This window comes from Eriocheir sinensis, chromosome 16, assembly GCF_024679095.1.
Source record: "Eriocheir sinensis breed Jianghai 21 chromosome 16, ASM2467909v1, whole genome shotgun sequence".
NCBI classification, from domain to species: domain Eukaryota; kingdom Metazoa; phylum Arthropoda; class Malacostraca; order Decapoda; family Varunidae; genus Eriocheir; species Eriocheir sinensis.
In genome coordinates, this window is record NC_066524.1 from 9,250,499 (window position 1) to 9,389,716 (window position 139,218).

The 139,218-nt window shown below is 44.1% G+C and overlaps 3 protein-coding genes and 1 pseudogene across 4 annotated transcripts in view; 2 read left to right on the plus strand and 2 right to left on the minus strand.

Moving 5' to 3' along the window:
- Positions 1-4,638: 4,638 nt before the first annotated feature.
- Positions 4,639-41,936, plus strand: LOC126999244 (elongation factor Ts, mitochondrial-like). Of its 2 annotated transcripts, none has more exons than XM_050861631.1 (5): positions 4,639-4,852; positions 12,830-12,973; positions 29,392-29,643; positions 33,142-33,418; positions 40,543-41,936. In XM_050861631.1, exons 1-5 carry the CDS (start codon positions 4,817-4,819, stop codon positions 40,734-40,736), a joined length of 903 nt encoding a protein of 300 aa, XP_050717588.1. In that variant the 5' UTR covers positions 4,639-4,816; the 3' UTR covers positions 40,737-41,936. The 2 variants fall into 2 exon arrangements, with proteins under 2 accessions (XP_050717588.1, XP_050717589.1); XM_050861632.1 differs by lacking the exon at positions 4,639-4,852 and adding an exon at positions 6,970-7,125.
- Positions 41,937-51,142: 9,206 nt separating this feature from the next.
- Positions 51,143-85,030, minus strand: LOC126999245 (RNA-binding protein PNO1-like; annotated as a pseudogene).
- Positions 85,031-95,972: 10,942 nt separating this feature from the next.
- On the minus strand, positions 95,973-115,038 carry LOC126999246 (protein LTV1 homolog). Its single transcript, XM_050861635.1, has 10 exons — positions 114,960-115,038; positions 109,833-109,970; positions 109,354-109,500; positions 107,790-107,898; positions 106,868-107,177; positions 105,963-106,230; positions 103,968-104,183; positions 102,154-102,394; positions 97,987-98,108; positions 95,973-96,593 (listed from the first exon to the last, which is right to left on the minus strand). The coding sequence occupies exons 1-10, from the start codon at positions 114,960-114,962 to the stop codon at positions 96,483-96,485; spliced, it is 1,665 nt and encodes a 554-aa protein (XP_050717592.1). The 5' UTR covers positions 114,963-115,038; the 3' UTR covers positions 95,973-96,482.
- An 18,559-nt stretch (positions 115,039-133,597) lies between these two features.
- Positions 133,598-139,218, plus strand: part of LOC126999247 (uncharacterized) — a 6,007-nt gene continuing 386 nt past the window's right edge. The window contains exons 1-4 of the mRNA XM_050861636.1: positions 133,598-133,775; positions 134,910-135,071; positions 137,569-137,660; positions 138,096-139,218. The exon at positions 138,096-139,218 is cut by the window's right edge and continues 386 nt beyond it. Of these exons, the coding sequence (XP_050717593.1) occupies positions 133,703-133,775; positions 134,910-135,071; positions 137,569-137,660; positions 138,096-138,230 (462 nt within the window). The 5' untranslated portion in view covers positions 133,598-133,702 and the 3' untranslated portion in view covers positions 138,231-139,218. The remainder of the gene's footprint in view (positions 133,776-134,909; positions 135,072-137,568; positions 137,661-138,095) is intronic.

The following is a 139,218-nucleotide window of genomic DNA, read 5'->3' on the forward strand; positions in this document are numbered from 1 at the left end:
ACCTTCCCGGGACTTCATAGGTAGCACCGTGGACCAGTAGTGGTCAAGACCATCAAGAGAGACCCAGCGTCGCTGCAACACCCCGTTGTCCATCCGAAGAGTGTCCCACTGAGTCCAGTAATTCTTGGTGGTAGGGCTTTCTCTCGAGATTACTTCCCATCCAGGTCGCGTTGACGACTGACTCAGCCACTCCATAATTGGTCTCAGATCTCGGTCCTCCCGCTGCAGTTTTCCCAAGTCTTCCCATGGCACTTCCGCTGTCTGTTCCACTGTAGTGCGGCGGCACATATTCTGGACGCTTTCCCTCTGGAGGCAATGTTGACACTCAGGTAGGCAGGGGCGCCGGCTCAAGCTGTCCGCGTTACCGTGTGTTAGTCCAGATCGGTGCACAATAGTGTAGTATCGATGCTGCTCTAGTTTACCTATCCAGCGAGCAAGCTGGCCCTCAGGGTTTTTCAGTGACTTCAACCACTGCAATGCAGCATGATCCGTGTGGATGGTGAAAGTTGCACCGTACAGGTAAGCATGGAAAAAGTCAAGGCTCTTGACTACTGCCAGGAGTTCTTTCCGGGTCACGCAATAGTTTTTCTCGGCTGGGGTGAGCTTCTTGCTGAAGTAGGCCACAACCCGTTCCATGTCGGCACATGCCTGGGACAGCACTCCACCAATCCCCTCATCACTGGCATCACAATCCAGTATAATAGGCTTAGAGGGGTCTGGGTAGGTGAGTACGGGTGAGCTGATGAGGGTCTCCTTGAGCTTCTCAAAGGCAACATGAGTTTCCGCTGTCCACTTAAACTTGCGCCCCTTCTTCGTCAGGAGGTGCAGTGGTGCAGCAATCGTAGCGAAGCCTTTCACAAACCTGTGGTAGTATGAGCACAACCCGAGGAAGCTCCGCAGCTCCTTCACGTTGGTGGGTGTCGGCCAGTCCCTTACCGCAGCCACCTTCTCAGGATCAGTGCGTACTCCAGCCTCGCTCACGATGTGTCCCAAGTATTGGACCTCCTTTTGGAACAGGCAGCATTTCTTCGGGCTGAGCTTAAGGTGTGCAGCTCTAAACCGGGCGAAGACCTCTGATAGCCTTTCCATCTCCTGCTCGAAGGTCTGGCCAAAGACAATTACGTCGTCGAGGTAGATGAGTGCCGTCTTCCAGTGAAGTCCCTCCAGCACCCTCTCCATCAGCCGCTCGAACGTGGCCGGCGCGTTGCACAGGCCAAAGGGCATGACCTTAAACTGCCACAGGTCTTGACCGTAGGAGAAGGCTGTTTTCTCTTTGTCCTGCTCCGACATTTTGACTTGGTGACACCCAGACTTCATATTTAATGTTGAAAACCACTTGGAGCCCACCAAGACGTCGTGCGTGTCGTCGATCCGTGGGAGTGGGTATGAATCCTTGATGGTGAGATCGTTGAGGGCTCGGTAGTCCACGCAGCACCTGAGGGAACCGTCCTTTTTCCTGACGAGCACTACAGCAAACGCCCACGGGCTGCTGGACCGCTCGATTAACCCCTGTTGCCGGAGATCATCCATCACCTTATCCATCTTGATCCTTGCGACGGGCTGGTGTCATCCTTCGAGGAGCTTGCTTCACTGGGCGGTGGCTACCTGTGTCGATGTGGTGCTCTACCAGGTCCGTACACCCCAAGTCCAGGTCTCCTGTGGAAAACACATCTGCATTCCTCACGAGAAGCTCCCTGAGCTGTTCCATCTTCTTGTTGCTGTGCTCTTCCTTGTTGTTGCTGTGCTCTTTTTTGTTGTTCTTTGAGTTCTTGGAGTGTTCCTTCTTGTTGTTGCTGTGCTCTTTCTTGTTGTTCTTTGAGTGCTTGGAGTGTTTCTTCTTGTTGCTGTGTTCTTTTTTGTTGTTGCTGTGTTCTTTCTTGTTGTTCTTTGAGTTCTTGGTATGCTCTTTCTTGTTTCTCCCCCTGTACTCTCAAAGCTTCCAAGAGTTCAGTCAACACGTCGTCCCTCTGGGCAGCTTGGGAACGAGTCTCCATGGCGAAAAAAAAAATGCCTACACTCCTGACGCCAATGTTATGCCGGACGTATACTTGGGTTCCGTGTCGCCGTCACGTACAAGACTTCGTGGGAGGGAGATATGTATGTCGTGCCGTTCATGGGCACTCTTTTTAATTAATTATGTAGGTTCATTATACCTCAAAGTAGAATTAATTATTGATCATTTAAACCACAGAGTAAAATTAGTAGTTTATTCACCCAGTCTTATAAGGCACCATTATCGCACACAGGATCATCACCTGTCCAAGTAATATAGGTACCACGACTTTAAGAAAGTTACTTGAGGTAATTGTTGTTTAGAGATTCTGATGGTGAACTAAGGGTCATAGGACAGGGTCCACTTATTAGAGGTTAGCTTACGTATCTTACATCACTAATTACACTTGTAAATACCATGAATACAGGTTAACATTAACACCTTAACCTAGCATGCACACATGACAATAAGTAGCACCAACATAATAACTGTTTCCACCCACACGGGGAAACACAGACTCCACCATTCCACACCTTAATTAAGTCCTAACTAAACTAGTGAGTGTTTGCGCTTATCCATTGTTATCCCTGAGAACAACACACATACCACCCTTTTGGCCTTCTCCTTTCCTTCCTCTCTTCACACACCCTGCCACAGGCAATACCCCCACAACGCAGCTTCAAAAGTGTTTACTGCTGCATGTTGGCCTTGGTCTGGACGTCGGACGACGCCCAGCTTCCCATCTGTCAGGCTTGCCTTTGGCGCACCGAAAGGGGCGATGTCGCTCGTGAGAATCCAGTCTCAGTTATAGCCAAAGTGAGTTGAAGACCGTGAACAGTTCTTTCCTCACCTGAAAGGGGCGATGTCGCTCGTGAGAATGAGCTCGCTCCCACAACCTAGTGTGAGGAAGGGGCGTTAGTCTCGGCCCCCAAAATGTTCTTGGTGTGACGTCACGGAATGACAAACTGATCACAGGTTAGGCCTGCTTGAGACCTGAGATTTCCTTGGTAGGCCTCCAATATCAATATAAGGTCTCTGGTATTTTATTTCCATTATAAATATTTACCGTTCTCCCGCAATAATTAAAAGAAGGCAGATTGACCACTTTTGGCAACGATTACCCTGTTTTGACCCCTGACACCTCTGAATTTTGTTGACACTACAGATTGTAGGGGAGATATGGGAGCACAACAGGCCTCTTTGTTTCAACACCCATCTCTTCCCCCTCTCTCTCTCTCTCTCTCTCTCTCTCTCTCTCTCTCTCTCTCTCTCTCTCTCTCTCTCTCTCTCTCTCTCTCTCTCTCTCTCTCTCTCTCTCTCTCTCTCTCTCTCTCTCTCTCTCAAACTTAATTCTTTCTCTCTCTCCTCTCATACTTTTCATTTTTTTCCTCCTTCTCTTGTGTACTTCCTTCTTTCCTTTCTCTCTCTCTCTCTCTCTCTCTCTCTCTCTCTCTCTCTCTCTCTCTCTCTCTCTCTCTCTCTCTCTCTCTCTCTCTCTCTCTCTCTCTCTCTCTTCGAGAAACCCACATACATATATAACTGGTTGCGCAAACACCCCAGGTTAACTCTATTTACATGGGGAAAAATACCATTACAATTGTAGTACATTTCGGGCCATTACATGTAAACACCTTGCACAGCTTCTATAGTTTAATATTCTTCCTTAGTAGTACAATTCACTCTTGACTCTTGTGCACTGGCCACTCTTACTATGACTGGGACTGACTCCTCTCGCCCTCTTCTCCTATATATATACCGAACAGTACAGTCGAGAACGTTACAGTATATATTAGATCATACAAGAACATGTAGCAAAAATATGCGCGAGTTGGCAACACTTCCCGCCTGGCGCTTGGCCGCGGGCCCCGCGGGGTGTGCGGGCGGGGCCTTGCTCCTCGCCCCCCTGCTCGCTCCTCCCAGAGTCTTCCAGAGGCTCATAGACCCCGGGGGAAGCTTCCAGCACAACAATACACTACCATATATTTTTCTCATTATTCTATTGTAGGTATACCAAAGTGCAATAAATTTATGATCATGAAATGCAGCAATGTCTCATCAACACGATGATCGGCTCAGTTTTCCAAAATATCATAATGGTGGCTAGCTAATAGTGGTTAAGTGTAAACATGTGGAATCATGGAAAGGTCGCCAATCCGTCACCGTATGGCGGCCGACCACAGAGTTACAGGCAGGAGCAGTGGCTTCACCTCTCACCGTGGCGAGAGACTGGAGTTGAACCCTCCAGTATATAACTCTGTGGAGTCAACCAATCCAGTTATAATAGAGATCAGTGGTGGCAACTCAACTCTATTCCATAGAGTTGCTAGTTATAGACTAGAGTGCGTCTGAGGCTGTCTCCGGGATTCACGGCCATGGTGCCGCCATCGCTCCAAGCCGATGATTGCATACACTTCACTCCTACCCGATTTCAGTTTTTTTCCATGTCAAATAGTAGTCAGGAAATCGTGTGTGCAGTCGTTGGCTTGGAGCGGTGGCGTTACCAATTAAGGCCTTTGTATCCTAGAGGCAGCCTCAGACGCACTCTAGTACAGAACTTGAATTCTATGGATAGTACTGCTTTGGCAGTTCACCGACTGGCCACGTGTGGCGCTACCTGTATAGCCAATACGGTGTACGTTTTCGTTTCTTTTTACAGGAGCTGCCGTTACAAAGGCCTGGCCTAGTAGAAATCCCAAGTCACCTGTGACATCAAGATCAAGATCGAGAGCCGGGTCCACTCAGCTGATCGGCGTCCACGAGTGCCAGCCGCCTCCCCGCCGCCTAGTGTCAGTGCCGCCGCCCGCCACACCTTTGCCGCCCAGCATGAGGGCTGCGTTACTCAGGACGCCTCTGCTCGCCGTGAGTATGCCGCGTACACTGTGCTAGCTGTTGTGGCTGGGCTGCGCCTGCCTGACACAAACGCCGGTGTGTGTGTGCTGTGATACCATTTTTCCTAAGCATGTTTGCACCTATGTCAGAAACAATATTAAGGCTTACAAGTTTCATGACCCCTTTCCTGACACCTTAACTTTATGTTGGAATTGTATGTCTTAACAGTTTACCGTCCTCCATCTAACTCACAGTAGTCTTCTGGAAGAGGCCCACCTCAGGCCTGTGTATCCAGCTCTGGACTTTGAACGGTTAAGATTCGGGTAAAGATTCGTATTAGGACCGTGCCAGTATCTCATTACCTACCTTATGAAACATCAGTATCTCTTCATATATCTTTTCTACAAACCTTCAACAGTCATGGAAACGCTTTGAAAATCCAATTCAAGGACTTTTTTTTACTCTTGAAAATAGGGGATATAATGTTTACGAAAGCGCGTCGCCTCCTCTGGCGACGGCTGCGACGACGCTGCAGCCGCCGCAGCCGTAAAATAGCTTGCAGAGGGTTTAGGGTCGGGGAGCATATTTAAACTACTCCAACCGAACTTTACGACCTACTAACGGGGGGGCTGCACCCCCCTCGACCCCCCCTTCTAACATGTATATGTGAATTATTTCAGCGAGGAGATATTTCTCGCAACAACGGCTGCACTGTCGCCAGAGGAGGCGACGCGTTTTCGTAAGCATTATCCCCTATTTTTAAGAGTAAAAAAAAAAGTCCTTGAATTGGATTTTCAAAGCGTTTCCATGACTGTTGAAGGTTTGTAGAAAAGATATATGAAGAGATACTGATGTTTCATAAAGTAGATTATGAGATACTGGCACGGATCAAGGCTAGCCGGTGGTTTTGCTTGTGTCAGTGATGTCATTGTTTTCCCTGTTTGGTAGATTAAGAAGAGCGTGAGGAAGGTTGCCATGTGGTCATTTTCTACCAGGCGAGTTTTCTCCCCCTGATTTACACTTCATACCAAATCCCACCACAAGAAGTGTCACGGAGCCAAGTGCGACACTTCAACTGACGGGTACTGTAGTATCATAAAGTCTGATGAAGCTTAGCAAAGAAAGATGGACCCAGAATCCCTGAAGCCAATTAGACACACAAGGTGTCTACCAGCTGCACTGCAGCAGCCAAAGCAGTTGCAGTCAGATGATGTCAGATGATGACTAAATACTGTAAGAGCTGACTATAGCTTGATAAAAATAGACTGATCACTGGTGTTGTTTTAACAGTCTTATCCATTTTAAAAGGGAAAATATCAGCTCATTGCAGTTGCGTGAAATAGGCTTTCAGAGTGCCTAGAATGCAGGAAATGCATCCCAGGCCCCCCTAGCATGTGTTAATGCCTCCGACATTCGTGCCATCAGGTCCACCATCAGCCCAAGTAACCCAGCCAAAGTTTACCCAGCCTGTGGGCCTGCACACTATGTACTGCCTGGATGGCATGTTACTCTCTTCTTTGTTGTTTACTTGCAACAATAAATTATCAATCAATCAATCCATCTTAGGTTAATGTAAATACCTTAAATAATGTTTAGTTTGTGTACATACATAGTTTAATTATTACCATTACTCTATTATTTTTTTATTTATTACTTTTATATCTATGAGCATCAGTATTTCCATCATTGTGATGCAGTTTTCTTATTAAACCATTTATTATTATTATTATTATTATTATTATTATTATTATTATTATTATTATTATTATCACACACACAGACCCCAAAATAAATGTTTGAAATTTGAATATTATATTGTTATTATTTTTATTATTTTAAAAATACTATATGCAAAAAATAATAAAAGTTAGAAGTCTCCTAAAACTGTCTTGTGTGATTGTAATGTTACATATTGTACGAGAATACACTAAGGAAAAATTTTCTATTTCAAAAGTACCTAAATACCTTTACCGGTATTACCAGTATTTTTGAGGAAATTCCGGTATTACCAGTATTACGACTTATACCGGGAAGAGGCATAACGGTTTTATTTCAGAAATTTTTTTGTCGATACCGCACATCCCTTAGTGGCACACACATTACACACTACTCTGTGTATCATTTCCTTCAGCATCTTGAGCTTCACAATGAGGGACTGATCCTTCTCCCATCCTGGAAGTGGGGAAGGGAGGGGAAGAGTCTCACGGCACAGACGCTGAGGGAACAGGAGGTGGCAAGGGAGGATGATGTCCAGATGTTGAAGGGCCCACTGGAGGCTCTGCTGCAGCTACTTGCTCACTCTGGCAAGTTAATCACACTCTCCATCCTCTCCAGCATAGAGCGGCACTATTGTTTGCCTGAACAGTCTGCCTTGGGTGTGGGCGGAATTATTGAGAGAAAAGTGTTGGCAGACTGTGGCCACAGAACCTCTCTCTGTCTGCCCTCCTTGCCACTCAGTAAATAAGATCTTGCAGAGAGGTGCCAGGCAGTAATTTGTTCTTCATAGGTCACCTCACTAAGTAACTTTTTGTATACTGTATGTACCGTATTTGACGGCTTATAAGATGTACTTTTTTCCAAAAAAAAATGTCCCCGAAAATTACCCTGCAACCTATAAGGTCAAGGTTCAGCTTTGGGTTACTGGCTAGTGAAGTATTAGTGCTGCAGTGGCACGTGAGTGAAACCGCAAACCTCTGCGTAAACATAAACAATGTGGTGAGCGCTGTACTCCAACAACAGCAACTCTTTTCTAAAGTAACAGTGTACAACAGTAGTACTTACTGCTACTTCATATAAAATAACACCATTCAGGAAGAAAAGTAAACTAGCGGACGTTTGTACAGTAATCCCTCGCCATATCACGGTCTCGCTGTATCGCGGATTTTCAAATTGTATCGTATCCCAAATTTTTCGCTATATCGCGGGATTTTGTGGTAAAATAAGCATTTTCTAGCCTAAAAAATGAAAACGTAGGTAAAAGTAGGAACACGCCTAAATAAGCACCTACGTCACCCACCTATTTTTTTTTTCGTCGTGGCCTATTGCGCCGTTAGTCTTTTCCCTGGTTCACTCCTCCCCCACTGCCTTTCTTTCTTCTCCCTCGCCGTCTCTGTATTTTTCTCATTCCTTCTCATTTCTTTCTTCTTTTCCTTTCACCCCCCTCACAGTTTTTCTCTTTTAATCTCTTTCCCTCCCACTCACACCCTTTCTCTCCCCCTCTTTCCTCACCTTTACCTGACCCTCCCTACCTCTCTCTTCTTTTCCCATCCCATTTCCTCCACCCATTTCCCTTGTTTCCTCCTTTCTCACACCCTCTTATCTTTAGTCTTATCTCTCACTTTATCACTCTTCCTCCCTTTCTCCTTCCCCATTAGATTATATGAACACACACACACACACACACACACACACGCACGGATTATCGGATTGCCAGTTTGGATTCAGGAGAGGGAGATCTTGTGTCACCAACTTGTTGTGTTACTACTCAAGGGTGACAGATTTAATACAAGAGAGAGAAGGCTGGGGGGATGGAGTGTACCTGGATTTGAAAAAGGCATTCGACAAAGTACCACACAGAAGACTAATTTGGAAAATTAAAAATAGGGGTGGAGTGGATGATGGACTGATTAGGTGGCTGGAGGACTTCCTAACTAACATGGAAATGAGGACAATAATCAAGGACAGGGTTTCCAACTGGTGCCCAGTGAGGAGTGGGGTCCCACAAGGTTCAGTGCTGGTGCCAATAATGTTTGCTGTTTATATAAATGATATGGTGGACGGAGTGACCAGCTGTGTGAGTCTGTTTTCAGATGATGCAAAGCTGTTGAGACGAGTGAATGATGTGAAGGACTGTGAGGCATTGCAGAGGGACCTGGACAAAATATGGGAGTGGAGTGGTACATGGCAGATGGAGTTTAACCTTGGGAAATGTAATAAAATAGAGTTTGGTAGGAGTGGTAGAAGATGGAATATGATTACAAGATGGGAAGTGAGATAATATGCAGAGGAATGGAAGAAAAAGATTTGGGAGTGACTGTCTCAGAGAACATGTCACCGGACAAACACATCAACAGGATAACGGGACAAACTATGAATTTGCTGAAGAACATAAGGACGGCATTTGTGTATTTGGACGAAGAGATGATGAAGAAAATAATAGTTACAACGATAAGGCCAAGGTTGGAGTATGCAGCAATGGTCTGGTCTCCTCATGAAAAGAAGAACATAAGAAAGCTGGAAAGAGTACAGAGAATGGCAACTTAGATGGTACCGGAACTTAGGGATCGGACTTACGAGGAGAGACTCAAGAGCATGGGGCTCACAACCCTGGAGAGAAGAAGAAAAAGAGGAGACCTGATAGCGGTGTACAGGGTGGTGAGTGGGATGGAGAATCTGGACAGAGAGGACCTGTGTGTGTGGAGTGAGAGAGAAACGAGAGGACATGGAAAGAAGTTGACGGCGACCACGTGTAGGCGAGATGTGAAAAAGTTTAGCTTTCCAAACAGAAGCATTGAGCTATGGAATAGACTGGAGGAGGAGGTGGTTTGTGCAAGAAACATTCATGATTTTAAGGAAAGGTTGAATAAGCTCTTTTCCCGTATGTCACAACTAGGTAAATACAAATGCACACACACACACACACACACACACACACTCGCACACACACACACACACACACACACACACACACACACACACACACACATACAGAAGGGGAAATGGGAAGGGTGTGTGGAGGGAGGGGCAGAAGTGAGTCAGGTCATGTCCTGACCAAAGCCCTGACCTGAGTCTCCCTTCTGCCACACTCTCCCTTCACTCCTCTCATTTCCCTTTCTGTGTGTGTGTGTGTGTGTGTGTGTGTGTGTGTGTTTACAACTAGGTAAACACAAACACAGAAGGTGAAATGGAAAGGGTGTGGGGGGGGAGGGGCGAAAGTGAGAGTCAGGTCATGTCCTGACTGAAGCCCTTACCTGACTTTCCCTCAGGACCTGACATGACTCTCCCCACTGTCGCTCCCTCCCCACACCCTTCTCTTTGTTTTCATCCTCTTTATCTCTCTCTGTTTCCTCCACTACTTTTCCTTGTTCTCCCTTCTTACATCCTCTATTGGTATTTTTTTCATGACTCACTCTGTTCCTCTCCTCCCTTTCCCCTTCCATATTTACCTAATTGTGATATAAAAGAAGTGAGCTATGCTCATATTGTCCTTTCTCTGAGTATTCTTCCACCCCGCCAAACTAATTCCTGCGTGAATTTCGTATTTATGAAGCAAATGTCGAAAGCCGAAACAAGAATTATAGAATCATTTATTGGGACCGTGTCATAACAACGAAACGGCTTAGGAAGTGTTTATAAGAGTGGGAAAGGTCAATAGGAGTGTGGGAAAGATTTGTAAGAGTGTGGGGAGGGTTTATAAAGCCTTAAAATATATATAAATAATTAAAAAAAATATAAGATCGCTACTTCGCGGATTTTCGCCTATCGCAGGGGGTTCTGGAACCTAACCCCTGTGATAGACGAGGGATTACTGTACACCAAACCTGACGACACATGCAAGACCTGCTGTGGTCCTTAGTATGGAGCCAGGGATCATAAAACTCTGACAGACCTTCATAAAACTTAAACTTTCTTTAATTGATAGACACAAACAATATATGGACAATATTGATGAGATATTGAGAAGATTAGTTATTATTTGGTATTTACAAGTGCCTGTTTCTCCATATTGCACTTATCTTTTTAACATTTTTACCTTACATACATGTTCAGCAAACCTTGAAGCACATTCAAGTTTGAAATTTCACACTTCCTTATGTTTTAAAAATGTACTTAATTAATACAACATCTAGAATTATGATGTAGAACTATGATAAAAAAATCGGTACCAGACCGGTACCAGACTGCTCGGTACTGGTACCAATACTAGCCAGTCGCTCATGGTGTCCCTCATTTCTTCCTCACACGAGTGAGGCTGAGACTGAGTGCCTGAGTGGATATCTCGGTGATATGGATATTCTCTCTCTCTCTCTCTCTCTTTCCACTGAATGAAGTGAATATTTACTTTTCGATAGAAACCTACCTCTTGTTTGATTTACATTGTTTTTGATTTACGTGACTTCTTCAAGGACACAATACTCAGGTAAATCGAGAGTTACCTGTACCCGTTACCCCTCTGACAATGTTGCTGTCTGCCATATTTGTTTTTGTCTCAAAGCAGTACCCTCGAGTCTAAGAAGAACCAATTGTGGTGGGTCCCAGCAGTTATTAAGGGTTTTAAACATAAAATATAGGGATTTAATAAGGATCTTGATATGTACATGTGAAACTTTTAAAAATATCTGATAGTGGGAAGGGCTATGAATGTCAGGCGTAAAAATCTTTGCCTGACACTTCTAGGTTAAACCCATTAATTATATATTTTTAAATGCCTGCCCAAATTGGGGAATGCGTCCTATAAGCCCATGCATTGTATAAGCTGTCAAATACAGTAATTATTGTGGTTATGCCAAAACAAAAGCATTGTGGCAAACTCCAAGAATATGTGCATGCCATGAGAATTTAAACTGCAAGGGATGCTTTACATAGCATTTTAAACCATGTCTTTACACATGGATAGATGTAAGAGCTTACCCTGGCACAGGCCTAGCCCACAGCTCCTGTGGGGCCATATTTGGAAAATGCATTTTTTGAGGACACGTATACTACTCGTGAGTTGGTGTTGATCTCATACTTTTTTTAATTTCTAAGGCCTTTCAAAGCGCATCTAATCATATTCTGCTTGAGAACCTATACAAAATTGGGATCAGGACATCCTACTTCTTTGGATAAATTGATTTTTTCATTACATATTTATAGATGTGTGGAGGCTCAACAATCAATAAAGCCAGTCAAGAAGGAAGAGATGTCAAGCAGACTTGAGCAGTTTATGTCAGAAACTCTTGCTGTTCGTTTCTGGGTTCAATATAATGTCTCTTTACTTGCAAAGCATTTCGTTAGTATTGCTAGAAAATTGCTATGAAAGCGAAGTGGAATTTTTAGACATTATTGGAGTGAAGAGCTCAGTGCTAGAGGTGGAAGTGACCACTGTAGTGCCATCAGGGTCAAGGGGAGGGGGGAAAGAGGAAGTAAAATTGAGACATTTCTTTGGTTAAGTACCATAAGTCTCGAGAATAATTAGAGTTTGCAACATTTGACATTTTTTATTGAAAGGTTCTCTGCTAAGTTGACAGAGTAAATTTGTCACAATTCCAGGCATATTCCTCTTCTTCAATGTCCTTATATTCCTTTATGGAGTTGGATGGGCTGTGAGTCTCTCCCACTTGACGATCGTAGACTCTCCTTCCTGTTCATCCTTCTCATGTCTTTCTCCACACACTGCTGTCTATTTTTTTTCTTCTTCCAACGGGTCTCCTCCCTTCTACCTTCACCTCTGTAGCTCTTCTAGGTATAAGGATAGCATAGAGCAGCACTTTTGTTAGCTTGAACAGTCTGCACTATGTGTGGGCAGAATTATTGTGAGAAAAGTGTAGCTAGACTATGGCTACAGAGCAGCCCTGTGCAACCTGCGGCCCGGGGGCCGCATGCAGCCCTTAAAAGACCTTCCAGTGTGGCCCGATCCTTCAAAACTGAATACTGTACAGTGCGGCCCGACTCTTTGAAGCTCAAAACTAGATGTACAGTGGGGCCAACTGCCAATCCACACACACACACACATGACTGTTATCCGTTGATATTTGAATATATATATATATATATATATATATATATATATATATATATATATATATATATATATATATATATATATATATATATATATATATATATATATATCTAAACCCCAATGTGCGGCCCTCCATCACGTACAATTCTTGAATAGTGGCCCTTCCTGTGAAAAGGTTGCACACCCCTGCTATAGAGCCTTATCCTCTCCAGGCATATGTATAAAGTTAATCTAACTGGTGCATGCAAACGTGTTCTGACACCTGCTTGTACCACCCTCCACAGATGAGGCAAAGTTGCTGGCTACACTTGGGCCCCCCTCGCTGGGCAGTCAGCAAGTCACTCCTGGCAGCGCTGCGTAAGAGGACTGGCTTCTCCATATCCAATTGCAAGAAGGCGCTGGAGATGCATGAGAATGACGTGGAGAAGGTAGGTGTCTCCTGCATCCCCTATGAACACCAACTCACTTATTTCTTTATTGGGCAGCACCAGGGACGTGGTCAGTCATGCTCTTCACCGCTACACTTCCTTCTCTGCACTGTGCATATGGCAGGCTCAAGGTGTGTAGCCAAGTATTTGGTATATTTTGTGGCAGGAATATTCTGTCATTTCCAGAAATGAGTGACTGAACATCCAACTTTTATGTCATCAAGTGGCTTAAACTACTTTTGGGTGGTTGCTTTGCTTTATATTGCTGTCTTTCCTGCTGATGGGTCTTGGTTGGGAGTCCTTCATTTCTTCTTGTGACCTGTAACACTTTGTATCGCTTCTTAGGTCCTCCTCCTCTCGTTTCTCCCTTCTTATTCACACACCTTCCTTTTCAGTATTACGTAGCTTTCTTAACTGCAATAAAGTCACTTATTTTCACTTATTCATGCATTTGTTCCCTTTCTTCCAGCACTGCGCGAGGAACACTTTTGCCAGCTTCACCATTCTTCTCTGTTTCTTTCTTGTCCCCATACAGCCCCAACACCGTGCAGATCGCCCCGTTTTCCTCCTCTAGCCTCCTAGCCCACCCCTCTCCACCTATTACCATCACTACTCCTGCCACTAACTCCCCTCTCTGCCTCTCATAGTTGCTGCATTCCACTATTAGGTGTTCTACTGTTTCTATCTGCCCTGTCCCACAGCTACAGTTCTGGTTTCCCCCGTCCCTGTTCCTGCCGTTTACCTCCAGGGTTCCTGTTCTTGCTTTAAATAATAGTTTGCTCCCCCAGTCTCCTACATGCCAGTGTACTCCCTCTGGTTTCTGTTTCCTGCTGTACCATTTTAGCGTTGACTTGCCACTCATTCCTTCCTGCCATTTGACTTGTCCGTTCCTTTCAACTGTCTTCTTCACATCCCTGATCTCCATCTCATTCCACTCCTCCCTCAGTTGTTCTCTTCTTTTCCACCTCTCTAACTCTTTCCCCCAGGTGGACTTGTTTCCACTTTCTTGCATTATTTTCTTGGCCAATCTCCCCTCACTACTCTTCAATTTTCTTTAGGAAGCCCAACTTGCCCTTTACAATTCTTTCCTTGAACGTGCTCCAGCCCATATCTCCTCTGATGGCTTCTACCGCTGTGCTCTCAGGGGCTCCTAATCCCCACCTGCCTACTATGTTCTGAACCTTTTCCAGCTGTGCAATGTCCCCTTATCTGTAGTGCATTATTTCTGATCCATAGAGGCAATATGGTACAGCTATTCCCTTCCACAGACTTCACCCTACGTCATATTTGTTTACTACTCTATTGCTTCCATTTATTATCATCCCTGACATCCTCCTTGCCTTCCCTTCATTCACTTTCCTCTGTTTCTCCCCTCCTATGCCTTCCTTGCTAACCTCCATTCCTAAGTACATATATTTATCGACTACCTCCAGCACGTTGTTTCCTAGTACCCATTGGTTACTGCCTCCACTACCAAACTCCATAACCTTACATTTTCTTTCACTAAATTTCAGGTCCCACTCCCTCCCATATGTGTGGGCTATGTGCAGGATCTCCTCCATCTCCTCTTTCCTCTCCGCCATCAGCACTACACATCACCGTGGGCCAGGCACCCTAACCTCTCTCCTCCTATCTCTACTCCTTTCCCGGCTTTCCTAATTCCCACTATCATCTCCTCGAGGTACATGTTGAAAAGCGTCGGGGACATCACACAGCCTTGCCTGACTCCTACATTATTTACTAACCACCCAGTAGTGGCTGCTCCTAACGTGAACTGCACCTCATTTCCCTCATATAGACTATTACATTTACTATTTTCATCTACACCTACATGTCCTAGCAGTCTAATGAGCTTTTCTCTGTTCACTGTGTCGTACGCCTTTTCAAGATCTATAAATACTAGGTATAACTCCTTCTGCAGCCTGTTCCTTTCAATAATCTCTTTTAAGGTAAATATATTTTCCAGCCCTCCTCCGCCTTTCCTAAATCCTCTCTGCTCCTCTCCTAGCACCTTTTGCAACTCTATCCAGGCCTTTAGCTTTTCATTTATTACTATTCCAAACACCTTTGCCATGGTGTTCATGATAGCTATTGGCCTATAATTTCCTATCTCTGCTTTATCCTTTCCCCCTCCTTTGTGTATCAGAGTTACCCTGCTCTTTTTCCAGTCCTGTGGTACCTCCCCTTCCTCCAGAACCTCCTTGCAGATATTAAAAATAACCTTCTTGACTGCATCTCCTCCATACTTCAGGAATTCTCCGATAATGTCATCTGTTCCTGCTGCCTTCCCATTCTTCAACATTTTCAGTGCTCGCTTTACCTCCTCTATTTCTATTCCTACCTCCTCCATTTCCTTTCTGTCACTGTAGATTACCATGTTCTCTATTCCTCTATCCCCTGTATCTATCTTGATCACCTTACTCCAGTACTCCTCTATTACTGACCTTATTTCTTCCTCTGTTCCAGTCTCCCTGCCCTCTGTTTTCAGTATCACCCTCTGATCCACCTCTTTCCCTCCTAGGTTCCTCTTCAGTCTTTTCCATCCTTCCTTTTCTCTCTCCCCTCAGGGTAGATTGTTTAGTTTCTCTGCCTGCAGTCTCTCCCAATTAGCTATCTTATTAATTAAGATCTGCGTCGCCCTTTGCACCTTCCTATAACTGCTATATGCCGTCTCCCATTCCTGTCTGTGCTGCTCCCCTTCTTTCTCTGTCAATTTCCACAACTTTCTTTGCCTTCTGTTTTCTCTTTTTCTATCTCCTATTGCTTTTTCTACTTCTTCATCCCACCAGCCTTTCAGTCTCCTTTTTCCTACCTTGTACTTCTTTATACCTATTGATATCTTTGCCTCCTCTGCTATTACCTCTTTTACCTGTTTTTCCCACTGATCACTTGTCCTGTTGCCCTTCTCTATTTCCCTACATAGCTTTCCATCTAGGTTAGCCCTTTGTTTCCCCAGTCAGGATTTAGCGTGTCCCATTTTGTCTTCATCTCCTGTTCCTGTTCCTTCCTCCCTCCTTTTCCACATGTCACACCTATCATTATGTGGTCTGATATATCTACCTCCTCTTCCTTCCATATCCTACATTTGTTTCTCTCCACTGCCTCACTTGCCAGGATATAATCTATAACTGATGCTGCACCTCTGTCCCTCCAAGTTACTGGGTCCTCAAGCTCCCAGTTCTTAATTTTCAGATGAGCTGTCTCCACAAAGTCTAGCAGCATGTGTCCATTTCTGTTGACTGGTGCATTATTTAGGCCTATGTGTGCATCAAAGTCTCCCATAACTATCCACTTTCCTTTGCCTACCCTGCCGCTAATGGTATTATTCTAGTGTTTGCCCATACTCACCCCTCGCAACCAAAATTGGCTAGGGGGCCATTGAGCCTTGGGGGAATGCGGTGGTAAACATGAAATGCGTCGCAAATGCATAGTTTTTGAGTTATGAGGGGTTGAAAAATACCCTAGATGTAGGGAAATTTCTTACAGATACTTAGATGTAAGGAAATTTCATACATTCCATTTTTTTTTTTTTTACAACGTACGGAAACCACGCAAGGTAATTATTGAAAATCACTCCGCACCTCGAAAATACGATATTACGCCTCCATATTGTACTTAAGGGCATATTATACATGCGGACGATGTGTTTACATGGCGACGCCATTGCAATATGAGCAGCGTTGCCAACGATCCGGTTAGCAATGATACGCTAGGTGAGACCAGGTCCACCACGCATGGTTATTTATTATTAATTTTTTTTGGAACATGCACCTTTACCTAATACTATTTCCTATGGTACGCTTAGTTAGCCATTAGCCCACGCATGTGATACCAGGTCCACCACGTGTGGTTATTTTTTTTTAGAACACGCACCTTTACCTAATACTATTACCGATGGTACGCTTGGTTAGCGATGGTACGGTTAGTTTGCCATTAGCCCACGCATGTGAGACCAGGTCCACCACGCGTGGTTATTTTTTTTTTTAGAACACGCACCTTTAAGAAGGGGGGGGTCCAGGGGGGGCTGCCCCCCTTGGTTTGCAGGGGGGTCGTAAAGTTCGGTTGGAGTAGTTTAAATATGCTCCCCCACCCAAATACCCCGAGTTCACGCAGGTCCCCCAAGATCGTTGGGGGAAGGGGATTAATTCGGCTTCTTTACTTTTAAGTACTTTTTTTTTTCTTTTTTTTTTTAACTATGATATATGGAGGCATATTATCGTATTCTGGAGGCGTGGAGTGAATATCCACAATCACCTTGTATACTGGGAATACGAGCCCGTGAAGCAGATTCAAAATCCGGTCAGTAAGGATTCACGTGTTCGAACAGCTCAGGCAAGAGGTTCGAGAGCCTGCACTTCCTGCACAAGCTGCAGTACTGTTAAAGGCGCGGTGTTGGATGGATCTCTACTTGGAGGACGGAAACCTTGCGATGAGGTGACGACCTACTAGTGAGAGGGCATGAGTGTGATGGAGGCGGTTTATGTGAGCACAGATGGCCGCCGGTGCCACGCCAGATGGTGAGGTGAGCATCGTTTGGTGGGTTCACTACGTTTCTCTCCCAAAACAAGCTTGAGGGTCCAGTGAGTGCGTGGTTTTCGTATGGGAAACACTAAATTCGTCGCAAACGCTTATTTTAGTGGTGGTGGGAGGGAAAATTCCCTAAATTTAGGGAATTTCCCTACATCTAGGGAGTTTTTAGCCCCCCCCCCCCCCCCCCACTAAAAAAATACGCGAATGCGATGGATTTCGTGTCCCCCACCTGAAACCCCGCATTCCCACCAGGTCCCCAGGCTTGTAAGGGGGGAAGGGGGGAGTATGGGCAAACACTAGAATTTTACCCCGCTAATTTCCAGTAATGCACCCTACAGCTTCCTATTTTCCTTCCAGTTTTCTGCCCCTTCTACTCCCATATACACCACTGTCACCCACCATTCCTTCTCCAGGTCTGTCACCTTAACTGTGATCAGATCTCCCTTGTTATAACCTAACTTGTTCTCGGTTTCTTCCAATAAGTCTACCTCCATTACCTTTCTCCCCACCCTCTCCTTCACTATCACACCCACTCCTCCCTTTTTCTCTCCTACTCTCCTTCCTCTCCCTATACACAGCCAACCACCTTCCTGCCACTGTACCGTCATGCCACCCTGTTTGTCCTACTCCGATCACTTCAATGCTTTCTCCCTCCTTCAACAAAATTCTCCACTTCCCTTCATTCCAGCCTCTTGTGTTCAGGAAGGCAAAACACATCTGTCTTCTTGTGGCCTCATGCTATTTTCTTTCCTGTGTCACTGCTCTGTGCTGCGCCCACTCCACTGTGTTCCAGCCTGCCCACACTTTTCCAATGGTGGACAGGTGCACTCCATCACCTGCCCACACTCTTTGCCAGGCCATGTTTTCACTGAGCGTCACACTGCCACTCTTCGGTCTTTTTCATGCACCACGTGTTCACCCACTTCCTTTTCTGATCGTACGCTGTGCCCTCCTTGCTTTGCCTCCTCGGCACACTCATCACTAGCACTTTTTCTGTCACTTGTGATTTCACTCGCTGGACTATTTCCTTCAGCGTTTGTACAGTTCTTTCCTCACCCACAGTCTCCGTATGCGGGTGAATTGTTTTCACCTCAGGGAACTAGACGTCCCTGCCCTGCATAGTCTCAGGTCACCCTTGGACAAGGTGTAATACCTGATCTGTCTCCCGTGCCAGGGTCACGGTGAAGCCTCTGGGCAGCAGCAGTGGTGGATTGGACTGCAGGCAGAGGATCTCTTTATGAGACAATGGCTGGAGTTCCAGGGTCCTAGTCAGCTGGACCGTGCCTAATTATTTAGGCCTGCGGTGAAGAGGAGTGTGGCGACCTCTACACTAATAAAAGCCTCCCTGGGAACCAGTTGTCGGTGTGAGCTCCCCGTCCCTCCCCTCTATCGACGGTACTCCCATCTCTATTCTGCATAACAGCTGGTTCTTGTTTTTTTTTTTTTCTCCTGAAAGAGATATCTTCCGTGGGCCATTTGAGGTTGTACCTCCCGGCTTCTAGGTGGAGTTTCTGTGGGTTTTTCTTATACTCAATGAATTTTTCAGATTTTTGGTCTCTCAGGAATGGCGTCTGATACTCTCTAGAGTTGGTGGAGAACACCTGGTGACAGGTGCCACTGGCCAGGCCTCGAAAGGGTCGCAGAGTTGGGTTAGACGTTTGGAAAGTGGGAACTAATTGCTGGTTCCTCTCCTCCTTGCCAGCTCTGCTCTGTGTGACTACGGCCCCGTGATATGGGACAAAACTTCGAGGACAATAGCTGAAAAGCGCCGGGTTGTGAAAGTCTCTCTCGTGACCGAGGCTCAGGACAAGCGATTGGTCTTTGAGGCGTTTTCAAGACCCTGTGGAGCGAACTCCCAGTGTTGGAGGCATCTAACACAGCAGTATCTAATTTCCATGCACAATTTTATACAATTCAATTTATGGTCACAATTTAAAGTATTTCGAAGCGCTTTTAATATTTGCCCAAACTGTTAACTCGCTTAAAATTCTAACAATGCCTTGAACCTTAAGTGTGACGTCTGTCCCGGACGTTTTGCAGCTCAGTTCTTCCAGCTGAGTAAAACTTGCCGCCTCTGCGTTCAAAGATTACATCTACAGAAGGCTGTGACTGAGTGGAAAGTCAAGCACAATGATCTTGAAAAGAAATTTGTAGCCCTTCAGGAATTTGTTTTAACAACTGTGGCAGTGACTCCACTATCGATGGTGGAGAGGCCTCCACTGAGACTGTGCCCTCTCCAGACGACCCTCCTGCTTCACGGGAGGACGTGTTACCTGCCTCACAGGTTGACTCCCAGCCTGCCTCACAGGATAACCCCAGCCTGCCTCACAGGCTAACCCCAGCCTGCCTCACAGGCTAACCCCCAGCCTGCCTCACAGGCTAACCCCCGCCTGCCTCACAGAACAACCGCCAGCCTGCCTCACAGGCTGACCCCAGCCTGCCTCACAGGCTAACCCCAGCCTGCTTCACAGGCTAACTCCCAGCCTGCCTCACAGGACAACTTCCAGCCTGCCCCACTTAACGCTTCTCTTCCTGCTTCACAGGATGTCGGGTTCCAACCTGTAAGGAATGGAGCCAAACCAAGGCAGGCAACCAAGGATTTACTGACACCCACTACCTTCAATAGGTTCCAGGTGCTGGCAGACACCATGGAGGATGAGTTCGAGACTCGCCTAGTTGGGGACTCCATGGTGCGTGGCCAGCTGGTTGAGTTCTGTGGTCGTTCATCAAACGGCCGCAGAAAACGTTACTGCTATCCAGGTGCCAGACTGGACGACATCACCGCAGCGTGCGATGATGTCACGAAATGCCGACCGAAACACCCTCTTTGTCATTCACGCGGGGACAAATGACGTAAAGACAACCCTTTCTGAGGAACTGCTTGAGAAATACCGCCGCATGATCAAGCAGTATAAACGTAAAACGGATGCCAGTAACATCATAATCTCAGGAATCCTCCCGAGGGTCGGTGCCGAATCTAGCTTTTACAGTAAGGCCTTCAGCACAAACAACAGACTTCAGTCCCTTTGCTCACAAGAAAACGTCCAGTTCGCTAACTTGTGGAACAATTTTACTACGATTCGGACTTGTTCCTTCCTGATGGCATTCACTTAAACCCTGTTGGAGCAGCCCGTTTCGAGGCTGCTCTGTGACCAAGTGGCTCTTTGAAAGCCAAAAACGCGGAGGCGAGAACACCAGCAGCTCCACCGTAAGGGTGCACTCAACCCAAAACTCCCGACTCGAATCACATTAAAGCTTGCTATACGCCGTAGCCTACGTAACAAATTTGAAGACTTAGAAGTCCTCGCAGCTACAAATCATTATCACATCATCGGAGTCACAGAATCTTGGATAGACACTTCAAATAGAGATTTCATTATGGAATATAGATTACCGGGTTATACCATTTTAGTCATGAAAGAGAGAACAGACAGGGTGGAGGCGTTATCTTTTATATCCACAACTCTCTCCATCCAGTATCCGTGAAAACAGATATTATAACCAATGTAGACACGGTCTTCATTGAAATTAAAAATAAATCTCGTAAAATAGTAATTGGACTTATCTACAGACCGCCAAGGCAAGACTCTTGATATCGACCACGCATTAAGTGAATTATTATTAGAAACAAGTAGCAGTTGCGAGGCAGTAATTGTTGGGGACTTTAACTTGCCAGTGAAAAGATGGGGTGAACCGTTGAACTGTCATACAGGGCTCGACCTGTACACAAATTTACTAGAAAGTGATTTACATCAACACGTTCAAGAACCGACTCGGGAAAATAATATACTTGACCTTATCTTTTCAACGACAGCTGATCTAGTTAACGAAGTAAATGTTGGTCCAGTTTTTAGTTCTAGCGATCACCGAACAATCACATTCAGCATCAATATGAAAGAAAGTAAAGTAACTCCTAGTAAAGAAAAGGTGCCTGATTATCAGAGAGCGAATTTCGTAAGACTCCGATCAGTTCTAAATAATTCTGACTGGACTGAAATCTCGGCGGAAACAGATATTGATAAATCTTGGGGGGCCTTCACCACAATATTGAACAATGCCATAAGCATATGCGTACCCTATCGTAACAGACGTTCAGCTTCTAAGAAGAAACCCAAATGGTGGAATAACGAAATTCAAAATAGCCTATCTCTAAAAAAACGCGATACAGTAGGTACATATCATCTCAGAGCGAGGCTGACAAACTAGAGTTGGACAGAATTCGCCGTGAAACCAAGAAATTAATAAAACGAAGCAAGAAAAATCTTGAAGAATATATAGCGAAACAAGTAAATCTAATCCTAAAGAATTTTTCAGCTATGTAAATAATAAAAGTCACTCACTTGTGGTATCGGACCGCTTGCTAATGAAAATGGTAACCACGAACGATGAAAATGAAATGGCTACAATCCTAAATAACTTTTTCGCATCCGTATTTACCCGACGAAGATTGTTTATCACCTCAACCGCCGGAGGTTAGAAGGACCGAAAATATGTTAAGTGGCGTGCTCATCGTAGAAAGTGACATTTACGCACAATTGAAAAGATTAAAGTAAGCAAAGCTCCTGGTCCAGACAAAATTACCCTAGGGTCTTAAAAGAAATCAAACATCAAGTTTGTAAACCGCTCTCCATCATATTCAATAAATCTTTAACAGCTGGAAAAGTTCCGTCGGATTGAAACTTGCAAATGTCACACCAATTTTCAAAAGGGGACAAGTCTCATCCAGGAAACTATCGACCAATTAGCCTGACATCTATTGTTTGTAAGTTAATGGAGACTATCATTCGCGACAATATGGTGAAATTCTTCAAGAAAATAATATTATAAATAATTCGCAACATGGCTTCCGTAGTAAACGTTCGTGTTTGACTAACTTACTTGATTTTTTTCACTATATTTTTGAGGTGTTCGATGAAAGCAGATCAGTAGATATCATATATCTGGATTTTCAAAAGGCATTTGATAAGGTCCCCCACCAACGATTGCTCAGCAAACTATTGGCGCACGGTATCTCGGGTAACATTCACAATTGGCTTGCGGACTGGCTCTCTGAGCGGAAACAGAGTAGTTCTAAACGGTGTTACATCTAACTGGCTCGATGTCAAAAGCGGCGTACCTCAAGGATCAGTGCTTGGCCCCATGCTCTTCTTAATTTATGTTAATGATATCGATGATGGGCTCATTTGCAAAGTATCAAAATTTGCTGATGACACAAAAATTGCTAGTAAAGTAACTGCGATACTCGACGAAGAAGCTTTACAATCAGATATAGATCGACTTGCACGTTGGGCCAATCAATGGCAAATGAAATTTAACGTTGAGAAATGTAAAGTGTTGCACATCGGAAAAAATATCAATCGCGTTGTGTAAGTAATGAATGGCCAACAACTTTCTGCAGTAAGTAAAGAAAAGGATCTTGGAATCACTATATCAAGCGATTTAAAGCCCGGTCAGCATTTTTCAGAGGTAGTTAAAACTGCAAACAAATTGGTTGGCTTCATCGGACGAGTCTTTAATAATAAATCGGAAAAAGTAATATTAAAACTGTATAATTCGTTGGTTCGACCCCGTCTAGAGTACTGTGTACAGTTTTGGTCTCCCTACTACAGAAAAGACATAGAAAAGTTGGAACGGGTCCAACGAAGAGTAACAAAGATGATTCCTAGGTTGAGAAATTTGTCATATGAACAAAGGCTCAAAGAAGTAAATTTATTCAGCCTATCAAAACGAAGAATGCGAGGCGATCTAATAGAAGTGTTTAAAATGTTCAAAGGATTCAGTGATATTAATGCGGAAGATTACTTTACAATTGATCGATCAAATAGAACAAGAAGAAATCACAATTTGAAGATAAGTGGTAAAAGATTCTCGTCGCACGAAGCTAAACACTTCTTCTTCAATCGAGTTGTTAATGTTTGGAACTCTCTACCTTGTGATGTCGTTGATAGTACAACAGTTACGGCCTTCAAGAATAGATTAGACAAGTGTTTTGAATCCAACCAGCAACTAAGATATTACTCATTGTCGTAATAACGTTAAGTTCTTTCGAATACTGGTGTCCTTGTCCGCTTTTATTGCCCGGTTAGTGGTAGCAGTAATGGTAGTTCTTTCCTCTTTCCTACATAAATTCCATGCAGTTTTTCCATGCTGCATGGTTCTTTTTCCTTTCCTGCCAGCTTTGGCTGGAGGGATGGGGGGGTGGGGAGGAGCCTTCGCCTTTGCTGTCCTTCATCTTCCACCTTTGATTAGATAGTTAGTGTAGCTTGTCACAAACAACCTCGAAAGGACCAGCAGGTCTGCTGTTGTTTGTTCTTCCTTTGTGTTTGTGTAGGCCATATCCTCTTCCTTCCACCACGACTAGGTCATCTGGTAGAATTTCCGGTAGGTGCTCCTCCACTACGTCCTTGATCTGTCCTATTCTGGCACCACTTTCAGTCCTGTCCATTATCCTGTAGAAGCCACCTGTTAGGAAGTGGATCTCCTTTCCCACCCCCTTCAGGATGCTGTCTCCGAACAGCCACAGCCGTTGCTGCAACTTCCCTGGCCTTCTCCTCATCCACTGCCCGTCCTGCACCTTCTGCCAGGTGTGGTTCCCCACCCCGATCCATGGGGTGAAGTGCTGGCCAGACTCGTCCTTCTTATTGTCCTCTGCTGCTCCTTCTCTCCTCGTCCCTACCATCTGGGCTGCTGCTGCTGTTTCCTTCCCTTCCTTAGCTACCGACATCTTTCCTGTTGCTCCCTTCTCCCTCCGGCCTGGACCACTGTTCCCACCTCTGTTGTCTCTCCTGCGGGCCCCCTGCTCCTCACCGATGGCCCTGTTGATGAGACTTCCTCCTCCACACTTACCTCTGGTGTATTTACCACCTCCTGTTTTTCTGCTGGTGTTCCTTTGTCCTTTGGACATGCTGGTGTTGCTGCACCCTGCCTTACCTTCTCTGCTCCTTCTGGTTCCCTCTCAGCCTCTGTCCCTGGTGCAGCCTTCTTCTCCTCCTTCTTTGCTGTTTCTAGGTCCCTCTCACCCTCCATCCCTGTTGCAGCCTCCTTCTCCTTCTCTTCCGTCTCTGCTCCTTCCCGGCATCCTTGCTGGCTGCAGCTCCCTTGTGGTAGCTGTGATACACAGCCACCTCTGGCTCTGCCTTCTCTACCTCATCACCAGGGGGATGTCTCTCGTCTGTTGCCTCCTCCTCTTCTTCTTATTATCTTATTCCCTTATCTTCCTTCTTCCACTCTCCTTCTTCTTACCTGGCACGCGTCACACACAAACCATATGTTCTGTAGCGGTTGCCTGGACTGCTACTTGAAAGCCAAGCATAGTTGCTTGTGTGCTTTCGGCCGCCAAACGAAGCTCTGAGCGTCGCTGTGTCAAGTCCACTAAGACAGCCTTTGTGGGTTAAAAGAAACAACTGATAACCTGGTGGTGACTCCATGTCGAGGAAATTTATTTCCGAGCATATACATGCTTTATAAATGGCGAATAATTATTTACTCAATTCGATATACGAAAATATTTACAATTTTGATTAACCGGTGTTCTTATGTGTGTGAGTAACTATTGTAACATTGGTGATGATATGGTAAAGATATTTATGATGTAGTGACCCTTAGCGATAGAGAAAATGTTTTGGAATTGTGTTGATGTAAGGAAATGGAATAGTGTGTGATGAGAGTGGGAGAAGAGAAAGAAAACATGGTGTGTCAAAGGGTAGACTAAAGAAATGAAGGTGAAGAAAACGGGAAGATTTAGAGGGTCACTAGTTCATACACTCCTGTGCACTCCTGTCGTATATCTCCTGTGCATAAATTGGTAACCTTTGAAATTTCATATAAAAAGGAAGCAATGCAGGGGAAAAAGATTACGTTCAGACAGCGAGGTAATTTTCAGCCAGAATTATTGATAAATTCTGTAATGCAGAAATTTACCATTGAATGTTGTGAAATTTGTGAACATGGCTCAGTTTGCGAAAATTGTGCTACCTGCCTGGTTAAGCTATATAATGGTACAGCTAGAGATGAGTATAACAGCCTCTGTCCTCTGATTGAAAAATAGATAGTGCTGAAAGACCATGCGCCTTGGTTTAATACGGAAATACTGAGGGCAAAAAGGGAGAAAAGGAAAAAGAAAGACTGTGGCGTGGGCTTAAAACAGATGAGGCAAGAAGAGCATACCAAGAGGCAAGAAACAAAGAAAATCAGCTTGTGATAAAACGGAAAAAAGAATACTATCGGAACAAGGTTGTGGAGGCAGGGCCTAACATTAATAAACTATGTAAGGTGTTTGATAGTCTGACTGGTAACAGGAAAGTTAACAACCTTCCTGATGGATTCTCGGATGATGTGCTGGCAAATTTGTTTCTAGACTTTTTTGATAAGAAAATTGAGAAGGTTATCAGGAACTTTAAGGCCGACAGTTACCATGGACCTGCTTTGGAAACTTCAGTCCCTGAAATTAAGTTAACAAAGCTTTCAACAAGTGGATGTGGATGTGGTGAAAACTATTGCACACAGGATGAAACTGACGTACTGTGATAATGATCCCTTGCCGATAAGTGACATCATTAAGGCTCGAACCTTTAGTGATTTCTTAAATATTATGACGGAGATGGTAAACGCTTGTATCGAAAACAAGACTTTTCCCGAGAATGAGAAAGTGGCGATCGTGAGACCTATCGTCAAAGGTAAACTGGACCCACAGTGTTTAAGTTCCTTTAGACCAGTACACTCAACCCTCGATTTGCCGGACTAAAAGGGGGGAAGGCTTGTCCGGGAATGGCAAATGTCCGGCAATGGAAAATGTCCGGGGGTCTACCCCCTTGCCGGACTTTACCCTATATATGTCCGGGAAACACAACCCACCCCCGGACTACACCTCGCATAGCTGTCCTATACTGTCCTGTAATATAATATATTACCTTCTACAACATGCACATATACAACATACATATACTATATACAGGTACAGAAAGGTGCACAGGTTTAGCTGTACGCTTGGTTACTTTCTTTGGTGGGTTTTTGGGTGGCATCGTTGTGAAGAAGAGGTGTATCCACGACAAGCACGTAAGCACAACACTCGTGTGACGCGGCAGACTTGTGTACAGTCCAGTACTAGACGTGTATGTCCGCCCGCGCTGCCATCTAGTGCCCGATTTGCGAACTTTGTCTGGCGCTGTTGTTTGCAATCGTATTGTCCCGGAATTCTTTTTTTTTTTTTATACCCCACGGACTCTTGTCCGGCAAATCCGAAATCCGGCAAATGGAGGTCCGGCAAATCGAGGGTTGAGTGTATCCAACTTGATGTTTCTATCTAAGATACTTGAAAATGTGATCTTGGATCAGCTAATGGAGCATCTGCTAGTGGTGCAGGCTTTACTGAATAATCAATCTGCTTACAAGAGGCTTTACTCAACAGAAACTACTCTCTGTTCGGTGGTAAACAATTTGCTTGTACTCATGGATGAAGGGAAGTGTGGTGTTCTGATTTTGTTAGACTTGAGTATTGCGGTTGACATGGTGGAGCAGTCTATTGCTTCAGGATTGTAAAAATATTGGAATTGTGGGTGGTGCGCTGGATTAGCTGAGGAGTTACTTTGAGAACAGAACTTACTGTGTGCAAATAGGTAAATCTTTCTCTGTTAATAAAAGTTTGCAAAGAGGAGTCCCTCAAGGAAGTGTACTGGGTCCAGTCTTATTCTGTGTTTATACTATCGGTCTTTCACATTTGCTAAGAAGGCATAAGTTAATTTTAAACTGTATGCTGATGATACACAGTTCTATCTGTCGCTGAGTGATGTGGAAAACACTGAAGATAAGCTGAGCAGAATTATGGATGATGTTGGGAAATGGATGAATTCTAAGCAATTGAAGCTGAATGAGGATAAAACTGAATGTTTGATTGTGGGGAAGAACAAGGATCTCAGGAGACTAGATATTTCCACTCTTCGGATAAAAGATGACAATATGACTGTAAAAAAGTCAGTCAAAGATTTAGGTGTGATACTTGACTGCACTCTATCATTCAAAGAACAGATCAATCAGGTGGTGAAAATGTCAGGCTACCATCTGAGAAATGTTGCATTTGTCAAGAAATACTTGGAATATAAGACCATGAAGATGCTTATATATAATCACATGACTATTGTTATTATATATAATCACGTGGATTATTGTAACTCACTTTATTATTGCCTTCCTAAATATCTGCTGAGGAAATTACAGCTTGTCATGAACAGAGCTGCAAAGCTAATAAAGGGTCTGCTCCCCCGTGAGAGCATAACACCTGCACTTATAGACTTGCACTGGCTACCCATTAAGGCACAAATAGTCTACAAAATATGTGTCTTGACTTACCAAGCAATGTGACTTGGTAAACCTGGATATTTGAGAAATTTACTACAGGATTTTCATTTGGACACCACCATGTCAGTGAGACACAGTACAGAACGGTATAGACTCTATGAGCCCAGGGTCAACCTGGAACTGGGTTTCAGAGCATTTGAGAAGAGTGCCCCGCGGCTCTATAATGAGTTACCCGGGGATGTTAAAAACAATGGCAGTCTGGCAATCTTCAAGAAAGCGCTGAAGACTCACTTATTCACTAAATCCTACGACGTCACAAACATGAGGATTGAGGACAACTTTAGGTGCTAATATTACTGTTATAATGTTGGCGGCCCTGTGGAGCGCTGCTACGGCGGCGGACCGGGGCCTGAAACCTCATCAACAGTAAACGGTAAACAGTAAACACTTAAGGACCTTCATGTGCTCGGGCTTTGCCGCGCCCTTCACCACCACCACGCAGCCCACATGGTGCCAGTCGTCACACCTTTCACAGCTCACTCCCTTACTCCAGGCTGTGACCTCCCTCTGGCACTTAGCACAGCCACTGCTGAACATTGTCCTTGTTCCCAAATTGTTCCTTGCTTTTCCCAAAAAAGATGGTTTTAGTGTGCTGCACCTCCGCACGTCCGCCTCCTCCCTCCTCCCAGCTACCAAGTTTGTTGACTCCAGAGTGGCGTCTCACTCGGCACTGACAGTCACTGGGGGAAAAAAAAATAAAAAAAAAAAAAAAAAAAAAGAAGAGGAGATTCAGGTGCTACCCTGCGACTTCTTCAGAAACTCCCTACACTGCTCCCTCACATTCAGCCCTATGTAGTCTCTCTCTCTCTCTCTCTCTCTCTCTCTCTCTCTCTCTCTCTCTCTCTCTCTCTCTCTCTCTCTCTCTGCCCCTTCCTCCCTCCCTCCCATCCTTCCATTCTATTCGTCCATGCACTCTCCAAGAACCTTTTCACACTTCCATTGACGTCCTTTTTGGTGGTCCACATCTCCCATCAAGCCTCCATTATGACAAGCGTGGGCATCATCAAATGGCACATCAGGATAATCTTTACTTCTTTAAAAGGATAGAATGACTTTCTGTCGGTAAAGTTGTAGTATAGTATCTGTAAGCGTACCACTGTGCTAATCCTGTGTTTAGATAATGAAATATTTACATGACAGACAGTTACGACGGTGGCTGTTACAGATGCACGTCGCCTTGTAACGCTTTAATCTATCTATACCACGGCTTTTTGACCTTCTCAATGGTGGATTTCCAATTTGACCATGCAGATCAAGACAACCTAACACACAAGACAAGACTACACCTTTTCGACTGTAACATGTTTATGAACACACACTAGACTGGTCTCTTGTTATTCTTTTTGTGTCCGATATCACTTTGAATCGCTTCATAGATCCGCCTTCTCTTGATCTTTCCCATATTTAATCACACATGACACTCTTCAGTTGCATCACTTCACTAATCTTTTTCTCACTAGAATGAAGTGTAGCACTCCAGTATTCATATATTTGTCTTGCAATATTATTAACCCTTACATTTTCCCCCTGTGTAGGCAGAGTCGTGGCTGCAGGAACAAGCACAGGCACAGGGCTGGGAGAAGGCCACTAAACTCTCTGGCCGTAAGACAGCCCAGGGCCTCGTCGGCATCCACATAGAAGGCCAGAGTGGGGCCATGGTGGAGGTGAACTGTGAGACCGATTTTGTGGCCAGGAATGAAAAATTTACATCCCTTGTCTCAGAGGTGACCAGAGATTTCTTTGTCCACGGTGGAACGCAAGCGACGCAGACGCTGGGCATAGTGAAGGTAAGGGAATACAGGGGAGGCCTTACATCTCTGTGCTATGTCTGTTTTTATGTATGTGTGTGTTTGTGTGTTCGTTGGTCAACTGGTGGTCACTCAGTTACAGTCTGTTCCATCGGGCGACTAACAAAAGTCCTTCCTGTCGGTGGAGGCCGGGGGAGCCAGGCACTTCCCTTGGTGCTGACTGGCTGGCCAAATTCTGTGTAATTCTCTGAGAAATGTAAATACTACAGCCTCCCAGTATTCCACAGCCACTTCCCTACACACAGGTTTCCAGGGGACATCACATTCAACAGTTATTATTTACTATTTCATATTATTTTGAATATTAATCGTTATTTACATGCAGTAAGTTATTAAGATACCCCTAATTTGCACTTGCAGAGCCAGATGTCTTCTAATGTGCCTGAAATGAGATGAATTATATATAGGCATTTGAAAGGCCATAGAACTTTAACCTTCTTGTGCACGATAACGTGTTTCGTGTCATCAAAGGGTAAAAGGTCCTGGCGCACGATGACGCGAAACGCGTCATAAAAGATAAAAAAAATTTGTTAAAAATTAAGTTTTCGGTGAAAATGCGTCATATTTGGAAGCGTCATTTGTTGGGATAAGTTTCTTAATGGTAACATATGGCAACCTTTCTAAGGAGCGTAGATGAGGAGCTTTGAGCGATTTTTATTTGTTAGCCTACTCTGACGGGAGAGGAAAAAAATACAGTTTTCTCAGTGTAACTCGAGAACTAATAGGTGTATGAGAAATTTGAGGATACCACAATAATCCTTACTAAATTCCGCTTCGAAACATATATTTGGCTAAAAAGTTGGCCCACAAAATTTCAAACTAGCAAGTGGGGAAGAGTTGGTACTTCGGCCATTGATACCAAATTTATTGGGGTACGATATATCTGTGAGGGTAAAATACGTCCGGGAATGTAGAGTATTGTGGTGGCAAAGAAAGGCCGGTCGGGCCTGAGAAATGTATGATGAGCAGAACAGAAACTTATTGGAAACTTAAGGTGCGCAAGAGGGTTAAGTATGATCTGACTATATACTGTCTTTTCGTATGCTTGTATGGTAGATTATTTTTATCGATGCAAATGGCCAAGGCCACTAACTCAGCAGTTGCCTGATTCACCAGACAGAATATTTTACAGACAAGCTGGACAGCTGGATCTCTATTTTTTATGTACATTATGTTATCACTAAACGAAAAGATAGAATAATTACAACACTTTTACACATTACTCCGTGCTATAAAGACTTTAATAATGGAAATAATTGTATATAGATGTTTCATGCTCTTCGTACCGTCTGTTTTCCTGGAACAAATTATTATTTTATGTATTGATGGATTGAACTCAATGTTTTTCTTCTTTTTTTCTTTTTATATATTTTAAAGAAAATGCATTTACACAGAACCCATAAATAGTTTACTTTCATCATAAATGGTATTTGAGAATGACGCTGCGGCTGCGATTGTCCCCCGTGTCTACCAAAACAATAACAAACCACACGCACGGCCCTGCCTCCGCCTGAGCCTGCTCGCTTGCTCTTCACTGCCTATTCCATCTTTACTGACTGAGGCTGAGGACAGGAGTGAATGTGTGCAGCGGCAAGTGTGTGGGTGGGTGCAAGGAGGGTTTGCGACCTTCGATTTTGATCGTCAGTTGGGCAGGCTATTTCAGTTTCGGCCACATAATTTCTTTTTTTTTCCACAAAGCCAGCTAAAGATAATGTGCTCTAACCTTTTTTATTCAAAGCATAAACCTCTACAAAGGCTAGGTAAAATGCGTGTACAGGTAACTCTCGATTTACGCGAGTATTGTGTCCTTGAAGAGGTCGCATAAATCAAAAACAATGTAAATCAAACAAGAGGTAGGTTTCTATCGAAAAATAAATATTCACTTCATTCAGTGGAAAGAGAGAGAGAGAGAGAGAGAGAGAGAGAGAGAGAGAGAGAGAGAGAGAGAGAGAGAGAGAGAGAATATCCATATCACCGAGATATCCACTCAGGCACTCAGTCTCAGCCTCACTCGTGTGAGGAAGAAATGATGGACACCATGAGCGACTGGCTAGTATTGGTACCGATACCAAGCAGTCTGGTACCGGTACCGTACCATATAGCTGGTACCGTTAGTACCGGTACGTTGTTGAGTAGCGTGGCAGCGTGGGTACTGTATTGTTGTTCAAGTGGCGCACGGGAAGAACTGAGCTCAGCTGTGTGGCCGCGGCGTCGTGTGAGTTGCGTGAAATATCTGGTGGCCACTCCATAAAATATCGCGTATATGTGAGAAAAACGTGTAAATTAAACATTTATTTGGATTTTGGACCCCGTGTTATTTAAAAAATGCGTAAAACAAACTCGCGTAAATCGAGAGTTACCTGTACGGCATATTTGGTATAATACATTCGTAAAAAATGAGATAGCTGCAACACACATGCGACCATTGTTTCTGCTCTAAAAGGATGTTAATAATATAGACTCGAGTATATATCGGAAATTATCACAGACAAATAACCAGAAACTTATATTAGTAAGAATATCGGCATTGAAAATCAATATGTGTGGTAAACAAGACTTCTTTGCGGATGCCACTCGGTAGAGCGCAACACTTTGTCCAACATGTAAATTAAGCCAGCCGGTGACCCCTGAAAACGATGAATTAGTGACCATTGCCATTGGCATGTTTGGGATTTATAAGGACTGAGGGTTCTTTTGTATACATAAACATTAGCTTGAATATTAATCACAACAGTTGATTTTCACATATTCATGAACTACAGTAGGAATGCATAGGTGCCACATCCATCAAGATTTCCGCTTTGTAGATAGACAGATGACATGAAACGGACTATAGTCTGGCTTGATAGTTGGTCATCAGGACAGCATATGAGTTGTCTTACCCCACTTTGTGATGGTTGAAAATTGTCATCTTGTAGGGGCTGGTGGAACTTGAATCTGGATCCTCCAAGACACTGCGCCCACACATTGACCACTCAGCCACCGCCTTCCATGCTGTGTCTTGTCTCACTGACTGCCTGAGTCTGACTGTCTGACTCACTCTCTGGCTGGCTGAGTAACCCAAACTGACTCTCACTTCCCTTAGCCCAGTAGCAGCGGGGATCATGTTTCTTAGTGGTCCCTCCAAGCGAGAAAAATGAGAAAAAATCACCTCTCACACAAACCATTTTATAATATATATCAAACCATTTGTGATCAGATTATGTATCATCTATTTTGGGGGGTAAATATCATGGCACAAATTTGCCCTGTCGCTGCAACACGGTGAAGCCACAAATTTGGCCCGTCGCTGCTACCGGGTTAGTTAGTCCTTGTATACACCTGTTTTCTGTCTAGAATGTTTTTGTGACCGCTGCCCCACAAGGAGGTTAGAAAAGTCTAGAACCATATGCTAAATAATGACAGATTATATGAGAGCTTCCCAAAATCCGACCAATGCAGCAGCTTAACAGTATGTAAAGCAATCTATTGTTTCAGGAATCGTTCTCTGAAGAGCAGCTCAAGACACTGCCAGTGGGCGATGGCAAGACACTTGGGGACAAACTGGCGCTGGCAATTGGCAGCATCGGGGAGAACATGAACCTTGCCCGGGCCACTCGACTCACCACCCAAGCGGACACCCAGTTAGTTGGCTATTGTCACCCCAGCACTGTGGACGAGGACTTGAAGCTGGGACGCTATGGGGTGATAGTGGCATTCAAGGCATCAGGGCCACTAACTGAGGTGGCCAAACAGCTCTGTGTCCACATCATAGGTAAGGTGCATCATGACATTAATGTAGTTCCTCCATATGCTTGTTTTTATGAACAGTTCACCATGAAAGCAATATACCAGAATTTTAAATATGAAGATATGAGGCGTCCGGAGGTAAAGGGGCGACATTGCCAAATCTGCATTTTTAGTTAAGTGTACCATGCGATAGGCACACGCATTTTTTATGATTTTCAAAGACAGTGGAAGGTATACTGACCCTTACAACAAGAGAATTGAGGGTGTACTAGCAAGTAATCCAAACAAGAATTCCTTATATCATGTAGTGGTTGTCGGAGGTAAAGAGGCGGCATCGCCAGCAGCATGAGAACCAGTGAAGCGCTGGCATTCCCGCTCTACCCGCTGCTCCGCCAATCACAGGCCGCGCTGCCCACCAGGCGGAGCGTCTGAGTTAAAGCCCGGGAAGTACAGTCACCTCTTGATTAACACGAGTTTAAACAACACGTTTTTGATTTAACACAAGTTTATATTTAAGGAGATACGATTAACTAACGCGCGTTTAATCAATGACGTCATGCGCACCCACGCTACTTCTGGCGGGAACCGGCACGCCGCCTGCCTGCCCGTAGTTGGTGTGGTGCGGGGGGTGGTGTAACATTTGATGTCAGTTGAGTGGGATGAGTGAACAGTGAACAGTGAGGTGCGGCGAGTCATCATGGCGTCCCAAGATGGACGGCATGAGAGAGGAGGAAGGCAAGGCCGAGCCTGGCGCGGGTGATGTAAACCGGGCCAGATGGACTTAATCGCTGCCATGCTGGCTGGTATGGGGCAGGAAATGGCAGTGGGTGAGGAGGGAGAGCGGGATGAGGATTCAGCAGACAATAGTCACGACGACGATGACGACCAGTCAGAGGAAGAGGAAGGAGGCAAGTGAGGCGGAGAGTGATGGGTGACGGGAGCGCTGGGTGAGGGGGGACGGTGGCCAACGCAAGTGTCGAGTGTTGAAAGTGAAGTACAAATGTAAATAAAATGAGAAGGTGTGTTTTTGTTGTGTCCATGACCTACTAATGTATTAATAATGTTTTTTTAAGGTTAAACAAAATCCCCAAAATAGGCAGACTTTCCCAGTGTCCAGGAATGTAACCCCCCCTATTACTATTGTTTCTTATGGGGAAATTATGTTTGAATAAAGCGATTTTAAATAACACGACATCTCCAGGAACGTGACCCTTGTGTTGATCAAGAGGTGACTGTAAACATTGCCTCAGCACTCCTCACATTATTATTATAAAAATTCTTTAAAAATCATCATTTTGGTTTAAAATGAAATGGTTCATACCATAATTTAGGTGAACAACATGGATTTTAAAAATCCACATACATTATGGATATCCCAATTATCATAACCAATTTCTAAATTGGGGTATAAAAATTTTGCAATAAAATTGATTTATTTTTCAATACAAAAAAATAAAATATTATTATACAGCTAGGTCATACAATTAATACAGCTAGGTCATACAATTAAAATGAATACAAACAATAACTTGGTGAGTCAAGAGGAAAGTGCAGTACACATCGCTAAACTTTGAATGAGATTTACTCAAAACTAGGTTGTGGTGATGTCGCCCCTTTACCTCTGGACGCCTCATATATACTTTATTAAGCATTTCTTATTTATATTAAGCATATATTAATATATATTAAACTAATGAATGAAAATATCAAACGGTCATAAAAATTGGATCATAAGTACAAGCAGCCTTTCTTTGTTGGCTAGGATGGGCATTAGTGTCACTCTCCTCACCAGAGTTGTGCAAATGAAGTAGATGCTCTCAACATCACTGTTAATGACAGCCTGCTGATAGGCTCATGATGAGGGTGGCATATACTGTCTGACAGATTGTGTTGCCAACACAAAACATTAGGGTTGTACATCACTCAGGATTTGAAAACTGCACTCATAAGAGATAGTAAGTCACCCACCAAGCCACTCAAGAGGCACTTTGCAGTTTATGTGTTAAACAACTGTAGTATACTAGGTAACTCTTAGGCACTGCAAGTGTTTCATGTTGGTGTCTTGATGGGACACTGAAAATCAGCAAACCTCCAGGATATAGGGCCGGTCTTACAGTCCTTTCGAGAGAGGCAAAACGAAAACGCGCACCAGGTTCGTTGGCTGGTGTACGAGAGCCAGGCGCCCGTCTTACACTCAAAGATTTACGCTCCCCAACGAGACCCGCACCGAACCTAAATCGTCGGCAGTGTTGGTATAACTGGTCGGGCGAGGTTGGCGAGCGTGAGCGTGAAAACGTAAACAAAGTCACGTGATTTATCAGCGCGTACCATGAACTGTGCAGCGACCACTGTTGTTTTTCTCGAGATAAATCATGTTTTCAGCATTACCTCGTCTCCAGGTAGAGTTGTGGGCATGCCTCAAAGCTGCGTGCGGCCTCTGTGTTTGTCCGCCTTACTTGTCCTTGAGTCTGTGGTGGGTAATAATAATAATAATAACAGGGCCAGTGTGACCTCTCTGCTACCCGCAGTTTATCTTCCCAAAGTTTTCCTAGATACCCATTAGTTAGTCAGCCCAAAAGGGTGCATGAACAGCTGGGTGAGCTGCGTGTCAACTGATCAAGCTGAGATTCATACACGGACACACGGATTTACTGCTGAACCTGCTAACCAATGCACCAGTGTTTCTTTAATCTTCTCCTGGGCATTTTTGACATGCAGCCTCCCAGCTGTTCACTCTCCTTTTCAGTGTAATAAAAAAGGGGGAGTAGAGGATAAAACACCCCAAGGACGAATATTTACAAAGTCTTTGGCAAATATTTTAGCTCTGCCACTTCAAAATATCATGTACTCTTCCAAACTGTGGGCAAAGGGCAAAAATAAATGCTCTTTAACCATATTATGAAAGTGTACATTATAAGTAACTAACCTAAGCAGACGTAACATAACCAAACCAAAACCAAAAGTGTTTTAATTATGTTTTACCATGTAGATATCATTACAAAATAAAATTTCTACAGTGTAGATACTTTTCCTTGTAGATAACAAGCCAAAGTATGGTGTAGATATTTTTGTTCTTGTAGATAACGAGCCAAAGTAGCACCTAACCACTGCACTGACAGTGCTGGCAGGGTTATGTTAGGTTTGCTTAGATTAGTTAGTCTTCTTTAGTACTTCTATTGAACTACTTGTTTGTGTATTTTCTTCAAATTATAATGGTTTTGAGTATTATTAATCTGAAAACAGTAAGAAAAAAAGCAGGGGAAATTGTTTCTTCACTCAAGAATTGGATACTTGGGAAAACCTGGGAAAAGTAAACTGATGACTCCTGTCACCCTAGCCATGTCCCAGGATAATTAGTTCTTACCAACAACCAGCTCTAGGGCCAGTGAGATGGAGATGAGCAATGAGGCCACATGCAGTTATAGCATATGCCCCCAACTCTACCTTTATTTATTTAGCTTGGGGTACACATCACAATGTCATCCACAAATATTATGGTCCACGGAGACTGCTGCCTGACCTCATCCGTCAGCCTGTACCACTACTGAGAATGAATAGGCTGATTCTAGGTGTAGTCCAACCTTGACCAAACAGACGTAACCTAACCAAACCTAACTACTGCGGCCACCGCCCCGACTGTCCAGTGCACTGACAGTGCTGGTACGGTTATGTTAGGTTTGCTTTGATTAGTTAGTTTTCTTTATTACTTCTATTGAATTACTTATTTGTATATTTGTTTAAATTATAATGGTTTTGAGTATTATTAATCTAAAAATACTAAAAAATAAAACAGGGAATTGTTTCTACACTCAAAGAAATGGATATTTGGGATAACCTGGGGAAAGTAAACTGATAACTCTCCTGTCATACTACTCATGTCCCAGGATAAATAGTTCTTACCAACAACCAGCTCTAGGGCCAATAAGATGGAGATGAGCAATGAGGCCACATGCCGCTAAAGCATATGCCCCCAACTTTACCTTTATTAATTTAGCATGGGGTAAAGAATTTATCATTATTTTATATTAATATTTTATTGATAATATAGTTTTATTTAGCCTTAGTACGTGTGATGAAAAAAGGATTACACAGTCTAATAATTTATTTTTCCATGTTGAAAATACAGGTAAATTTATTACCAAATAAAGATTTTCTTACAGCAAAAGGTCTTTTATGATATCTGTAACTTGACTGCTCTTTGATGCTATAAATGGACACAGTCATCACAGGACAGCCCAGGGCTTTGTCCTGGAGCAGAAATATCGGATGATCGTGTCACCATTCTCCCTACATTTCATCTGGCCTGTACGGTACTCTTTTCTTCCTTTCTGTAGCACACGTTCCATTGCTTTGTTCTGTTAAGCCCTAGTATTTGAACTTATCTACCTTTGCCAACTCCACTCACTGAAACCTCACTGTACCATTTCCGTAGGGCTCACTCACATGTACTCAGTCTTGCTCCTGCTGATTTCCATCCCTCTTTTACAGTGCATACCTCCACCTCTCTAGTTCATTTTCAGTTTCTTCCCTGCCCTCATTAAATATCACAATGTCATCCACAAATATCATGCATGGTCTACAGAGACTGCTGCCTGACCTCATCCGTCAGCCTGTACATCACTACTGAGAATGAGCGGATTGATCCTAGGTGTAGTCTAACCTTGACTCCTGCCATACCAGCAAGATCATAAACTTTTTCGGACACATGGTGTGCTTCCTCGGATAGAGAGATTATATGTAGAAAGGGTACCAGGTATATCAGTTGACATCTCCAATAGCCCTGCTACCTGATGACAACAATTTATATGCAGTCATCTATGGTGAAGAAGAAATTGCTTGTGACCAGGTATTTCACTGTGACAAGCATCTTAAGATTCAGAAGAATTCCACATCCTGTGGGAGAGACATATATGTACATAAAGTATTATTAAAAAAAAAATGCTGTCATGTTGAAATTAGGATGAAAATAACTAAATGTTGGGTGTGCAGAAAACAAGAGAATTGAGAAAGAAACAAGCTGGAAAATTTAAACAAAAGTACAATATAACAGTGACTGAGGGACAGAGTGATGAATGGAAGAACGAATTTTAATGCTAATGCAGCTATAGCGTATGCCCCCAACTTTAACTTTTTTAAACTGAAAGATAGGAAGGGGGCCAAGCCGAACCTAACCTGCACAATCCTACATAAGCTACCAGAAGAGTTTGGCCCGACCTGAGTGATATATTTCAGAGACACTGACTTCATTTTTGGGGGTAACCTATGATGCTTTATCGTATGAAAATAATTGTTGCACCAGAATACAACGATGAGAACAATGGAGCGAAATATTTACAGAATAACAACACAGCTATTTCAAGAGAATATAAAAAAATCTCCTTAACTGCCATTCTCATAAATTACTCGGAAATGAATATTGTAGTAAGTATTTTAAATAAGTGAGAAAAATCATCTTACTGCTGTGGAAATGCTGTGAAGTAGCTGTCAGGGCAAATGACACTATCTTAGAGCTGCAGCTCAACATTAGGATAGTAACCTATCACTGCTAGGGATAATAACCTATTGCTGCTAAAATAAAATATGGCGACTTAATAGATTGAGACATAAATGATTCCACGGAACTAAGCAAACCTTATAATTAGTAACCTAATGCCGTTTAACTGAATCTATCAGAGCTAAAATAGTTACCTTTCACTGTAAGACAGTAGACTATCACCTCTTATCTAGTTATTCATAACACAAACAGTCGTACTGATTAGTACATAAAAATACAACACAAATAAACTGGTGACCACCCGTGATGGGTGTAATTCTATAGTTTTTGTTTTTCCTCCCCCTCTGCCAGGGACCAACTTTTTTTTTTTTTTTTTTTTTTTACAGCAATGGTGACAGTTAAAGGGCACAAAAAAACGAAAAAGTAATAAAAAAAAGCCCGCTACTCGCTGCTCCTAAAAAGAATCCAAAGAGGTGGCCGAAAGATAGGTCAGTTTCGGGAGGAGAGGTGTCCTGATACCCTCCTCTTGAAAGAGTTCAAGTCATAGGCAGGAGGAAATACAGATGAAGGAAGATTGTTCCAGAGTTTACCAGCGTGAGGGATGAAAGAGTGAAGATGCTGGTTAACTCTTGCATAAGGGGTTTGGACAGTATAGGGATGAGCATGAGTAGAAAGTCGAGTGCAGCGAGGCCGCGGGAGGGGGGGAGGCATGCAGTTAGCAAGTTCAGAAGAGCAGTCAGCGTGGAAATATCGATAGAAGATAGAAAGAGAGGCAACATTGCGGCGGAATTTAAGAGGTAGAAGACTATCAGTATGAGGAGGAGAGCTGATGAGACGAAGAGCCTTTGCCTCCACTCTGTCCAGAAGAGCTGTGTGAGTGAAGCCCCCCCACACATGAGATGCATACTCCATACGAGGGCGGACAAGGCCCCTGTATATGGACAGCAACTGTGCAGGGGAGAAGAACTGGCGGAGACGGTACAGAAACTATTATGAATAGTTCATTATACCTTGAATGTTTTTTGGGTGCAGTCTTATATATTCTTAATATTTCATAATAGAATTCACGTTGACTGAGTGCCACCAAATTCACAAGTATGCAATGGTTTGTTAACCCTATCAGCACACCCATATGAGCCACGAAAACAACTACATACAACATTTTCAAAAAGGAATGTCAATAGATAAATAAAACACTAGATATACTTACCGAAAATATCCATTGCGTTGGCTGAGACGGCAGACTCTGTTGTGCTGGCGGTGTACGATACGCTGCCCAATAAAATGTTTGTACAACAAAAATAAAGGTGTTTTGAATAATTATTTGCCTTGTATATGCTTTCTGCATGCTCGGTATGTCATATCATTGCAGATTTACTCATTTACTTTGAATTTATTGGTTACAAATCTCGTTTTCGTCACCTCAACCGCTCCCCAAAATCTCCTTTCCAAAACGAAAGCAAAGGCTTTCGTTCGCTGGCTAGCGAATGAAAACGGGTGACTGTAAGACCAGCCCATAGTTGTCCTTCTAATATTTTAGTTCCCTTAGCCACTGGGTATCTGTATATGTTGACCACTGCTAAATGCAAAACATAAAAAGGATGAGAGACAGGGAAGGAGAGAGGCCTATTTGTTCTTATGTTATGCTCTTTCAGGGATGAACCCCAAAACCATTGGCATGGAGTCCGACCCCAAGGCTGAGAATCCTGATGAGGAGAAAGTATTGGTGCACCAGGAGTTTCTGAGTGACCCAGAAGTGACGGTGAGCGAGGTGTTGCATCGCGAGGGATTGAACATAGTGGACTTTGTGCGTTACGAAGCAGGAGAAACCCAGGATAAGGCTGAATAGTGAAGCATGGGTGGTGGTGGTGGGCGGGTTGTTGTGGCTACAGGGGTAGAAATAAACTTTTCTTGAAGGTAGTCAGTTGGGCGTGTAAGTAATGTTGAGTATTCGCTGTAGCCTTTTCTAACATCACCATGTGACAACAGCTTCATCACCTCATTCTTATTGGTTATGTTATGATCTGTTCTCTTGATATATTTCTGGCCACAGGAGAAAAATGCAATTAAATGTACTTTTTATCATCAACATTCTATGAAGGATTGAAAGATACCAAAGTGCGATGACACAGCTGGCCACTTTATGCTGTCACCGTGAGCGAGATAGAGGTAAAGGAAGGAAGCTTTTGCCATAGGGGGAAGCTTTGTTGACAGACTGCAGCCCTGTCTGAAGTCTGAGCCCTTTATTAATGCAAGATACTCTCACCCCTTTTATATTTTATTTGACTTGAGTGGCCAGGCTTGTGTGAATTTGACCCTTTGACTGTGTATTAGGCCAGGAACCCACTCACCCACCCCCTTCAGCCTTGTATGCAGTCTCCTCTCAGGATAGGGACAAGGCCATCTTTGATGCTGTTTCTGATAAAGACTTCCTTGCATTAAGACTGTGCAGTGTGTCCATGTAGTCAGGTTTGGGCATCTGTGTGTGCTCTTTCTGAGGTGGACAAGAACCCTTACAACAGTATTTTTGTAGAGACAAGGATTACAATAGCTGAGACTTGGAGGCTCAGCAAAGCCAGATGCCAGTCACATAAACACCAGGGCAGGGCAGGGCAGGGCACACATTGATATTTAGGCAACTTAAACTGCATACCATTGGTTTAATTATGATTGTGCATGTCAGTGAGCAGGGTAGCTCAGCACAACACAAGTACAGATTTGAGCCCACCTGCACAGCTCTCTCTTTTTACCGGCCCATAGCACTGGTAGACTTTCTCGATGGGATTTGTTGGTCAGCCCCAGCCCGTTAGTGGCATGGGTAAATGAGGCCCCCCGCGGCAGAAGAGTACTAAGTGCCAAAATCAATATTCGCCAGAAATGAAGGTCAAAGTTTTGTAACTTTAACGAAAATGTCAATAGCCGTACAATAAAGCTAGAGTAAAGTTATATACACCAAATTAAAGCCCTGAAACACACCTATAACATGACATTAAAACAGAGGAAATAAAAAAATCATCATCTGTAAAAAAATAAACATTTCCATTATTGATTCGTATTTTTTTTTTTTTTTTTTAGTTTTTACTCAGCTATGTTCAATGATATTGGTGTCTTGGTATCTTGCACTTCTCACTTCACACAATCTTGAGGTAACACTAACTTTCCCTTTCTTTATTACAGGTATCACTAACTTTCATTGTTTATTACACACTTCCCCCCTCCCCCCCACCCCTCAATGCCTTTACGATTCGTACTCCAACAGTTCATCCAAGTTGTCGTGTTCACCATCATCTTGAGTGCTATCGACATCACCTGCTTGGGCGTCGATGATGGACCGGTAGAATGGATGGGCATTTTGGGGCATGAGTGCGAGGAGAGATTGTAGGTCACGCACTTTCTCAGGTCTGAGGGCTATGGGGCTTGTGTACTTCTGGGGGAGTGGTTGAGTGGAGAGGTCAAACAGCTGGTGGGACCAGGCTGCCCGTCCCTTCTGCAGCCTGACTTTGATGATGTTATTGTCGTCAGGCTCATAATCAGACTTCACAAGGTAACCCTGGGGGTATGCTAGACGAAAGAGGAGTTTGCGACAGTCTCTGAAGGTGGTGCCTGGTGGCCTTCGTTTGGTGACGTGCTGAAGGAGAGAGCTGTAGTCTAAGAAGTTCTCTTGTGTCATCTTGACGACAGGGAAGCCAGCAGAGGTAGCGGTCTTGATGACATCAATATAATCATCTGGCGTATAAATGACCCCCATGTTGGTGACCTTGCGCTCGATGTTGCCGAACGACCTGTCACACGCCATGAAACTGTGGCCAGATACAAGGTAAACATGGTCGATGTCAAACAGGCGCCGTGAATGGAGCTCTCTCAGGTACATTAAGACAAGGTTTATGTTTTTATTTTGGCCTGCAATTGTCACTGACGACGACGAGGCTCGTAAATTCTCCTTTTTCTTTCTCCATGTCCAACCACTTCTTCAGACAGCTGGCCACCTCAATTGACCCACGTTTGGCCACAGTCTCGTACCACACAAACATGGTACTTTCCCCGGTTTTGATGTTGTGAATGCAAAAATTATACGTCCACATCTTCCGTTTATAGTAGGCGATACCTGTATGGAGCTTGGGGGTGGGTAGGATTTGCTGTAAATCCATACACACGGCCCTGGTGTTTTCATCATTATCATTCTTGAGGCGTTTCACGAAATCCTGTGCTGCTCTTGCTTCCTTCAAGTGTTCATCCAATTTTGCTTGTTGGGCCAGCTTCTCTCCGTCGGTGGTGGCGTTGGTGATCGTCATGTTAATTGTGTCACAGGTGGTACACGTGTCTACCTTGGGTGGCGCGAAGCTGATATTGAAATCCTTTCTAAATACGTCATTGTAATAATGGAATGTTACCCGTGACTCCTGTGGATAGGTTTGGACCATCCATGACAGGTACATGTCATACAGCTTCCTGATGGTGAGCGTGCTGTCCAGGTAAAGCCTGTTGGGAGCCTTTGCCCTGCTGTAGTGGCTCGTCATGGCAGGTAAAAGACGAATGTGCTCCCTGACATGCTCTGCTCTCTCGCCCACAATCTTGTTGGCAGGGGTATGGCGGCCGCGTTGGTCAGGCACGGGAACAGAGGTGTGGGTCATTTTGCGGAGGGCACTGTCTATCCGCCTCTTTGAGATGCCGTGCATGGCCATGAACCCAGAAAGGCACACTTTCGTGGTTACGTTGTTGTAAGTAACTTGGTACGCCCGTGATATCGAGCGTCTGCTGACTTCGGCAGCCGTTCGTTTACGAGCAATGGGCATTATTGCTACCATCTTCTGGATGTAGGCATTTTGAAGATTGTAGTCCCCAATTGCCCAAAAAAAAGAGAAAATGGCCTGCACACCAGGCATTGTTACCTTTGAGAAACATCCATCCCTGCATGCTGCCCCAATCACTCGCTGGGGCATAGCACGGTGGCTGGCAGGGCTGGTATAAGGTTCTCCTTTGTTTCTTTTTTCCTTGGCCACAGCACGCTTGTGTCTTGCTGGTGTTCGCTGGCGTTTGCGACCTGCTGAGGGGCCAGCAACATCAGGAGAGGTAGGAGGGCTATCAACGTCTGATAATTCCATTATGGGTGAATAATCAACGCAATAATGGGACGTGAGAATGGAGGAATACTCTCTTCCACAATGCTTACTAGACTGAGGCAGAGCTGGGCTGAGGCGGGAGAAGATACGGCGCTCTCATTGGCTCAGCGCTCTGACGTCACAGCACTCCGCGGTCTCTCATTGGCTGGATGGAGATAGTACGCTTCTGCACGGGCGACTTCCAACACCGAGTCAACACCTAGTCGCTAAGGAAAAAAATACTTTGCAAACAACGGGAAATTGAACCTTGTTAACATGGTGGAAAAAGTATACTATCTCCACCAAAATGCGCATTAAGCCTTGGAGCACCTGATGAGGCAAAAAACGCCATTTTGCTCCCGATGGCGCTTAGTACTCTTCTGCCGCGGGGGGCCTCAAATATATTTTATAGTGGCAGTATTCTTGCTTGGCTTGTGCTGCTCCCCAGAATTCCTCTTGATCATCTTGAGATAGTTAGTTTTTCCAAAGTCTGGGTTGATAGCTGTTCATCAGGACAGCATGTTGGTTGTCTTTGGGCACTCTGCCATGGCTGAAAATTATCGACTTGTAGCATCAGGTAAGATTTGAATGTGGCTCACTGGATCACCACGCCTGCACCCTGACCACCCAGCCACCGCCTTTCCTTCAAAGCTGCAGCAGAGAAATGGTAATTTGCTTCTCAGTGTCATTCATCAAGGCACTTTTAGAGGCTGTCAGCTGTCCAGGAATGTTGTATGGCATGACATGGCATGACTTACAGAATATGAAAAGTGCTTTGACAAGATATCATCATTATGACATCACACAAAACTCATAAAGATGAGCAAACATTCTGCCATTTCATGATGAGTATGTTTTTATATTTTTTAAATACCTGCTGAAATGCTAGCCTTTCTGTTTGACAGAACCACACAGAATGACAGGCTGGGTCTCAATATGACTTGCACCGTGTCGTGTTAGGTTAGCAATGTTGTCAACATTTGTTCAGGTGCATCTCAACACCTTCTTGTGCCTCTTCTTAATTAAAACTCTGATATGAGTGACTCATATTATTATTGTCATCCTTCTTTCTTACATCATTTGTCCAGCTACTTCACAGTAAATCCCTCTTCACAGTCTTCTGTACTCGGCAGGGCAGGGCGGAGATTTTGCCTTTGCAGCGGTGCTTCATGAATGGTGTTTGGGAGTTCATCCACTATGTCACATTTCCTTTCTGTTTTCTGTTGGTCAAAAGGTGTCCAGTTATTGATTCAGAGTTTTCTATGTTTGGTTCCTGCTGCTTTCATGTTCATGTAGGTTTGGCACTGCCATGAAGTGTGGCAAGTCATCTTTTTCAGCATCACATTTTTTCTCTTCACTGATGTGTCTTCCTCCGTCCTTTAGTGGCAAACATTTTGCTGTGGCTTTGTAAAAGATGGCTGACCCAGGCCTATTGTCATGAATGCTGTGGCTTTGTAAAAGATGGCTGACCCAGGCCTATTGTCATGAAAAATTCTTAGTATTATTTTTCTCCTCTGCTGGTAATAGTTCAGGAGTTTACTTGCTGTTCACGTATCTTCATTTTTCTGTGTCCTACTTTCTTGTTTTCTCCTTTAGCTGCTCTGTGGTCAGGGTTTTGATGTCATGTATGCATGCTGACACTTGTCTCTTGGAAGTATTTCTTTGTTGTCTATCCAGGTGGCATTATTATCCTGCATTATTGTGGTCAGGAGCTTCTTGACTGGGCATTTGTTTCATTTTTCAAGTTCTTCTATTTTGTATTCTCCCACCTGTTCTTTTTATTTTTGATGCTTCTATTTCACCTTTTGAGGTACAATTTGTGGCTTATATACACTAGGCCCTCAATTTAATGGATTAAAAAGGGGGGAAGGGTGGTCCGTTGCTTGAAAATACTTACTTAGGGTAGGCGGTGGCGTAGGTGGTAGCGTATTGGGCTCACATTCACCGCGTGATGGACGACGCGGGTTCGAATCCCCACGCTACCACTCGGATTTTTCAGTCACCGCCGAGTGGCTTAAAACTACCCACATGCTGTCCTGAAGACCACCCATCAACCCGGACTCTAGAGGAAGCCGTCCAAGCGAATCAAGAACGAGTTCCGGGGGCCAGCATGAGCCAATGCAAGATGGCGCCACTATAAACACTCGCCTGCGCCAGAACGGGCTGGGCCGACCATCAGGCCCCACCTGGAAGAAGCCTTGGGCCGACCATCAGGCCCCACCGGGAAGATGCCTACCGGCGCAATAGGCAACAACGTAAAAATAAAAATAAAAAAAATAAATAAAAACCCATATGATAAATGCCGGTTTACAATAAAATTACTGTTAACCCCTTCACTACAGCCAGGCCAAAACAGTGCCCCGCGCTCTATCCGGGATCGCCGTGCGCGCCAAATTTCATATGTCACTATTGAATATAACAAGTTTTCAGCCATAAACTTAACATAATCATCATGTATTATATATGAAAACATGCAGAATTAAACGGTGCACATAAAGAAACATAAATTAACCCGTAAACTGCGCCAGACATCTCAAGATGCTATGAGTTAGACTGCGCCAGACATCTTAAGATGACGCATGTTCCAAGGTGGATATTTATATTTCCTGCGATGCCAAAGTATATTCCAATGAACCTCGTGTGGTAACATCATCCTTCTTTCGCACCATGTTGTCATCATCGTCATATTAGTTGCTCTTTAGCAGCCATGGAGAGTAGAATAATGTCATCTACTGATGCTAACCAGCCCCATAGCTCCTGCGGTCGTGACCGTGGGGGAGGCATGGGAGGTGGTAAAAAGAAATTATTGGCAAAGAGAAAGATTGTAGTAGACAAATCTGAAAGTGATTGCACTCAGCCATCAGATTCAGCTGGTCTGAGGAAGCGTGGCAAGCGTAATCATGTTTCTGGCCCTCAAGGTCACAGACGCGCTGCCAGGCAGCCTACTCAGCCACTGACACCAACAAAATTTTTACCAATGCTAGTAGACCCTGATGAATCACTGTCATCTCTGTCTGATGATCCAGAGTGGCAGAAAGATGAGGAAAACGACAGTGGGGGTATAGGAGAAGACTCAGCTAATGAACTGAGTGAGGGAGGGGTGTCAGCTGGTGAGAGAGAGGAGGGGGAGGCAGAGGGAGAACAGGAGCCTCAGAGACGCGAGACAACGCGTACTCCATTCGTCTGGTCTGATGGATCAGACTTTGTGCCAGACATTCATAACTTTGACAGAAATATTGCTAGTGTGATTAATGGCTGGCCTCTTGATAATGATGCACAAGAGGTTGATTATCAAAATTGACAAAGTGATGTTTCCTGTGATATATTTTGTTTGTTGTAACTGGAATGAATAATTAGTGGCAAGAGAATGTTCAGACGTGACTGTGCCATGTGTCATCTTCCCTCTGCCACCGTCCTATCTACCCTGTCACTACCAGCGCTCCCAAGGTCGCCTCATATCCGCAACCTTTATTGCGCCATCATTGCCACATGAAGTGAATTATTATTATTTTTTTTGCACTATTTGGTGCTCAACATGTCTCTCTTGGGTGTTGTAATACTAAAAATTGTTTTCCACCAGGTTATTGTTTTGCCATTTATTGCGCACCCAAGAGCTATTCCCGAATCTTAACTGCGCAGTTTATGGGTTAATTGATAATTTTGAGATGCAAGCATAAATATAGAGATAAAATTACTCGTACATTGACTAAACGAGCCAGGACGCAGTATGCGCGTCCTCAGATATGGTATGGGGCACGCAAGGATGCAGTATAGGCGTCCTTGTGTTGAAGGGGTTAAAAAAAACGTAAAATGATACCGACAAACCTAATAATAAACGTAGGTATACAGTTCTTTTATTGTGTATGTTGTCTGTATACGTTGTCTGTATAGGTGGTGTTCACAACTCGTCCCGTTCAAGCTCTCTCTGTCCGAGCTCTGCTAGAGGACCAACAAAACAAACTGCTTCTTCTTCTTCTTTTGACTGGTTCTGTGTTGGTGCTGTAAGACATGCACAGCCTAACTAGCCCCTTAGAACACTCCAAAAGAAGCCATCTCCACCTTCGCCTCCACTCCGCCGACACGTGTTGTATTGTTGGCCTTCCAGCGATCAAAGGTTGACAGTGGGGCCCTGCAGGGAGGGGCATATTGTTTACGCCGCCGCCCGCCGCCACAGCTGCAAAACAACTCACAGAGAGAGGTTCAACATGCATACTGTCTATTCATTTCACTCATCTCTCACACTCGGAAGTGGACACACTAATTGAACAAAACCAGGTAAATTAATGTTTTTCCTGGTGTGTATTCCCCCCATACGCATGCATGGTGGGCGTGACTTGTTTTTACAAGGAGGTATTTCTCGCAACACAGGCCCACGAATTGGACCACACACGCCGCCGCCATGTCCCGTCCCACACTTTGTATTTCCGCCGCCCCAAACCGCGAGCCAAATAAATTTAAGCAAACCTGACTTAATCTAACCTACCTAATGGGAGGGGGGAGGGGGGCTTCACTCTCCTCGACCTCCTTAACCCATGGGCTTCGGCTATGGGAAAGGCAGAAGTGACCGTGAAACAGCAACATTACACTGCATTTTGAGACTAAGAAAAGAGCATGGAACGTATATCAGAGTACTCCTCTCATAACCATAAAGCCGTTAAAAATATTTACTTATACTCAAACTCCATTCTTTTTGGGTGGTGTTTGTTACAAAATAAATAGTCTCTTGACACGTGGCATCTAGCCGAGAGTCGCTTGTTGTCTACTTTAGAGAATTTGACAAGTGATTACTGTGTGGATAGCTAATTCAGTCTGCCATGACCTTACAGCACCACCTATGACAAATAAGCCCACCTCAACATCAATCACCCACCACAATGACCCAGGGCATGCATAGTGGGTTGCTCCATGCCACCACCGCCTACAATTAGCGTGAATTAAGCGTTTTGAGCCGAGCCCCAAACGGGGTCCACCGTTTCAGCGGACCGACTCGCAGGAGCCCAAAAATGGGTCCGCCGACGCTGCCGGGTTAAGGGAGGCGATGCAGGCAGTTTTGATGAAAAATATCACTTTCTGTGATAGTTATTATTTTGGGGTTTTGAAGTTTCTAAAGCTGGTGTCACACCGGACAAATCCATTTGTCTGCTGAGATTTTGTGGTCCGTTAAATCAAGGGCAGAGTGTATTTTAGTGCTCAATTTTTTTTCTGTATACACTTCTATTACCTTTAGTTTTTTTGTCTGTTTCTGGAAGGGTGATCATGTTTACTCCTAACGAGACTCCAGTTTTTCAGTATGTTTTGCCAATTAGTATTTCATTGTAGCTTTATGAAGTGCTTGACTACGAGTGGTTAGTGGGAAATAAAAAGGGAATTCTTGTCTGTCCCCACATCTAAACTGCTTCAGCCTAAGCCTTGTACCGTGCTGTTCAGGACGTTTTGGCCTGTGTCTTGTCAAGTGCACACATCATAGCAGCGCTTGAAGATGGCAGTCAGTGCAGTGATGACGTGCTATGGTAGGGCATTCTGCTTGTTTATGATTCGGATGAAGAACCAGTTCCCTTTCAGTGTTGCCCTCCTGTGGTTGGGTATGAAAATTTTTTGGGAGTGGCCTCTCCTTGGAGCAGCTTATAGGCTTCAGTTGTGTTCTCCCATGTACTGTCATGCAGTGTCCGAATGCCGAGTTCCTTGCGCCTTTCTTCATATTGGAGATGTCCATGTCCTTCCAAGACTCTTGTTACCCTTCACTGCTCTGCAGCACCTGGATGTCCCTCACCAACTATGGGGACCAACATTGCATTCCATAGGCAAAAATGGGCCACACCAGGGACAGATACAACCGAAGTAAAATGTCTTTGGAAGATGGTGAAATTTCTTGATTATTCCAAGTCTGCTATGACTGTAGGTAAGGAAGGACTCCAGCTTCAGTGAGGTGTTTTACTGGCTGCTTGTTGTTAACCCGTCCGCTGCAATTGGCACAGATTTGGCCTTCACTGGTATCATAATTTCATCAACGCCTGCTCCTAGGAGCTCCTACCAGGGGATGGCCACGGCAGAAGAGTTTCCAACTTTCTCTATCCAGGTAGCCTGATCAACATTATATTCCCAGATCTTTCTCTGCCTCTGTGGTGGATAGTGAAATGTTTCCCATGTGGAATTGGTATGCTGGATTTCCCTTCCCAAGGTGCACGACTTTACATTTTTCTTCATTGAATTGTAGCAGCCACTTTTTGTTCCATTCCTGTAGCTTGGTGATTTATTGTAGAAAATCTGCAGTCAAAGGGTTAAAGGGAATAGACTACTCTGTTCTTGTCATTTTGCAGCCTATTATAGTCTTCAAAGAAACCTTAAGCTTACTGTAAAACTGAAACAAGTACACTTCCTTAGCATCACCGACTCAAGATGTAGTTAGCATTCCATGCAGTTTTGTCAAGTATTCATTTATGAAAATGCAAGAAACATACTACAAATGGTGCCTTATGCCACGACTTTATTTGACTTTACAATAATCCTGGATACAGGATGGTCATCGAGATACCACATACATAATTTACACAATAAAAATTTGTCTAAAGCAAAACTTTTACACCCAAAGCAGGTACTCGTCAAATATTGTAATATAGATTTTATTTTTTAGGTCCACTTCTTGATTTTACAGTGCTTTCTCATGCAAGAGTTTAATGAGGATAATTTTCAAAGTCATTTATTTTGTATCGTTTATCAATACATAAAAACAAGCATGATCAACTATGTTTTTATTAACGATAGTATCACTTACAGTATTGAGGAGTAATTGTTACAAGTCCCAGAGACACAGTTTAATTTACAAGATTTGAAAGAATACTTCCAGCTTCGTGGGCATAAGGACCTAGTCACTGGTGACATCTGCTGGCTGGCAACTCTGAATATACTCCATTGGAGAAGTGGTAACAAAGTTAAGGGGGGTGCTACATCACACCTGCCATTTAAGATTTGTCAGATTATAGTCTCCAAGTCACCCAGTATTTTTTTTTTTTTTTTCCCTCACCTTATACTATTCATCTTTCTCAGCCACAATATTGGAATGCTGAAGATTGTACGTAGGTATCATTTAGTTAAATAGTACGATGTAAAAATTACTTGTTAGGTATAAGGAATGAGGATTTTGGTAATGAAACTGAAGTTGAATAACCAATAATTTTATTTACGATTTTCATAACACCTAACCACATTCATAACTTTTGGATAATATACTTTCAGAGGCATTTCCCTACGTTCCGTCAAAATCAGAACCGATCTCTGACCTTTTCAGCAAACGCTTTCAGGTTACCATAAACTTTAGAAGGTGGACTCCCTGCAAAGAGAGAAAAGTAGATTAGATTTGTAATAGCTGTAGTAGTAGTAATAATGATGATGGTTGTAATAGTAACACTTGCCAATACAATTCTCCTCCTTTTATCAAAACTTATGTCAGTCAATCAAAACTACTATCACCTTTCCTGCTCCTCATTACCTGGGGCATACACACACACAGGCATATTTATCTAGCACTATTTACCCCATCCACACACACTCCATATATTTGCAGGACATCAAAAAAAACTCAATCACAGTCATAAGCCTACTCCAGGTCAATAAAAACAGCATTCAGCTTCCAATCCTTCAATGAAAGGGAAAGGGAAAGTTTGGGGAATATGCTATAGCTGCATGTGGCCTTGGTGCTCATCTCTGTCACACTGGCCCTTGAGCTGATGACAAGTACCCATTACCCCAGGACACAGAGCTAGAGTTACATCTGGGGTACCACAATTTACCTTCCCCAGGTTTTTCCAAGTACCAATTTATCAACCAGCCTGAAAGGGAGGATGAACAGCTAGGTGATCTGCACACTATCTGCCTGAACTGAGATTCATAGCTAGAGACGCTAACCACTGTACCCTTCTTTTGCTACTTCTCACATAATTTTCAGTTCGGGCCACTCAGCGCCCAGCTCATCTAGCTCTTCATCCTTTTTCGGACTGATTTATAGGGTACCTGGGAACACCTGGGAAAGGTAAATTGTGGTAACTACAACGTCACAACTGCCCTGTCATGGGTTAATAGGTTTTTACGCACCACAGACTCCACTGAGTACCAGGAAGACAGATGAACATCGAGGCCACAAGCAGCTAAGTGTTAGCCCCCAACTTCAATTAACTATTATCATAACTATTTTGCAAGTGTCACTCTTTCCTCCCCCATTTCTTAGCTTCTTTCCAAAGGACCATTTTTTCTCAAGATATTTTGCTGATATCTTTCCACCAAATTCCTTATCTATTTTTTACCTAACTAACTCATCCAACACTTACTTTCTTTCCCATCAAAACAATCCAACCAATGCATTATTTTCTATCACTCCCTCACATTCAAGAAGTTTCTAACAACTTTTTTCCTTCACTATTTCCCATACTATTCTAGAGCCCCACCAATCTTACCTATCTACAGTACATCTTTGTCTAGCAAGTAAGCCTAACACATCTCTGCAACTCACCAAGTATAAGATTACAAATGGCTCTGCGTGCGATCTGTATGTTCTGGTAGGAGCCAAGTATGTGTACCCGGGAGTCAGCCAGCACAATGCGGGTGCGTGTCGCGTTCTCGATGGTGAATCGTGTCTTGCCGCCCTTCCCTGCCACACGACCAATGGCACGAGAGAGGTGGTCACCCTGCAGGGACTGTTTCACTGTGGAGGGTAGGGTGTTCTCATTATTAGAGCTTGTAAATGGAGTCTAGGATATTTTAAAATGCTGTTGCTTATTGGGCAGTAGCTTGAGGCAACCTGTCTCCAGCACATCCTAGACTAGCTTCCACATCACACGTTGTACATCTGTTCTCTGTAGCTCACCTATGGCAAGGAAGACCGACTTCACTTCACTGCTGGAGAGCAAAACAATAGTGGATTAAAACTGTTAGAAGCTCATAATGACTTTAAATAAAATAAATAATGCAAGGTGTGAGTTGGAGGACAGCAGCCAGTGGGAAGGCCTAGAAAGAAGTGGAGTGGGTGTGTGATGGAAGATATGAATATACTGGGGATAGAGGAAGATATGGCACAAGATTGGGAGATGAGGAGAACAGTCATCGCTTGTCCAACCCCCTCTTAAATGGGAAAATATGGACTTTAAACAACAATGATGAAGGCAAAGATGAGGTCATTAACCCTTAGAGTACGGGTGGCGATATATTTCTCTGGATGCTGTGCATGGGGAAAATTTACATTTAAAAGAGGTGGAAATGGTGTCTTTCTTCTTTGTAATAAATTTATAATCATCTAGTATATATGGTGGTGTAATAAATCTTCTCTCCTAATAATAATAAAAAAGTTATGACAGCCAAAAATACTGCGCATTTTTTCGTGGTCGTGACGGGTCGTGGGGAAGCACCCCACTCTCTCTCTCCTTCTCTCTCTCTCTCTCTCCCTGCTGACCAGACACATGTGACAGGACACGAGGACTGAAGCCTAACGTAATCGTTTGTTTGTTTATTTGTGTGTGTGTTATTTTCTTGTACCTAATGCAATTATAGGATTATTATGAGATGGAAAGAGAGAGATCAACAAGTTACAACTAGAATATGCGTTCGTTACTCGTAACAGTGTTATGACGGCTTGACAAGGCAGTCCCGTATGCCCCGCCCAAGTGTACCCCCAAAAAAAAAAAAGATGAATAAAGATAAGTAAAAAGTAAAGATGCTAAAGCACAAAAAAAGACAAAAAATGTTAGTGATGCGCCCATTCTCTCTCTCTCTCTCTCTCTCTCTCTCTCTCTCTCTCTCTCTCTCTCTCTCTCTCTCTCTCTCTCTCTCTCCATGACTGAGTCAAAATTTTCCATTTTATGACATACAATATATGTATATCTGCACTAACACATCATGTACACACACACACACACACACACACACACACACACACACACACACATGCGCAACTGAGAGAAATAGGCATTCTTTGTCAACCCAGTGAGAGGAGCGCCCTCTTGCTGCAGTAATCCTAGGCTTGTGCGCAGCACAAGCCGCCATGATGCGCGGCACAAGTCGCCATGATGCACGGCATAAGTCGCCATGATGCGCGGCGCAAGTTGCCATGATGCACGGCACAAGCCGCGAGAGCCCTTACTTTAGCAGTAGCAGACGTCACCATGTTGATACAGGGCAAGTGTGTTGTTTACGTTGTGGATGCGGATACGGGCAACTGACCTTGGCCGTGTGTGACACACACCCGGAAAATTTGGATTTGCCGGTTGTCCAAGTGTGATACTGCCTTAAGGCAGCGAGGCCGCTGACCGGGTGAGCGCCGGCGATGACATCATCGGACTCCCAGTGAATCACAAGCGTGTTTTCAGAGCTCAGCCAATCGTAGTTTTTTTTTTTTTTTTAATGTGAGTGATTATTTTGAGTAATTATCAAACCCAAAAGTCAGACCCACGTGTGCACCAAATAATTTTTTTCATATTGGTTACTTTATTCAATTAGCGCGAATTCAGTTAGCGCGACCCCGTTCATCCACCTAATTCTCACGCTAAATGGGGCTCTCTACTGTATATACGATCCCCGTATGGGTGGGGCGTGTGGCAGCGCACTTATATAAATGATCGCCGTAATGTAAGGGTTAACGTTAACACTGCTTCCTTCCCTTCCTTGCTGCATTATCCAAGATCTGACATGAATGTATTCTAGAGAACTGTGTCACTTTTTAAGCTATATGTTATTTTATTTACAAGACCCGCATCATCACCACCAACTTTCCCTGACAAATGTCAATCAAGGACCAACACTAACGAGATCAGTATTCTTGTTACAATTTGTACATTTATACTTTGCTGATGTGATGCTCTCCTGCACCCTTGTACCTGTACTTGTGTTTATCATGCTGCAATAAGCTAGTTGTGCTGTTGTTCTCAGACATATATATTAGATCGAGGGTTGTTAAGATATTCACCCTCTTTCATCACAGCAAGCAAGGCAGAATGAATAACTTAACAGCCGTAGAATAACCCATCACTCAGCACTGTCAAGAATTATTTCCACTTGGATGTGAACGTGTGATGAAGACTGTCGGTGTGTAATTGATAGGTTTGGGCAGCCATCAACTCACCACTAAAATGCTGTGTGGCCAAAGGATTACTTTCGCATTCACCCGTGGACGAAAACACTGGTCCACCTTACAATCATTGTGCCTCAGTAACCCCTCTCTACACATAAAAGTCTCCTCTCCTCTCCTTATCCCTTGCCAGTTCTCCCTTTCTCACCCTCCATTCTCCTCTCCAATTCATTCTCTACTCCCCTGCCAGTTTATCCTCCCTTCTCCCTAGTTCATCCTCCACTCCCCTCCCTCTCCCTTTATTCCTCCCCTGCCTCTTCATCCTCCATTATCTTGCCGGTCAGAAAGGAGCTACCAAGTCAGAAAGGGTTTAAAGCCCAGTGGATAAGCATTATTGTCCAAAACTGTACAAGCCTGTAAGGAAATGATGAACCAGTGTACATGTGTGAACTGATGACTGTTAGATACAAACTCTGTAAATCTTACAACTCTGTACATACCCTGTAAAGAAATTATACTGTAAGAAATAACTGAACAAAGACTTTGAGTAACCTAACAGAGAGCATCCCAGCCAGGCCCAAGGGAAGCCATCATCTAATTGCCAATAAGCTACTTCTGGGTACATACCTTGCAAAGAAATGTTGAAAAAAACAAAGAACCTAGATTAACCCGAGCAACCTAACTAACAAGAGTGATAGTGACATGAAGATGTAGTTGTGGGGAGGATGCTGTGGATATCTAGCAAGGCAGCTGTGTCAAGTGTCAAATGCCAGATGAACCGAGGAAAAGAGATCTCAAGAGCTTTAGGAGATAAACTTACCAGTAAAGGTATATAGAAGGGTTCTACATTAGAGGATGACAAAACTTGACAAAATTGCAGGTGATGAGTGTAGAGGATTTCAGAGAGGGAGGGGAACAGATCTTTGCATTGAAATTGATAGCTGAAACAAACCTAGAGAAAGGTGAGAAGCTGTTTGCTGCATTTATGGACCTGGAGGCTTATGAAGATTAACAGGTAGGGTTTCTGGGATGTCCAGAAGATATATGGTCCTGGAGGATGTCTACTTGAACGGATCAGGTCTTATTACAAAGAGGCATGGAAAGTTCAGAGTTGCATTGGCACTCACTCATGTGAAATGCGTGTGAAGTCACCATGGCTGTTTAATATCTACATGAATAGTTGTATAAGGGAAATGAAAGCCAGATAAGCAGATTTGGGCTGCAAGTAAAAGGTACAGAACAGTCCATGGTGGCAGGTCTGTTCCATGATGATACACTGTGTGAAGAAACTAGAACGATTTTGGTTCAATCTGACCAGGTAAGTGGAGGAAAATGAAAGTAAATGAAGCTGTGTAATTTGAATGGGTAAGAGAGATCATTGATTATGTAAAGTCATATGAAATTGGGACAGTGTAAGATTTGGTTGGGGGAAGAGAAGATAGCAGACATGATTGATTTGAAGTACTTGGGGACGGGTTTATGCAATTACAGCAACAAGGAGGAAGAGAGCAGGGAAGGCCATAGGTGACAGGTGCACTGAAAAAGGAAGAAAGTATAAAAGTATGTAAGGAAGAAGTATGAGCATGGAGGTAAAGAAGGGTATAAGATATGGCATTATTCTCCATTCTCTATCAGGTAATCCTCCTATCTCCTCTCTCCCTTCACTCTCCTCCCCTGCCTCATCCTTCTAGCCCCTCCCTCACTGGATGGACTACCTCAATACCATCAGACATATATGTGGAATGTAGCACTGTGGAAACCTATATAGAGGTGCACATGGTGTGGCGATGAGATGGAGATAGTTGTGAATAAGTGTATGATCTTTGGTAAGGGTGTAACAGCAAAGGGGAAGGATTATGGAGTGGCTGAATAAATTAAATGTGGTGCTCTGAGATGGCTTACAACTTTAGACATATGATAAGAATGAATGAGGATGACTGTCAAGAATGTATGAGGGCAAAATTGAGGGAAAAAGTGTTAACCCCTTGACTGTTGATTTCCTACAAGAAGGCATCACCAAGCTACAGGAATGGAACAAAAAGTGCCTGCTACAATTCAATGAATAAAATGTAAAGTCATGTACCTTGGGAGGGGATATCCAGCCAGGGGTGTGGAGTCAGAGTTAAAATTTTCCGACTCTGACTCTGGGAAATTTTAAAGTTGCGACTCCGGCCCCATGGGGGGCCCCCTCTACTGCATTTTTTTTTTTTTTTTTTTTTTTTTTTTTTTTTGCTGCCTGTAGCACCAGTACTCTCTCTTGAGGTCCTTTTTCCTATATGTATTTACATCCAAATTACGTGTACCCTATATAGACAACGTCCAGATAATGTACACAATATAAACTATAAACTTACATTTATTAGATTTGTCGTTATTATTATATGTATTTTTAAATTTCCGCCTCTACTAATGGACTTTCGGCATCTTGGGAGTAAGAGTAAGGTACCCCAGTTAGTCTGCAAAACCTAAGGTCTACTAGCAGGTCCTGCCCGAACGTCATTTTGTTTAAAGTAGTTTTGTTACGTTTTGATGAAAAAATGTAAAATAAAAAAATGAAAATATGTAGCATAAGATTATCATACTCCAAACTTATGACAGTAAATGATTGTGTGTGTGTGTGTGTGTGTCATTTTCATCAGCCAACTGCTATAATCACAGAATATTAAATGATCTTACCTGTGTAAATTAATAAAATAGTGGCAGTCAGTGACGTGGTCTATCTCAGATAAGTGTTTATCAACTGCTAAGCAGCATCGATCAGCCAATCACATTGAGACTTGAGGGTGGAGACGCCTATGAGTACTACAAGAATCAGACACATTCGGTACAGGATGTTTCATGTGTTTTGGGTAAGCTTTCTCTGACATCGTCTAGATATTTATCTCAATGATCTACAATCTACATGATTATTTAATGAGGCAAAATATCATGAAATATATCAATTTTAGACACACAAAAGAAAAATCCACGTTAAATCAATATTCCCGCCATAATAACTTAACCCATAATGCTTGCCTGAATGTCTGCCAACAGGACCCCCTACAAAAGTTAATTTCTCCAACAAACTTGTGGGAATGACCCACAAAGTAGCAAAACTGGCTTTGCGCTCAAATATCACGGCGGTAACGGGCTGGGATTGCCATAGAGGCCGCTCAAGAAAGCCTACGGGCACTATAGGCAGCACTTGAAAAAAAAAAAAAAAAAACTTCACAACCACATTACATGATAAATGATTAGTACATAAAGGAGTCGGAGTCAGGGGTATTATTACCGACTCCGACTCCGGCCAAAAGTAGCTGACTCCACCCTGTATCCACCACAGAGACAGAGAAAGCCCTGGGACTATATGTTACCAGGCTACCAGAGAAGGCCAAATCTGTGCCAATCGCAGCGGACGGGTTAAGAAGAGACTACCTGTGAAATGGATCAGTGGAGTGGATAAATAGTGGAGAGAATTGGTAGGTGAGGAATTGAATGTGCTGTTAAAAGTGCTGGAGCGGGGCAATTTGAATATCTCTGCATCGCCACAGATTGAGATGCTGGAACAGGGCATAAAACCATGTGTATTGCATCGTGTCTTACCATCCTTAATATCAAAGGTCTCGAGGTACAGGTCGTCCAGCCTGATAAGTAGGGAATCTTCTATGTCAAAACCATACACAAACGCCCCACGAAGTCCGCTGCCTTCTGGATGCTGTTTGGGTCTTCAGTTTCCTTGCCCGTCTGTGGGGGCGAAAAGAAGGCAGTGAGCTGGGTTCAAAAAGGTAGGGAGGTATAAGTAGTGATAGTGGTTATGGCTATTATGGAAGGAATGGAACCTGTTTTGTAGTTCCACGAGTAATAAATCAATAATAGTAGTAGGAGTGAAAGTAGTTGTCAGAGTTGTGGAAGTAGTTGTATTAGTTGCATTAGTAGTAGTAGTAGAAAAAGTAGTAGCAGCAGTTGTGGAAGTGGTTATAGTAGTATTGGAAGTAGTTGCAGAAGTTGTAGAAGTAGTAGTAGTTGCAGTAGTAGTACAGTAAACCCTGTATCGATTTAAATAAAACAGGTGTCATGTGTTTTAATGGTATAAAAAAATGGTTTTATCAAAGAGTGCATGTAAATGTGCTAAATGTGCTTCTAAAAACATTACAGAGACCATCTAAGGACTGTGAAAACCAACTATATAAAGAAGGGATGAATAAACTTGTAAAAGGTAAATATATACTCATGGAGGAAATTAAAGTCTTGCAGTATGATCAGGGAGGAGGGGATAGAGGCATGCAGTCAGCCAGATCAGGAGTGGTGAGGATGAGAACAGCAACACAAGGTGGCCTGAGAAGCAACACTGCAGCATGTTTGAAGAGGTTGAGGGCGATGCATTAGGGAGAGTTCATGTAGCGCATGGCCGCCACCACAAACAGGCACTCACTCTGATCTCAACATTTTTTGTCTTTAGGTTGAAGCGAACTTCCAGCTTGAGGTGCTCGACGAGGGGTGTGTATACCTTCTCCCAGTTGTCCTTGAGTGGCGTGTATCTGTGGATGTGAACATAATTACGTCTCTCACTTAACACAGTTGCCAACACCAAACTCAGTCCTCAGACCTAACTGGCTGGCCTATAGGTTAAAAGGAAAAAGTTTGAAAAGTTTCCTTTAGTCGGCGCAACATCTGTGGTCATAGGCCAGAGAGAGACAGAAGGGGAAGGAATTATAAGAGAAGGGAACAGATCTCAGGAGATGGGACACAACCCCCGATTAATACCTGGTACCCTTTCACTGCTGGGTGGACAGGGGCGTAGGGTATCGGAAAAGCTGAGGTGAAAAGGATCAAGCCTATTACCAGATTTTCTAAATGCAGTAATAGTACTAATAGCAACTTGGGCTTTTCACAGAATTAAGTCAACAAATTACAATTTCAGCCGTAAAAGTGATATATATATATATATATATATATATATATATATATATATATATATATATATATATATATATATATATATATATATATATATATATATATATATATATATATATTAACCAAGCCTTCATAAACGGGTCAAAACAGACAAATCAGCTATGTTAGTGTTGATGAAGACTAATACAATGTTTAAGAAATCAGGCAATTGTGTTAACGACTGTAGTGAGGACGTGGATGGATGGGAGGAGAGATGGATGCATGGATTGGCGGATGGATGAGTGACTCATGCACACCTGTTGTTTGGGACGGGAATCTTTCGTGACTCGGCCAGCTGCAGCTTCTCCTTCTTGGCTGGTGGGAAGAACGGTCGAGAGGTTTTGGTGTCCTGAAAAACAATGACATCAAGCTAAGGCTTTTATTTAATCTGATTTTTTATTTGACAAAGTATAAATGCAATATGCAGTAGACCCTCCATATGGGACGTTTCTTTTAGAGGATTTTCTTATATGCACACACGAGCTGACTCATATCATGCTAACACACACACACACACACACACACACACACACACACACAAAAAAAAAAAAAAAAAAAAAAAATGACGAACTGAAATGAGAACCATGTTAAAAGATGGAAAATTGGATTGGAGAAAGGTCACAAGAGGAGTGCCAAAGGGATCAGTGTTAGCATCAATAATGTTATTAATACGAATGTTATTGGACGAAAACAGCCATTGTGACACCGCCTTAAGGCAGTGAAGCCGCTGATAGGGTGAGCGTCGGCGATGACGTCACCGGACTCCCAGCGAATCATAAGCGTGTTTTCAGAACTGTCAGCCAATCGTAAGGCAGCTGCCTTCAAATGTGGCTTCAAAACGACCCGTTCTCTCTTCCCGTTTCCTCTCTCTCTCTCTCTCTCTCTTGCCATAGGCCATAGCCACAATGTTTGGAGGAAAACGTCCAGTGTGATGCTACCTTTAAAGGTAGTGTGCATAACGCCAATGGCAAGTAGACATGACCCGTACGTGTCAAAGCAGCGCGAAACTCGGGGTGATAATGCGCGAGTCGGGATGGTTAAAAATATTGGACTAACCGCGAAACTCGTGGATCGCAAAACTGGGATAGCGCAAAACTCGAGAGGGTACTGTAGTAACTTTTTATATACAAGATATCTTCAAATGATTTTAATACAAAATAGTCAACATATTGAAGTGTTCATATATGAATTTTTATGCAGATATATTAATTTTTGTGGCGTCAGGAAGGTTTTTCGTTGCGGCGCGTGAAATGAGGAAGATTCGGCAAATTTTCGTCGTGACTTCTGGTCAAGCTCGAGCAAAAACTACTGAAGCTAGGAAGGCGTGCTTGGTGGTAAATGAAAGCTCTATTAATACAAATTAATAACACTGGTCAACAATTTTTGAAAAGTTGTATGCTTCTTGAATGGGATTAGTTAACTAATATGTATTTTCATCTCCTGAATCCAAATATCACCTTGAAAAATGCTTATTGGCTACAGGTTTAAAGATACGAGACATGTAATATTTGATTATTTTTTAATAATATACGACGTGTCAGTACGTTTTAAACTCTAATCCGTACCTACACTCTGCCTTTTTGCTTGACGCTTGTGGTGGGATGAAGAATCATCTCTTGCCAATGTCCAGCAATAGTCTGCTAGCACACTTGTGCACCATTTGCCCTGGTACCACTTTTCCAAGGTTGAAATATCTTTGCAAAACCTTTCACCATGTTTGTCACTAACTGCCCCACAGTTCACTGGAAAAAGACTAAATGTTAGTCCAAAAAGTGGATTTTAAGTGACATGTTACATCCCATGTTTTTGTAAGCCTTGATGAGGTTTTCCACAAATTCTTCATAGTTTCCTTCCTTTCTGTTTCCGAGAAATCCCTTCACCACTGGCTTGAATGCTTCCCAAGCAGCTTTCTCCTCCCCATGAAGGGCTGATTCAAAGTCACCATCTTTAAGAAGTTCTCGAATCTGAGGACCAATGAAGACTCCCTCTCTTATCTTAGCGTTGCTCAGTGAAGGGAATTTTGATGTTAAATACTTGAATCCCTGACCGGATTTGCCCATAGCTTTTACAAAGTTTTTCATGAGCCCCAGTTTTATGTGTTGTGGTGGTAGCAAAATTTTGTTTGGTTCAATGAGAGCTGGATGTTGAACATTTTTCATCCCAGGCTCCAGTGATTGACGAGGTGGCCAGTCTCTCCTGATGAAGTGGGAACCTCTTGCACGGCCGTCCCATTCACATAGAAAGCAGCAGTATTTGGTGTATCCGCCCTGCAAGCCGATCACAACAGCAACAACCTTTAAGTCACCACAGAGCTGCCATTAATGTTCATCATATTTCATGCATTGCAACATATGCTTTATATTCTCATAAAAGTATTTCATATGTGGTGCATAGCCCACAGGAACTGATGATGTACTATTGCCATTATTTTTTTTTACATCTTGGCCTATTGCGCCGGTAGGCTTCTTCCTGGTGGATCCTGATGGTCGGTCCAAGGCTTCTTCCCAGTGGGTCCTAATGGTCTGTCCAGCCCGTTCTGGCACAGGCGAGTGTTTATAGTGGGGCCATCTTGCATTGGCTCATGCTGCCCTCCCGAAGTTCATCTTTAATCCTAGAATCTAGAGTCCGGGTTGATAGGTGGTCTTCTGGACAGCATGTGGGTAGTTTTAAGCCACTCGGCGGCGGCTGAAAAATCCCAGCTTGGTGGCACCGGTCGGGGATTGAACTCACGTCCTCCTGAATGCGGGGCCGTCTTGCTATCTGTTCAGCCACCGCCTACCCATATGCAGCAAGACACCGCTTAGACTCGTTTTTGATGAATCTATGAACAGCCTCCAGTGACTGGGTTCGTACTCGATGCCAAGTGCTTCCATCAGACCATTACTATTGTTGCAGGCCACTAAATCACCTTCCACTACGAAGAAATCGTTGAACTGCTGCTGACATTCACAAAATTTTGAAATCTTCACAGCACATGCTTGGAGATTCCACTATCGAAGACGAGAACCTACTTTTCACCTCAAAATATAAACCTGCACAGCACAACCACCTTCTGTGACTGCTGGAACAATAATGAAGGGCAGTGATACTGTGAGTGGGGTAATAAACACACTGCTGCGAGCCTGTTGGAACCTATTGTGACATGTAGGTGTATCTTAAAAAGTAGAGCTAACAAACAATTTTATCCATGATATACATTATCAGTGACCTAAAATTAGTTGGAAATTGCTACTCTGGTCTCGGAGGCATTTTGGTTGTTGACCAGTGTAATTAGAAAAAAAATGGAAACCACTAAATAAACAAAAAAAGTTATAAGCAAAAAACTAGGACGCGTCCAAATTGTGGCAAAAGAGCCGAAAAACAGGCTATTTTGTGACGGCTCGACAACAAACTTGGAATCAAGCTATCAAAAAATCCTTTGAGTTGGACAAACTACATTGCCAAATTACAGCCTTCTAGAGGCAATAGCAATGCCACACTAGACAAAAATGGCAAAGTGTCTGGAGTTCGTCAAAATCACTCTCAAAAAGGTTTACGTTCCGAGCTCCAGCGATGAAACTATTGGGAGTAGGGAAATGTTATGCATCATATTGGAAAGCACATTGGTAGGGCTAAATTATTTGTTAAATAAGGTTTTTGAAATTCTCAAAAAATGAGTGGGTTTCAAGGTTGGGAACTCAAAAAGTTTTTTTCAGAGTCATTTTTTGCAAATTTATTCGATTTTTTACCCTTTCGAGTCAGTTTTCGAGTCCGGTCGATCATTAAAAAATATAGCCCTTTCATTTTGCCGTCAATTGATACCAAAAACATTTCTGTAGCCCCAAAAACAAGGAAGTTATGGCGATTCGCACCAAAGCGGTTGATTTTCCAAAATTCATGGCTTAATGACAAGGGCACCGCAAAATCAAGAGTCTGCCGTCCATTACTTGAGATGTCACTGGACCAAGGCTAGAGTATGCAGTGGTTGTTTGGTCACCACACAAGAAAAAGGATATAAGAAAACTTGAAAGGATTCAAAGGATTGCAACTAAAATGGTACCAGAACTATCAATTCTGTCATATGAGACTAGATTTGAGGAACTAGGTTTACCAACACCCACAGAAAAAAAGAGAAAGAGGAGACCTGATAGCATTGTACAGGAAGTGGAATGGACCTGTTGGATAGAAATTATTTAACCCGTACAGTGTTGCTTTATAGGAGTGAAACAGGTCATGTGGGGTTGGATTTTGGCCAAATAATATTATTGTCTTATAAAATTGAAAAAAAATAGCTGATTTGAACGATATAAATGCGATATATGTGTGTTCCCTGTAAGCTGTCGTTTTCTGTGAGTCCTTTCACGCGTGGCACCAATACTCCAGTGGTGGTGCGTAAGACGAAACATGTAGAACAGTACTATGTAACTTCCGCTTCTTATTTATTATTTCCGACACACTGTGAATGCTTCTTCCATGACTATATATTGTTTAGTTTGAGTTTCTTGTAAAATATATCTGAGGATTGTTTGTCTAGCCTTTCTATAGTCATATCATAGTACCAAATTTATCACGCTCGTACAGACTATATTTTCTCTATGTGTATATAAGTAGCACAATATTATCCCTTCATTGCACAAGCATAACATGTTTTGTAACACCAACAACAAAAAAATTACACACAGCTGCCCAAATAACCCATTATACGAATTTTATGTTTTTTATGTTGGTACTCCTGCATACCACAGCCCGCCTCGCCCGCCAGCTGATCAATTACCCCTAACATTTTCCCATTTACTTCGTAGCTTCAGAGTCTTTGCATTTGCTGCCGACCAATTTGGTATTGCTCTGCTACTGTACAATTTACATAACATCCCAATTTTACAAGTATATCTAAGAGGTAATTGTGTATTACCTCTGGACTGTAGCATATCCCATGAAAATCTGTATGGCTGGGAAACTGATGACTCAGGTTCCGAGCCAGGAATGAATACAAAGGAGAAACAGACAGCAACAACCCTGTTGGGCCCAACGAGGCTGCCTGTATAGCTAACACTGCACTGCACAGGACAACACGTGCTAACAGCGAGGGTGTAGCAGCGTGTCTGGCTATCATGACTCATTGCTGGGCCAACCCATGGCCACGCCCCAGGGCTGCCAACACAACCGGCGATGACTGTACGCATGAACACAAAATATATTGAAATTGCTATTCAAGTTGGAATGATATAAAAATAGCTGATCTACTGAACAGTATTTTGAGTATATTGATAAGTAATTATGACACCACTGACATATTTTTATAAATATACCTATTTTTTCAATAAATCATTCGTGGTCATGGATACATTCTATGTAATAGACCACAGCAATACAATAAAAATGAGAGTGAGCTTTCAAAATCATATTTAGGCATAGAAAAGACATCTTGAACCATTTCTACAGGTTTAGGTGCCATGAAGTAAAAGAAAACGATGATCGTATATATACGTACTAAACACTTTCCCTCCCGAACGTATATATACGTACTAAACACTTTACGGGTTAATCGAGATGGAAGGGAGGAGGCAACTAAGAGGACACAGCAAGAAACTGAGAAAGGCAACTTACTTGAAAGACCTAAATAAGTACAGTTTTCCATACAGGAGTGTGGATACATGGAATGGACTAAACAAAGACATTGTTGAAGTGGGCAGTGTCCATAAAATGAAGGAAAAGTTAGACAAATACAGATTGGCAGACAGGAATGACCGAGCCTGAGCTCGGGCCCTGTATACTACAAATAGGTAAATAAAGATAGGTAAAAACACACACACATAAAAAAAAGGAGAGAAAAAGAGTCCCAGCAGTCCCAAATCAATAAATCCCAATACAATAACACTTCTATTTAGTGCTTTTTTGGGGGGTACCTGTCTCATGGTAAATAAAGAGTCTAGTGTACCACCAAATATGTGACCTGACCATGACCTACCTCTGTGACCTCCATGGTGGACTCATCCTCAGCTTTTCTTTTCTGTGGACTTGTTTCCTTGGCCTTTACCTCCTCTCCCTCCTCCTCCTCCTTCTTCTTGGCAGGAGTTTCCTTTGGTCTCACTGATGCCATTGTTCACGCTGCAAAGTGATCACATGTAAACTTCAACAACAACAACAACAACAATAATAAAAATAATAATAATAATAATAATAATAATAATAATAATAATAATAATAATAATAATAATAATAATAATACAGTACCCTCTCGAGTTTCGCACTTGCTTCATTCCGAAGGTATGGCACTAAGCTCGAGGATCACGAAACTCGAGGTATTGAAATCCATGTAAAAGCGCTTATTGGTTCCAACCTGTGGAAAATAATGACTTTTTCCGAATCTACTCCCTTGTTATCACAATTTTTTCGATTTTCCTACCTTGTTATCTCAAAATATGTACCTTGTAAATAGACAGAAAATGGGAAGAAAGAACAGATCGTTTTTAAGCCACAGTTGAAGGCGGCTGCCTTACAATTGGCTGGCAGTTCTGAATACACGCTTGTGATCCACGTGGTGTCGTCTGCTAAAAACAGGGCGGTCGCTCGCGGTCAACCGTGGGACAGTTGGACAAACCTATATTTTTCTGGTAGTTTTCTGTGTGTCATGAAATAATCTGCTAACTCTTTCTGTTAAAAGTCATGAAATCACTAATATCATGATGGACTTTTCAATGCCTATTGAACGTAAACCGCTGCCGTCGCCGCGAAATAGCTCGCAGAGGTTCAACTTGCTTACTGTTTCCATATTTCCCTCAGCGCTCACAAAGATCACAAGCGGACAGACTAGAACAAAACCAGACAAATTAATACTTTTAATGCTGTGTATTCCCACAGTGCGCATGCATGGTGGACAGCAGAATGACTAATTTCATCGGGGAGATATTTCTCGCAACACCGGCCAGTGTAGTGGACCTTCTTCTTCTTCTTTTGACCTGTAACGCTGTGTATCACTTCTTAGGTCCTCCTTCTCCACACTTTTATACTTCACAACATGCACTTAACTTTACAGTGCACACTTATACACTTCACCCTGAACTTAGGTGTTTTTCTGTCCTTTTCTTTCCCTGATTTTGCTTTTCTATGCCCTTTTGCAATTTTTCAATATTACTTTTCACCGTCGCTGCCAAGCATTACAGGTCAAAAGAAGAAGAAGAAAACATCACTGGGAGATCTACAATTTTCATAGACTCGAGAAAAATGTTTTTTGGACTGTGGTTCCACAGCACGGGGCGTTCTGTTATCTTGTTAATCAAGTAGTAAGCAAAGCAGCTCTGCCAGTCCATTTTACGAGTCTCCTGGTGGGCCATCTTCCACTGCTCCTCACTCCTCAGCCACTGCTGTCGTCTGTTTGTTTACATGCAGCCGTTCGGTACCAACGTACCCACGCTCGTACTCACAACCGTTTTCCATTCATAAGGACAACCAACAACTCGCTCCCGGTTGGGCATATGGGCAACCGCGGTTGTCCATAGCCCCAATGGTTGCACACTGCCTTTTAAGGCAGCACACGTGACACTGACGACAATGGTTGGCAGGGCCAGGAGCAGGGATGTGAAAGATTGGTGTTATGTCTGTGAAGATTTTACAGGAAAAGCGATGGAATGGATCGGATGCTGTTTGTGTCCTAAATGAAGTCATGTGAAATGTGCTCATCTGACAGGAATCAAGCAGGATAATCTACAAAAAATAAACTGAATTTGAACTCCATGTTTTCACAAGGCATATCTGGCCACCAAGTGTGGAAAAATTGGATGAATTTAAAGAAGAATTATCTAAGGAAATGTCATCTGTAAAAGTTAAAGTTGAGTCAAGGACTAAAAAGGTGCAGGAGCTGGGGGAGGCAGGTGATGTGCTTCGCATTGACCATGTGGAACTCAGCTGGGCTGAGGTGGCGAAGGGAGACAGAAAAGTCAAGACGAATCTCCTAGTTGTTAAAGCTTCTACCCAGGAAAAGAAGGCAACAGATATGAAGGCATTGAATGGTATTCAAATAACTGATTTGAGATTCACAAATGGAGGCAACATTGTCATGAACTTTGACAATGAGGTAAATGTGATAAATGTGATAACCAGCACCCCTTGTATGTCAGTAAATGTGATAAATGTGATAACCAGCACCCCTTGTATGTCAGTAAATGTGATAAATGTGATAATCTGCACCCCTCGTATGTCAGTAAATGTGATAATCTGCACCCCTCGTATGACAAGCAGTCGACAACAGACACAGTACCGTGTTGAAATTCATCCACCCGTGTGTATTAGGAATGTGAGTTTCAGTCTGAGTACTACTCGATTTACTCAGTTCTTGGATTTGAGTGAGTATTACTCGGTTTACTTGGTTCTTGCATTTCAATTATTTTTTTTTTTTTTACAGCAAAAGGGGCAGCTCAAGGGCAAAAATAAAAATAGCAACCAAAAAGTCCACTAGCTGCTAAAAAAAAAAAAAAAAAAAAGATTACGGCAAATTCGGTAATGTAACCCTTTCCATCCATGACACAGACATCAGCGTCACAATATGGAAAGGGTCAAGAGGAAATGGAAGAGGATTAATCCTCTTCTAAATCTCTCAATCTTCCTCTAAATTCCTCTTCCATTTCCTCTTAAGAGGTTTAGAAGAGGATTAAGAGGAAATGGAAGAGGATTAAGAGGTTTAGAAGAGGACTAACCCTTTCCATACGGTGACGTCGTCGGAAGCCCGTCGGACACCGATGTCGCCGGAGTGAAGGGGTTAAGGGCAAACTGCTACTGCAATGTGGTGAGCTATCCTTATGATGCGGCAGTGTTAGAAAAAGGTTGTGATTACAGTATCGGTAAAGACAGCATTCCAGTGTCTTTGGAGGATGACACTGCATCTACTTGCAAAAGGAAGTTGTAGTAGTTATCTTTGTGTTCGTATAATTGCTTTCCAAAGTTGTATTTTGGCGCAAATGGAAGCTCCCCTGTCAGCGCGGGAGGGAGGGATGGGTGAGGGGTACTCGTTGCCATGGAGACGGGAGAGACAGCAGCATTGTCAACGCCAGCATCACAAGGTGACAGTGCAGTAATTCATGTCATGCAAACGCGCGCGCGTATGTTTGTGTGTGTGTGTGTGTGTGTATGTTATGCCCCAGGAGTTTATTTTCTCTTTTCCTATTCTCCAATACGACCTCTGCATGTATCCAAACACACGAGAAATTAATCAAGACGAGGTTAGGGTATTCGCCGGCTGCCTGGGATTGAACCCGCAACCAACGTGACGGGGGAGACACTTCTTTACCGAGTTGGCCAAAGAGGTACCCCACTGGCTAAGTGGGTTATGGGAGGCTCGTTCATCAGGCATAGTCGCCGCACTACATGTACACACACACACACACACACAGATGATGCAAAGCTATTGAGACGAGTGAATGATGTGAAGGACTGTGAGGCATTGCAGAGGGACCTGGATAAAATATGGGAGTGGAGTGGTACATGGAGATGGAATTCAACCTTGGGAAATGTAAAAAAATAGAGTTTGGTAGGAGCGGTAGAAAATGTGAATATGATTATAAGATGGGAAGTGAGATAATATCCAGAGGAATGGAAGAAAAAGATTTGGGAGTGACTGTCTCAGAGAACATGTCACCGGACAAACACATCAACAGGATAACGGGACAAACTATGAATTTGCTGAGAAACATAAGGACGGCATTTGTGTATTTGGATGAGGAGTCCCCCATAATGCACATATTATTAAACCTGGATGCCCTTGCAAGCTCCTGTATCAAGGGGACACTAGCTTCTTCATCTAAATCTGGAGGCCTATATATAATCCCTACAACAAACTTTATCCTTCCTATACGGGTAGGCGGTGGCTGAACTGGTAGCGTACTGGACCCACATTCGCCGCGTGATGGACGACGCGGGTTCGAATCCTCACGCTACCACTCGGATTTTTCAGTCACCGCCGAGTGGCTTAAAACTACCCACATGCTGTCCTGACGACCACCCATCAACCCGGACTCTAGAGGAAGCCGTCCAAGCGAATCAAGAACGAGTTCCGGGGGGCAGCATGAGCCAACGCAAGATGGCGCCACTATAAACACTCGCCTGCGCCAGAACGGGCTGGGCCGACCATCAGGCCCCACCTGAAAGAAGCCTTGGGCCGACCATCAGGCCCCACCGGGAAGATGCCTACCGGCGCAATAGGCAACAACGTAAAAAAAAAAATAATAATAATAATAATGTCAATCCATAATGATTTCATACGCCTATCTGTTTTTATTGTGGCATTAACATAGTTATTTCATGTGCTACACCTCCCCATCTCCTACCTTCCTTGTGAAAAAGAGTGTACCCATCCATTCATACTTCAGGTAAGAAATGCTTGCCTGCTGTATCTAACCAAGTTTCGGTAATACCTATAATATCTAACTCTTCTGTAAATGCAATACCCCTGAGTGTGTCTATCTTATTTATAACACTTCTGTTTGTATAAAAAGACACTAAGTTCATGTACCTCCCTCTTGCTACCCCGTGTTTTGTCAATAGGCTACATACTGTATACAGCACTCTCTTTGTGTGCCCCACACCTAGCACACCTACGTCATTGATACTTATGTGTGAAAAAGTACATTTCACTTCAGTAATACTCACATTGATATAATCTTCACAGCAAAATAAGGCTGTACTGCAGGCCATCGTGAACTCCCGCCGAGCGGCCAGCCACCATCTCTTTCTTATCTTAAGGTCACTGGGCACTGTGACAAATATTTTGCCTGGAGTTGACTTGCCAGTATTAGTGCACATTGGCATGTAACACCAATAAAACTTTTTCCCCCATTCCTCTGGCATGGTTGAGTTAGTGTACAGATTTCCTTTCCAGGTCCGCACACGTGTACAATTCTCCCGCCACACCTGTCTAAACACTGACGTCACCACCAATCACTCAGCGTTTCGGAGTCACGTGACTTTTCTTCAACTTTAAATGTTATATTAATATATTTCTTGTTGACTTTCTTTGAAATTATTATTATTGGGATGACTTTTTATGGCTTAGGAATCCATTGGCACATCATCTGCACCAATGTTTTTTTTCAGGCAACTTGTCCATTGTCTGGTAGTATTGATGCATTTAACTTAGGGAATGGTAAATACAATGTATGGACAAGAAATAGAGAAAATAAACAAGGAGGGTGTCACCTATGGGGAAGGGGAAGCGAAGGTCTTAAATGTGGGAGTAAGAATGCAAAGGGGAGGATCCAGAAATATAGTAGTGGTGTATGTCCCCCAAAAAAAACAGCTCATAGACAGAGGAATTGTACAAAAAGAAGCTGGAAGATACAATAGACTGCCTAAGGAGATTGCTGGAGAAAGAAAAAATTCTGATAAGGTAACTCTTGTTTTACGCGAGTTTGGTTTACGCATTTTTTAAATAACGCGGGGTCCAAAATCAAAATAAATGTTTAATTTACACATTTTTTTCCACTTATACGCGATATTTTATGGAGTGGCCACCAGATGTTTCACGCAACTGGACTCACACGGCGCCGTGGCAGCACGGCCACACAGCTGAGCTCAGTTCTTCCCGCGCGCCACTTGAACAACAATACAGAACCCACGCTGCCACGGCCACGCTTCTCAACAATGGAGGTGTGCAGGTACCGGTACCAGTACTGGTACCAGCTATATGGTACGGTACCGGTACCAGACTGTTTGGTACCATTACCAATACTAGCCAGTCGTTCATGGTGTCTCTCATTTCTTCCTCACATGAGTGAGGCTGAGACTGAGTGCCTGAGTGGATATCTCGGTGATATGGATATTCTCTCTCTCTCTCTCTCTCTCTCTCTCTCTCTCTCTCTCTCTCTCCACTGAATGAAGTGAATATTTATTTTTCGATAGAAACCTACCCCTTGTTTGATTTACATTGTTTTTGATTTACGCGACCTCTTCAAGGACACAATACTCGCGTAAATCGAGAGTTACCTGTAATGGGAGATTTTAATTGTAAGGAAGTGTCGTGGGAAAACTGGTCAACGGAAGGAAGTGAAGCTTCATGGGGGAACAAGGTTTTGGAATTGGTTATAGATAACTTCCTCACACAGTGAGTAGAGGAAAATAAAGATTCAGAGGGGAAGACGAGCCATGTAGATTGGACTTGATAATCACCAGGGAGCCAGATATCATAGAGGAGATGAACTATAAGAGCCCTATAGGGAAGAGCGATCATGTACTTATCGAGTACATATTACAAGAAGGTAGAAAAATCAGGAATGAGGACTACAGGAAAGAATGGTTCAACTTTAATAAGGCAAATTTTGAACAACTTAGGAAGCATGAGGCAGCACAATGGGATACTTTTTTTGAGGCTGACAATGTGGAAGAAAAATGGGCTATCTTTCTATGGATTTATAACGAAGGAGTGGAAAAGTGGGTACCAAGGATGAAAGAAGGCCAGAAATCAAGAGAAGAGTGGTACAATAGAAAGTGTGTACTAGATGCCAAGCAGGAAAAGGAGAAGGCATGGAATAGATGTAAAAAAAATGGGAGGATAGATCTATGGAATGAGTACAAAAGGAAGAGGAATGCATATGAGGCATCTGGTGCTCAAGCGGCGGACAAGCCAATCACCTAGTTTTGAGCTACAGGTCTTCAAAGTCAAGCATAGCAAAAACATAATGAAAAACACACATAGCAATATCATCCTACATCAACAAAAAGTTTTCAGATAGACAATTTCGATGGAATCAGTGTTTGTGTGAAATTGTGTTATTAAAAAAAAACACAAACAAACACCTAAAGATGTTTTTTTATTACTGCATGTTTATCCAATTTAATCCAAACTTGGAAAATTAAAATAACATGATGTAACTAACAGCCACTTTAAATTTTAAGACAAAATTTCCATATTTAAGTGTTTTATGAGTGTTTTACTAGTGCTCTTCCCCCTTAGAGCACCGACAGCCGACTTCATTGGCTGCATTTCCACCAAGCGGATCGAATCAATTCAATTCATGAAGACTCAACACGATTCATGATTCGTCTTGATTCGCCACACTAATTTCAATGTAACCGTTTACACCAGGCGAATCGAATCAATTCAAATCATGACGATTCAGAATCACCGATTGGTTTGGACCCATTTTTTCATCAGTCACGGCGAGTCACCCGAGGAATTAGCACCATGGTAGTGGACGTCCTGATTAGTTTAGTCTTTTAATAATGACTTCATGCACCCAAACACTTTGCTGACGCCTACGCCTACACTGCATAAGCCACAGCAACGCTGCTATATCAGCGACAGCGTGTACGCCCATTCTTGTGAAAGCCAGGCTTGGTACTGCTTTTTGAATGTTGATTTAAACTCAGTCAGTTGGAACTATGCTGATTCAAAATGAATTGAGTCAAATGATTCTTCATGAATTGAATCAATTCGATTCGCTTGGTGAAAATGCAGCCATACACTCTGCAGACTGCCAAAAACAGGCTACTTTCACCACCCTTCTACTGGGCCATAGAGACCAATTTCCTATTTTCACGTTCACAGAGGGTTGCCCAGTGCCTCCATCAAGCAGAAACCAGAAAAAACTCAAAATCTGCCATGTTTGTTTGTTTGCCCCTTGAGCTCTAGATGCCTCATATGTCAAAATAAGAAGAGAAGAAAAGAGGAATTTTGAGAAAAATATTGTGGATAAGTGCAAAGACCAGTCGAAACTGTTTTATAATTTCATAAATGGAAAACTGAAAAATAGAGTTTTATAAGTTCATAAATGGAAAACTGAAAAATAGAGATGAGATCCAGGGAGGACTCCCCTTCTGGCTGCCGACTTGAGAGGTGTCCTGATAACTCCTCGAACCTCCTCATCAATTTCTGCAACATTCGTGGTCTTCGTTCTAACTTTCATTCTGTGGAACACCATCTCTCCTCCTCTAAACCTCACCTTCTCTTCCTCACCAAAACACAGGTTTCTGAGGCTACTGACAGCAACCTCTACTCTGTTCCCTCCTACTATCTCTATCCTAAATTTCAATCTAAAGCTGGATGTTGCGCCTACGTGCGCAACGACATCACTTGCTCTCGTGCCCACGACCTTGACTCTTCTGAATTTTCCATCATCTGGCTAAGACTTCATTGTCATTCTATTACTAAATACATCTGTGCTGTTTATCTCTCACCTAACTCTACTAACTATGTAAAATTCTTTGACTATTTGAATTTTAAAGCGGAGCACATCTTGACTCACTCTCCCTTTGCTGAAATCTCCATCTTGGGAGATTTCAATGTTCACCACCAGCTTTGGCTTTCACCCCCTTTCACTGACCAGCCTGGTGAACAAGCCTACAACTTTACTCTTCTCAACGACCTAGAGCAGTTGGTTCAGCACCCTACACGCATTCCCGACCGTCTTGGACACAGGCCCAACATTCTAGGCCTCTTCCTTACCTCTAATCCTTCTGTTTACTCTGCCAAACTGTTCTCTCCATTGGGCTCCTCCGATCATAACCTTATTTCTGTATCCTGTCCTATCGCTCCTGTACATCCTCTGGACCCACCGAAGAGGCGATGCTTCTGGCATTTTGCTTCAGCTCGGTGGGACGACCTGAGGATGTAATTTTCCGATTTCCCATGGAATGATTACTGCTTCCAGGAGAGAGACCTCTCTGTGTGTGCCCAGCGCATCTCAGAGGTGATTGTCTCTGGAATGGAGGCTTACAATCCACGTTCTTTCTCTACTCCTCATGCTACAAAGCCTTGGTTTAATCATGCTTGTTCTTGTGCTATTAAAGATAGAGAGGCAGCTCACAAAAGGTTCCAGAGTCTTCGAACTCCCGCTAACTATGACCTTTACATTTCAGCCCGGAATCGTGCCAAATCTATTCCCCGACTTACCAAATCTTCTTTTATCAATAGAAACTGTCAACACCTTGCTTCTTCTAATTCTTCCCGTGACTTCTGGCATCTAGCCAAAAATATCTCCTCCAATTTCACTTCTTCCTCTTTCCCTCCTCTCCTTAACCCTGACGGCAGCACTGCCGTCTCATCTGTCTCTAAGGCTGAACTCTTCGCTCAAACTTTCTGTAAGAACTCCACCCTGGACGATTCTGGGCACATTCCTCCTACTCATCCCCCCTCTGACTCCTTTATGCCTGTTATTAAGATTCTTCCAAATGATGTTTTCTATGCCCTCTCTGGCCTCAACTCTCAGAAGGCTTATGGACCTGATGGAGTGCCTCCTATTGTCCTTAAAAACTGTGCTCCCATGTTGACTAACTGCCTGGTCAAACTCTTTCGTCTCTGCCTATCAACATCTACCTTTCCTTCCTGCTGCAAGTATGCCTTTGTACAGCCTGTGCCTAAGAAGGGTGACCGTTCCAATCCCTCAAACTACCGCCCTATAGCTTTACTTTCCTGTCTATCTAAAGCTTTTGAATCAATCCTTAACCGGAAGATTCAAAAGCACCTTTCCACTTCTAACCTTCTATCTGATCGCCAGTATGGGTTCCGCAAGGGGCGTTCTACTGGCTCTCTTAACTGACTCTTGGTCATCCTCTCTTAGCCGTTTCAGTGAAACTTTCTCTGTTGCGCTAGACATATTGAAAGCCTTCGATAGAGTCTGGCACAAGTCTTTGCTTTCTAAATTGCCCTCATTCAGATTCTATCCCTCTCTCTGTTCCTTTATCTCTAGTTTCCTTTCCAGCCGTTCTATCTCTGCTGTGGTAGACGGTCACTGTTCTTCTCATAAACCTAACCTATCAACAGTGGTGTTCCACAGGGCTCTGTCCTATCACCCACTCTCTTCCTGTTATTCATCAATGATCTTCTTTCCATAACAAACTGTCCTGTCCACTCATACGCCGACGACTCCACTCTGCATTATTCAACTTCTTTCAATAGAAGACCATCACAACAGGAAGTACATGACTCCCGACTGGAGGCTGCAGAATGCTTAACTTCAGACCTTGCTATCATTTCCGATTGGGGTAGAAGGAACCTTGTGTCCTTCAATGCCTCAAAAACTCAATTTCTCCACCTATCAACTCGACACAATCTTCCAAACACCTATCCCCTATTCTTCGACAACACTCAGCTATCACCATCTTCAACACTAAACATCCTCGGTCTATCCTTAACTCAAAATCTCAACTGGAAACTTCACATCTCCTCTCTCGCTAAATCAGCTTCCTCGAGGTTGGGCGTTCTGTATCGTCTCCGCCAGTTCTTCTCCCCCACGCAGTTGCTATCCATATACAGGGGCCTTGTCCGCCCTCGTATGGAGTATGCATCTCACGTGTGGGGGGGCTCCACTCACACAGCTCTTCTGGACAGAGTGGAGTCTAAGGCTCTTCGTCTCATCAGCTCTCCTCCTCCTACTGATAGTCTTCTACCTCTTAAATTCCGTCGCGATGTTGCCTCTCTTTCTATCTTCTATCGATATTTCCACACTGACTGCTCTTCTGAACTTGCTAACTGCATGCCTCCCCCCCTCCAGCTGCACACGACTTTCTACTCATGCTCATCCCTATACCGTCCAAACCCTTTATGCAAAAGTTAACCAGCATCTTCACTCTTTCATCCCTCACGCTGGTAAACTCTGGAACAATCTTCCTTCATCTGTATTTCCTCCTGCCTATGACTTGAACTCTTTCAAGAGAAGGGTATCAGGACACCTCTCCTCCCGAAATTGACCTATCTTTCGGCCACCTCTTTTGATTCTTTTTAGGAGCAGCGAGCAGCAGGCTTTTTTTTAGTATTGTTTCCTTTTTTTTTTTGTGCCCTTGAGTTGTAAAAAAAAAAAAAAAAAAAATGGTGAAACTTTTGACAGTACAAGTGAAATAGTAGAAGTGATGAATAATTGTTTCCAAACAGTGTTCACAAGGGAGAGTGAATTTGAAAGTGTAGATGCAGTGCTGGAGGATAGAGTTGGACTGGAAAGGATACAAACATCAACAGATGAAGTTAGAAAATTATCGGAAGAGCTGGATGCGAGGAAATCAGCAGAACCGGATGGTACATCAAATTGGGTGCTAAAAGAATGTATTCAGAATGGAAAAAAATGGATTCAGAGGAGGACGATCTTGTGTAACTAATACGATAAGCTTCTATTCAAGAGTAATTGATATAATACAGGAGAAGGACGGTTGGGCGGATTGCGTGTATCTGGACTTAAAGAAAGCATTTGATAGAGTGCCCCACAAGAGATTAATATGGAAACTTAATCATGTTGGAGGGCTGGGAGGTTCAATGTTGGATTGGATTATAGACTTTTTAACGAAGAGAGAAATGAGAACAGTAATTAGGAACAATAAATCAAGCAGGACGGAAGTGACTAGTGGAGTCCCCCAAGGATCAGTGTTAGCTCCGATTATGTTTGCAATATATATTAATGACATGACAGAAGGGGTGATAAGCTATATGAATATGTTTGCTGATGATGCTAAAATAATGAGGAGGGTGGCTAATGAAGAAGACTGTGTAGCCCTGAGCCAGGATCTAGACAGAATAAGCGAATGGTCACGAAAATGGGAAATGACATTCAATACAGAGAAGTGTAGTGTGATGGAGTTTGGCAAGAGCAGTAGACGAATATCGGGGAACTACTCTCTGAGTAATGAAAGAATCATGAAAAAAACAGAGGAAAAATATCTGGGAGTGACAATAACAGACAAGTTATCCTTTGGAGAGTATATAGATCGAATAACTGGGGAAACATACAATCTTCTTAGAAACATAAAAGCAGCATTTACAAATCTAGATTAAGAAATGGTGAAGAAACTAATAACATCGATGATACGTCCGAGACTGGAATATTCTGCATTAGTGTGGTCACCTAGATTGAAGAAAGAAATTAGAAAGTTGGAAAGAATACAGAGAGCTGCGACTAAACTACCGGAAACTCTGAGAGAACATACTTATGAAGAAAGACTGGAGAAATTGGGACTAACAACATTGGAAAGAAGAAAAGAGAGAGGGGACCTAAAAGCATTATACAGGATACAAGAGGGATTGGAGAAATTGGACAGGGAAGACTTAGTGGTACGTGACAACCTTTCCCCCTATTAGTCCGAGTTAGCAAGGCTTAACAGTATATATATATATATATATATATATATATATATATATATATATATATCTATATATATATATATATATATATATATATATATATATATATAGATTTTTTTAGGATTTTTTAATTTCCCGACAAGCAGGAAATTTAAAAATCCTAAAAGATCTTCTATGACAATCCGTATAAAACCGAAGCCGAACTATTGGAAACCGTACTATTTGAGGGACGACTGTATATATATATATATATTTTTTTTTTTTTTACACGTGGGCTATGGTGCCGGTAGACTATCCAACTGGGCCTGATGGTCGGTCTCGAGCCCGCCATGGTGCAGGCAACTGTTTATAGTGGCGCCATTTTAATTATCTCATGCTTCCTGCCCCGGAGCTCAATTTTTTTCCTCCTGTACTCCCTTGTTATCTCAAAAACATACCTTGGAAAAAGGAAGAAAACAGGAAAAGAGAACGGGTCGTTTTAAAGCCACAGATAAAGCCCTACGATTGGCTGAGCTCTGAAAACACACTTGTGATTCGCTGGGAGTCCGATGACGTCATCACCGGCGCTCACCCGGTCAGAGGCCTCGCTGCCTGGTTGGTCGCCTCCCATCACACGTGGGCAAACTTGCTCAAGCAGAAGCGGCCGTAGCTGCGTTTTACATACGTGCGAGTCTTTGTCTACTCATCTGCTGTGCGCTACGTATTTTATTTCAATTTAATATTATTTTAATATGTTCTTATTAATACTTTCCTAATTTTTTAATATTGTTTACAATTTTTTTAAGCTAGAAAATGCTTCTTTAACTGCAAAATAAGTAAAATAATAAATATATTAAAATACCTCTATACCGCAAAATCCCGCGATATAGCGAGAAATCCGCGATACGAAACTAAATATTTACAATTTTTAAATCCGTGATACAGCGAGACCGCGATATGTGAACAGCGATATGGCGAGGGATTACTGTGTATATATATAACCAGCTTGCACAAGGTATTCTGAACTGCCACAGGGCTTCCCTGTGAGACTGTTTTTCTTTATTAGGTTACTTTATTCTCATTCATTGGAAATAAAACTGCATCGCTTCTCATACTTAGCCTACGTAATTGATCCATATAAAACAAAATGCCTCTCATGCTTAGCCTACGAAATTGATCCATATCAAAGATAATTATTTCTTCTTCCATGCATAGCCTACGAAATTGATCCATATCAAAGATAATTATTTCTTCTTCCATGCATAGCCTACGAAATTGATCCATATCAAAGATAATTATTTCTTCTTCCATGCATAGCCTACGAAATTGATCCATATCAAAGATAATTATTTCTTCTTCCATGCTTAGCTTGCGTAATTGATCCATATCAAAGATAATTATTTCTTCTTCCATGCTTAGCCTGCGTAATTGATCCATATAAGAACATATAAGAACGTAAAAAGTCTGCAGGAGACTGGTTTGCCTATACAAGGCAGCTTTCATTTCTTTCCTTTCCTTTCCTTTTTCATGCTTAGCCTACGACATTGATCCAAATAAAAAATATGCTTTATTCGTTCATGCTTAGCCTACGTACTTGATCCATATCAAATAAAAGGCTTTCCTCTTTCATGCTTAGCCTCTGGAATTTGACCATATCGAAGAAAATGATTTCCTCTTTCATGATTAGCCTACGACACTGATCCATATCAAAGAAATATACTTTCTTTTTTATGCTTAGCCTACGTAATTAATCCATATCAAAGAAAAAAACTTTCCATTTTTCCATGTTGCCGGGGAGGGAGGCGGTATTCATCATTCATGTCATTAGAAAGGGATGAAGTGCACTCTCACATCACTGGCGGTGAGAGACTGCGGGTTACGGGTAGCTGGGTTCGGGTTGAGCGGCGCGTGTGATTCGTTGTGTGAGAGGCAGTGTTACCAATGTACAGAATGCCTTCCTTCTGAATTCCTAACAAATTGTTATTTTTTCCCATCTTCTGCTTCTTTTTATGCCTGAACGTTTAATGTCATTGTGTGTATAACTATATTTACAATGTAACAGAGAAGAGACAGTGAGTAAACTAATGAATTCAGTGACCCTACAGGCTTCCCATACAAATGTCTTTATCACTCTTGACAGACGACAAACTAATGACAAGATATGCATGACTAAGATAAAAAATGAAACACGAGACTCTATGCTAACTAGGAAAAAAAGATTCGAAGGTGTACAAGGCTCAGCAGTTTTATAGAAGCAATGTAAAAATCGCGCTTCCAAGAGGCGTACAGCATGTTCCCGGAGAAGCCGCCTGCGAGGCGTACCGCAGTTTACGGGTTAAGTCATCTGTCCTCAGACGAATTTGAACATTTCTCATCTCTGGCAACCCTTTGATCCCCCACTCCTATAGCCTCCTGCTGATATTCTTTTTCTTTTTTTTAGGTGATGCTTGTAGCGCCAGTAGGCTCTCTTGAGAGACCTTTTTGGACCATGTTTTGGATGGCCCCATCCCATTTATGGCACAGGCAAATATTATTTAGAATGGTCAGGGGGGGTCATGGTGGGCGAAGCCCCCCCCATTAGCAGGTCATAAAGTTCAGCTGGAGTGGTTTAACCCTTTCCTTGCTAAGCGCTCACAACGAGACTATCCCTTCAGGCGCGCTCGGGCACCCCAGCGGGGGAAGGGGATCTCTTTTAACCGCTGTATCTCGAAAACTATTCATCGCAGCTACAAAACAAAAACACCATTGGAAAGAGGAGGCCAAGATCTATAAGATTCAGTTATGTAAGCCTCTCCTGCAGATGTACAGGCACATTCAGGGGGTATTATTTGCTGTGAGTGCGACTGGCGCTCAGAGCGAGCTTTTAGCACCACCAGCAAGTGATGCTAGTGCTCGCTCTTTTAGCTTCTGCATCTCAAAAACTATTCATCACAGCTAAAAAACAAAAACACCATCGGAAAGAGGAGGCCAAAAGCTAAAGGATTTGGTAATGTAAGTGAATGTACAGGTACGTTCAGGGGATGCTGCCTGTGAAGACGTACATTTACACGTGCGCAACGGTCAGCCGTAAGGCAACTACTGAGTTAGATCTTTTGATGATAGGGTGCTGGCAGGGCAGTATTGCTAACTGCAAAATTTACAACTATTTGGTGAAAATATCAGTCATGTGATAGGTGAAGCTATGCAAAAGTGCCACTAAATTGGCCAACAACATCCACCAGTTGCTCGTCCGTGGATTTTCCACGCTAGGCTGATATGATTTTCCACCAAAGTTCGTGGAAAACCCACTGAATTGGCAATGCTGTGGTGTGAGAAATAGTGTTGGAACGGTTTACAGTTAAAGCACCCCACTGCCGATGCGCCCCAACTTTTGCGGCGCATCGACTCATAACTGAGTCAAGGCACCCCAACTATATAAATATTCATTTTAATGCTGGGTTGTAAAATCTCAAAACCCATGTTAAATTCCTTATGTTCTAAGCGTATTTTCTCTCTTACTTGTGAGCCGATTTCTTTCATTTAAAAAGCATTTTAATCAGGAAGGATGGGAGATTAACGTTTGCTATCGGTAAGTTTTCTACAATAGTAAAAAAAAATTTTTTAACCAGGTAGCAGCGGGGATCATGTTTCTTAATGGTCCCCCCAAGCGAGAAAAATGAGAAAAAATCACCCCTCACACAAACCATTTCATAATATATATCCAAGCATTTGTTATCAGATTATGTATCATCTATTTTGGGGGGTTTATATCATGGCACAAATTTGGCCCGTCACTGCTACATGATGAAGCCACAAATTTGGCCCGTTGCTGCTACCGGGCTAAAGTTCGATGAAATAATAAAAAAAAATTGACATAAATTGGGTAATTATTGAGAATCACTACGTGCCTCCAATATTGCTCTCATGGCATTACTAACCTTTCCAAGCCATCGCATACTGTTGTGTTACTCTAGTTTTACCGGCGGATCAAACATGTACTGCGTCTACAAGTGATGATAGGAAGTAACAGTTTTTGTGGCGGTGGATTGGGAGGTGCAGTGTTACCAACGATCCAACGCTTGGTTAGCGATTATGCATGTGAGACCAGGTCCACCACGCGTGGTTATTTTTTTTTAGAACACGCACCTTTACCCAAAGGGTTTTGTGAAGGTTTGGGCCGGGTATAGTATAAGGTTAAGGTGCGTGTTACATAAAAAAAATAAATAAATAAATAACCACGTGTGGTGGACCTGGTCTCACATGCATGGGCTAATCACTAACTAAGTGTACCATTGCTAAACGGATCGTTGGCAACACTGCTCAACTCCCAATGTCCGCTGCCGCCATCAAAACAAATGTATGTATATGCCTTTTCACTACCTACCTCCATTGCTAACCACCCTAAAACAGGTGGCGGTATTTGTCCGCCTCTTTTTACTAATGTATTATATGTAAGCAAAGTGTTTTGTGAAGGTTTGGAAGAAAATAGACCAAAATTAAGGCACCGGCATTATTATTATTATTATTTTTTTTTTTTTACTTATTTATTTATTTTTTTGTTACGTGTACGCCTATAGTGCCGGTAGGCTTACTGAGGGGCCTGGATGGTAGTCGGCCACAGCCCGTCATGGCGCAGGCAAGTGTTTATAGTGGCGCCTTATTCTTAACCTTTACCACTTTTTCTTTACTTTTAAGTTTTTCCGCCTTCATATTATGGTTAAGGGACATGTATTTCGTCCCTTAAGTATGATATGGAGGCATAATATCATATTTTGGAGGCGCGTAGTGATTCTCAATAATTACCTAAATATTTATATAGCTGGGGCGCCATGGTTCACCCCGGGGCACCTCGACTCAGTCACGAGTCAATGCGCCCCAAAAGTTGGGGCGCTTCGACCTGCTACCATTGGAACACTCTCATGCACGGGAAATTTGAGTGCGACTGGAGCTCCCAGCGAGCGTTTAGCACCACCGGCAAGTTCCGCTAGTGCTGGCTGCGATCGTTTAGCAACGAAAGGGTTAAATATGCTCCCCCACCCAAAAAACCCCGACTTCCTGCAGGTCCCCCAAGATCATTGGGGGAAGGGTATTAATTCGGCTTTTCCTTTACTTTTAAATACCTCCACCTTCATATTATGGTTAAGGGACATGTATTTAGTCCCTTAACCATAATATGGAGGCGTAATATCGTATTTTGGAGGCGCAGAGTGATTCTCCGCAATTACCTCTGCCTCGACCCCCTGGATGTTAAGCTCTCCCTCCCAGCCCCCCCATTGCGCCCGCAAGAAACCCACCAACTTTAAAAAATCGCTGTCAGCATAATAAGTAATTTGCGGTGGGTATATATGGGGTTCAAATTACTCAGAATGAGAAGCTCTATCTGATGAAAATAGTAAGAAAAGGGATAATATTTACAAAACCCTAGCCACCTCTGGCAAAGTTAATACTTTTTTTTTTTTTTTTTACGTCGTGGCCTATTGCGCCGGTAGACTTCTTCCCGGTGGATCCTGATGGTCAGTCCAAGGCTTCGTCCCAGTGGGTCCTGATGGTCGGCCCAGCCCGTTCTGGAGCAGGCGAGTGTTTATAGTGGGGCCATCTTGCACTGGCTTATGCTGCCCTCCAGGAGCTCATCTTTAATCCTAGAATCTAGAGTCCGGGTTTATAGGTGGTCTTCTGGACAGCATGTGGGTAGTTTTAAGCCACTCGGCGGCGGCTGAAAAATCCCAGCTTGGTGGCACCGGTCGGGGATTGAACTCGCGTCCTCCTGAACGTGCGGCCGTCTTGCTATCCGTTCAGTCACAGCCTACCCATGGATTTCTTTTTGGTCCCTGAATGCAGTGCAGTAACAAGTGACTTCCGGGAAGGAGAAAGAATCCAACTCAGGGACTATTTATTGTTGAAAATAGGGGATTCTTTCTCCTTTCCGGAAGTCACTTGGGTTAAGATTCGTTTTAGGTCCGTGCCAGTATCTCATTACCTACCTTATGAAACATCAGTAGCTCTTCTTATATCTTTTCTACAAACCTTCAGTAGTCATGGAAATGCTTTCAAAATCCAATTCAAGGACTTCTTTTTAATCTTGAAAATAGGGGATAATGTTTAAAGCACGTCGCTTCCTCTGGCAGCGCGACGCTGCAGCCGGTGTTGCAGAAATACCTCCTCGCTGAAATAAGTCACATATACATGAGGGGGGGGTCCAGGGGGGGGCGTAGCCCCCCTGGTTAGAAGGGGGTGTCGAGGGGCGCAGCCCCCCCGTTAGTAGGTCGTAAGGTTCGGTTGGAGTAGTTTAAATATGCTCCCGACCCTAAGCCCTCTCTTGCGGCTATTGGCGGCTGCAGCGTCGCCAGCGGCCGGCAGAGGAGGCGACGCGCTTTCGTAAGCATTATCCCCTATTTTCAAGAGTAAAAAAAAAGTCCTTGAATTGGATTTTCAAAGCGTTTCCATGACTGTTGAAGGTTTGTAGAAAAGATATATGAAGAGATACTGATGTTTCATAAAGTAGATTATGAGATACTGGCACGGACCTAATACGAATCTTTACCGTCACTTGTGACTGCACTGCAATCAGGGACCAAAATGAAACCCATGATGTATGTATTAACTTTGCCAGAGGTGGCTAGGGTTTCGTAAACATTCCCCAAGAAAAGCCATGTTGAGACTGCTAAAAGACCGAAATAATACCCTATATACAACAAGGGGACGAGACTCGACGCCACAGCCCCACCAGCTAAGAAAACCAGGCAGAAGAACGCACCCCCAGACCACCGGCACCTCTGGACACACACAAACTTGCCTTCGGGGAGCTGCTGCCTGTGACGGCTGGAGGACTGTACACGCCGTCTCCTCTTGACCCGTATCGCCTTGTGTCGCCTCGCAGGTCCTCCTCCTCTTGACCGTCTCTACGACTTATTCACACGTATTGCTCTCCAATGGCGTTAGGCTGTGTATCTTCCCTCGCCGTGACGCGCCGCTGCAGTGTGTGTGTGTGTGTGGTGGCGTGTGCCTCCCTGAGTCCCTGTGTTTACACCCTGACGTGCCCCACGTGCTGCACAGTGTTACCAAGTGGGAGGGACCAGTGTTGCCAGATCAGACTAATCAAAAGTAGCACAAGGGCTCCCTAAAAGTAGCAAATTCACAGAGAAAGTACCCCAAATACGTACTGTTCACACACACACACACACACACACACACACACACACACACTAATGTTCTAATTCTAAAGTCTATGACATGAATCAAGACAGGCAGCGACTTTTGGACTCGAGGGTCCGAGGGAAGCCAGTCAGCCATTGTCGGCGAGCCGTGATGTAGACACGTATGAAACCACAGAGTTATATAACTCTGTGTATGAAACGTATAATATAGTCACAGGCGGCACTGCGGCAGCCAACCATTCATTACCTCATTTTTTTAGTCAGTAATTAATGTTATTGTTATGCCGGACGTGTTTTACTTGGGTTCCGTGTCGCCGTCAGGAGACTCCGTGGGGGGGAGATATGTAAACACTTTGCACAGTTTCTGTAGTTTAATATTCTTCCTTAATAGTACACTTCACTCTGACTCTTCACTTACCACTAGCTTACTATGACTGGGACTAGCACTCTCTCGCCCTCTTCTCCTTTATATATCCAGAACAGTACAGTCTAGAATGTTACAGTATATTTTAGATCATACAAGAACATGTAGCAAAAATATATGCGAGTATGCCTTGTTCCCCGCCCCCTTGCTCGTTTCTCCGGGAGCCTTCTAGAGGCCTATGGTCGCCGGGGGAAGCTTCCAGCACAACACTATCCCCCCCTCTTAATTGTGATCGTCCCGATCACACACTTAACTATATACAAACATAAGAGAATTAATCAAAAACATAATAATCGTCGTATCGCTGTGGACGCCTGCGTTGTCTCTGTCTTCTGCTCGGTGCCTCCTGCGCGTCTGTCTCCTGGTGCGCCTCGTCGTGGGGTGTCCCTGGAACATCTGCCGAAGCCGGGAGGTTATCTCCCTCGGCTGAAAGACTTATGTCGTCGTCGACCTCCTCTCGGTCCCTGGACGTCCCTTGCGTTTTCGTCGGCTGCTGGGTGTCTGTAGTTGTTCCAGGTGTAGTTTCCCGGACCGTGGTACCTCCATAGGCGGTTGACATGGACAACTTTCGGCTTGGTCCTTTCCGTTCTCCGGATTCGGTAAGTCACGTCGGAGAGGCGTTCTAGCACAGTGTAAGGGCCTTCCCAGGGGCTCTGTAACTTCGGAGACTGTCCTTTCTTCCTCTGCGGGTTGTAAAGCCAGACTTGGTCTCCTTCCTTGAAGTCAACGTGGCTTGCCCTCATATTGTAACCGCGCTTCATGGCCTCCCCGGAGAACTTCAAGGCACCTCGGACTTGATGGTGCACCTCTTCCAGCCGTTCCTCTAGCTGACGGGCAAAACTGGAGGTGTCCCTTGGAAGGCTTTCTCCAGGAGGCCTTCCTGTCAGTAGGTCCACCGGCAATCGCAGCTCACGTCCAAACATCAGCTTTGCCGGTGAATACCCCGTAGTCTCGTGGGCGGCAGACCTGTAGGCCATGAGGAGCGCAGGCAGCTTCTGATCCCATGAAGACTGATCATTGTTGCACTGCTTGGCCAACTCCTGGCCCAACGTCCAATTAAACCTCTCCACCATTCCATCTGACTGTGGGTGCAGAGGGGTGGTCCGGGTCTTCTTGATACCCAAGAGCTTGCAGCACTCAGCAAGGACTGTTGACTCAAAATTCCTTCCCTGGTCGGAATGGAGCTCGTTAGGCACACCGAAGCGACAGAAGAACTCCTCCACCAATATCTTAGCGATGGTAGTGGCTTCCTGGTCAGGGATGGCGTAGGCTTCCGGCCACTTGGTGAAGTAATCCATTGTGACGCAGATGTACTTATTTCCGTTCGTCGTCAGAGGCAAGGGTCCTGCTATATCCACTGCCACCCGTTCCATGGAGGCTCCAACCTGGTATAGTTGCAATGGGGCACGGTGACGCTTCTTGGGGCCCTTCTTTGCACAGCACACCTCACACGCGTGACACCATTCTTCCACGTCCTTCCTCATGCCAACCCAATAGAACCTTTGGCGCAGGCGACTCAGTGTCTTCTTTACCCCAAGGTGTCCGCTGGTGATGCTGTCGTGCATTTCTTTCAAGACGCCTTCCCGGGACTTCACAGGTAGCACCGTGGACCAGTAGTGGTCAAGACCATCATGAGAGACCCAGCGTCGCTGCAACACCCCGTCGTCCATCCGAAGAGTGTCCCACTGAGTCCAGTAATTCTTGGTGGTAGGGCTTTCTCTCGAGATTACTTCCCACCCAGGTCGCGTTGACGACTGACTCAGCCATTCCATAATTGGTCTCAGATCTCGGTCCTCCCGCTGCAGTTTTCCCAAGTCTTCCCATGGCACTTCCGCTGTCTGTTCCACTGTAGTGCGGCGGCACATATTCTGGACGCTTTCCTTCTGGAGGCAATGTTGACACTCAGGTAGGCAGGGGCGCCGGCTCAAGCTGTCCGCGTTACCGTGTGTTAGCCCAGATCGGTGCACAATAGTGTAGTGATGCTGCTCTAGTTTACCTATCCAGCGAGCAAGCTGGCCCTCAGGGTTTTTCAGTGACTTCAACCACCGCAATGCAGCGTGATCCGTGCGGATGGTGAAAGTTGCACCGTACAAGTAAGCATGGAAAAAGTCAAGGCTCTTGACTACTGTCAGGAGTTTTTTCTGGGTCACGCAATAGTTTTTCTCGGCTGGAGTGAGCTTCTTGCTGAAGTAGGCCACAACCCGTTCCATGTCGGCACATGCCTGGGACAGCACTCCACCAATCCCCTCATCACTGGCATCACAATCCAGTATAAAAGGCTTAGAGGGGTCTGGGTAGGTGAGTACGGGCGAGCTGATGAGGGCCTCCTTGAGCTTCTCAAAGGCAACCTGAGTTTCCGCTGTCCACTCAAACTTGCGCCCCTTCTTCGTCAGGAGGTGCAGTGGTGCAGCAATCGTAGCGAAGCCTTTCACAAACCTGCGGTAGTATGAGCACAACCCGAGGAAGCTCCGCAGCTCCTTCACGTTGGTGGGTGTCGGCCAGTCACAACCGCAGCCACCTTCTCAGGATCAGTGCGTACTCCAGCCTCGCTCACGATGTGTCCCAAGTATTGGACCTCCTTTTGGAACAGACAGCATTTCTTCGGGCTGAGCTTAAGGTGTGCAGCTCTAAACCGGGCGAAAACCTCTGATAGCCTTTCCATCTCCTGCTCGAAGGTCTGGCCAAAGACAATCACGTCGTCGAGGTAGATGAGTGCCGTCTTCCAGTGAAGTCCCTCCAGCACCCTCTCCATCAGCCGCTCGAACGTGGCCGGCGCGTTGCACAGGCCAAAGGGCATGACCTTAAACTGCCACAGGCCTTGACCGTAGGAGAAGGCTGTTTTCTTTGTCCTGCTCCGCCATTTTGACTTGGTGATACCCAGACTTCATATCCAGTGTTGAAAACCACTTGGAGCCCACCAAAGCGTCGAGCGTGTCGTCAATCCGATGGAGAGGGTATGAATCCTTGATGGTGAGATCGTTGAGGGCTCGGTAGTCCACGCAGCACCTGAGGGAACCGTCCTTTTTCCTGACGAGCACTACAGCAGACGCCCACGGGCTGCTGGACCGCTCGATTAACCCCTGTTGCCGGAGATCATCCATTACCTCATCCATCTCCTTACGACGGGCTGGTGCCATCCTTCGAGGAGCTTGCTTCACTGGGCGGTGGCTACCTGTGTCGATGTGGTGCTCTACCAGGTCCGTACACCCCAAGTCCAGGTCTCCTGTGGAAAACACATCTGCATTCCTCACGAGAAGCTCCCTGAGCTGTTCCACTTGGGGCTCCTCTAGACACTTGGAGCTCCTGTCAAACAGGTCGCGCAGGTAGTCGGGCAGCTCCTCCTGGGGCTTCGTCAGGGTTCTCCTGCAGACACAGGTTCTCGGTTCCTGGTCGATCTCTTGGCACAACTCCACCATGGTCCCTTGTTCTATTTTCTTTGGGCTGAAGGAGACATTGGCCACGACGACAGGCACTTCCGCTGCAGCAGGGTCTACCAAAGTACTGCCTACAATCACCCCGTTTTCTACCGGACATCGACTTCCACTCTCTACCACACACAGGCTAGCCGGGTGGGCACCCGTAATTTGACAGGGTAACAGCATCTCCGACCTCGCAGGGATAATGGTGGTGCGCTTGACCGTCACTGGCAGGTCTTCCTTGTTCACAGTCGTCAGTGGCACCCTCCTTCCTCCTACAGTCAGCTGCTTAGCGCGAAAGTCCAGCTCGCACCTGTGGGAGACAAGATAATCAATACCTAGGATGCAGGGGTCGTCCATGTCGGCCACATAGCCAGAAGTCGAGTCGTCCCTGAAGCTTGACAAGCTAGACCTAACAAAGGACTCAAACTCCATGGCACGTGCCAGAGCTTCCTGCATTGATGTTGGCTTAGCTTGGTTCACTTGTATCTTCAGCTGAGGGGTGTCCAGGGCACCGATGAATTGACCACGCAGCAAAACCGTCAGCAGGTCAGGGGTGGCACCTGGGTATGCCTTGTGTGCCATGCTCTCAAGGTCCTGAGCGAGTTCCTGAAGAGACTCGCCGCGCCTCCTGTTGCGGGTTCTGAACCTAACCCTGAAGAGCTCGTTCTGGTGCTTGGTCCCATATCGTTGCTCCAGCGCCTGTGCCAGCCCGCTGTAGCTGTCCTTTGTCGCATTGTCGAGCTGAGCAAGGACCTCCAGCGCCGCCCCTTTCAGGCTAGTGGCCAGCTGTACCGCGCACTCTTGGTCATCCCATCCGTTCCGAGCTGCCAACAGCTCAAACTGAGCGCGGTAAGCCTCCTAGGAGACCTTGCCATCAAACTCCTGAGGCTTCTTTCTAACAGGCGAACCCAGCAGACTCATGGGGCTGGCGGAACTTCTTGCGGGGATAAACTCAGGCGAAACAGGGCTCAAACTACCCCGGACTTGCGTAGGAGAAGCATCTTGGGTACAACTAGCCCCTGCAGGCACTGGCTGTCCGTTTCCAGCCAAGCAGTCTTCAAGGGCCTTCACTCTGTCACTTACTTTTAATATTTCTTTGTGTGTCGTCTCCCGTACCACCTCCATCTCTTGTTGAAGATTTGTGTGTTCTTTCTCCACTTCTATCAGGCGTTGTCCCACGTTCGTGGTCACATCAGTCATTTCTCTTCGCACTGACTCACTTCCATCTTGTACTGCTTTTAGCTGTTGCTGTAATCCCGTGAAGCGATCTTCTAGCTGTTCTTTGAGTTCTTGGAGTGTTCCTTCGGATCTTTTCCGTTTGGCGTACAGCGCTAAAATTAATTTTAATATAGATTTTCTTATGTATTTTTGTCCGTAGAATCCGAATATGACAACCGTTTTATGGAGAAACGAACAGTTTTTAAGTTATTTTCCTTTACGCTGCAGCCGCCGCAGCCTCAAAATAGCTCGCAGAGGGCTTAGGGTCGGGGAGCATATTTAAACTACTCCAACCGAACTTTACGACCTACTAACGGGGGGGCTGCGCCCCCCTCGACCCCCCCTAATAACCAGGGGGGGCTACGCCCCTCCCTGGACCCCCCCCTCATGTATATGTGACTTATTTCAGCGAGGAGGTATTTCTCGCAACACCCGCTGCAGCCTCGCCGCGGCCAGCACCAGAGGCGACGCGCTTTCGTAAACATTATCCCATATTTTCAAGAGTAAAAAAAAGTCCTTGAATTGGATTTTCAAAGCGTTTCCATGACTGCTGAAGGTTTGCAAACGGAAAAGATCCATAAATTGTATATAATACTGAATATTACGACTTTTTAAAGTTTGAATTCCTTCAGTAATAGATAGGAAGAAAATAACTTTAAAGGCAAATAACTCAAAAACTGTTAATTTCTCCAAAAAAATAATGTGATATTCTGATTCTACGGACAAAAATACATAGAAAAATCTATATTAAAATTACTTTTAGCGCTGTACGCCAAACGGAAAAGACCCGTTCCTTCTTGTTGTTGCTGTGCTCTTTCTTGTTTCTCCCGGCTTCCAAAAGTTCAGTCAACATGTCGTCCCTCTGGGCAGCTTGGGAACGAGTCTCCATGGCGAAAAAACAAATGGCTACACTCTTGACGCCAATGTTTTGCCGGACGTGTTACTTGGGTTCCGTGTCGCCGTCAGGAGACTCCGTGGGAGGGAGATATGTAAACACTTCGCACAGTTTCTGTAGTTTAATATTCTTCCTCAGTAGTACACTTCACTCGGACTCTTCACTTACCACTAGCTTACTATGACTGGGACTGGCCCTCTCTCGCCCTCTTCTCCTATATATATCCAGAACAGTACAGTCTAGAATGTTACAGTATACTTCAGATCATACAAGAACATGTAGCAAAAATATATGCGAGTTGGCAACACTTCCCGCCTGACGCCTGGCCGCGGACGGCTCGCCTTGCTCCCCGCCCCCTTGCTCGTTTCTCCGGGAGCCTTCTAGAGGCCTATGGTCGCCGGGGGAAGCTTCCAGCACAACACTATTGTATATGGATCAAAAGAATTTATAGGCCTTATATATATACATCATTAACCCTAGATCAGTCGACCTGTGCCATTTGGAATCACGCACCAAAATATATATATACCAAGTCAAGTCACTCTGCCTTCAAAAGTGCGACCAGCACGCGCGGCGGTTTGGGGCGGAGCAGTGGGATGACGTCACTTAATTGAAGCCAGTTCACGGGTGACTATATATATAAGAGTAAGAAGGGGCCTAAGATGGCAATACCTAGTGGGAACATCAAATGTAGTAATAATAATAGCAGCTGCAGGGTAAATAAAGCAAGGGTTAAGGCGGTGTTTTACGTGCGAAATAAGTTGACCGACAAATTATTAGTAACATCGGTATCTGCGCATGCGCGGCCTGACAACAACAGAGCTGCGAAATAAGTCGAAACCAGAAGGTAAGTATTTTATAAGTAAGTTATTTCGCACAACACCGGCGGGCGCCACGGCGCGCGTCAGGAAGTTTATACTTTCCTCCGCAAAATGGCCGCGGCGTTCGCATCAGTTACAGCCAATTAGAGTCTCCTTGCATATTTATTTTATTTCAGCAAGTCAGTTACTTATTATTTTATCAAGGAAGTACTTCAATATTGTTGTTCCTTTCATAGTTAATGTAGTTAGTTATTTAGGCAGTCATTAATCTGATTTGTCTCGATATGGGAGCGGGAGTAAGAGATAGGTAACTACCATCCAAGGCGTATTTTAGCTCAGACGATCGACTCGAGCTCCGGCCCGAGACTTGTGCCAGTAAGGGAATAGTTAATCCGCCTAATCCCTCGGCTATCTTCACCTAATTCCTAACAATCTCTCCATTTCACTGGAGGTCGTCCTCTAACATTCCCTCCCTCTATCTCCCTCACATACACCCTTCTGGTCATCTTACTCTCCTCCATTCACTCCATGTGGCCAAACCACTTTAAAGTCTGTCGCTTCACTTCTTCCACCACTCCACACCTCTTCCCTTCACCCCTGTGACACATTCCAAAACGCTTGTACACACTTTCATTACTCATTCCATCCATTCTACTCACACCAAAAGCACTCTAGACCTCCGACTTTCATTCCAGGCCCACGTTTCACTTGTATATGTGAGGGTTGGTACTATTATTGTATTTCTCAAATCCCTCTTTACCTCCATGCTCATACTTCTGCCATTCATGATTCGTCCCAAAGACCCTACCACCCTTCTTCCTTGCAATGCCCCTTCTCTTATCTCTCCCTCCATACCACCATGCTTACACATAACTGATCCAAGGTACTTAAACTCATTGGCCTCCTCCATTTCTTCACCATTCAAAATTATTTTGCATTCTTTTTCACATTCAATTCCCACTCTATATGGGCATACAAAATCTACAACCTCACTTTACTTCGCTCACAAACCATCACTTTACTTTTGTTGACATTTACTTTCAGCTTTCTCCTATTACAGACACTATCAAAAACACTGACCAAATTTTGTTAGTCACTTTCATTTTCTGCAATGAGCACTGTGTCATCAGCAAACAGTATCGAATTCAGCACCCACTCCCTTCCCTCAGCGAACATTCTTACTCCAACTTCCCCAACTTTGCCCTTCATTTCTCTAATAACACCATCCATATAAATATTGAATAACCATGGTGACATGACACACCCTTGTCTTAAGCCCACTTTTATCTCAAAATGTTCACTTGTTTCTCCAGTAATTTTGACACATGCAGATGCATCCTCATAGAAAGACTTTATTGCACTAAGCAGTTTTCCTCCCACACCATAAATCTTTAAAACATCCCACAATGCAATCCAATCGACTCTGTCATAAGCTTTTTCCAAATCCATGAAGGCAGCGTATAGTTTCTTTCCTTTTACTATTATTTTTCTACTACCATCCTGAAGGAAAAAATCTGATCCACACATCCCCTTCCCTTCCTGAAGCCTCCTTGCTCTTCACTGATTTTCTCTTCTGTAAGTCTTTGCACCCTCTCTATTATGACTTTTCCATATACCTTTCCGGGTATACTCAGGAGACTTATACCTCAATAGCTCCCACATTCCCCTCTCCTGCCCTTCCCCTTGTAAACTGGGACAATGATGGCTTTCGTCCAGTCTGCTGGCACCCCCCCCCCCCCTCACATGCTGCTTCACACATCTTGACCATCCATTTAACAACTACATCTCCTCCACACTTCAACATTTACGCTGTGATTCCATCAATCCCCGCTGCCTTTCCATTTTTTAATCTTTTTACTGCTTGATTTACTTCTTCATATGTTATACTTCTTTCTTCATATACTCCTCCTCTACCTCTACTCAAAACTGCTGCTGGACGTCCATCCTCAAAATTCATTAAGTTTTTGAAATATTCTCTCCATCTCTCCTTCACAGCTTCCCCGTCTTTCAAAATCTTTCCATTCTCATCCATAACCTCATTTATTTTACTTTGGGAGATATTTTCTGCATCTGTTTTGTTTTTTATTCTTTCCAATATGATTTCCTGTTCCCTTTTTATTGTTCACTTAGTCTTTTCCAAAGTCTTCATCAACTCTCTTCTTACTTTCTTTTATTGCTTGTTTTAATTTCATTTTGCATTCTCCTTATTTCTGTTTCCTTTCCTTTTTTACTTGTTCAGCCACATATCTTTCTTGAGTTTTCTGAAAAAGTTCCCTTTTATATTTTACTATCCTCCTTATCTCTTCTGTCCACCATGAATTTCCTTTTCTTTTTCCGTCTCTCACCACTTTCATCCCTAACACTTTTTTCTGTTGTAGTTACCATTATTTCTTTAAATGTTCCAAAAACTTTTTCAATATTTGTACTATCTTTTACACTTTCCTATTTTTCACTTAAGGCCTCTGCCATTTCATCTTTTTTTTTTCCTGTAACTTTTCTATCTTCAGTATTTCCTTTTTTACTTTACCTTTCTTTTCAAACACCTACTTTTCTTTCAGCTTTAATTTTGCCAGCACTGCAAGATGGTCAGAGCCATTGAACATTCCTCTTACTACCTTCGCGTCACAAATATCTTTTCTAAGCCTTCCATCTACTGCCACATAATCAATCAATCCTGTTTGCTCATAGTCTTCTCCCCTCCTCCATGTGTATCGGAGGATATTCTTGTGCTGAAAGAAGGTGTTTGCTAGGAACAGCCGCCTCTCAGCACAGACATCCACCAGGCACTCTCCATTTTCATTCTTCCCAGGTATTCCCCATTTTTCCACCACATCCATCACACATTCATCACTCACTTTAGCATTCATATCTCCCATCATAATAAGTTTCTTTCTTAAAGCTCTTCAGACATGCATTCACTTCCTCCCCAAAAGTTTCCCTTTCTCTCAGTCCTTTTTTACTTTTCACATTTACTGGTGCATAAATACACACCCATGCATACTTTTCTAAACCTACTTTTCCTTTCACCCACACAGTTCTTGATCCCTTCCAACCATAATCAGTCACACCATTCCACACTCCTTCAGACATCACAATAGCACATCCTTCCTTACTCCTGCCTCTATACTTCTCATCTATCCCCGTCCATACAACCCCCCCAGGCACACCCTCCCACGTACCCTCTCTACCATCATTCACACCAGTTCCTTGAATATGTATTTCACTCACTCCCAACACATCCACTCTACCATTTACAAAATTTTCAATCATCACTCTCCTCTTTTCCTCATCACCCACCCCATTCACATTTATAGACACCAGTCTCAAGCATTCCCTACTCTCCTGCCACCCCCTGGCCATTGCTCCTGCCTCTAAAACTCGATAAAAGTATTAGAGTCCAATGTAGTATTATGGAGACTTGCTCCTTGTCCGGGCTAAAAGGATTAAAAACTAGACAGCTGATGGTCACTGCCCCCTCCCCGTTGGTTCTACCCCGCAGGGTATACTAACGGTGCGCATCACGTGAAGGTGAGGATGGGGTAGGCTGCCCTCCCAGTCAGAGGGTAGCCGTATCGCTCTCTTCCCAATACCCCAAAACAAGGGAGCTCTACGCATCGGCAACAACGCACCTCGGTTAAACCTCATTGGTTACGATACTGCCACTGCGCACTCCTGTTCTACATTATTCCCTCCAGTCATTTCCACACCACTTCATTACTTGCCAATTCTGTGCAGCAAACTATGGGCTGCCCTGCAAACACGAGACTAAAAAGTTGAACATTGAAACAACTTATCACATTTGTTGCATTTAATATTCGGCATTGATATAACAGATAAATATTTGGGGAGAATATAGATATATATTTTTACCTGTGTGTGTGTGTGTGTGTGTGTGTGTGTGTGTGTGTGTGTGAGAGAGAGAGAGAGATGGCAAAGTACTGATTACACTATAAAAGAAATAAATTAAAACTCTCTCTCTCTCTCTCCCTCTCCCTCTCTCTCTCTCCAGACATATTATAGCAACAAGTGTATAAATGTAGAATTGACGGTTTGTTTGTTTGTTTGTTTGTTTGTTTGTTTGTGTATGTGTGTGTGTGTGTGTGTGTGTGTGTGTGTAAGACAAGGAGGAGGAGGAGGAGGAAAATGAAAAGAAAAGGAGGTGTAGGAGGAAGTGGAGAAGGAAAAAGGAGAGGAAAATGTAGCAATATAGTAGTAAAGTTTTGAATATTTAAGTGTGTATGTATGTATGTATCAATATGTGTATGTATGTATCAACGTATAGTAGGTATGCATGGCTCTATATCTATCTAACTGTATGTGTGTATGTATCCATGTATGTGTGTATGTACGTATAGTTCTATTAGCTCCAGTAACACATGATCACAGAAAGACGTTATTATAAATACTCTTCTATAGCGACGTCCGTGTGCGTATATGTGTGCGTGTGTGTATGTGTGTGTGAGTGTACGTATGTCTATGTGTGTGCGGCATATAATAAACACAGTGAGGAGTACCGTATGTCTGTCTGTAGTAAACTCTAATTTAATACTCTCATTCGTGGCGTCGACAGCTCTGAGGTGCAAGCGAGGCCTCACACCAGGGAGATCTTGTTGTTGTACCTGTTGTTCATTAAGATCTTCTCCTGCCTCTTCTTCTCGTCCTTGAATGCCGCTCGGTTCAGCTTCTTCTCAATGCGTCTCTCCTGCAGCGGGAGGGGCAAAGGAGGCACAGTGTTGGTTAGCAAGGAAACAGATGAAGGGAGAAAAACGAGGGAGATAGTTGGGTTTGCTTAGGAGAAGGATGCATAGATGGTTGTGATGATTAAGGAGGAGGATTTAGAGACGGTTGTTTTGGTTAGTAAGGGAACAGATGAAAGGAGAAAGATGAAGGAGATAGTTGGGTTTGTTTAGGAGAAGGATGAAGGAGACAGTTGTGTTGGTTAAGCAGAAGGATAAAAAAGACGTGTTGGTTAAGGAGGAGGATGTAGAGATGGTTGTGTTTAAGTAGAAGAATGAAGGAGACAGTTGTATTGGTTAAGCAGAAGGACAAAAAAAACGGTTGTGTTGGTTAAGGAGGAGGATGAAGGAGGCGGTTGTGTTGGTTAAGCAGAAGGACGAAAAAAACGGTTGTGTTGGTTAAGGAGGAGGATGAAGGAGGCGGTTGTGTTGGTTAAGCAGAAGGACGAAAAAAACGGTTGTGTTGGTTAAGGAGGAGGATGAAGGAGGCGGTTGTGTCGGTTAAGCAGAAGGACGAAAAAAACGGTTGTGTTGGTTAAGGAGGAGGATGAAGGAGGCGGTTGTGTTTGATGGTTTTGAAGTAGACCAAAAGTTGAGTGAGGGAATGCATGATTTATACTCCTTGTTACTTGTTAATTCTACTGTTTATTCCGCATTAAATTCTTTTGTTTCTTTCATGGTTTATCTCATTTTAGGATTTAATACACTACTGAATGACTGTATGAATGAAGGAGAGAAGAATAGAAGGAGAAGGAAGAGAGGAGAAATGAGGGAGAGAAAAGAGAGGGAGAGAAACTGAGAGGAATGAGATAGATAAAAGAAGGAGAATAGAAGGAGGAGGAGGAGTGAGGAAGAGAAGGATAGGAGGAGGAGGAGGAGGATGACTGTATGAATGAATGTTTTAATGAATATATGAATAAATTAAGTAGGTTTGTCTTCTTCTTCTTCTTCTTCTTCCTTCCTCCTCTCTCCTCTTCCACCTTTTTACTCTCCTCCATTTTCCTTCTTCTTCCTCTTTTTCATTTTTCTCCATGTCCTCATCTACCATTACCTTCTCCTCCTCCTCCTTTTTCCTCCCTCTCTTCCTCCTCCTCCTTTTTCCTCCCTCTCTTCCTCCTCCTCCTTCTCATTCTTTGTCTTCTTTTCCTGTCTCATTCTTTCCTCCTTCTTCTCTTTCTACACCTCCTCCTCCTCCTCCTTTTTCCTCTCTCTCTTCCTCCTCCTCCTTCTCATTCGTAGTCTTCTTTTCCTGTCTCATTCTTCCCTTCTTCTCCTCTTCCTCCTCCTCCTTCCCCTCACTTGTCTCCTCCTCCTCTCCTCTCCTACTCTTCCTCCTCCTCCTCCCAGCCTGGCACTCACCCTTCGCAGTTCCTTGAGAGCTTTCTTCCGGCAGCGTCGCTCGGCACTCGTCTCTCCCGGCGGCCGAATGGAGATGGCGGACATGCTGGTGATGAGGGTCTGGGTGTCGGGCTGGGCCTCTCCTGGGGGGGGGGGGAGGAAGAGGAAGATGAGGAGGAGGAGGTGGTGGTGGTGGTGGTGGTGGTGTAGAAAGAGGAGGAGGAAAGAATCAGACAGAAAATGAAGAATAGGAATAAAAAGGATGAAGAGGTAGAAGAGGAGGAGGAAAAAAGAAAAATATAAAAAGGAAGAAGGAGGAGGAGGAGGAGGAAGAAGGAGGAGGAGGAGGAGGAAAGAATCAGACAGAAAATGAAGAATAGGAATAAAAAGGATGAAGAGGTAGAAGAGGAGGAGGAAAAAAGGAAAATATAAAGGGGAAGAAGGAGGAGGAGGAGGAGGAGGAGGAGGAGGAGGAGGAGGAGGTGTAAAAAGAGGAGGAAAGAATGAGACAGAAAATGAAGAATAGGAATAAAAAGGATGAAGAGGTAGAAGAGGAGGAGGAAAAAAGAAAAATATAGAGGGGAAGAAGGAGGAGGAGGAGGAGGAGGAGATGGGGGAATCATTATTATTGTCATTGTTTTTATTATTGCTTTGGCTGTTATTACAAAAACTTCTGTCATCACCATACACACACACACACACACACACACACACACACACACACACACACACACACACACACAGTCAGAGGTAGTCAAGGCCTTAAAGAAAAATGAAGAATTAGTGAGAGAAGCAGCGGACAAAAAAAGAAGTGTTGTTATTTTTGGGATGAAAGAAAAGAATATAACATATAAACCAAAAAGGGATAAAGAGGAACTGAAATCAGTCAAAGACCTGCTCAAGAACCTAAATGATGCAGAAAGGCAGAGTATCGAGGAGGAAGTAGACGAGATTTATAGAATGGGTCCATTTATTGAAGGGAAAACAAGACCAGTTAAGTTAAAACTAAAATCACAAAAGGCAACCGAAGACATATTATACAGAACAACTAAACTAAAAGAAATGGAAGGATGTAAGGATATATATATATAAAGAAAATAGAAATGAAGAAGAAAGGAAGAAATGCAATGAATTACTGGCAGAGACAAAGGTAAAAAATAACGCAAGATCTGAGGAAGAAAAAGAAACATTTTTTTGGAGAATTTCGGGGGATCAAATCAAAAAATGGTTCATAAGGGAGAAAAGGGAGTGAAAACTAGGTAAGAAAGATACAGAGAGGGGAATAAGAATAATGTACACAAATGTAGATGGGTTGATCTCTAGTAAATTAGAACTGCAAGATTAACTAAAAGAGAGGATCCCATGATAGTTTGCCTAATTGAAACTAAACTAAAAGAAAACATCCAAATTGAGTTAGATGGAAGATACAATGTGTGGAGGAAGGATAGAATGGGCAAAGGCGGAGGAGGAGTGGTGATAATGATAAAGAAAGAGTTATTAGTAAAATCAATAGAATATGGAGAGGGAAAAGCAGAGATAGTGAGTGTAAGCTTGGAAAACAAGAACAGAGAAAGGATGACGATTGCAGTAACATATGTACCACCAAAAACTACATCATGGAGTAAAGAAGATTATGAAAACATGATTGATGACACCATACAGAGTTTGAGGAGATTACTTAAGGCAAACAAAGGAGTAATACTAGTTGGCGATTTCAATTGCAAAGAGGTTGACTGGGAGAGGTTTGAGAGCAATGGTAGTGATGTGGCATGGGGGAATAGATTCTTAAATTTAATGATGGAAAATTTGATGACACAAAGGGTGAAGGAAAGCACTAGATATAGAAGAGATGACGAACTGGCAAGACTGGATTTGGCGTTGACAAGAGAAATTCACGTGAAGGATGAATTGAGGTATGATTGCCCCCTGGGAAAAAGTGATCACATGCTCATTGAGATGAAAATGGAGGAGGGAGGAAGGGAACAAGACGAGACTTATAGAAGCGATAGATTAAACTATAGGAAAGCAGAGGTGGAAAACCTCAAGAAGTTTTTTGGTGAAATGGACTGGAAAGAGTTAAGGAGTACAAGCGAAGTTCAAGGAAAGTATGATATTTTCATGAAGGAGTACAACACAGGTGTTATGAAGTTCGTACCAAAATACAGACCAAGGGAGAGGGCTAAAAAGGACTGGTTTAATACAAGATGTGCAAAGGCAAAAGAAAAGAAAGACAAAGCGTGGTCAAGATGGAAAAGAAACAAAAATCAAAGAAACAAAGAAGACTTTAAGGCAGCGAGAAATGAGTACGTGAAAGTGAGAAAGGAAGGAGAGAAACGATACGAAAAGGATATTGTGGAAAAGTGTAAAGAACAACCTAAACTATTTTATAGATTTATAAATGGAAAAATTAAATCAAGAGAGACAATTGAAAGACTGACTGGAGAGAATGTTGAGATCGAGGATCCCAAAGGCATGGCGGAATTATTTAACAAAAAATTCCAGCAAGTGTTTACCAAAGAATCATTATTTAATGAACCACAAGAAAACAACTTAAATGAATATATGGAAAAGGTCAAAATAGATAAAGAGGAGATAAAAAAAACTATTGGGGGAACTGGAAGAAGGGAAGGCCGTGGGACCGGATGGAGTTTCAGGTTTTATACATAAAGAGTGCAGAAATGAGTTAGTCGGCCCGATATATGACATCATTAGGTGCTCAATAAAAACTGGCACAGTGCCTAGGGAGTGGAGGAGGGCAGAAGTGGTACCTATATACAAAAGTGGAAAAAAGGAAGAACCCCTAAATTACAGACCGGTGTCTCTGACCAGCATAGTATGTAAAATATGTGAGAAATTAATAAAAGAACAATGGATGAGATTTCTAGAGGAACATACTCTAATCACAAACAATCAATATGGGTTTAGGAAAGGCCACTCATGTGTGACAAACTTGCTGAGCTTTTACTCAAGAGTGACGGACAAATTACAGGAAAGAGACGGATGGGTGGATTGCATTTGCCTAGACTTAATGAAGGCATCTGACAAAGTTCCACATTCAAGACTGCTGTGGAAACTAGAAAATAAAGGAGGATTGAGAGGGAAAATGAAGTGCTGGATGGAAAGCTACTTAAGAGGAAGAGAGATGAGAACCGTGGTTAAGGACACTAGATCGGAATGGAGAACGGTGGAAAGTGGAGTGCCCCAGCGGTCAGTTTTAGCACCAGTACTCTTCCTAGTCTATATCAATGATATGCCAGAGGGAATAAACAGCTACATGAGCCTGTTCGCAGATGATGCTAAACTGCTAAGACAGATAAGAAACAGTGAAGACTGCAAGGAGCTGCAAGAAGACCTAGACAAGATTTGGAAATGGAGTCAGAAATGGGAGATGAAACTCAACGTGAAAAAATGCCATGTTATGGAAATGGGAAAAAGTGTAGAAAGACCAAAATGAACATATAAAATGGGAGATGGTGAAATATTAAAGAAAATAAAGGAAGAGAGAGACCTGGGAGTAATAATGCAAGATTATATGCAACCAGAAAGTCACATAAATTGGATTTTCGGTGATACATATAACATGGTGAGAAATATAGGTATAGCATTCCACTACATGGACAAAGAAATGATGAAAAAATTAATTACTACTATGATCAGACCTAAACTAGAATACGCAGAAACAGTGTGGTCTCCACATATGAAGAAACACAAAAAAACTAGAAAGAATACAGAGGATGGCAACAAAAATGGTTCCAGAACTGGAGGGACTGACATATGAAGAGAGACTAAAGGAAATGGACTTGCCAACACTGGAAAAAAGAAGAGAAAGAGGAGACCTAATACAAATATATAGGCTATTGAGTAAAATGGAAGTAGATAACGAGAAATTGCTACTAAGAGAAGAACCTTCCAGCAGGAATACTAGAGGACATAGTAAAAAGTTGAGGAAGGGAAGATGCTCAAGAGACATAAAGAAATATAGCTTCCCACAAAGAAATATAAAGGTTTGGAACAGACTAAGTGAAGAAATAGTATCGGCGAAGAGTGTGGAGAGCTTCAAGGAAAAGTTGGATAATTATAGATACGGAGACGGGACCACACGAGCGTAAGCCCAGGCCCTGTAAAATTTCAACTAGGTAGGTAAATACACACACACACACACTACCAATCACCCCCACCACCACTCACCCTCACCACTGCCATCATTCGCTTTATCGTGATGCGCTAAATTCCTCCGTGTCAATCCGCTGAGCCCATACTCCTCAGGGTTGTTTAGGGGTACACCGGTGCGTGGGTCGACAGCTATTTTCTTGCGCCTGGGCGGATCGGTGATGGTGCGCGGGTGGTTGTAGAGCGTGGAGTTGAGGGTCAAGATGCTCTCACAGTCCCATCGTTCTTTAGGATGGTCTGCACCGTCCCACAGCTCAACCTGTATAGTGGAGTTAGGTTAGGTTAGGTTAGTGTGAGGTTAGACAGGTATAGTCCTCAAGTTATGATGGGATTCAGGACCAACTGGCCGGTCGTAAGTAGAATTGGTTGCAAGTCGAAATTTACATTAAACCCCTTGGATACGGACTTCTTAGAAGAAGACATCACCAAGCAACAGGAGTGGAGCAAAAAGTGGCTGCTACAATTCAGTGAAGAAAAATGTAGTCATGCACCTTGGGAGGGATTATCCAGCATACCAATACCACATGGGAAACACTCCACTATCCACCACAGAGGCAGAGAACGACCTGGGAATGTATGTTACCAGGCTACCAGCGAAGGCGAAATCCGTGCCAATCGCAACGGACAGGTTAATAATTAAAATATTATTCAGATGTCCCACGGAGGATAGAGACTCGTTCCCATGCCTCTTCCCCTCTCTCGATAAAATCCGGCTCTGTCCTCATCAGCTCGCCTGCCCCAGCCCTGCGTTTGGTTGACCATTTAGTCACACTACATTGTGCAACGTTACACAAACTGGAGCAACCAAGTTTTGCCAAGATGCCGCGTTAGCCAAACACCCCACCAAGTCTTTGAACCAGGAGTTGAGTTGGCAGAGGACAATGTAAACAAAATATGAGTGGCCAGTGTCACCTCTGCTGCATATTCTAACCTTCTGTGAATGTTTCGTTCAACTATGATTGCTGTCTCCAGTAAACGGTCGCCTATGGGAGCTGCTGCAGGAATATGGTGAGGGGGCTGTTTTGGGGGACATCATTTTGATAGCCAACTGGCATCTGTTAGATCCAGCGGTAAGTTTGGTAGGAAGCACGTGAACTTGTAAACAAATTGTTGCTCTACCCACAGTTGGATATTTACAATGTCAACTCATTACTTAACTAAGTATTAATAATATCATTGGCCTGGTCACAAGTAGGCCCATAAACTGGTAAAGTAGCAACTAGGTAATGCAGCCTGAGAACACTTACAGCTTGAGCTCCACAGGTAACTGAGGAGGAAGTGTGGGCACGCTCCTCTTTTTCTTTTTTCTTTCCCTCCACACCTCATTTTCCTCCTCCTTTTTCCTTTCCTACACTATCCTTCCGCTCTCCATCTTCTTCATCTCCAAATTCTGCTCCTTTAACCTTCCCAACTCTCTCCTCCTTTTTCCTTCCCCACACTCTCCTCTTTCTTTGACCTTCACATCCCCTTCTTCCTTTTCCTTCCCCACACTTTCCTTCCTTTCCTCCTCCTCCATCTCCACCTTCTCCTGCTCCTTTTACTTTCCCTAGTCTCCTTTCCCTCCTCCTCCATCTCCACCTTCTCCTGCTCCTTTTACTTTCCCTCCTCCTCCATCTCCACCTTCTCCTGCTCCTTTTACTTTCCCTCCTCCTCCATCTCCACCTTCTCCTGCTCCTTTTACTTTCCCTAGTCTCCTTTCCCTCCTCCTCCATCTCCACCTTCTCCTGCTCCTTTTCCTTTTTTTTCTTCCTTTTCCTCCCCCTCCTAATTCCTTCCCCACACTCCTTCTTTTCCACCTTTACTCTTCCTACTCCTCCTCTTCACACACTCACCTCCTCCTTCTCCTCGTCCTCCTGGCTGCCTCGTCGGTCCTGCATGTCTTTGATCCACTTGATGATGCGGTCCTGGTCTTCAAGCGTATCGTCCTGCAGCTTCTTCTTGGAGTGCAGCAAGGCCTGGCGGAACAGTGGAGACTCCTCGCCCACGAACCCCTCGATGTCCTCGCCGTCCAGCGCCCCGACCTGCTCCTCCCCGTACTCCCGGACAAACTGTGGGCAGGAGAGAGGAGTGGAGGGAGAGTTATACGCAGGGCGGGTGTTAAATTGTAGTATTAACCCGGTAGCAGCGACGGGCCAAATTTGTGGCTTTATCGTGTAGCAGCAACGGGCCAAATTTGTGCCATGATATAAACCCCCCCAAAATAGATGATGCATAAACAGATCACAAATACGTTGATAAATATAATGAAATGGTTTGCGTGAGTGATGATTTTTTCTCATTTTTCTCGCTTAAAGGGACCTTTAACCCTTTCCTTGCGCGCGGTGCGGACGCGACTATCCCCTCAGGCGCAGTCAGGCAGCCCAATGGGGGGGTCTCTTTTAACCTCCGTAACTCAAAAACTATTCATCACAGCTGAAAACCAAAACCTCCATTGGAAAGAGGAGGTCCAAGTCTATAGGAGTCGGTTATGTATGCCTCTCTTGCGAACGTACATGCACGTTCAGGGAGTATTGAATGTTAACACTTATGTCGGTGCGTGCGGGATGATCAGCCATATTGAGGGAACTGCGGACATCTCTCTTTCAGATTCTGGCAAGGGAGTATTGCCAACTGTAATATTTACAACTATTTGGTCAAAGAATCAGTCAGGTGATAGGTGAAGCTATGCAAAAATGCCGCTATATTGGGCAAGAACATCCACCAGTTACTCGTCCGTAGATTTGCTGTGCTAGGCTGATATGATTTTCCACCAAATTTAGTGAAGAATCCACTCAACTGGCAATCCTGTGTTGTGAGAATTAGTGCTGGAACACTCTCATACGCAGGAGATTTGAGTGTGGGTGGAGCTCACAGCGAGCGTTTAGCACCATCTGCAAATACGCCTAACGCTCGCTGTGAGCGTTTACCAATGAAAGGGTTAAGAAACATGATCCCCGCTGCTACTGGGTTCATCATATTGCCGCTTCAGTTCCCTTGTTTCAAAACCCTCTCGTTGAAGTTGCCGGGATATTCATGGACTGTTTCGTGATCCTGTTGATAGATTTACACACTCTCTGCATCTTGAATGGAGAAAAACACCCATGAAAGCCCGGTTAATCTTCCCTGTGGCCTTGGAAAATAGCCGTAATGGGAGCCCGATGCTGTTAAAATATGGACCTTTGGGTTACGGAAGACCTACACTATCCTCTTTCATCACCCTCTCCCTCTTTTTTCCTTTCCAACACTATCCTTCATTTCTTTTTTTCCTCCTTTTTCCTTCCACACACTTTCCACCTCTTCCTCCTCCTTCTCCACTTTTACCTCCTTCTATTTCCTTCTCCTCCCTTTCTGTCTTTTCTATCTTCCTTTTCCTCCTATTTCACCTCCTCCTCCTCCTTACACACTCACCTCTCCTTCTGTCTTTTCTCTCTTCTCTTCCTTTTTTTCCTGTTTCACCTCCTCCTCCTCCTTACACACTCACCTCTCCTGTCTTTTTCTATCTTCTCCTCTTCCTTTCCCTCCTATTTCACCACCTCCTCCTTACAGACTCACCTCTCCTTCTGTCTTTTCTCTCTTCTCCTCTTCCTTCTCCTCCTATTTCACCTCCTGCAATGTGCCCTTGTCTTGACTCCACACACACACACACACACACACACACACAAGAAAAAGTCCTACCACTCCCAAACCGATGCCTCATAGAAATAGCACCTCTGTTTTGCTTTAATTTCTTTGGTATCTGTCAGGCGTTAAATCAAAGGTCTACTGTAGTGTGTTTAGCATGTGTCAGGACCTCATCTCATCCCAAGGTTCAGTTCTGGCGTTAGATTTACAGGAAAGAACCGACAAACCTTTTCTTCGAAGCAATCATCGAGGGTGGTGAGGAGGTCTTTTCTGGGCAGGACGGAAGAGGTGAGGGAGTAGTTGGTGAAGTGTGACTTGGTGTCCTCCTCCTCAAACCCGCGGGAGGGAGAGTGGTGGAAGGAGGAGTCAAAGGGGCCGCCCAGGCTGGCCAACACGTCCCTCCCCTCGTCGTCGCTGTCGTTGAAGTCGCTGCTGAAGTCCCGCTCCTCCTCGTCTGCGTCGTACCCCTCGTCCTGCGCCTTCTCCCGGTAGGCACTGTGAGGGGGGGGGAGTGAGGGTAATGATGAGGGGAGGGAGAGGAGGAAGATGAGGAAAGACAAAATAGAAGTAAGGAGCAGAAGAAAAAGAACAAGAAAAAGAAGAAACAGAGGAGAAACAGCGAGAACAAGAACAAGAAGAAGTCAAAGAAAAGACGAGGGAGAAGAAAAAGCAGAAGCAACAAGAGAAAAATACAAAAATAGTAATAAAAATAATAATAATAAAAATAATAATAATAATAATATTAATAATAATAATAATAATAATGTCATGCCCCGGGAACTTATTTTTCTATTTCCTCTATTTCCCAACACGTCCTCTGCGTGTATCGAAACACACGAGAAATTAATCAAGACCAGGAGAGGGTATTCACCGGCTGCCTGGGATTGAACCCGCGACCAGCGTGACGAGAGCCGCTCCTTACCGAGTCGGCCAAAGAGGTACCCCACTGGCTAAGTGGGTTATGGGAGGCTTGTTCATCAGGCATAGTCGCCGCACTACTATAATAATAATAATAATAATAGTAATATTGAAATAGTGAATAATAATGATAGCAAAAGAAGAAGAAGAAGAGTAATAAGAAAGCAGAAAACTAACAAAATAATAACAGATAACAACAACAACAAAAGCAAACCTGAGTTTCGCCAAGGACGACGTGGGCAGATCATAAACATGAATCCTGGACGTCTGCAAACCATCCTCATCCCCCTCCAGCGCTGGCATCTCCCCATCATCTTCACCCTCCCCCTCTTCATCCTCCTCCTCCTCTTCATAGTCCTCCCACTCCCCATCATCACCATCAGGAGGTTCATTGGCGTTCAGCATCATCACAAAGTTGTCGGGCAGAGCATCGTCATCGTCCGGCCCTAGCGCGGCGTTGTCGTTGAAAATGTCATCGTCATCTAGTCCGGCAACGACGTCGGGGTCCAACTCTGGCCTTGGACCTGTGTTGGGTGAGGTTAGGTGTGTGAGTGTGTATTTACCTATCTTTATTTACCTATTCGTAGTATACAGGGCCCGAGCTCAGGCTCGGCCAGTCCTGTCTGCCTATCAATATTTGTCTAACTTTTCCTTCATTTTATGGACACTGCCCACTTCAACAGTGTCTCTGTTTAGTCCATTCCATGTATCCACACTCCTGTATGGAAAACTGTACTTGTGTCTTTCAAACAAGTCGCCTTTCTCAATTTCTTGCTGTGTCCTCTTAGTTGCCTCCTCCCTTCCATCTCAATTAAATAATTTCTATCCAACACGTCCATTCCACATGCATTCCTGTACATCGCTATCAGATCTCCTCTTTCTCTTCTTCCTTACAGTGTTGGTAAGCCAGTTCCTCCTATCTAGTCTCGTATGGCAGACCTGATAGTTCTGGTACCATTAGTTGCAATCCTCTGAATCCTTTTGAGTTTCTTTATATCCTTTTCTTGTGTGGTGACCAGATAACTGCTGCAAATCCTAACCTCAGTCTAATCAATGTTGTTATTATTTTCTTCATCATGTCCCCATCTAAGTGTGCATGTGTGTGTATGTGTGTGTGTGTGTATATGTGTGTGTACCTGTGACGGGAGCGGCCTTGTTCAGTAGTCCGATGGGTTCCTCGACGAAGGACTCAAAGGCGGAGGACGGGAGGAGAAGCTTCTTGCCGCGCAGCTCTTTCTTGCCCGCCTGGGAACAAAAACAATCCATTCTTAGTGTTCTGTCCTTCCTTCCTCCCTACATACTAATTAATATAAATTCTTCCTCTTCCTCTGATAATTATAATCCTTTCTACTGCCATGAGAACTGCCACAAAGCTCTTCACTACCTGGCTGGAAACAAAAAATAGTAGATTCTTTGTATTCTATCCTTCTCTCCTGTCTTCCTACATACTAACTTTTTCGTCCTGTTCCTTTGATAATTCTTCCTCCTGTTATGAAAATTTGACACAAAGCTTTTTTCCTGTCTGCCTTAAAAAAAAAAAAGTCAATTCTTTGCAGTTTGTCCTTCCTTCCTTCCTATCTTCCTCTGTACTAATCTATAGTCTCCCTGTTCCTATGATAATAATTCCTAGTGTTATGAGAACTTGTTATAAATCTTTTTCTTTTATACCAGGAAACAAAATCTGTCCATTCCTTGCAGTCTGTCCTTCCTTTTTCCTTCCTTTCCAACCTTCCTATGTACTGATCTATATTCTCCCTGTTCCTTTCATAATTATGCCTATTATTATAAGGAGTACTTGTGTGTGCATCAACTCCACCAATGTCTGCAAGGCTACAAGTGGCCACCCAGGGATACAAGGCAACAAGACTACAAGTGGTCACCCTGGGATACAAGGCTACAAGTGGCCACCCAGGGATACAAGGCTACAAGTGGCCACCCAGGGATACAAGGCAACAAGTGGCCACCCAAGGATACAAGGCTACAAGTGGCCACCCAGGGATACAAGGCTACAAGTGGCCACCCAGGGATACAAGGCTACAAGTGGTCACCCAGGGATACAAGGCTACAAGTGGTCACCCAGGGATACAAGGCTACAAGTGGTCACCCAGGGATACAAGGCTACAAGTGGTCACCCAGGGATACAAGGCTACAAGTGGTCACCCTGGGATACAAGGCTACAAGTGGCCACCCAGGGATACAAGGCTACAAGTGGTCACCCAGGGATACAAGGCTACAAGTGGTCACCCAGGGATACAAGGCTACAAGTGGCCACCCAGGGATACAAGGCTACAAGTGGTCACCCTGGGATACAAGGCTACAAGTGGTCACCCTGGGATACAAGGCAACAAGACTACAAGTGGTCACCCTGGGATACAAGGCTACAAGTGGACACCCAGGGATACAAGGCTACAAGTGGTCACCCAGGGATACAAGACTACAAGTGGTCACCCAGGGATACAAGACTACAAGTGGACACCCAGGGATACAAGGCTACAAGTGGACACCCAGGGATACAAGGCTACAAGTGGTCACCCAGGGATACAAGGCTACAAGTGGTCACCCAGGGATACAAGGCTACAAGTGGACACCCAGGGATACAAGGCTACAAGTGGTCACCCTGGGATACAAGGCTACAAGTGGACACCCAGGGATACAAGGCTACAAGTGGTCACCCTGGGATACAAGGCTACAAGTGGTCACCTGGGGGTCTTCGCAGCGGATGGTGTACACTTCCAGGTCTTCGTCGTCCCAGTTGACAGCCTCCCTCACCCCCCTCAGGTGCTGGAGGTAGTTGTAGTCATCGTCGAAGAAGATGCCGTATTTCTCCTGCTCTGATTTTTCGGAGGCCTGTAGGGGAAAGGAGGTAGATAGATAAAATGATAGAAACTTGCGGCAGATTTTTTAAACGTTGTATTAGTATTTATAAAGTTACGTGGCTAGTTTGGTCTCTTACTTACATTTTTGGGACGGAGTTTGTTAGAAGTGCTAGATTTTCAGTGTTGAAATATTACAAACTCAGTCATAAAAAAAAAAAATTATATAAAAAAAAGAAAAAAACTGGCCACACCTTAAACAGCAGGTAAAAAAGACAAATCAATCATAATCTTGTTGATGAAGACTAATATGTTTGAAAAATCAGGCATCTCTCTTGTAATGGCTAGGATGTGTTGGGCCCTTACATCACCCTCTGTGGGTTGCAGCACAGCCTGGGGGGCGGAGGGGTCGGCCACCAGGGGGTCACGTTGGCTGCGCGACACAACCTTGAAGGTGTGGAGCACATCGCGACGCTTGTCCAGGAACCTCTTGCCCTTCTTCCCCTGTGGAGGTAGAGGTGTAACACTGATTAGGTATAACTGATTCTTGCCTGTTGAAGAAAGACATGAGTATTAATATATCAAAGGACCTGCTGCACTATGGGTGTTTGACAATTTCTTCTGAGACCTTGTCATGCTACTTATTTTTCTTTCCATTTTGAATCACCTATTATGAGATTTCGGCTGCTGATTTAGCAGCAACAGGCTCCAACCAAACTAAGTTTAACCTAACTTGATCTGAACTAACCTAAATAAATATAACCCAGCCTGACCGGACCTATGCCCTGCTGCCAAAATGCAAAAAACAGAAATAAATCACATGAGATATCTCCAACATGCCATATTTTCAGTAATTAATATCTCGCCAAAGAGTGAGTCCAGAGCAATAAAGCAGAGTGTTACATATGAACGTATTTTGTAAAGCACCAAGGTGTCTTTCACAGTGAGACGGGTGTAGTTCTGGAATAATACCAAAATGAATAGTGTCTCTGAAACAGACTACTGAGGTGTGCTTAAACAATCCCAAATGAACAGGAGTGCAAGGAGGTTCAGGAGGTTTGTGCTGCCCTAGCGAACACTCTTGAGAGACGAGACAGTCACATGATGCCAGTAATCATGTGGCGGGGAATGTGGAGATGAACGTACCCTTCTACGCCACCAAGGTCAACAACAATGCAGCACATCACACGTCTTTATCATAAACAATTAAACTTAACAAATCTAACAAAACTAAATTCAACCTAATAATATAACCTAGCCTTACTATATCTAACCTAACCTAACCAGACCTGACCCTCCTCCCCCTTAGCTGCCCAAATATGATGTGCTAGAAGGTATTAGTTACTCCATTGATCCATGGTTTCTTCTTTTGACCTGTATCACTTCATATCCATTCTTCTGCTTATTCAGAAGGAATGGTACGATACCTTCTCTATCCCCACATGAAGAAGCCATCAAAAGCCAGACACACCCCAGGTTTGGCAGGAAAGCTCTCACTTCAATGACAGTGGTTAGAAACTGTTGAGGCCGAACATTTCAATAACTTTGGTATCAGGCTTTTCAACTGTTTGCCTAGACAAAGACACAACAAAATGTACTATAGATGCATTCAAAAGGAAGCCCGACAAACTTCTGAAGACCGGACAAGTCTACTCCACACAGCCCACACCCACGGGTTGCAGTGTCGAACTACATCATTGACCAACTACAGTATAGGAAGACAGAAGAAAAATGTGGAGGCGATGGACTTTCATGTCAGCCGCGGTGATTCCAAACTTTCGACAAGTAAGACAAATAAGTAAAGTAAAGTAAGTAAATCATCAGGCACCCTCCCTAACCAAAGGCCATACCAACCTGGTAACAGGCATTACCATCACCTCGATTCAAATTCACAGTCATAAGGAGTCATTGTTTTCATGGTATAGGCGACCCCCAACCTGGTGACGATCATGAAAAAACGAAGGCATGTGATTTGGTAGTATTGAATTGCCAGTACGGCGGGGCATGTATACATTGCATCAGCTGAGCGGAGGATTGTGTAGGATAAATGTGAAGAAACAAACGTACAAAAAGTAAACATGAAAAATAAATGTAAAGAATAAATATAATGAAAAAATGTGGATTGTCTTGTTGGAATACACTGCTCAAATCTGCTAATAGCCTAATATTTCCTAGTCATAACAGGTGAAATAATGGTGACAAGTATTGAAATTCTATCATTTAGCAGATGTCAGCAAGACAGACTTTTCAACTTTATTCATTACATTTATTTTTCTCATTAATTCTTCACACTTATTTAGCAGACTTCACATAATAAGGTTGATTTCACAGTATGTATACCCTATGCATACATAGGCTATCTACCGGTAGAAAAATATGAGTTTGACCAAGAAGGCATAACAGGTGAATAATGTTGACAAGAACAAGAATATCAAAGATGCAACCAAGTTGTACACAGAGGGAGGACACGAAATTGTCCCACAGTCACACGTCAAATGCCTTGGAGTGCATCTCAGCAGTGACACCACCTTCACCCATCACATCACAACCACGGTGAAGCATGGCAGGCTGGGTACTCAGAACATTCAGCTCCTGAGAACTGCTAGTCATGCTCACACTGGAAGTCCCTGGTGCAGCCCCTACTGGACTAATGCAGCCAGCTGTGGTCTCCTCACAAGAAAGGAGACATCCAGCTAATGGAAGCAGTATAGAGATCATACACCAGGCAGATTAGTGGCATGAAGGAGCTGAACTACTGGCACCAGCTTCACAAGCTAGGCTTCCTCTCCCAGCAAAGGAGGAGGGACAGATACCGGGCCATTTACATATGGAAAATCCTGGAGGGTACTGTCCCTGACCCCACACCAGGAATGCTGACAGCCCACATCTCTGGAAGAACTGGATGCATGTGTTCAAGATACTCCCTGCCGATAAGAGCGCTGTGGAATATTAGAATACAGCTGGCAGCCAGCCTAGCCCACGACGGCCCAAGAGTCTTCAACACACTACCAAAAGAGGTGCGGGAAATTACGGGCTGCTCAGTTAAAGGTTCAAAGCTGCACTGGACAGGTTCCTTAGGGCAGTGCCTGATAAACCACCAGTGCCAGGCACACAGCAGTCTGCAGAGCAGCCTCAAATTCCGTACCGGACCAACTGTGGCTGAAGAGACAGGATGCCAGCAACCTCCAAAACAGCGGTGGACCACCACGACTGTGAGGCACAAGACCTCTAGACTCAACTAAGTAAACTAAAGATGCGGTCAAACGGGCAGTATTTTGGGCAATATATGGACCAGCAATGAAGCCAACGCCGCGAATGGGCAACATTGCCACATTTTCGTGTGGACGGTCCTGCGCGAGTTGTATTGCCAGTTTTTTGGCTTCACCCAAGCGCGAAACATCCACCAAATGCATATTTTTCATCGTTCATGGTTAACATGAGCCTAGTTTTAAGATAAAATGCTTAGATACAATATTAAATAGTGGCAAGAAATGATTCAAAGACTGTACAGGTAGTTTACTCTCATGTACTTCATGAAAACGAGTAAAACACCAGCACTCCCAGCAGCTGCGCTGCCTCAATCCGCCCTCCAGTATACCAGCAGCACCCTTACTAGGAGGATGGCCAGCAAGATATCATTATGTCGGGCTTCTGAGGCTACTTTGCTGGAGTTAGTGAGGCGGCAGACATTTTTTGTGGGACCACAGAGATTCTCTGTACCACAAAACCAAGAGGCGGCAACAGCAGAACTTCGGGCGGAATACCTTGAACTGGCCAACCTGAATGGAGGAAAAAAAATTTTAATGGATTTTCCCAGTGCTATCAATAATATTCATAGGCGGTAGAGCATGAAAGCAGGAGGTGTGCCAGCCCCGCTAGGCTTCAAAAGAGAAGGGTGGGGCAGAAGTTTCTCGATCAGCTTTCCAGATTCTGTGTGGCTCCATGTGACCACAAAGTGGCAACAAATCGACCTGGGTGGATTATTGCTGGACGCGTATTGCTGAAAATACTGCTCGTGTGACCCGGCCCTAAGTACTAAGTAAGTCCTCCCTTCTCCTTTATTGAGTACTCTTGCAACAATAAACCATCAATCAACTTTATTGGTGAGCAACCCATTTTAGATATTGACAACCACAAATATCTTGGGGTCAGGACTGATTCTTCTCTCAAGTTCCATCTTCATGTGAGAGATTGCAGGCAAAGCTAGTGGCATAAGCTATAGTATTTTTAAGGGAACTATTTGTAGAACTCCAGATTTTATGAGAGAAGTTTTTATTTCACACATTAGGCCAATCCTTGACTACAGTTCTGTGGTGTGGTTTACTGGATATTTGGGTGATGTAAGACTACTAGAAGCTGTTCAGAGAAGGTGAACCAGGAAAATCATTGGGTTCTGTGACGTACCTTATAGGGATCATCTCGTGCAACTGAGTCTCTACTCGATCAAAGGCAGACTGATCAGAGCTGATCTTATTATGGTGTTTAAAATTTTAAAAGGTCTTTGTCCCAATCTTGAACATATGCTGATGAGAAATCGCAATAGGGACACTAGAGGTCACTCCTATAAGCTTTATGTCCCCCTTTGTAACACTGCCATGAGAGTCCACTTCTTCTCAATGAGAGTGATTAACATTTGGAACAGCTTGCCGGATTCTGTTGTTTCTGTCATCTCGGTGAATTCCTTCAAGCACCAGTTGGGCAAGCATCTTGGGCAGATCTTATACAAGTTTGATTAATTTGCCATGTGGTTTGGTTGTTCTTTGGGTGTTTTATTTGGATTGTTGTTATTGACTGGGTATTGGAAATTAGTAGTTGTCCATGTCATCTTGTGATATCATATTAGCCAACCATCTGACCATCTTCATGAAAACCATCAGCTGCAGTTTTGGTTGGAGACATCGCACAGTTTATGGATGGGGCGTGTCCCCATCCATTAGTCAGCACGTGAAGTGAGTTCATGGCCTTTAAATTCTTCTATTTTTTTCCCATATTACCACTGAACCCGTGCAACATGTTGCTGTATTGTTTAATAATTTGTATGTTTATTTAAAGCAATAATATAACCACGTGAGAGCAAGAATTTGTGTTATTTGCTAGTAAATGGCTGGTAAGCTCCACGGGGAGCCCCCGCGCCTAGCAGAGCTGCGTTCCCAGAGGCTCCAATCTCTGGTACTGACTGAGACAAACAGCGCGGCGAAAAACGACTGTGAAATCGGATTTCTTGCTGGTGACGGCGATCGCCACTCACTGGTGACGACCAGGACAATAGGAAGTGACGGTGACATCGGCCCAGGTCCCGTCCACAGGTAACACCGACCCTGGAGACACAGGTGCGACACAGTGCTGTCCTCCCTTGTCCTTCACCAATACCGTGTGGGGGGCACCAGCCTGGCCCCGCCCGTGCCAGGCACGCCCCCGCGCCCGCCCTTACACCCTTACGCCTGCCCTCACACCCCCACGCCCGCAAAACAGGAGAAAAGGACACCTCCGCACCATGGCTCGACTCCTCCACGTGCGTTGTTTACTTCCAATGGCCGGTCTCGGATGCGGGACTGTTTCCTTCCCTTCCCTTCAACTTCTCTCCTTCCCTTCCATTCCCTCCCATTCCTTTGCCTTCCCTATCCCTATCTTGTCTTATATCTTCCCTTCTCTTCTCTTTTCTTCACTTCCCTTCCCTTCTCTTCTCTTCTCTTCCCTTCTCATCTCTTCCGTTCTATTCGATCTATTCTCTTCTATTTTCTTAATTTCTCTCCCATTCGCAGCCCTCCATTTCTTCCCAATCCATAGAAACATAAGGATTTTCTGATTATTCTTGGTAATATTAATTGTCACCATTCTCTAATTTTTCCTTCCTTCCTTTGATTTGTTTTTCTTCCCTTCTTCTATGTCTTCACTTCTCTCACTCGTGTTTCATATTTTGGCAGCGGGGTTGGGTGTGTGTGAGGTGTCAGCTAGGTCAGGTTGGGTCAGATTAGGTATAGCTAGGTTTGGTCAAGTCCGGTTATATTATGTTAGATATTAGATGTTGTTGTGAGTGGCTGCCGAGAGGGCTACACTCGATCATCTCCACATTAATTATTACGTACCCACCACATGCTATATATATATATATATATATATATATACATATATATATATATATATATATATATATATATATATATATATATATATATATATATATATAGTATTGTTACGAATGTGCTGTATGTGAATGATTGTATGTGTAATGTGATGAACTTGTAGCATGATGCAATGTTACCTCAGCATGGTGCAACTCTACTTGTTGGGACAAGAGAGACAGGAGGGGGCCCGGGGCCGCCGGGCCGCCGGGCAGGAAGTGCTGAGTCGAGCAGTTGGGAGCAAGGGTGGCTGAGGAGTTGTAGTGGAGAGGACGCGTGTCTGGGCTTGAGAGAGTGTTGAGCTGCTCCGCTCGCGAGCTGTGTGCATCCGTGTGCGTGTCTGCCGTGCCCCTGTACTGTGCCTGATTAACTAACTGTTCTGTGCCCTTGAAAGTTGCTGTACTCTGTACTGTGTGAGGAACCTGTCATTAAACTAGAACTTAGTGTTGAACGTGTATCCTTTTGTGCCCTGCCTCGTTCCCTCCTCCCCTCGGTGTTCGGTGTGGGCCGCTGTGAGTGACTGGTGCCCGTGTGGTTGTTCTGGTGAGGATCACGCCGCCTGCCTGCCCGTGTATGGTGTGTGGTAGGGGGGGTGGCGTAACACTTGGTGTCAAAGGAGTGAGGATATAAGTGAACAGTGAAGCGCGCCGAATCGTCATGGCGTCCCCCAGTGGTCGCCGTGAGGGTGAGGAGACGGGCAAGGCCGAGGCTGACGTGGGTGAGGTGAAGCCGGGCCAGATGAACTTGTTCGCTGCCATGTTGGCCAGTCTGAGGCAGGAATTGGATCAGAGAACAGAGAGGGCAGAACAGAGGGCACGCGAGCAGGCAGAGAGGGCAGAAAAGAGGGCAGACGAGAGGGCACGCGAGCAGGCTCAGAGGGCAGAAGAGAGGGCACGCGAGCAGGCTCAGAGGGCAGAAGAGAGGGCAGACGAGCAGGCACGCCATCTTGCCGATGTCCTCCAGAGCTGTTTCTCGTCGCTGAAGGTGGAAACCCAGCAGTACACCGACCAGGGCTGCGATAGCGCGAGGAGTGAACGGCTGGAGGAGGTGCGGACCCAGGAAGGCGAGGTCCGAGGCCTGAGGGAGGCGGAGACGCAGCTGCGAGAGGTGGCACCGTCGCACGCGGAGGAAGAAGGCTCAGTTCTGGCAGGAAGCCCCGGGGCGGCGGTCCTGCAGGGGCCTATCTGGGGCTCCTGGCAAGGACTCCTGGAGCCTGGTAGCGTCGTGGCGGAACCAATAGCTGCCGCAGGAGGTTGGGGAGCCCCCGCCTCGTTGCCTCCCTCACCCCCTCCCTCTCCTCCATGCCAGCCGGCTCGCAGGTCACGTAGTCCACTCTCTTCCCCATGGCAGCAGCGAGAGGTGGCAACGTGGTGCATGGAGGAACAAGAAACGTCACGTGTGCTGGCGGCGGGTGCACGGGTGGCGGACTGGCGGGGCTCCGCGTGGGGCCCCTGGCAAGGGCCCCTGAAGCCCGGTGGCGTGGTGGCGGAGCCGGTGGAGGCTGCAGGAGGCTGGGGAGCCGTCGGAGTCGCTCCCTTGGGTCCAGCTGGTGCTGGAGTCGGACCCATTAACCCTGCCTCGTTGCCTCTCTCACCGCCTCCCTCTCCGCCATGCCGGCCGGCTTGCAGCCCACGTGGTCCGCCCGCTCCCCGCTGCAGCCCCTCATCCTCCCGGAGCTCAGGGAGGCTTAAGCCAGCGGAGCACGACGGGAAGTTGGCATGGAAGGCCCAGTTCAAGATGCCAGCTGCTGCCCAGGGCTGGGGCGAGGATGAGAAGGCGCTGCTGCTGACGACAGCGCTACGGGGCTCAGTGGACGGGCCCGGCCGCTTGGTGGGGAGCGCCGAGAGGACCTTGGGGCGGCCTGACATGCCGGCCGCTACACGACTCCAGGTCCAGGACGCGCCACAGAGGCTGTGTGGCGTCACGGGGCACTGCGTGCAGTCTGAGGGCCCAGTGGAGGCTCGTATCGGCGTAGGCAGCGCTGTGGAGCGCCGGCCGATGGACGTCGCCGATCGAGACGAGCCGTGCGTGCTGGGCCTCGACTACCTGCCGCAGGGCGAGGCCTGTGCCGACCTTGGACGGGAGCTGGAGAGGCTGCGCGGACAGGCGCCTTTGCTCCCGAAGGTCGGCTGTGCAGAGGTAGTCGCGGCGGAGCGACTGCACCTTGCCCCGGGGACGGAGGCCAGGGTCCTGTGTTGCCGGTCGGACGCGATGGCAGCGGAAGGCACGGTGGAGTCCACGGAGGGCCTGCAGCTGCCTGGTGGTGTGGCAGCCGGAGGGAGTCTCGAAGGAGCGGGGGAGGAGTCAGTCACGGTGCTGGTGGCTAACTCCTCCGACGAGGCTCGGAAAGTACCCGCTGGTGCCAAGCTGGGCACCTGTGAGGAGGTGGAGCAACAAGAGGAGGCGTCGGGGAGTGCGGAGTCGGCCGCTGTGAGGCCGCTGCCCGACTTCCTGGAGGATTTGGCGCACCGGAGCGCCGCTAACCTGACGGAGGCGCAGACGGAGAAAATGCGCCACACCCTGGCCCAGTACGCGGACGTGTTTAGCAGGGGTGACTTGGATCTGGGCTGCACGGGGTTGGTGAAGCACAACATCAACACGGGAAATAGTGTGCCCACCAGGAGCCCGCCCCGACGTGTCGTGCCGGTCAGGCGGGAGGAACTACAGCGCGCCGTCAACGGGCTGGCGGCGCAGGGGGTGATGGAGCGGACAGACAGTCCGTGGCCCTCAGCAGTCGTCCGGGATATGAAGAAGGGCGGCACGCAGCGCTTCTGTGAGGACTGCCGGGCGCTGAGGGACGAGACTGGCGAGGACTCCCACCCCCTGCCGTGGACCGATGACGCGCTGACGAAGGCCTTGGAGTTGGGGGCCTTGACGATGACCAGCGGCCTAGGAGCGGCCGCCCCGCCCTGCCATGACCTCCGGGGCCGGATGGCGAAGGTGAAGATGAAGGCAGCGTCGATAAAGGCGAGCCCGGAGGGTCTCCGTGGCTCGTGCGGGGGCTGTGGCAAGAGGGGGCATAGGTGCAGTCGGTGCCTGGGGGAGCGAAGGACGCGTTCCCTTGACCGGCCGAGCCCCGATGCCCAGCAGCCTCGCTGCAAGGACTGTGGCCAGTCAGGCCACCGCTTGAGTGCCTGTCCCAGGCCCAGGGACGCGGCGCGGGCGGGAAGCGCGGACGGGCTGGAGAAGGGAGCCGACTTCCAGCCGTCTCCCGTCCTCGGGCCCCGCTTTGAGTAAGCTGCCGCCGCCCGACCAGCGTGTTGCCAGTGGGAGGCTTAGCGGTTGTAGCCACGACGCGTGACAGTGGACACCGGGGGCTGAGGAGTGCTCGGCACGGCCTGACCCGGGGTAGTGTGTGCTGGTGGAGGGGCCAGTGGAGGCTCGTATCGGCGTAGGCAGCGCTGTGGAGCGCCGGCCGATGGACTTCGCCGATCGAGACGAGCCGTGCTTGCTGGGCCTCGACTACCTGACGCAGGCCAGTAAGGCTCGTGGTGGCCTCGGACGGGAGCTGGAGAGGGTGACCGGAATGGTGCCCTTTGCTTCCAGGAGGTTTTCGAGCATGGCTGCGTGGGGAGATAGTCACGGCTGGGCGAGGGCACCTTGCCCCGAGGGTGGAGGCCAGGAGCCGGTGTCGACTGTCCCGAGCGTCACGTGGAGCGGATGGCGTGGAAGAGCCCACTGAGGACTGGCGGCTGGTCGACGGCGTGGCTGACAGGCGGAGCCCCTTGGGGGCGCGAGAAGAGACTGTGGAGGACAGACTGATTTATGTGTATTGCATGTATTTTTCTGCCTTATGTTCGGCCGGGAGCTAAGGCTACCGGTGGATTTGGCCACGGGGCGGCCCCCCGACGTGAGCTTGCCCACCGTCACCTCTGGCTTCTCAGCGGCACTGCAGGAAAACCTGGCTGAGGTGCACCGACGCCCGTGGGGCAAGCTCAAGGTGGCAGGCCAGGCCATGAAATGAAGGAGACATACGACCGGCGTAAGAGGGACGTGAGCCCCAGCAGGAGCGAAGGGGACGTGTCAGAAGTCGACCACGGGGCGAACGAGAACAGGGGCGGTGCTGGTGAAGCGGCAGATGTCAGTGACAACCCTGAGCAAGTACTTGGGGCCGACGACGCGGCTCTGGGTGCCACCGCCCGCATCCCAGCGGCGCCCTCGGCGAGAGAGGCGTCGGCCGGGATGGTTAAGAGACTTTAGTGATGTCCCAGGGGACTGATTAGTTTGATTTATTTCATGTGTTTTGTTTGTTGAATGTTGGGGCAGCCGGGTCGACTGCCTTCTGAAGGGGGAGATAGTGTTACGAATGTGCTGTATGTGAATGATTGTATGTGTAATGTGATGAACTTGTAGCATGATGCAATGTTACCTCAGCATGGTGCAACTCTACTTGTTGGGACAAGAGAGACAGGAGGGGGCCCGGGGCCGCCGGGCCGCCGGGCAGGAAGTGCTGAGTCGAGCAGTGGGGGAGCAAGGGTGGCTGAGGAGTTGTAGTTGAGAAGACGCGTGTCTGGGCTTGAGAGAGTGTTGAGCTGCTCCGCTCGCGAGCTGTGTGCATCCGTGTGCGTGTCTGCCGTGCCCCTGTACTGTGCCTGATTAACTAACTGTTCTGTGCCCTTGAAAGTTGCTGTACTCTGTACTGTGTGAGGAACCTGTCATTAAACTAGAACTTAGTGTTGAACGTGTATCCTTTGTGCCCTGCCTCGTTCCCTCCTCCCCTCGGTGTTCGGTGTGGGCCGCTGTGAGTGACTGGTGCCCGTGTGGTTGTTCTGGTGAGGATCACGCCGCCTGCCTGCCCGTGTATGGTGTGTGGTAGGGGGGGTGGCGTAACAGTATTAAGGATAATCCCATTCATACCTTCCCAACTTCGTAATAACCAGCAAAGAAATAAAGTCCTTAATGCTCTCCAATCTCTTAAAACAAAACAAAAAAATCCAGGACCAGACAATTTAAGTTTGATTACCATATTGTTATGTCACCAGAGGAAGGGGTGACAGCTTTTAGTGGCGAACAACTCAAAGTAAAACAAAATTAAATTAATCACTTAGACTTAATTATATTTACATTACATTTATAAACAATCAAATCAAGAATATAGTCCCAGGTACAATAAAATACTACGTAAGTACCCTTAATTATATATAGTGACACAGGGTGAGATTAAGAACAACAAAAAGAAACAATGAAACAAGCAACAACAAGAATAAACGTATCCTCCTCGGTATATCAGTCCTTGTACTTCACCGCCAAGGAGGTGATGTCGCCGTGTGAAGTAAATCCAGTGGGGAGGTGGCACTTAACAGTCGTGTACGTGAGACTATAGACTGACTCTCACTGTCGTTGATGTTGTTGTTAGAGATTTACCCCTGGTTTCACTAGGGGAACGGGCCCTTGTCCGAAGACGGCCCGTTCAGAGGGTAAAAATGCTCCCTCCCTGCGCGGGGGAGCACGGGCTTAGCCTAATAGCGGCCCGTAGCAGGGTGCCGATAGACCGACTCTATCGGCGATCGAAATATCTAGCCGACCGAGTCGGTCCGTCGACGAGAACTGGCGTGTCTCTGACTCTCACTGGCGGCCGGGATATATATATATATATATATATATATATATATATATATATATATATATATATATATATATATATATATATATATAACCTCCGATGAAGCCAGGCTTGCTTCGGTCGAGGTGTTGAGGTGTCGAAACGTTGTGGTCGACACAGTAGTTGGAATTGAGGTGTTGATGGTTGGGGATTAGAATGGAGATGGTGGTTGTGCAGTTGGACGAGCACCCCGGAACGACCCTTCAAGGCGTCAGCTCGAGGATCGTTACACCTCCCCCCTAAACACGACACCTCAGGGAAGTGGTGTCGTGCCGTTCATGGGCACTCTTTTAATTAATTATGTAGGTTCATTATACCTCAAAGTAGAATTAATTGTTGATCATTTAAACCAGAGTAAAATTAGTAGTTTATTCACCCAGTCTTATAAAGCACCATTATCGCACACAGGATCATCACCTGCCCAAGTAATGTAGGTAACGCGACTAAGAATGTTACTTGAGGTAATTATTGTTTAGAGATTCTGATGGTGAACTAAGGGTCATAGGACAGGGTCCACTTATTAGAGGTTAGCTTACGTATCTCATCACTAATTACACTTGTAAATATCATGAACACAGGTTAACATTAACACCTTAAACTAGCATGCACACATGGGAATAAGTAGCACCAACATCATAATTGTTTCCACCTACACGGGGAAACACAGACTCCACCATTCCACACCTTAATTAAGTCCTCTCTCGCAGAGAGGTTCAACCTGTTTACTGTTTCTATATTTCACTCACCGCTCACAAAGATCACAAGTGGACAAACTAAAACAAAACCAGGCAAATTAATGTTTTTCCTGCTGTGTATTCCCCCAGCGCGCATGCATGGTGGACAGAAGAGCGACTTATTTCTGCGAGGAGATATTTCTCGTAAGACCGGCCCGCGTAGTGTGCCGCCGCCATGTTCCGTCCTGCGCTGCGTCTTTCCGTCGCCCCACACTGAGTGTCGAATAAATTTAAACTTCCACAACCTAGCTTGCCGTAACATAGCTAACGGGGGGGGGGCCTCGATCCCCCTGAGTGTTACGCTCTCCCTCCCAGCCCCCCCATTGCGCCACGAGGCGCCCGCAAGAAACCCACTAATTTTCAAAAATCGCTGTCAGCATTATAAATAATTTGCGGTGGGTATGTATGGGGTTCAAATTACTCAGAATGAGAAACTCTATCTGATGAGAAGGGTAAGAAAAGCCGTGTTGAGACTGCTGAAAGACCGAAATAATACCCTTAATTTCTTCCTTCCTTTTTCTCCTTCTTTCCTTCTTCGTGTCCTATAACCTCTTTTTTGTTTTCTGTTCCTCTTTCCCAGACTTAATATTTCTATTGCTTTTCTTCTTTCTTTTACCTGATCCTTCATCACATACATTTACCTTCCCTCTACCTTCTTTATTCCATTTTCTTCTTCCTCCTTTCCACTGACCTCTCCTTTGCTACCTGCTTCCCTTTCTTAACTCATCACTTATTTCTTTCCTTCCTTTGTTCATTCTCTATCTTCCGGCCGTTGTCTATCTTTCTACATCTTTTTCTTTCTTCCCCTCTTTCTCCTTCTCCTACCTTTCCTTCACCCCCCTCCCCCCCTCTCTCTGATCATACAGGTTGGAGAAACGTTTAAGCATTGACTATACAGAAACGTTTGCGAATACTGACTAGAGAAACGTTTGTGAATACTGACTAGAGAAACGTTTGTGAATACTGACTAGAGAAACGTTTGCGAATACTGACTAGAGAAACGTTTGTGAATACTGACTAGAGAAACGTTTGCGAATACTGACTAGAGAAACGTTTGCGAATACTGACTAGAGAAACGTTTGCGAATACTGACTAGAGAAACGTTTGCGAATACTGACTAGAGAAACGTTTGAACACAGGTTACAAAAATGTTTAGTCTCTCTCTCTCTCTCTCTCTCTCTCTCTCTCTCTCTCTCTCTCTCTCTCTCTCTCTCTCTCTCTCTCTCTCTCTCTCTCTCTCTCTCTCTCTCTCTCTCCGTTCCTTCTCATCTTTCTCTTCTTTCTTCCTTTCTACTCTTCCTTCTCTTCCATAACTAATATCCTTCCTCCTCCTCCTCCTCCTCCTCCTCCTCCTCCTTCTCATCATCATCATCATCATCATTATCGTCATAATTTTTCTTCCTTCTCTCCCTCTTCCTTCCTTCATCATCTATCTTCCTTCTTCTTTTCTTTCTCCTCCTTCTCTCATTTTTCATTCTTTCTTCCTTCTTTTTTTTCTTCCTCCATCTCTCTACCTTCTCTTCTTCCTTCTTTTAAAATAATTTTCTTTCTCTTCCTCCTCTTTCCTTCCTTCCTTCATCATCATCATCATCATCATCTTTCTTCTTTCTTCCTTCTCTTCCTTCAACATCATCACTTTTCTTACTCTCCCTTCCTTTGTTCTCTCTTCCTTCCCTTCTCTCTTGATCCATCTTTCTTCCTTCCTTTTCTTTCTTTTTCTATTTCTTTCTCCTTAATTTGCTTCTTCCTTCATTTTTTTCATTTCCTCCTTCTTATCCTTCTTTTTCTTCTTTTTTCCTTCTTCTTTCACCTTCCTTTCTCTCTTTCTTCTCTTCCTTTTTCCTTCCTTCCCATTTTTCTTCCTTCTTTTTTCCTTCTTCCTTCATCTTTCTTTCTTTTTCTCTTCCTTCTTTCTTCCTTCTCATTTGCTTCCTTCTTTTTTCCTTCTTCCTTCATCTTTCTTTCTTCCTTCTCTTCCATCTGTTCTGCTCATGCATGGTTCAAAAGCTATTCAAGTCACAGGCAGCAATACACACTGTATACAACAAAACAACATCTCGAAAGAACGTTACTTGCGGTGTACCCCAAGGGTCGATTTTAGGTCCACTTTTCTTCCTGTTATATATGAATGACATCGTGCGTTGTAGTGAGAAATTGAAATTCATACTATTTGCTGATGATACCAATATATTTTTTTTCAAGGAAGAAACTTAACAAAAGTAAAAAATACAATTAATAATGAACTAATAAATTTCTCCACCTGGATCAAAAGTAACAAATTAACTTTCAACAGTAACAAAACCCAATATATGGTTTCTCATTCTGCCACAAAGTTACCAATTAGCATGAATATCACAATGGATAATGTAATATTAAAACAGGCGAATGAAGTATTTTTTTGGGGGGGGTTTAACAATGACAACCTTAAAACTGATTTATTTTGCATTAGTATATCCACACCTATTATACGGGGCATATAAAACTTATCTAGATGGCCTCTTCATTGCACAAAAAAGTTATAAAGAATTATGACTTACAGCGGTCGCTATGAACACACCATCCCACTGTTTCCAGAACACATTTTTTTTTATACAGCAGAAGAAGCAGCTCGAGGGCAAAAAAAATAAAAAAAAAATAAAAAAAGGAAACAATAATAAAAAAAGCCCGCTATTCGCTGCTCCCACAAAAAGCGCTCAGAGGAGTGGCCAAAAGAGAGGTCAACTTCGGAAGGTGTCCCGATAGCCTCCCCTTGAAAGAGTTCAAGTCGTAGGCAGGAGGAAATACAGATGAAGGAAGATTGTTCCAGAGTTTACCTGCGTGAGGGATGAAAGAGTGAAGATGCTGGTTAACTCGTGTGTAAGCGATTTGGGGAGTAAAGGGATGAGTTTGAGTAGAAAGTCGTGTGCGGCGAGGCCGCGGGAGGGGGGAGGCATGCAGTTAGCAAGTTCAGAAGAGCAGTCAGCGTGAAGATATCGATAGAAGATAGAAAGAGAGGCAATATGGCGGCGAAATTCAAGAGGTAGAAGGCTATCTGTCCAGAAGAGCTGTGTGAGTGGAGCCCCCCCACACGTGAGATGCATACTCCATACGAGGGCGGACAAGGCCCCTGTATATAGATAGCAACTGTGCGGGGGAGAAGAACTGGCGGAGACGATACAGAACGCCCAACCTCGAGGAAGCTGATTTAGTGAGAGAAGAGATGTGAAGTTTCCTGTTAAAATTTTTAGTTAAGGATAAACCGAGGATGTTAAGTGTTGAAGAAGGTGACAACTGAGTGTTGTTGAAGAATAGGCTCAATAGGGGATAGGTGTTTGGAAGATTGTGTCGAGTTGATAGGTGGAGAAATTGGGTTTTTGAGGCATTGAAGGACAAAAGGTTCCTTTTACCCCAATCGGAAATGATGATAATTAAGGTCTGATCGAGGTTAAGCGTTCTGCAGCCTCCAGCCTGGAGTCTTGTAATTCCTGTTCAGAAGGTCTTCTGTTGAAAGAAGTTAGGTTTAGGAGAAGAACAGTGACCGTCTACCACAACAGAGATCGAACGGCCAGAAGGGAAGCTGGAGATAAAGGAACAGAGAGAAGGATATAAACCGTAAGAGGGCAGTATAGAAAGGAAGGAGCTGTGCCAGGCAGAAGGCTTATGGACCTGATGGAGTGCCTCCTATTGTCTTTAAAAACTGTGCTTCCGTGCTGACACCCTGCCTGGTCAAACTCTTTCGTCTCTGCCTATCAACATCTACCTTTCCTTCCTACTGGAAGTACGCCTTCGTACAGCCTGTGCCTAAGAAGGGTGACCGTTCCAATCCCTCAAACTACCGCACTGTAGCTTCACTTTCCTGTCTATCTAAAGTTTTTGAATCAATCCTTAACCGGAAGATTCAAAAGCACCTTTCCACTTCTAGCCTTCTATCTGATCGCCAGTATGGGTTCCGCAAGGGGCGTTCTACTGGCGATCTTCTTGCTCTCTTAACTGATTCTTGGTCATCCTCTCTTAGCCGTTTCGGTGAAATTTTCTCTGTTGCGCTAGACATATCGAAAGCCTTCGATAGAGTGTGGCACAAGTCTTTGCTTTTTAAACTGCCCTCTTTCGGATTCTATCCTTCTCTCTGTTCCTTTATCTCCAGTTTCCTTTCTGGCCGTTCTATCTCTGCTGTTGTAGACGGTCACTGTTCTTCCCCTAAACCTATTAACAGTGGTGTTCCACAGGGCTCTGTCCTATCCCCCACTCTCTTCCTGTTATTCATAAATGATCTCCTTTCCATAACAAACTATCCTATCCACTCATACGCTGATGATTCCACTCTGCATTATTCAACTTCTTTCAACAGCTTTTTTAAGACCCTCTCAACAGGAATTACATGACTCCAGGCTGTAGGCTGCAGAACAACCTCAGACCTTACTATCATTTACGATTGGGGTAAAAGGAACCTTGTGTCCTTCAATGCCTCAAAAAAACAATTTCTCCACCTACTAACTCAACACAATCTTCCAAACACCTATTCTCTTTTCTTCGATAACACACAGCTGTCGCCTTCTACAGTAAACGTTCTCGGTCTATCCTTAACTCAAAATCTTAACAGGAAATTTCATAGATCTTCTTTCGGTGAATTAGCTTCCTCGAGGTTAGGCGTTCTGTATCGTCTCCGCCAGATCTTCTTCCCCGCACAGTTGCTATCTATATACAGGGGCCTTGTCCGCCCTCGTATGGAGTATGCCTCTCACGTGTGGGGGGCTCCTCTTCTGGACAGAGTGGAGTCTAAGGCTCTTCGTCTCATCAGCTCTCCTCCTCCTACTGATAGTCTTCTACCTCTTAAATTCCGTCGCGATGTTGCCTCTCTTTCTATCTTCTATCGATATTTCCACGCTGACTGCTCTTCTGAACTTGCTAACTGCATGCCTCCCCCCCTCCCGCGGCGCCGCTGCACACGACTTTCTATTCATGCCCATCCCTGTACTGTCCAAACCCCCTATGCAAGAGTTAACCAGCATCTTCACTCTTTCATCCCTCACGCTGGTAAAATCTGGAACAGTCTTTCTTCATCTGTATTTCCTCCTGCCTGCGACCTGAACTCCTTCAAGAGGAGGGTATCTGGACACCTCTCCTCCCGAAATTGACCTCTCTTTCGATCACCTCTTTGGATTCTTTTTGTGAGCAGCGAGTAGCGGGCTTTTTTTCTTATTATTGTTTCCTTTTTTGTGTGCCCTTGAGCTGTCTCCTTTGTTGTAAAAAAAAAAAAAAAAGACTATCGAAAGCTTTCGATATGTCTAGCGCAACTGAGAAAGTTTCACCGAAACGGTTAAGAGAGGATGACCAAGAGTTAGTTAAGAGAATAAGAAGATCGCAACCAGTGAACCCTATACTATGGAACGGACACTTGCCCCAGCCTTGTCATTAAGCCGCAAATTTTGGCAACTCAATCGCTTTGGTGCGAATTGCCATAACTCCCTTATTTCTGGGGCTACAGAAAAGTTTTTGGTATCAATCGACGGCAAAATAAAAGGGCTATATTTTTTAATTAGCGACCGGGCTCGAAAACCGAATTGAAATGGTCAAAAATCGAATAAATTCGCAAAAAAAAACGACTCTGGGAATAAAACCTTTTTTTGAGTTCCCAACCTTGAAACCCGCTCATTTTTTGAGAATTTCAAAAAAACTTATTTAACAAATGATTTAGCCCTGCCAATGTGCTTTCCATTATGGTGCATAACATTTCACTACTCCCAGTAGTTTCATCGCTAAAGCTCGAAACGTAAACCCTGTCGAGAGCGATTTTGACAAACTCCAGACATTTTGCCGTTTTTGTCTAGTGTGGCCTTGTTATTGCTCTAGAAGGCTGCAGTTTAGCATGTAAACCCTCTTGGCAATGTAATTTGATCAGCTCGAAGTATTTGTTGATAGTTCGATTCCAAGTTTGTCGTCGAGCCGTCACAAAATAGCCTGTTTTTCGACCCTTTTGCCGCGATTTGGACACGTCCTAGGTTTTTGCTTATAACTTTTTTTTTATTTAAAGTTTTCCATTTTTTTTCTGATCATTAATTTGTATTAAAGAAGCTTTCATTTGCCACCAAGCACGCCTTCCTAGCTTCAGTAGTTTTCGCTCGAGCTCGACCAGAAGTCACGACAAACATTCGCCGAATCTGACTCATTTCACGCGCCGCGACGAAAAACCTTCCTGACGCCATAAAACTTAATATATCTGCACGAAAAAAATCATATATGAACACTTCAATATGTTGACTATCTTGTATTAAAATCATTATAAGATGTCAATATAAAAAGTTACTATTTTTTTTTAATCATTTCACTATATAAATCAACCTATATTAAGCGCCTTATTATACATGTTATTTCTTAATTTCTTTTTAGTATTCAACCATATTTCTTCCCATTTATGAATAATACATTTAATTTGCTTTCTTTTGATACCATATATATATATATATATATATATATATATATATATATATATATATATATATATATATATATATATATATATATATATATATATATATATATATATATATATAAATCTGGTTGTGCGCTGTGTCTCTAGTCACCATATGAGTGTGGCGCGGGGGTTTCTATAAAGAGAGTCTGTTATCATTCCCACCCTTTTTTTTATAACTTAACAATAAAAGTTTATAAATTTTATACATGTACTTTTAAACAAGTATGATATAACATATACTGGAAGTAATTTATACACAATTATTTCATTAAAATGATACATATATCAACGTACTACAAACACTTTATAGCGCACAATGTAATCACACATTGTATTATTCATAAATGGGAAGAAATATGGTTGAATATTAAAAAGAAAAAAATAACATGTATTGTAAGGCGCTTAATATAGGTTTATTTATATAGTGAAATTGTTATATATAAATAGTAACGGTTTATATAGATATCTTAAAATTATTTTAATACATGATAGTCAACATATTGAAGTGTTCATATATGATTTTTTTATGCAGATATATATTTTTTTTTTTTTTGTGGCGTCACGAAGGTTTTTCGTCGCGGCGCGTGAAATGAGTCAAATTTTTGGGTCGCGACTTCGACTTCTGGTCGAGCTCGAGCGAAAACTACTGAAGCTAGGAAGGCGTGCTTGGTGGCAAATGAAAGCTCTTTTAATACAGATTAATGATCAGAAAAAAATGTGAACATTAAATAAATAAAAAAAGTTATAAGCAAAAACCTAGGACGTGTTCAAATCTCGGCAAAAGGGCCGAAAAACAGGCTATTTTTTGACGGCTCAACGACGAACTTGTAATCGAGTTATCAAAATTCCTTCGAGTTGGTCAAACTACATTGCCAAGAGGGGTTGCATTGATACCAAAACCTTTTATGTAGCCCCAGAAATAAGGGAGTTATGGCGATTCGCACCAAAGAGGTTGATTTTCCAAAATTCGCGGCTTAATGACAAGGGCGCCGCAAAATTAAAAGAGTAAGCCGTCCATTACTTGAGATGTCACTGACGGAACCCATATTGGTTCTTCCGGTTAAGGATGGATTCAAAAGCTTTAGATAGACAGGAAAGTAAAACTATAGGGCAGTAGTTTGAGGGATTGGAACGGTCACATTTCTTAGGCACAGACTGTATGAAGGCGTACTTCCAGCAGGAAGGAAAGGTAGATGTTGATAGGCAGAGACGAAAGAATTTAACCAGGCAGGGTGTCAGCACGGAAGCACAGTTTTTAAGGACAATAGGAGGCACTCCATCAAGTCCATAAGCCTTCTGAGAATTGAGGCCAGAGAGGGCATAGAAAACATCATTCTTAAAAATCTTAACAACAGGCATAAAGGAGTCAGAGGGGAGATGAGTAAGAGGAATATGCCAAGAATCATTCAGAGTGGAGTTTTTACAGAAAGTTTGAGAGAAGAGTTCAGCCTTAGAGATAGATGAGACGGCGGGGCTGCCGTCAGGAATAAGGAGAGGAGGGAAAGGTGAAGAAGTGAAAATTAGAGAAGATATTTTTGGCTAAGTGCCAGAAGTCCCTGGAAGAATTAGAAAAAAGCAAGTTTTTGACATTTCTTATGGATGAAAAAGCTTTTGGTAAGTCGAAGAATAGATGTGGCACGATTCCGGGCGGAAATGTAAAGCTCATGGTTAGCAGGAGTGCGAAGGCTCTGGAATCTTTTGTGAGCTGCGTCTCTATCTCTGATAGCACGAGAACAAGCGTCACTAAACCAAGGCATGAGGAGTAGAAAAAAAGAAAAAAAAAAAAAATATATATATATATATATATATATATATATATATATATATATATATATATATATATATATATATATATATATATATATATATATATATGAGAAGAGGGCGAGAGGAGTCAGTCCCTATCATAGTAAGCTAGTGGTTAGTGAAGAGTCAGAGTGAATTGTACTACTAAAGAAGAATATTAAACTACAGAAGCTGTGCAAGGTGTTTACATATCTCCCTCCCACGGAGTCTCCTGACGGCGACACGGAACCCAAGTAACACGTCCGGCATAACAATAATATCATCTTCCTCCTCTTTTCTTTCTTCCTTCTTCTTTTCTTCCTTCTCTTCCTCCTCTTTCCTTCATCTTTCTCTCTCTTTCCTTCCCTTCCTCCAACTTTCTTCCTCCTTCCTTCCTCTTCCTCCTTCTCATCATCATATTCACCGATCAAAAAACGACGCCATTCATCGCAACAAACTCGTAACCTTGAACCCGCAAGTACCTCCACCTCTATTACCAAGCCTCTAGATAACCTAAGAGTCCTTAGTTTCAATGCGCGTAGCCTAAGAAACAAGTTTGATGAACTGAGATGTCTTGCTCTGACAGAAAATTTTGACGTAATTGCTATAACCGAAACATTTATCGACACCACAAATATTGATTTAAGTTCAGAATACAACATAGATGGCTACAGACTCTTCAACAAAGATCGTGTAAACCGTAGAGGTGGTGGTGTCGCCCTTTTTGTCAAAAGCTATTTGCAACCCACTGACAGAACACCAGGAGACAGTAACGTTGAACATTTGTGCGTGCGAGTAAACATTGCAAAGGTCAATTAAAATATATTTGTCATCTACAGGCCTCCGGGGCAATCACTCGATGCCGATCTTGAAATGTACAGCGTTTTAAGGCAGTCACATAATAACAGCGACTCACTGATATTAGGAGACTTTAACCTCCCCCATATCGACTGGGCGACACTGTCAGGTACAGAAGGCGAGTCACATAGAATGATCGGATTTTTAGAAGAAAATTATCTAAGCCAAATGGTTTCTGAACCAACTCGACAAAATAACATACTAGACCTTGTTATAACGACCCAAGATAACCTAGTCAGTAATGTCACGGTAGGAGAACACCTCGGTTCTTGCGATCATAATTAAATTAGTCCGCGTCGACATTAGAGCTCAAACATCAGTGACTGAAAATAAAGTAAGGGGGCCCGATTTCAAAAGAGCTAACTTCGTAGAAATCCGACAAAAACTAATAGATATGCAACTATAGCTATCAGATGACGGTAATGTAGAGGACGCCTGGCTAAGCTTTAAAAATCATTTACTCACTCAGCAGAACACATTCGTCCCTCTGTGCGAGAAGCGAAGTAACACACCTTAGTTTAACAGCGAAATTAAACACTCAGTCAAGGAGAGAAAATTGTTTTACAGGCTAAAGAAAGAGAAAAGCACGCCCGAAAACATTAGACTTTACCATGATGCCAGGCGACGAGTAAAACGATTAGTATGTCAGGCAAAGCGTAGATATGAAGAAATTATTGCGGCCAACTGTAAAAATAATCCGAAATCCTTCTTCAGTTACATAAACAACAGCAAGGCGATCAGAAGTGGAACTGGACCCTTAACAAACAGCGACGGTGCACTAGTGACTGACAGCCAACACGTTGCAAACCTATTAAACAATTACTTTTCCTCGGTGTTCAATACTAACAGTCCTCCCACCACTACCACCAACACCAGTACTAATGTGAATCCCGAGCATGCATTGCCTAACTTTGAAATAACAACCGGTGAAGTCCTTAAAGCCCTCCAATCACTTAAAACAAATAAAAGTCCTGGACCTGACAAAGTATATCCTACTCTGCTCAAAGAAACAAAGAGCGAAATAGTCTCCTCCCTCACAACCGTATTCAATATGTTCTTGCGACAAGGCATCGTCCCTTCGGATTGGAAAAAGGCTAACGTGACACCGATTGTTAAGAAAGGAGACAAAAAAGTACCAGGTAATTACAGGCCCATTAGTCTAACTTCGGTTGTAGGTAAGCTACTCGAGAGCATAATTAGAGACAAAATGAGTTACCTTGAAAGCCACTCATTAATTGGGGACTCACAACACGGCTTCCGTAACAAAAGATCCTGCCTATCAAACCTATTAACCTTTTATAACGACCTCTTCACGGTTTATGACGTAACCAAATCACTGGACGTAGTCTATCTTGATTTCCAGAAAGCATCATAAATTACTTTACAAATTAAAGCAAATAGGTATTGACGGTCAAGTACACCAATGGATCGCGAATTGGTTGAGCAGCAGACAACAAAGAGTGGTGATTGACGGATTTAACTCAGAGTGGGCGCCGGTCACTAGTGGCGTCCCTCAGGGCTCGGTTCTTGGCCCAGTGCTCTTCATTATTTACATAAACGATGTGGATGTCGGACTCAATAATCGCATTAGTAAATTTGCAGACGACACAAAGATTGGTGACTCGGTTCACACTGACGAAGACAGGCAAAGCCTCCAAGAGGATTTGCACAAAATTTCAGCTTGGTCTGATAAATGGGAGATGCCCTTTAACGTAGACAAGTGCCAGGTCCTTCAAGTTGGAACAAGGAATAAGAAGTTCGATTACGAAATGCGCGGCGTTAAACTCAAAAGCGTTCAATGCGTTAAGGACTTGGGGATCAAAATCGCGTCAAACCTCAAATTCTCACAGCAATGCATCGATGCAGCAAATAAAGCGAACAGAATGTTGGGCTTCATTAAAATAAACTTTTTATTCATGAATAAAGATGTAATACTTCCACTCTACAATAGTTTAGTCAGACCCCATTTGGAATATGCGGTACAGTTTTGGTCTCCCCACCATGCAAAGGACATTGCTAAATTAGGTGTTCAGCGTCGGGCAACAAAAATGATCCCTTCCTTGCGCAACAAATCTTACGAAGAAAGGCTTTCCACCCTTAACATGTTCTCTCTTGAAAAACGTCGCCTCTGAGGAAAACTGATCGAATGTTTTAAAATACTTAATGGTTTCACGAATGTAGACAGATCAACATTGTTTATGATCGATGACACTTTGCGTACGAGGAACAATGGCGTAAAACTCAAATGTAGGCAAGTAAATTCAGACTGCACCAAATTTTTCTTCACTAACGTTGTAGTGCGAGAATGGAATAAGCTCCCACCTTCAGTGGTCCAGTGTAACACGATTGACTCCTTCAAAAACAAGCTCGACCGTCACTTCCATCAACTTAATATCAACTAGAGTTGAAATGCATCGTTTTGGAGCCTTCTGATTAATGTAGAATCACTTAGGTTTAAGGACAGACCACCTAGTCTGGACCATGGGGTCTGCGTGGTCTGATTTTCTATGTAAATCTATGTAAATCTTCCTCCTCCTTCGCAGCTGACGCTCGCCAATAGCATCTGGCAACACTGCTCTCCCAGTCCCAGACCCAGACCCAGTGCCAGTGATTCCCTGAAGCTCCCTGTTATGCTGTGATCCGCGCGACACCTCCTCATATCTCACCCCATAACAGCGGCTACGATGGCTGCTATGACCACTGCTATGCATCTACTGCTGGCCATAGTCTTCGCCCTGCTCCTGGCGTCCTCAGAAGGTAAACAAAAGCCCAAAATAAACTCAAAGTAAGGTATGTAACGGATGGTCCAAGTAAAAGTTCAGGCGTCAAGGTACTCCGTGACATGTTGCCTGGTGCTGGTATTTCCTCCTCACACCTATCAGCATATTGGTAGTTAGGTTATTGCTATGATTAAACTCCATTAGTATGATTATTTTTAGTCTGGGATCGGCAAGTGTGATGTTCTAAAAGCATGATCGACGTCATAGGAGCCTTCAATGCGTCGAGAGAATGTGGAATTTGATGTTATTTTAGACTGCACCGCCTCGTAGCCTGAAGAATGAGCTTATTTACATATTTCTCCGTTATTATCGACTCTTTTATGCCGTCTTTGATACTGGTATATAGTCTGGGTATATGTTGGTCTTAGATCGTACGCCCGGCAGCCACACACACACACACACAAACACACACAAACACACGTATATAGCATGTTTTAGACTCATTTGACTCTTCGCCTTCAGTATTCTATAGATCGCATGTAATTGTCTAGTTTTCTATATGATTCTACTTGTCCATCCTCATTTTTAAGTAGTAACATGGTGTGTGTGTGTGTGTGTGTGTGTGTGTGTGTGTGTGTGTGTGTTTGGTCTTACGTCTGGCACACACACACACACACACACACGCACAATCTTCATAGGTTTTTAGTATCTTTCTCACTCTACAGCCTCTAGTATTGCAAGAAACATACATTTATATAGAATTACTTAGTTTATGACGAAGAGGGTAGGCTATGTGACTGTTGGTGGTGGAAGTGAAAGTTTAAAGTCCATCTGTCAAGGCCGAGAGAGAGAGAGAGAGAGAGAGAGAGAGAGAGAGAGAGAGAGAGAGAGAGAGAGAGAGAGAGAGAGAGAATGTTCCGTTATTCTCTATTTTTGTTATTTTGCTTCACTCTCCTCTTTACATCTTTCTTTCTTCTTCTTCATCTTCTTCTTCTACCTACGCTACCTATTTATCAATTCATCTAACTATCTATCTATCAATCTATCTCTGTCAATCTACTTATCTATCTCTTCACTCAACCATCTATCTACCTACCTATCTATCTATCTACCTGTCCATCTATCTATCTGTACCTGTTAGTCGGTCAGTCATTCCTCCCTTCCTCGACAGGCTTCGTCCGTCGCTGTTACTCCTGTCGGTCGCGGGGTCGTCTCGGAGACTGTAAGGACCCCGTGTCTTTCAACGCCACCAGGCCTGTCAAGGGCGTGGAGGCCGTGCCGTGTGCGTCAGGCTGGTGCTCCAAGATTATCGAAGGCAAGAAGGACGGTGAAGGTACGTGTGTGTGTGTTTGTTCGTGTGTGTGTGTGTGTGTGTGTGTGTGTGTGTGTGTGTGTGTGTGTGTAATTCACCACGGCCTGATCACGAGGTGGACTCGCTTTCGCCAGCAGGTACCCTCCCGACGTGAGCAAGTGCTCATTATCGTCGATCTCTGGGTACTGCCAGGACCTCCCACACCACACACCCCATCCCCCTTGCTCAAGGGGGTACAGTAACCACTCTTAGTCAACGGAAAGAATCCGGCCTGAGCTGGGCTCGAACCGCCGCCTGTTTGGCCGTTAGGCCTTGCAGCGCGGCGCTCTACCGATTGATCTACCGGAGTGTGTGTGTATGTGTGTGTGTGTGTGTGTGTGTGTGTGTGTGTGTGTGTGTGTGTTTCGATTATATACAGACCTTTTATTTGCATGTATTACTACTACTACTACTACTACTACTACTACTACTACTACTGCTGCTGCTGCTGCTGCTACTACTACTACTACTACTACTACTACTACTACTACTACTACTACTACTACTACTACTACTACTACTACTACTACTACTACTACTACTACTACTACTACTACTACTACTACTACTACTACTACTGTTACTACCATAGCTGGGCGTTATCGCGATAAGTTATCGCGATACTTTATCGCTGATAACAAAATCGGGTTATCGGCCATCAACTTATATATATATATATATATATATATATATATATATATATATATATATATATATATATATATATATATATATATATATATATATATATATATATATATATATATATATATATATATATATATATATATATATATATATATATATATATATATATATATACCGGTATCTTCGTTACTTTTGTAACCAAACTAGCGATAATCGCTACTTTTTTCCGCCTCAGAAAAAAAAAAACACGTTGTCTCCTCCCTACTGCGCATGCGTGGCCCGGGAGCCTGGTGTTGTATGAAAAACGTCGGTGTATGAAATATCTTCGGTGAAGAGATTTCATACTTAGATCATCAACATTAAAACACTTGGTTATTTCTTATGTTAGACTAAAAAATCAGTATATCAAAAAGAAAAATCATTTAACTTTCCCCAAAAATGATTATTCACTGCCTCAGATTTGATATTCCATATTCGTTTTTTAGCATGCCATGGTATTGAAGTCACCCGGTGTTGTGTTATTTGGTGTCCCATCGTCAAAAGCTGGCGCTTTTGTTTACAAACGCTGGTCTCTCGTGAACTGCGCATGCTCAGACCAGTAAGCGTAGCCCTGTACAGTCTCACAAAGCATTTTAACAAATTAAGAGTTGCTGAAAGGCTGAATCAGACATACAGTACCACCATCCTCGCTGTTTCTGGAACGACACTCTATACATATAAATACAACTCGTACAGTGTCGTTCTAGAAACAGCGAGGATGGTGGTAGTGGTACTGTATGTCTGATTCAGCCTTCCAGCAACTCTTAATTACGGTTAAAAAGCTTTGTGAGACTGTACAGGTCTACGCTTGCTGGTCTGAGCATGCGCAGTTCACGATAGACCAGTGTTTGTAAACAAAAGCGCCAGCTTTTGACGGTGGGGACGCCAAATAACACAACACGGTTCAGGCGTTTCTAGTATTACCGTCCATTGGTACGTGTCAACGTGTGGTTCTCAGGTTTTGTAAGTTTCCTAAAATACAGATAATGAAAATTTGAATTCATCTATGTTTTTTTTAACTGAAATATCAATATAGTATCGTTTTCGCCTATCGAACTTATCGCTAGCTAGTATTAGAATTGTAAATTTATATCGGGTATCGGTTATCGGTTACCGCCTATATTTGTGTCTCCAGGTAACGAATATTGGTTATCACCGATAAGGTTTTCCATTATCAGTTATCGGTTATCGGGAATAAAGTTTTATGTTATCGTGCCCAACTATGACAACTACTACTACTACTACTACCACTACTGCTGCTACTACTGCTGCTGGTGCTGGTGCTGCTGCTGCTGCTGCTGCTACTACTACTACTACTACTACTACTACTACTACTACTACTACTACTACTACTACTACTACTACTACTACTACTACTACTACTACTACTACTACTACTACTACTACTACTACTACTACTACTACTACTACTACTACTACTACTACTACTACTACTACTACTACTACTACTACTACTACTACTACTGCTACTACTGCTGCTACTACTACTACTACTACTACTACTACTACTACTACTACTACTACTACTACTACTACTACTACTACTACTACCACTGCTGCTAATAGATAGATAGATAGATTGATAGATAGACAGATAGATAGATTGATTGAATGCTTGAGTGACAAATAATAATAATAGATATATAAATAGATTGACTGATTGAATGAGTTAAGTAGACAGATAGATGGATAGATAGACAGATAGATATATGATAGATATTCTTTGCTCGCAATTGCCTAACTCTTGCCTCGCCCCTCCCCCGCCCCCAAGACCATGACCTGGCCACGGAGCGTCAGTGCCTGCAGAGGTCGCCGCCGGATGGCATCCAGCGGTGCTCCGAGGCGCTCATCGGGGTCAAGAAGGTGAGGCTCCGTGACCCCTTGTGACCTTGACTCCCCGCACTGTTGTTGTTGTTGTTATATAATATTATTGTTATCATTATTATTATTATTATCATTATTATTATTATTATTATTATTATTATTATTATTATTGTTGTTGATGTTATTTTTGTTGTTCTTATTATTGTAAATTTCTTTGTTTCAGCACAAAACACGGTACATTTTCGCGCCTTTTTTCTAATATAGATATGTGTGTGTCTCTCTCTCTCTCTCTCTCTCTCTCTCTCTCTCTCTCTCTCTCTCTCTCTCTCTCTCTCTCTCAAAGAAGCACCACCATCACGTCTTTTCTAATTTAATGCCACGGAGATGAGCACCGAGACCACGCGCAGCTATACCGTATGCCCCTAGCCTTTACCTTCTTAACGACGCGCCCTTCTCCGTGTTCTCCTTCGGCAGGTGTTTATATGCTTCTGTCGAGGGGACTTGTGCAACACCGCCCCTGGTACCGCCCCCTCGCTGCTCCTGCTTCTGCTGTGCCCCGCTGCTGCCCTGCTGTCCCGTCTACTTCTTCAAGCTCCACACGGCCCCTAGTACGCCCGCCCGCCTGCTGGTCCGTGCATGATTTTATGGTCTGCTGTGCTTAAGTAGATATTACCGGCTTGAGTGTGGGTGTGAGGGTGTGACTGTGTGTGTGTGTGTGTGTGTGTGTGTGTTGTGTTGTGTTGTGTTATGTTCTTCAAATTGTTCTTGTTATTTTTGTTCTTGTTCTCCTTTTTCTTGTTGTTCTCGCTCTTCTTGTTCCGCACACGACTCCTTTGGGTTCCGACGCTCCTTCATTCCTCTCCCTTTCTTCTTCTCTCATTCCTTTTCCTTTTCTCCTCTTCTTTCTTTTTCATTAATTCCTTCCTTCCTCTCTGATTCCTCTCCCTTTTTTCCTCGTCTTGTTCATTAATTCAGTTCTTCCCTCTTCCCTCTCTCTTATTTTTTTCTAATACTTTCCTTCGTCTCTTATTTTCTTCCGTTTCCTCTTCTATTCTGTTATTCATAAATTTCTTCCTCTCTTATTCGGTATCAATATGGCGCCTCAACGAAGCTGACCACACTCTCCAATTCTACGGCTCTGATGTGATGTATTACTCGATATCTCTGTACGGATTGTATGTGAAGATTGTGTCCAGCAGAGGATGTTTAGCCCTTTCTGTATAGCCTATTGTTACGTGTAGAGACAGCATTGGATGTGTGTATTATATGTATTATGTCATGTACAGTAGTAGTAGTGTGAAGTGTATTTGATATGTGTATGATCATTCTCTGTATAGGTGTATTACATGTCACCGTTGCCAGGTCATCGTACTCAGAGCACAGTATTTACCGGTTTCTGACGCCTAAATATTGCCAAGAAACATCAGGATCTAACTCTTTTAACGATAACTATAAATGAGTTTCGTTATTGGAGACCAGAAGATAGTTTAGAGGGCTTTTTTATTGTTTCCTTTTTTGTGCCCTTGTGCTGTCTCCTATGCTGTAAAAAAAAAAAAGAAAAAAGAAGAAGTCGGGAAATATAATCGGCTGCGTACGA

Bases quoted from the DNA above. Each gene is read 5' to 3' on its own strand.
- LOC126999244 (XM_050861631.1), top strand. From the start codon at position 4,817: ATGAGGGCTGCGTTACTCAGGACGCCTCTGCTCGCC. The intron at 12,974-29,391 runs GTAGGTGTCTCC...CCCCCTGTGTAG, and splicing joins ATGAGAATGACGTGGAGAAG to GCAGAGTCGTGGCTGCAGGA. The intron at 29,644-33,141 runs GTAAGGGAATAC...CTATTGTTTCAG, and splicing joins AGACGCTGGGCATAGTGAAG to GAATCGTTCTCTGAAGAGCA.
- LOC126999246 (XM_050861635.1), bottom strand. The intron at 106,231-106,867 runs GTTTGCTTTTGT...CCCCCCTCACAG, and splicing joins TCGTCCTTGGCGAAACTCAG to TGCCTACCGGGAGAAGGCGC. The intron at 96,594-97,986 runs GTGAGTGCCAGG...CTCCCGCTGCAG, and splicing joins CTCTCAAGGAACTGCGAAGG to GAGAGACGCATTGAGAAGAA.